The 143,722-nt window shown below is 43.7% G+C and overlaps 3 protein-coding genes, 2 long non-coding RNA genes and 1 pseudogene across 11 annotated transcripts in view; 3 read left to right on the forward strand and 3 right to left on the reverse strand.

The window, feature by feature from the left end:
- Positions 1 to 961: 961 nt before the first annotated feature.
- Positions 962 to 33,243, forward strand: CFAP263 (cilia and flagella associated protein 263). 4 transcript variants are annotated; one of them, XM_086350925.1, is made up of 9 exons: positions 962 to 1,207; positions 5,213 to 5,339; positions 6,421 to 6,582; positions 11,911 to 12,078; positions 12,842 to 12,922; positions 16,060 to 16,215; positions 19,609 to 19,716; positions 31,933 to 32,088; positions 33,095 to 33,243. In XM_086350925.1, exons 2-9 carry the CDS (start codon positions 5,247 to 5,249, stop codon positions 33,179 to 33,181), a joined length of 1,011 nt encoding a protein of 336 aa, XP_086207051.1. In that variant the 5' UTR covers positions 962 to 1,207; positions 5,213 to 5,246; the 3' UTR covers positions 33,182 to 33,243. The 4 variants fall into 4 exon arrangements, with proteins under 4 accessions (XP_086207051.1, XP_086207052.1, XP_086207049.1 ...); XM_086350926.1 differs by having other exon boundaries at positions 11,911 to 12,066; XM_086350923.1 differs by having other exon boundaries at positions 962 to 1,153.
- Positions 32,450 to 44,378, reverse strand: PRSS54 (serine protease 54). Its single transcript, XM_086350927.1, has 6 exons — positions 44,158 to 44,378; positions 43,928 to 44,019; positions 41,224 to 41,395; positions 38,706 to 38,964; positions 37,990 to 38,121; positions 32,450 to 34,177 (listed from the first exon to the last, which is right to left on the reverse strand). The coding sequence occupies exons 1-6, from the start codon at positions 44,313 to 44,315 to the stop codon at positions 33,644 to 33,646; spliced, it is 1,347 nt and encodes a 448-aa protein (XP_086207053.1). The 5' UTR covers positions 44,316 to 44,378; the 3' UTR covers positions 32,450 to 33,643.
- A 55,945-nt stretch (positions 44,379 to 100,323) lies between these two features.
- LOC147353322 (U6 spliceosomal RNA) lies at positions 100,324 to 100,424 on the reverse strand (annotated as a pseudogene).
- Positions 100,425 to 110,691: 10,267 nt separating this feature from the next.
- On the forward strand, positions 110,692 to 117,224 carry GINS3 (GINS complex subunit 3). The gene is made up of 3 exons (XM_086350928.1): positions 110,692 to 111,042; positions 115,098 to 115,331; positions 115,715 to 117,224. The coding sequence occupies exons 1-3, from the start codon at positions 110,857 to 110,859 to the stop codon at positions 115,943 to 115,945; spliced, it is 651 nt and encodes a 216-aa protein (XP_086207054.1). The 5' UTR covers positions 110,692 to 110,856; the 3' UTR covers positions 115,946 to 117,224.
- Positions 117,225 to 125,527: 8,303 nt separating this feature from the next.
- LOC147353324 (uncharacterized) lies at positions 125,528 to 132,145 on the reverse strand. Its single transcript, XR_015145536.1, has 3 exons — positions 132,012 to 132,145; positions 131,734 to 131,799; positions 125,528 to 125,631 (listed from the first exon to the last, which is right to left on the reverse strand). It is a non-coding gene; the product is annotated as an uncharacterized LOC147353324 (long non-coding RNA).
- A 4,729-nt stretch (positions 132,146 to 136,874) lies between these two features.
- LOC147353325 (uncharacterized) overlaps positions 136,875 to 143,722 on the forward strand; it is a 15,296-nt gene continuing 8,448 nt past the window's right edge. Inside the window, exons 1-3 of one of the 4 annotated variants that reach the window (XR_015145534.1) lie at positions 137,127 to 137,250; positions 138,958 to 139,095; positions 141,517 to 141,955. This is a non-coding gene — a long non-coding RNA (uncharacterized LOC147353325). Of the gene's footprint in view, positions 137,251 to 138,957; positions 139,096 to 141,516; positions 141,956 to 143,722 lie in introns of those variants that run through there. The other 3 variants (XR_015145533.1, XR_015145535.1, XR_015145532.1) reach the window with 3 other exon arrangements.

A 143,722-nucleotide genomic window follows, 5' to 3' on the forward strand; every position in this document is an offset into this window, starting at 1 on the left:
TCTAGGGGATCTTCTCAACCCAGGGATGGAACCCAGGTCTCCCACATTGCAGGAGGATTCTTTACCAGCTGAGCCACGGGGAAGCCCAAGAATACTGCAGTGGGTAAGCCTATCCCTTCTCCAGGGGATCTTCCCCACCCTGGAATTGAACCTGGGTCTCCCACATTGCGGGATGATTCTTTACCAACTGAGCTATCAGGAAAGCCCAGGCAACTCATCTAAGCTACTACATTCCTCAGTTTCCGGATCTGTAAGAGGAAGAGAACAACACCAACTTCATAAGACTGTTTTGAAGGTGAAATGACTTGATGACTATAAAGTGGTGTGAACCACAACACTGTCACCACCATTACTTCAGGTTGCAGCAGTTAGTTTAGGGGCTATCTCCTCATTTAACCAGGAGCTCCTTGACGTACTGAATGGTCTGCTCCATACATTCCCCCCATGATACTCAGGATCATATACTAATATGATCAATGCCTATTTAGAAATGTCTTGAGTTTATACCCATTTAATAATCAGCCAAGTTTTTCCCTTCCAGGAATGCAGATTATTGGTATCCGAGAGAAGCTGCAGTGAGTGTGTATGAAGGTCCAGATGGTGAACAGAGTAGAGGCCTCACAGTGAGGTGGAAGAAGGAAGGCACTCCTGCCAATTCAATGAACTTTAGGGGTCTCAATTTCTCCATTTGGAAATCGAGAATAGATACTATTACAAGGTTGTTGAAAGGATTTTTATAAACTATGCTCAACGTGGTGCCGAGGGTATTAGTAACTGCTGAGCAAACAGCTGTTATTATCATCGTTTTAAGAATACTGTTGAAAAAGTAAACACGAATGAGCCTAGGTATCTAGTCCAAGGCCAGCGATTTCGCTTTGGTCTGCTCTGGGCTGGCCGAAGCGCTGGACTGGGCCTCGGAAAGCCCCGCCCCTCCACTACCGCGTCGGGTCGCCCTGGCAACGCACTGCTTGGTCGCAGCCCGAGAGACGCGGTCGCTGGTCCCAGGCGCTCTTGGCCACAACTCGGTATTGACCAGAGTAGCTTCGGCAGTGATGACGGACGACGACTCTGAGACTTCTGCCTCGGAAACACAGGCCCAGGAAGAGAGCGATCTGCCTGTTTTCCAGTTGTGTGGGCTGGTGGAAGAGCTCAGGTACCCGCCAGCCGGATTCTGAGGGTGGTCCCTACTCAGCGTGTGGGCTCCGAGGTTGGTCCAGCATGGAGATACTCCCAAGTCCACGCTGAACACTGAGGAAACTGAGACCCGCCCCGCCTCCCCACCCCCCCCACCCCCCCCACCCCCCCCACCCCCCCCACCCCCCCCACCCCCCCCACCCCCCCCACCCCCCCCACCCCCCCCACCCCCCCCACCCCCACCCCCCCCCGTCCACGCTGAACACTGAGGAAACTGAGACCCGCCCCACCTCTCCACCCCCCACCCCCACCCCCCACCCCACCCCCCCTCTCCACCCCCCACCCCCCCTCTCCACCCCACCACCAAAAAGTGGTAAAGGCGCCTACCTTTGCTCTTTATTCCCGTGTCTCCACCTTCAGGGGACTAACAAGCCACTGATGGAGACAAAGATGCGAAGCCTAGAGGGTGATTGGTGAAGCTAGAGCTTCAGCCTGGTGGGTCTGTCTGGTGCCACGCTGTGTGCTTAGCCACTTCTCTATTGTGCGATGACAGCTTGGACCAGGTGACCTCTAAGTCCCTTTCCAATGCTAAGATTCTATAATAAAATTAAGATGGAAGCAGATAGAAGGGAGGCTACTGAGATACTTTTAGTATGAAGCAACATACCTAAACCAGAGTATAAGTATAGAAGTGAACAGCAAAGAAGGACTAGCCCAATTTTCTATATTTTTAGCAATCTGTTTTAATATCTACTATGGCAAGTAAATTGGATATCAAGTTCTATGAGGTAATTGAGGTTAGTTGTACAACTTACTGATTTCACATAGAACACCCTGGCCTGGCAGTTGAATAGCTGTTACTGCAAAATGTTTATAAATAGTTTAGGTCAGAATTGAGGTATTATTACTAAAACAGCTACAATCTTGAGTGCTTATTATGTACCAAGTATTTTGCACATATGAACTAATATAATGACAAAATAACCCTAGTAAGATGGTGAGGAAACAGACACAGAAGTTAAGTCACTTTCTTACAGTCACACAGCTAGTCAGTGGTAGAGCTAAAATTAAGACTCAGATTGCACTATTGTATGTAAATTACATAACTAATAAGAACCTACTGTATAGCACAGAGAAATCTATTCAATGCTCTGTAATGACCTATATGGGAATAGAATAAAAAAGAATGGGTATATGTATATCTATAACTGAGTTTGCTGTAAGCAGAAACTAACACAACTTTGTAAGTCAACTGTATTCCAATAAAAAATTAATTAAAAAAAAGACTTTGGTGCAACTCCACAGCCTACACTGGGAACATGACATATGCTGAAAAAGAAAGATGCTTTGATGTATCAGGCTTTTCTGTTGAATCTTTCCCACTAATATTAAAATTCAGCCAAACAGGATTTTCAACACAGTAAACAGATGTTTAGCTCAATAACATATGAAAATATCAAAGCTGTTCTCTCTCTTATATACACTTACATACATATGTGTGTATTATATTGTTGCTGTTCAGTCTATAAATTGTGTCCGACTTCTTTTGTGACCCCGTGGAACAGAAGGAGCCTGGCGGGCTATAGTCCATGAGTGCATACTAAGTCGATTCAGTCATGTCCGACTCTTTTCGACCCTACAGTCCATAGGGAATTTCCCAGGCAAGACTACTAGAGGGAGTTGCCATTTCCTTCCCCAGAGGATCCTCCCCACCCAGGAATTGCACTCACATTTCCTGCACTGGCTTATGGGTTCTTTACCATTGATGTATTATGTGAAAGTGAAAGTTGCTCAGTCATGTCTGACTCTACGACACCATGAACTATATAATCCACGGGATTCTCCAGGCCAGAATACTGGAGTAGGTAGCCTTTTCCTTCTCCAGGGCATCTTCCCAACCCAGGGATCGAACTCAGGTCTCCCACATTGCAGGCAAATTCTTTACCAACTGAGCCACCAGGGAAGCCCTATACACTCATATGTAACATACGGGTATGTTATATAAGTTGAAAGGGTCACAATCTTGGCATATACAGGATAAACTAGCTTTGTCATCTCTAATGTTTAAAAACCATCTGTTCAAAGTCTTTTATAATAGACTTCTAGAGAATAATACTTCATCCACTGGGTGGCTGGAAATAAAAGAACTGAGAAATATAAACCAAAGTAAACCTCTGAAGATTGTGGATGTGTGTAACTTCAAGAATTCTGTAGTGGACTTCCCTGGTGGTCCAGTGGTTAAGAATATCCCTGCCAATGCAGGGGACACAGTTTTGATCCCTGGTCTGGGAAGATTCCGGGGAAGGCAATGGCACCCCACTCCAGTACTCTTGCCTGGAAAATCCCATGGACCGAGGAGCCTGGTAGGCTGCAGTCCATGGGGTTTCGAAGAGTCGGACATGACTGAGCGGCTTCCCTTTCACTTTTCACTTTCATGCATTGGAGCAGGAAATGGCAACCCACTTCAGTGTTCTTGCCTGGAGAATCCCAGGGATGGGGGAGCCTGGTGGGCTTCCGTCTATGGGGTCGCACAGAGTCGGACACGACTTAAGCGACTTAGCAGCAGCAGCAGCAGCTGGGAAGATTCTGCATGCCACGGAGCAGTTAAACCTGTGCGCCACAACTACGGAGCCTGTGCTCAGGAGCCCGAAAGCCACAATTACTGCTGTGCACCTAGAGCCTGTGCTTTGCAACAAGAGAAGCCAAGGCAGTCAGAAGCCTATGTACCACAACTGGAGAGAAGCCCCTTGCTGCAACTAGAGAAAGCCTGTTTGCAGCAACAAAGACCCAGTGCGGCCAAAAGTAAAATTTAAAAATAAAATATTAAGTATTAATTCAGAAGGAATTTCACAAATTGGTTAGAAGATACTTGAAGATGAAACTTGTACCAATTTTCAGTATATAGGCATATCTCATTTTATTGCATTTTGCTTTATTGTACCTTACAGACATTGTGTTTTTTACAAAACAAAGGTTTGTGGCAACTCTGCATTGAGCAAGCATATTGATGCTATTTTTTCCAACATCATTTGCTCATTTTGTGTCTCTGTCACATTTCCATGATTTTTTGAAATATTTCAAGCTTTTTCTTTATATTATTATATTTGTTATGGTGATTTGTGGTCACTGATTTTTGATGCTACTATTGCAAAGATTATGACCTGCTGAAAGCTCAGATGATGGTTAGTGTTTTTTAGCAATAAAGCATTGTTAATTAAAGTATGTACTTTTTTTAGACATAATGGCATGCACACTTAGTAGACTACAGTATAATGTAAACATAATTTTAATGCACCAAAAAACCAAAAAATTCATTTGACTCACTTTATTGCACTATTTACTTGATTGCAGTTGTTCGAAACTGAATCCATTATATCCCCAATGTATGCCTGTAATCCTAGTGCTCTGAACTTTATGGCTCATTGCTGCTGCTGCTAAGTCGCTTCAGTCGTGTCCGACTCTGTGCGACCCCATAGACGGCAGCCCACCAGGCTCCCCCGTCCCTGGGATTCTCTAGGCAAGAACACTGGAGTGAGTTGCCATTTCCTTCTCCAGTGCATGAAAGTGAAAAGTGAAAGTGAAGTTGCTCAGTCGTGTCCGACTCTTCGAAACCCCATGGACTGCAGCCCACCAGGCTCCTCCGTCCATGGGATTTTCCAGGCAAGAGTACTGGAGTGGGGTGCCATTGCCTTCTCCTTATGGCTCATTAGATGTATATTAAAAAAATATATAGAATATGTAAATAGCATTTACTGTGAGCCAGGCACTGTCCCAGAGTCTTTGCTTTCCTTATCACAACCCTCAAAGATAGGTGCTATTATTATTCCCATTTTACAGATGAGGAAAGCGAGGCACCAGAAGTTAAGTATCTTACAAGGTCATACAAAGCTGCTGCTTTGCTGCTAAGTCGCTTCAGTCGTGTCTGACCCTGTGCGACCCCATAGACGGCAGCCCACCAGGCTCCCCCATCCCTGGGATTCTCCAGGCAAGAACACTGCTAGCAAGTGTTAAATACTAGGTACTTGGGATTTAAACTCCAGTTGGTGGAACTTTCTCAAGGGCACCCTCTGTTTTGCAGCTATGGAAACTCTGCTCTCAAAACTGAGACGGAGATGTTTGAAAAATATTATAATAAACTGGAGCTCAAGGATCAGCGACCTCCACGATTATCAGAAATCAAAATAACAGGAGCAGAAATTGCACAGGTATGCAAGGGAGATCTAAGAATTCTTTAAAGCTCTTTGCACCTTTAGATGCAAGTAGCATTTGTTATCTGCCTTTGCTGTGCCCTTCTTGGCCAAGTGGCATATGACTTTCTCCCTGTTCTAATTTTGGTTCTTTTCCCTCCAAGGTTTCTCTTTAGATTAGGATTGACATATATATACTACCATGTGTAAAATAGATTGCTAGCAGGAATCTGCTGTATAGCACAGGGAGCTCAGCTCAGTGCTCTGTGATGAACTAGAGGGGTGGGGTGGAAAGGGTGAGAGAGAAGCCCAAGAGGGAGGGGATACATGTATACACATAACTGATTCACTTCATTGTACAGCAGAAACTAACACAATATTATAAAGCAATTATACTCCATTGAAAAAAAAAGGAAGCTGACTCAAAAAAAATAGTACAGGGTAGGGGTCTATCTTTTGAGGATCAAACAATGCCATCTTCAGGTCCACACATTTTCTGGGTCACCTGCTTTTGACCTTAGGCTTCATTGCCCTGGTGTTGCTGTTCAGTCGATTAGTCGAGTTCTACTCTTTGCGACCCCACGGACTGCAGCATGCCAGGCTTCCCTGTCCTTCACTATCTCCCAGAGTTTGCTCAAACTCATGTCTGTTGAGTTGATGATGTCATCCAACCATGTCAATGCTTAGGAAATCCAACATTTTTGTCTGGTTTTTGCTGAAAACCATGCCCCCCAGTGCATTTTCTCTTTTATATCCAGCTCAGGAAGCACTGAGCTCTTACCCTGACACTGATTTGATTGCTAGTCTATAGCAATTTGCTTTAGTTCAGGGTTTCCCCACACTCAAGACACTTCCCCTTATTTTCAGTTCATTGTCAAGCATAGACCTTTGAAGTATTTTGTGCAGTACCTTAGGTTGACTTGTGAAATGAACATCTCCTCAGGCCCAGTGTCCAGCACCATTTATCATGGAGTTGGTTTGCTCTGGCCATCATTCAGCATTATTTCTAGCATGTTCGAGTGGTTGTTTTGATACCCACCTTGGGTTGCTTTCTTACCAGTTCCTACTTGACAATGGCTTTGTACTGCTTGTGTTACAGTTACGAAGCAGGCGTAAATCCAAGTCCCGCATGGGCATGGAACGTGTGATGGGCCTTAGTGTGGACCAAAAATTGGAACTTGTGCAAAAGGAGCTGGAAGACACAAAGGATGAGATCAGGCACATGAGAGCGAACGCTGAGCGGGACCTACAGCATCACGAGGTAGACCTTCCAGTGGGCCGTCCTCCCTGGGCTCCCCGCTTCTGCCTCGGCAAGAAGTATCTTTAGTATGTTCATATGATTGTTGGTGCTTTGAGAGAAACACACTCGGATAAAATAAACTGAGGACCTACCTTTAAGGAACTTACCACTTGCCTGAGGGGATATCAAATTTTAAACTTTTGGTCTTTCCTGGTATTCCAGTGTTAAGAATCTGCGTTCCAATGCAGGGGACACAGGTTCGATCCCTAGTCTGGGAAGATTCCATGGGCCACAGGGCAGCTAAGGCCCTGCGCCACAACTACTGAAGCCTTAGGGCTCCAGAGCCTGTGCTCCATTGAGAAGCCCATTGCACTGCAACTAGAGAGAAACCTCTGCTTGCTGCAACTAGGGAGAGCCCTCATGTAGTAACAAAGACCCAGCACAACTAAAAATAAATAAATAAATAAAATTAAAAAATTTTTTTTAACTCTTTAAGTGAAAAATTTCAAAATACACAAATGTAGAGAAGCTAGCACAGTGAACCCTTATGCATTCAACACCCGCACATAGCAGTCATCAACATGTGGCTGCTCTTGTTCCCTCCATAACCCTACCAACTTCCCACTTGTAACTGGCCACTGGGTATTATGAAGGGGATCTTACAGATACTGTTTATCTGTAAATATTTCAATATATGTTTCTAAGATATGGATTCTTTAAAAAAAACCCGTTATCAATAACCATCAGTTCAGTTCAGTTGCTCAGTCATGTCCGACTCTCTGAGACCCCATGAACTGCAGCATGCCAGGCCTCCCTGTCCATCACCAACTCCCGGAGTTTACCCAAACTCATGTCCATTGAGTCAGTGATGCCATCCAACCATAAATGCTCTTAAAAATTCAGAATAATTCCTTAATGATATACAGGGCTTGAGGTTTAAGTCAGTGAGTCGAGTGAAAAATCCCTTGTCACCTTCCATGGGTTGCATCCATGACCATGGTTCACGTCATATGGGAGACCAAGGTGGTCAGTTTTCCAACAGGGAAGAAACATCACTTTCATTTGGTTGCCAATAGGATGAAGTTGCTGGCTTGCATTTGATAGCCATCTTGTATGAAAAAAATAGATGTTTCTGTTCTATTTCTAATTTTTTTCCATTTCTAATGAAGGCATCATATTCATTTCCTTGAAAGGGACAGATAGTGAACTCATGTCTCCATTAATAGAACCATCTCTATGGCATAAACCTCTCCTGCCCTTCCCCCTCTCTCCTCCTTTCTCTTTCCCAACATGCTGCATTGAATTCCAACATGTTAAAGGAGCTCAGGATGTGGTAGCATTGTCCTCACATGCTGAACTATGTGATTAAACGTAACGGTGTGGGTTAGAGTGGTCAGAGAAGACATGTTGGGGAGGTAGGGCTGGACATAGGACTTGACACATGAAGAATGACGGCAATTGTTTAAGGAATAGGAAAACAAGGGCACCCTAAGTAAGGTGAATGACATGAACAAGGAAGTGGAGGTGGGAATGTTCACAGCAAGTTCATAACCCTGAGGAGGTTGGTGTGGTTAGAGAAGAACGTGCTTTGGGGGATGTATTAGGAAATCAGGTTGAGTAGGCAGAGGGGTTTCTCTCTGATGTCTTAGAAAGCAGGACCGCAGTGAGGATAATTGAGCAGGAGAGTTATGTATCAGTTCATTTCAGTTGCTCAGTTGTGTCTGACTCTTTGCAACCCCATAGACTGCAGCATGGCAGGTTTCCCTGTCCATCACCAACTCCTGGAGCTTACCCAAACTCACGTCCATCGCGTCAGTGATGCCATCCAACTATCTCATCCTCTGTCGTCCCCTTCTCCTCTCACCTTCAATCTTTCCCAGCATCAGGGTCTTTTCCAATGAGTCAGTTCTTCAGATCAGGTGGCCAAAGTATTGGAGTTTCAGCTTCAACATCAGTCCTTCCAATCAGTATTCAGGACTTATTTCCTTTAGGATTGACAGGTTGGATCTCCTTGCAGTCCAAGGAACTCTCAAGACTCTTCTTCAACACCACAGTTCAAAAGCATCAATTCTTCAGTGCTCAGCTTTCTTTATAGTCCAACTCTCATGACCACTTGAAAAACCATAGCCTTGACTAGATGGACCTTTGTGGGCAAAGTAATATCTCTGCTTTTTATATGCTGTCTAGGTTGGTCATAACTTTTCTTCCAAGGAGTAAGCATCTTTTAATTTCATGGCTGCAGTCACCATGTGCAGTGATTTTGGAGCCCCCCAAAATAAAGTCTCTCACTGTTTACCCATCTGTTTGCCATGAAGTGATGGGACCAGATGCCATGATCTTAGTTTCCTGAGTGTTGAGTTTTAAGCCAGCTTTTTCACTCTCCACTTTCACTTTCATCAAGAAGCTTTTTAGTTCCTCTTCACTTTCTGCCATAAGGGTGGTGTCATCTGCATATCTGAGGTTATTGATATTTCTCCCGGCAATCTTGATTCCAGCTTGTGCTTCTTCCAGCCCAGCGTTTCTCATGATGTATTTTGCATATAAGTTAAATAAGCAGGGTGACAATGTACAGCCTTGACATACTCCTTTCCCGATTTGGAATCAGACTGTTGTTCCATGTCCAGTTCTAACTGTTGCTTCCTGGCCTGTATATAGATTTCTCAGGAGGCAGGTCAGGTGGTCTGGTATTCTCATCTCTTGCAGAATTTTCCACAGTTTATTGTGATCCACACAGTCAAAGGCTTTGGCATAGTCAATAAAGCAGAAGTAGATGTTTTTCTGGAACTCTCTTGCTTTTTCAATGATCCAGAGGATGTTGGCGATTTGATCTCTGGTTGCTCTGCTGCTGCTAAGTCACTTCAGTTGTGTCCAACTCTGTGTGACCCCATAGACGGAAGCCCACCAGGCTCCCCCGTCCCTGGGATTCTCCAGGCAAGAACACTGGAGTGGGTTGCCATTTCCTTCTCCAATGCATGAAAGTGAAAAGTGAAATAAAGTCACTCAGTTGTATCCAACTCTTAGTGATCCCATGGACTGCAGCCTACCAGGCTTCTCTGTCCATGGGATTTTCCAGGCAAGAATACTGGAGTGGGGTGCCATCACCTTCTCTGTTGCTCTGCCTTTTCTAGATCCAGCTTGAACATCTGCAAGTTCATGGTTCATGTCCTGTTGAAGCCTGGCTTGGAGAATTTTGAGCATTACTTTGCTAGTGTGTAAGATGAGTACAATTATTCAGTAGTTTGAGCATTCTTTGGCATTGCCTTTCTTTGGGATTGGAATGAAAACTGACCTTTTCCAGTCTTGTGACCACTGCTGAGTTTTCCAAATTTTCTGGCATATTGGGTGCAGCACTTTAACAGCATCATCTTTCAGGATTTGAAATAGTTCAACTGGAATTCCATCACCTCCACTAGCTTTGTTTGTAGTGATGCTTCCTGAGGCCCACTTGACTTTGCATTCCAGGATGTCTGGATCTAGGTGAGTGATCACACCATCGTGATTATCTGGGTCATGAAGATCTTTTTCGTACAGTTCTTCTGTGGATTCTTGCCACCTCTTCTTAATATCTTCTGCTTCTGTTAGGTCCATACCATTTCTGGTATGGTATACCTAACACAATCTAAAGATTGTGCCCATCTTTGCATGAAATATTCCTTTGGTATCTCTAATTCTTTTGAAGAGATCTCTAGTTTTTCCCATTCTATTGTTTTACTCTATTCTTTGCATTGATCACTGAGGGAGACTACTTTCTTATCTCTCCTTGCTATTCTTTGGAACTCTGCATTCAAATGGGTATATCTTTCCTTTTCTCCTTTGCCTTTTGCTTCTGTTCTTTTCTCAGCTATTTGTGAGGCCTCTTCAGACAACCATTTTGCCTTTTTACGTTTCTTTTTCTTAGGGATGGTCTTGCTCCCTGTCTCCTGTACAATGTCACAAACCTCATCCATAGTTCTTCAGGCACCGTCTATCATATCTAATCCCTTGAATCTAGTCACTTCTACTGTATAGTCGTAAGAGATTTGATTTAGGTCATACCTGAATGGTTTAGTGGTTTTCCCTACTTTCTTCAATTTCAGTCTGAATTTGGCAATAAGGAGTTCCTGATCTGAGCCACAGTCAGCTCCCTGTCTTGTTTTTGCTGACTGTATAGAGCTTCTCTATCTTTGGCTGCAAAGAATATAATCAATCTGATTTCAGTATTGACCATCTGGTGACGTCCAAGTGTAGAGTCTTCTCTTGTGTTGTTGGAAGTGGGTGTTTGCTATGACCAGTGTGTTCTCTTGGCAAAACTCTATTAGCCTTTGCCCTGCTTCATTCTGTACTCCAAGGCCAAATTTGCCTGTTACTCCAGATATCTCTTGACTTCCTACTTTTGCATTCCAGTAATGTATAGAAAGTAGCATTTAAGGTGGATAGATGTTCTGGCCTGTGAGATTTATGGGGAAGGAGGAGGCTATGGCCAGATGCTGGCCAGCAAAGGAAGATGCTTTTGGACCTTGGTGCCCAGTGAAAGAGCCTGATCAAAGATGATTTGCTCTGTGGCTACTCATTTTATTCTTTAAAATAATATCTTCATGTTTGCATTTTTAAATTTAAAGATAATCTCTGTTGTAGCAAAATTTAAACATGCAGGTAAGCTAAAAGAGAAACATTTGAAAACATCCACCAAGAGATAATTACTGTTGGTTCCTGTATTTGTCTCCTAGAGTTTAGGTTTCCTATGTATATGTGAATGTCTTTATAAAAAGGTATCTATTATTTTGTGAACTGTGTTTTTCACTTACAGTGTATTGTATTTCACTTACAGTGTCTTTCTGTATCAATACATAGATTTGTTATTACTTTTTTTTTTTTCAAATTATAAAAGTACATAGTAAGAGTACTTCTCTGCCTCCCTCCTAGTCCATCTTTCCAGATACAGCTGTGGTTATTGTTTTGGCATATAACCTTCCAGATATTATATGTGTGTATATATATATGTGATATGGTATATATATGATATATGATATACATATATATATGATATGGTGATATATGATAGATATTAGTGTTATAATTTTAATGATAAATAACATTTCAGATAAGGAAATACATATTTCTGGAGATACTCGAGGCCCTTTTTTGTTTGTTCTTCCCCTTTATATATATAGATACTGTAACTTTTTTGAGGCATGCTTTTTAATAACAAGGTTCATATGGTCCCATTTGTATCTTCAGGGTATCTTTCTAAGACTAAGAAGAAACGTTAGGCATTGGGACCCAAATAGGCCTGAGACCTTAGGTTTCCTTAGATGGATATCTCCTTGAGAAGTTTTGCAAACTGTCCTCTCTTTGCACTGACTCCCCCAGGCTATCATCGAGGAAGCTGAAATTCGATGGACCGAAGTCCAGAAAGAAGTGCATGAGTTTGAAAAAGATATTCTAAAGACCATATCCAAGAAGAAAGGGAGTATTTTGGCCACTCAGAAAGTGATGAAGTACATTGAGGACATGAATCGTCGGCGAGTGAGTTGGCAGGTGGTTAGAGCTTAGAGAGGGGAATACTTTCATGGAACGATGACACAGAAGTGGTCCACGTGAGGCTGCCCCACTCCGTTTGGTCCACCATAACAGTTGCCCACATATGAACATTTTTTGTGTCCCTCAAAGCGTGTGTGTCTTAAAATGCAAGTTTATCAAAGCCAAAATCAAACAGGCAGAATGGATATTCATAGTTATCTCAGATCAGCTTCTTCCTTTTAATTTTCTTGTTTGTTTCAAGACCTGCTGTCTTCTTGAGAAAAGTGTGAGCCTGTTTAGTCAGGTGATTACATAGTGTAGGACAAATAAACCTTAATTTCTTTGAGTTCCATTAGTGTGAGAATGAGACTAATGTTCCTTTACTTTCAAAGATTTTGTAGCCTATCAAGCTTTGGATCCTGCAGATAGGTAGTGGTACTAACCCCAACATGTTATATGTAATAAAAAATTATGTAAATTACCAAGAGGGTAATAGATCAAGGAATCATAAGATCATTTTGTCAGGAAAGGTCCCTATATCCAACAATATACTCAAGTTATCTTGAATTTAAAAGTAATAGAAAATTTGTGTAGTGCAGACCCAGTTTCCTCTGCTTCTTGCTCTCGAGCAAGGATATCATAGCAACACCAGCTTGAGTAGACATCAAAGAGTTAAAAATAAGTGACTGCATGTTAGGGCTCAAAGTTTAGTTTTGCAGTGGCAGACCTGCCGATAGGGAAGAAGGAGGACAATTGATTAAAGTTTGCTTTTATTTTTAAGGATAATATGAAGGATAAATTACGTTTGAAAAATGTTTCGCTCAAAGTCCAGAGGAAAAAGTTGCTTTTACAATTGAGGCAGGTATGTGGATTTGTCTTTCTTTCTTTCTTTTTTTTTTTTAAGGTTACTGTAGTGGGTAGAACAACATCCTCCCAAAAATGTCCATGTCTCCGAATTCCAAAGATGTCAATGTCCTAATTCCTGGAGTCTGTGACTATGTTACTTTACGTGGCATAAGGATTTTGCAGGTGTGATGAAATCAAGAATGTTGAGATGGGGAGAATATCTTGGAGTATCTGAGTGGGTCCAATGTAATCACAAGAGTCCTTAGGAGAGGGAGGCAGGAGAGTGAGAGACAGAGAAGATGTGGAAATGGAAGCAGAGATCAAAGCGAAGGAAGGGATCATGAATGAAGGATGCAGACTGCCTGTAGCAGCTGGTAATGGCAAGGAAACAGATTCACCTCTAGAGCCTCCAGAATGAATGCCACCCTGCCAACTCCTTGGTTTTAAAGAACTGTTTTGGACTTCTGACCTCATGAGCTGTAAGAGAATACACTTCTATTGTTTTAAACCTCTGCATTTGTGGTCATCTTTTACGGTAGCAACAGGAAACTAACACAGTTTCTATGCTGATAAATCTGTAATGGAGCTGGCTTGAATTTAAAAGACCTTCATGGGGCTTCCCTGGTGGCTCAGTGGTAAAGAATCCACCTGCCATAGCAAGAGACACAGGTTTGATCCCTGGTCCAGTAACTAAGATTCCATATGCCGCAGAACAACTAACTCACAACTACAGAGCCTGTGCTCTAGAGACCGGGAACCGCAACTGCTGAGCCCAGGTGCCACAACGACTGAAGCCCGTGTGTGAGCCCTTGCTCCACGATAAGAGAAGCTACTGCAATGAGAAGCCCGCAAACTGCAACTAGAGAGTAGCCCCTGCTCGCCTCAACTAGAGAAAAGCCCCCACAACAGCAAAGACCCAGCACAGCCAAAAATACAGGAAGAAAACTATATGTAAAAACCCTCATGACATACTTGTTGACCCTTTTGGGGAGTGTGGCCTGGGTGGCACAGTTCGGAGTATGCTTTGCTGAGTCTTTGAGCAGCTGATCCAAAAGGCTCCTGATTAAAGGCAGACATGGCACAAGGCCTCTGGAATGTGGTTACATGGTTCCCTCCTCTCTGAGCTCAGTATTTCTGTCATTAACTCAAATGCAGGCACTGATGGCATAGCATCAGAGGTGGCCGCTGACAGTGACACAGAGTCAGGCAGGAGAGTTAATGTCTGGGGCCTGTGGGTTGATTGACTTGGGGTCCCAAAGGCTCAACAGGTTGGGGGCAACTTTAACACATGAGGTAACTAAGGCCAAATGTGAGCTCCTTCACTTTGATTCCCCCCAAATACCTACACAGGTCCTGGGTGGCTTAGTCGTGGAGCAGCTGATACAGTCAGTTCAGTTGGGGGCCATGCTGTGGCCTAGGCTGCACTCCACAATGCCACCTCCCTCCCCTCGCAAAGGGGTGGTCTCTCTGCCCTCTGTTCTGACGTTCTGAGTAACCCCACCTGGAGCACCGTGTCTCACGGAGAGCTCCACGCTTGAAGGAATCTGCAAACTAGCATCCACATAGGAGAGGGAACCGAGAGCACATCAGGGGACCTGGGACTCGTGGGGCCAAGGAGCAGGGGTCCATGCTGCCTCCAAGTGCTCTCTCTGGCTGCTGTGGGAAGGGACCACACCACTTGGGAGGGTCCCCAGGGTGGAGCCAGGGTGGAGATGTCAGCGAAGGAGAGTTGAGTTCAGTGGAAGAAAGAACATGGCCCCACCACGTTTTCAAGAATGTGCCTCCTGATACCGAGTTCCTGGTTCTCTGGGCTTCATGCAAGCTCAGGCATCCAGAAGCATGAGAGAGGAAGCAGATAGCTGACCTTGAACCTAAAAGCCATTGCTACCCAGAGATGACACTGACAGGGTCCTGTCCTCACAGGCTCACAGGGAGAGGTGATGGTGAGAAAAGGCGTAGATGTGTAACTGCTAGACGGAGATCACAGAAGCCACGACCAGGAGCCACAGAATCCAGAGACTGAGTGGAGGGAGGGGTTGCCTTCTGGTGTGGAAGATGGGAACAGTTTGAGCTGGAGGATGGGTCAAGTTAGGGCTTAAGGAAATTGTTGTGTTATTCGGGAGGAAGGGAAGAAGATGTCTTTTAGGAGGTATACAGCTTGAATAGCAAGTGGGTGAGGGGAGCAGTCCTGAGGTTGGCTTTTGTGACCACAGACGTGAGATGCCGTAGAGCTGATGGGACAGGTAAGTGGGGTGAGGGCTAGGGAGGCCACCCAATGCACTGATACACCCCCAGTGCAGAAATGTCATGCGACCAAAGGAAAGGCATTTATGTGCTGCTTATTCTGAGTTTTCCAGGTTAAAAACAACTTTTAATGGCCTCTTCCTTCACAGCCCTGTTGAGGCACCACCTCCTCGGGGAAGCCTCCCTGACCCGGCCTTGCATACTCTCCTGGCCTGCCTGAGGGGCTTCTGTTTGCGTGCTGCCCCTGTGTGTCCCACAACACCATGCTGTGATCTGCCTGTGAACTGTCATTGAGTATGGGAGTACTGTATTTACTCAGATCTCTATCCCTAGGGCCTAACACCATGCCTGGCACCAAGCAGATCCCCAATCCAAGTTTGTAGAATGACTGAATGATGACTGACTTCCAAAAGCTCACCTGAAATTGAATGTATGGCTATACAGAAGTCACAACCTCACATCATTTCTTTTTCTTTTTTGGCCATGTTCTATTCTTTATTATTATTGTTTTTTTTACTGGCATATAATTGCTTTACAAAGTTGAGCTCGTTTCTGCTATACAATGAAGTGAATCAGCTATACGTATGCATACACCCCTCCGGGCCCCCTCACCCCATCCCACCCCTCTGGGTCATCACGGAGCACTGAGCTGAGCTGCCTTGCTATACTGCAGGTTCCCACTAGCTATCTGTTTTACACACGGTAGCACATGTCGCTCCCAGTCTCCCAGTTCATCCCGCCTAGCCCTTCCCCCACTGTGTCCACAAGTCCTTTCTCTGCATCTGCATCTCTATTCCTGCCCTGCAAATAGGCTCCTCTGTATCATTTCTTTCAGATTTCACACTTACGCATTAATATATGTTTGTTTTTGTCTTTCTGACTTGTGACACTCTTCTTCCTGAGCTGTAGAAGGAGGAGGTAGGCGAGGCCCTCCACGACGTTGACTTCCAGCAGCTGAAGATCGAGAATGCTCAGTTTTTAGAGACGATTGAAGCAAGGAATCAAGAGCTGATCCAGATGAAGCTGGCATCTGGAAACACCCTGCAGATCCTTAACGCGTACAAAGTAAGGTCCAAGCTCCTGCCCCCATGCCTGGGGTTTCCTGTGCCACAGCGAGGTTCTGGGACATCACTGTGGCTTCACTGAGAGCCTGGGCATCCTACGCTCCCCCGAGAACCTAGGCATCCTACACTCCCCCGTTGCTCTCTGATTTCTCCCGATAAAGCCATATCTCCTGCTGTTGCTGCTGCTGCGTCACTTCTGTTGTGTCCAACTCTTTGTGACCCCAGGGACTGCAGCCTACCAGGTTCCTCTGTCCACGGGATTTTCCAGGCAAGAGTACTGGAGTGGGTTGCCATTGCCTTCTCCGGCCATATCTCCTAAAATCCCCCAAATGTCTCTATAACCCTGACTATGTGTTAAAACCAGTTGAGGAGCCTTTTTTTTTTTTTTTAAAAAAAAGATAGACACACTAATTCAACCCCGACCAATTGAATTAAGAGGTGAGAGCCATACATTTTTTTTAACTCCCCAGATGATTTTTATGCACTGTGAGTTTTAAGAACCAGCCACAATTAGGGCTGTATTTATTTTAGTCTGTAATAAGCACTTCCCTGGGGCTTCCCTGGTGGCTCAGTGGTAAAGAACTCGCCTGCCAATGCAGGAGACTTGGGCTCGATCCCTGTCTTAACAGGGAAGATGCCCTGGAGAAGGAAATGGCAAACCACTCCAGTATTCTAGCCTGGGAAATCCCATGGACAGAGGAACCTGGTGGGCTACAATCCATGGAATTGTAAGAGAGTCAGACACAACTGAGCAAATGAACAATGATAAGTACTTCCCTGCTTAAAACTCTGCAAAGGAAACCATCTTAGCTATAAATTAAAAAAAAAAACACCTACTAAATAATTCCTTATCTACACAGAACTGTTTTTGGCGAGAAAGAGGCAATATTGACAATTAAGCAGGGACTGTGGGCATGAGCATGGCCTGTCCCTGGCAGACCAGGCGGCCTGGTCACTCTACTGGCAACTGTCTGATGCAGTGGCCCATCTATCCTGCCCACTGGCCTGGGAGACAAGGGTGGTTTTTACAGAAGAACATTTGCAACTGATTTTGATAGAGAACACTCCCTTTGACACCCAGTTAAGTAAAATTGATTTCTCCCCTAGAAATTTCATTCTTCTCATTTGTAGACCGGTATCCCAAAATATTATACTTAATTATTTCATTTTGAATTTTATCAATAAAACAATTGTGGCAGTTTGTTTTCTTCTCTTGTTAATATAATTATACAGTGTCCTCAATTTTGCCTCTTGGCCTGCAAAGCCTGAAATATTTCCCATCTAATCTTTGACAGAACAAGGTTGCTGACCCTTGGCCTAGTGCCTTGGTGGCAACAGCGGCCATGGACCTAGGTAGCTCACAAGCAAACTTCATTTGGTCCACACGGTGTCATTTAAAAATGTGAATTCGAATGTGTTTATATTAGGCTTATGTTTGTTCAATGTTTTCCTTTTACAAATGAAAAACCTGAGGCTGAAAGAGAGAGAATAATTGCTGGATTCAAGCCACATGCTGTGACGGAGCTGGGGCTCCTAGTCCAGTGCGTGTCCCGCCTTACCCACTGCCTTCCGCTGGCAAAGTGTGTGTAGACAAGGTCACGCTTACATTCTGAAATTCTTGTGTCCAGCTGGAGAGCTGCGAGGTATGTGGTTACACCACACTGGACCTTGATCTGATCCTGAGGAATCAACTAAGTGGCCCAGGGCCAGTCAGGTCTTGTGGGGAAAAGTCAGGGCTTTGGAGTGGAGCTACTGGCTATAAAATACTAATATGACAGCCAGGCCCAGGTCTTGAGCTCCAGAACACGTAGTGCAGATTGATGGTGATACCCAAGCAGCTGGAACACAGGCAATGGTGGGCAGGATGGGAGCCATTCTGGTCAGAATCCCAGGGGCTAGGGTGCCTGTCAGCCTGTTGAGAATAACAGCAAGCAGATGGTGAAGCTGGGAGGAGACGCCTACAGGAGACCTATGGTGACACAGCCTGAAGCTGAGAGAGACACAGTTTGACTTTTCTGTATCTCAGTTCTCTGGTCTCCTGGGGAAAGCAGGGCCCAGCACTGGTGAGTTGTAGAGTCACGCCTCACGTGGGTTTGAATGGGGACTCCACTGGGAACTGTGGGCCGATGCTTCCCCTCTCAGAAGCAGGTTTTTGTGACTGCCCACCAGGACAGAGCTTGACTGGTCAGTGATGTGTCCCTAGCACTGAGGACAATGGCAAAGCAGGTGCTCAGTCAGAATTGTCAAAAAACTGCTAAAAATCCAGGTGTATGTTTATGGATGGATGGGCAACAGGTTGGATCATTTTCATTTTAAGGTCAAACACCCAAGTGTGAGACGTCATTAAAAATATGTAGAATGGGACTTCCCTGGTTGTCTAATAGCTAAGATTCCTTGCTCCCAATACAGGGACCTGGGATCGATCCCTGGTCAGAGAACTAGATCCCACATGCCTCGGCAGCTATAGAGGAAAGATCCTGCATGCCACATCTAAGACTCAGCACAACCAAATAAACACATATTTCTAAAATAATAAAAAAATATGTAGAATAATTTGCCTCTATTACTAAATATATGAGAACCTGGGCACACTAGGCCCAGGGCTAAGTGCTGAGGGTTTGGCCATGAAGGAGACAGACACAGTGTCTTGTCTTCTGTGAGTTTTATGATTGAGTCTCAGTCAAGGGAGCCCCTTGGGGCATCCCTAGTGGATCCATGGTAGCGAGTCTGCCTGCCGTTGCAGGAGACATGGGCTTGATTCCTGGTCTGGGAAGACCTCACATGTGAGATCTCACATGCTCACAGTAGCATCCACCTCTTTGTCCAAATGGTGGTGGTAATATGCCATGTGCTCTCCGTGTGTCAGGCTCGGCGCTCAACACTTTACCAGGATTTGTCTCTGTTAAGCCTTTCCTGGTGGCTCAGACAGTAAAGGATCCGCCTGCAATGCAGGAGACCCAGGTTTGATCCCTGGGTTGAGAAGATCCCCTAGAGAAGGAAATGGGAACCCACTCGAGCATTCTTGCCTGGAGAATTCCATGGACAGAAGAGCCTGGAGGGCTACAGTCCATAGGGTCACAGAGTCAGATACGACTGAGTGACTAAGCACCACAACCCTACAAAGCAGTCAGCCCAAGTCTAGAGAGGTTCTCTTAGTAAACGGAGGGGTGGGATTTGGGTCCAGGTGTGTCTGGGTGCTTTGCAGGTGGGAAGCCTCCCGAGGTCCTCTCCTCCCCTGCCTCTTAGGCACCAGGATTCTGAAAATCTGGAGTCATAAGAAGGACAGACGCAAGTTCCTGGATGGTCCTGATATTCTGCTGAATAAAGAGTTGTCTGTCTCTTTTTCCTATAGTGATCATCTTTGCTCAAGACTTCCCGTGTTGTTATATTGCAGAGCAAGCTACACCACGCCATGCAAATGTCCCTCAATCTGACCAAGGAGTTCTTGCTGAGAAAAGAGTTACTTGAAAAAATTGAAAAAGAAACCCTACAAGCAGAGGAGGTAGGCGAGGGTAAAACTCTTTCTGGTGTTTTTCTCCTTCTGTCAACAAGGACTTTGAGTCAGCCACCTTGGTTTTTGTCTAGAAAAGCCTAGATCAGAAAAATCAAAATAGTTCTGGGCCATCAGAGGAGAAAGTTCCCAGTCCATGGTGTTGGCATTTTAATTACTGCTGGGTTAGAATCTAGAGTCAGAAATCATCTAGAAACCACAGAGTCCAAATCACCCTTGAGAATTCCTTCCTTAAGTGATTCATAAGGTACCAAATTCAAAGTATAGTGTATTCAATCTGGCAAAAAAATGTACAATGCAAGTAATAATGTAACCAATATAAGAAAAAGAACACACAGCAAATGATAACGTTCTATGCAAAGGAGAGAAAGCTTTTTAGACGTGGAACTCTCACTTGGTACGATGGCTGCTCAGATGGTAGACTTGTGACCTCTGTCCCAGTGCACTCTAGGGCCTGTGGTCACCATGCGAACATCTGAGCTCCCTCCATCTGCATGGGGGTTGAGTGCTCTCAGTATTTTGCTGAGCACATAGAGGTGAATTCCCACAACCTAAATGCACCTGGGATTCTCAAAAGGGACTTTGGGGGTGAAGATGGGGGACAATGAGCCCTGGACTTGTATTCTGAAAGCCTGGCATCAAGTTTGGTGTTGCCAGTCTTTAGCCTTGAATAAGCCTTTGAAGTAGACAGAACTCAGTTTCCGCATCCAGGCAAAAGATGTCACAGCCTTTGTTGCGATGATCAGACAGGGTGCTTTGTGAACCTCTTACAACCATCCACCTGTTCAGTTATTACTATCATTGTCTCAAATGAGTCTGAAGTGTCCCTGACACTGCCTACAACAGTCCTGAAGCCACAGGATTACTGTATCTGACTCAGTTTTGCCATGGCATCCGCATCGTATTCTTGGTGGAGAGCCCAAAACCTTTGCAAAAAAAAAAAAAAGCTGGTCTCAGTACAGAGTGGCCTGTAACAAAGTCAAAGCAAAGATCTGGGTGTTCTCTCTATGTGGAATTCCTGTGGTCCTTCTTTGTTTGGGTTGATACTTCTTAGATGACAAGTAATATGTGAGATCAATCTTTAAAAGCCTGGCATTAACTACTTAGTATATTTTCATTTTCTTAACTTTTAAAAAAACAGCTTAATTGGGATTTAATTCATGTATCAAATAATGTATCAATTTAAAGTGTAGATTCGAGTGGCTTATAGTATATTCCCAGACTTGCATAACCATCAGCTTGAATATTTTAGAACATTTTCATCACCTCAGAAAGAAACCCCGGATCCACTAGATGTCCTTCATTTTACCTCACCTCATTCCCACCCGCCAACCACTCACTCACTCACTTTAGTTGCTCAGTCGTGTCTGACTCTTTGTGACTCTATGGACTGCAGCATGCCAGGGCTCCCCGTCTATCACCAAATCCCGGAGTCTACCCAAACTCATGTCCATTGAGTCAGTGATGCCATCTAACCATCTCATCCTCTGTCATCCCCTTCTCTGCCTGCCCTCAATCTTTCCCAGCATCAGGGTCTTTTCAAATGAGTCAGCTTTTTGCATCAGGTGGCCAAAGTATTGGAGTTTCAGCTTCAACATCAGTCCTTCCAATGAACACCCAGGACTGATCTCCTTTAGGATGGAATGGTTGGATCTCCTTGCAGTCCAAGGGACTCTCAAGAGTCTTCTCTAACACCACAGTTCAAAAGCATCAATTCTTCAGTGCTCAGCTTTCTTTATAGTCCAACTCTCACATCTATACATGACTACTGGAAAAACCATAGCCTTGACTAGACGGACCTTTGTTGGCAAAGTACTGTCTCTGCTTTTGAATATGCTATCTAGGTTGGTCATAACTTTCCTTCCAAGGAGTAAGTGTCTTTTAATTTTGTGACTGCAGTCACTACCTGCAATGATTTTGGAGCCCCCCAAAATAAAGTCAGCCACTGTTTCCTCATCTATTTGCCATGAAGTGATGGGACCAGATGCCATGATCTTAGTTTTCTGAATGTTGAGCTTTAAGCCAGCTTTTTCACTCTCCACTTTCACTTTCATCAAGAGGCTCTTTAGTTCTTCACTTTCTGCCATAAGGGTGGTGTCATCTGCATATCTGAGGTTATTGATATTTCTCCCGGCAATCTTGATTCCAGCTTGTACTTCATCCAGCCCAGCATTTCTCATGATGTACTCTGCATATAAGTTAAATAAGCAGGGTGACAATATACAGCCTTGACATACTCCTTTCCTGATTTGGAACCAGTCCGTTGTTCCATGTCCAGTTCTAACTGTTGCTTCCTGGCCTGCATATAGATTTCTCAGGAGGCAGGTCAGGTGGTCTGGTATTCCCATCTCTTTCAGAATTTTCCACAGTTTATTGTGATCCACACAGTCAAAGGCTTTGGCATAATCTATAAAGCAGAAATAGATGTTTTTCTGGAATTCTCTTACTTTTTCGATGATCCAATGGATGTTGGCAATTTGATCTCTGGTTCCTCTCCCGTTTTTAAAAACTAGCTTGAAATCTGGAAGTTCACAGTTCATGTATTGCTGAAGCCTGGCTTGGAGAATTTTGAGCATTACTTTGCTAGCGTGTGCTGCTGCTGCTGCTAAGTCACTTCAGTAGTGTGCGAATCTGTGTGACCCCTTAGATGGAAGCGCACCAGGCTCCTCCATCTCTGGGATTCTCCAGGCAAGAATACTGGAGTGTGTTGCCATTTCCTTCTCCAGCTAGTGTGTGAGATGAGTGCAATTGTGCGGTAGTTTGAGCATTCTTTGGCATTGCTTTTCTTTGGGATTGGACTGAAAACTGACCTTTTCCAGTGCCATGGCCACTGCTGAGTTTTCCAAATTTGCTGGCATATTGAGTGCAGCACTTTCACAGCATCACCTTTTAGGATTTGAAATAGCTCAACTGGAATTCCATCACCGCCACTAGCTTTGTTTGTAGTGATGCTTCCTAAGGTCCACTTGACTTCACATTCCAGGATGTATGGCTCTAGGTGAGTGATCACACCATCGTGATTATCTGGGTCATGAAGATCTTTTTTGTACAGTTCTGTGTATTCTTGCCATCTCTTCTTAATATCTTCTGCTTCTGTTAGGTAGCCACAGGTGACTACTAATCAGCTTCGTGTCTCTGTGAATTGGCCTTTTCTCATAGGGTCTTCCGGAGAAGGCAATGGCAAGCCACTCCAGTACTCTTGCCTAGAAAATCCTATGGATGGAGGAGCCTGGTAGGCTGCAGTCCATGGGGTCTCTACAAGTCAGACACGACTGAAGCAACTTAGCAGCAGCAGCAGCATAGGGTCTTCCCAGGTGGCTCTAGTGGTAAACAACCTGCTTGCCAATGCAGGAGATGTAAGAGGCGTGGGTTTGGTCCTTGGGTTGGGAAGATCCCCTGGTGGAGGGCATGACAACCCACTCCAGTATTCTTGCTTGGAGAATCCCATGGACAGAGGAACCTGGTGAGTCCATTGGGTCACAAAGAGTCGGACACAATTGGAGAGACTTAGCATGCCCACATGCTGCTTTGCAGACATATTCTTTACCACTGAGCCACCAGGGAAGCCCTATATATATAGTACCTCTATGTTTAACATTTACAGAAACTGCCAAGCTGTTTTGCAAACCGGCTGCTCCATTTTACATTCCCATCAAAAATGTATGTGTGAGGGTTCCAATTTCTGTACATCTTCACCAACACTTGTTGTTTTCAGGTGTTTTCTTCAATGCTTTGCAATAGGTGGGAAGTGGTATTGATTTGAATTTCTTTATGACTAACGACATTGAGCATCTTTTCATATGCTTTTTGGCTACAGGTCTGTCTTTCTTGGAAAAATGTCTATTCAAGACCTTTGCCCAGTTTTTTTTTTTTTTTAGATTTATTTATTTAATTTATTTTTGGCTGCACTGGATCTTTGTTGCTGCATGGGCTTTCTCTGGTTGTGGCGAGCATGGGTTACTCTTCAAGGATTTCTAATTGCAATGGCTTCTCTTGTTACAGAGCATAGGCTCTAGGTCCATGGGCTTCAGTAGCTTGAGAATGTGGGCTCAGTAGTTGCTGCTTATGGACTCTAGAGCACAGGCTCAGTAGTTGTGGTACATGAGCTTAGTTGCCACTTAGCATATGGAATCTTCCCAGACCAGGGATCAACCCCCTGTCCCCTGCATTGGCAGGAGGAATCTTATCCTCTGTACCACCAGGGAAGTTCCCTCCTTGAGTTTCTTTATCATCTTCATGATAGCTGCTTTGAAGACTTTGCCAAGCCCTTCTTCTGGATTCTCTGAAAAGCAGTTTATGTTGCCTCTTTTTATCCCTGTGTGGATCACATGTCCTTGTTTCTTTCCTATCTCATACTTTTTCTTGCAAACTGGACATTTTAGATAATATATTTTAGCAACAATATCTTGGTCTTGTTATTATTTTTGCTTGTTGTTTAGTGATTTGGCTGCACTATTGGGTAAAGTCTCCCTCTCCTGCTGTTAGTAGCCTCTGATGTGGCTCCTCAGAGGGTACAGCTCATGGATTCTATCTCCCTGACAACCAGGGTGATTTCAGCTGAGTTCTCTTTGACTCTTCCATCTTCCAGCTAAACCTCTCGCTGGTCTGCCTCTATTGGTACCACACGTAGCTGTTAGCCTCCATTCATTACTAGCTGATGGCTCTACTGCCTTAACACCCTGAGACATTAATTGCTCCACATTCTTGATCTAATTAACATCAGGCTCGATCACAGGGGTAAAGCATTGCCAGTCATTGAGGCTTGCTCTAACCCCATATTTGTTGTTTCAACTCTTTGCAACCCCATGCGCTGCAGCATGCCAAGCTTCCCTGTCCTTTACTATCTCCTGGAGTTTGCTCAAACTCATGTTCATTGAGTCAGTGATGCCATCCAACCATCTCATCCTCTGTCACCCCCTTCTCCTCCTGCTCTCAATCTTTCTCAGCATCAGGGTCTTTTCCAATAAATCAGCTCTTCGTATCAGGTGGCCAAATTATTGGAGCTTCAGCATCAGTCCTTCCAATGAATATTCATGGTTGGATTCCTCTAGGAATAACAGACTTGATCTCCTTGAGTCCAAGAGGCTCTCAGGAAGGCTCTTCTTAATTGTCTCTTTCTCTGGTTAAGTTAAAGATCTAACTGATCTACTTTTTGCTTGTTGCTACTTCTATGGAACTATCAGATTGATCTTAACCACTCGCCCCAAAGACCTCCACTGTTTCCCACAAAGTCCTTAGGCATGATCTCCCCACACTGTTCCAAGTAAAGTTCATTTCTTAGGCCACATTCCGGAGCTCTTTGTTTTACAGCCTCTCCCCTGCACCACTGCCCTGGAGCTGGGCATGGGAACAGTGGCCTGCCTTTCCTGTAGTTTCACCCTGCTCTTCAAGCGGGGTGCTGGGTGAGATTGCAGTTCCTGCTTTTCTGAACATACCCCTCATAGCTAGTACTTAATGCTTTAGTTCTTACTTCATTATATTCATCTCTGGTATTCTCTAATCATCATCCTCACAAGAGTGTCCACTGATGGTTCTGAATATACTTTTAGGTCTCCCCACACAGTCATGTGTCATGCTAAACAGATAGTAGGTATGCACTGTACACTTCCCGACAAATTTTTACTGCATTCTGAAAACAAGTTAATAAAAAATTAATTTTATTAGGTTGCCTTAAACTGAATTAAAATAGCACTTCTCAAACCAGAAGAAGACAATCAATAACTGGGGATCTTGTTACAAGCAGATTCCAATTGGATAGATGGCCTGAGACTCTGCATTTTCACCCAGTTCCCAGGTGATGCCAGTGTCGGAAGATGGTGATTGTTTTGTGAAGCAAGGAATCAAAATAACATACTTGGTTAGGAAGAGTCAGCATCATAAGAACATTAGTTCTATTTAAGTTGATCTGTGAAATAACAGTATTCCAATTAAAATAACAAAAGTTTTTGAAAGATTTAAATAAACTGACTCAAAAATTCTTTTGGAAAAATAAGAAAATTAAAATTCTTAATAAGGAGGACACTAGCCCTACCAGATACTGAGACATGTCATGAGGTTACAGTATTTAAAACAGGACCATAAAGAAAAAAGACCATGAATTGACTAGAAGATCAAAGAAAAAATATAAGCCAATTGATATAAGTATGCATTAATATTGATGCATTTAGTTTATGATAAAAGTGACATTGTAATAAAAGACAACAGATTATTCAGTTAGTAACAATTAACTTGGAACTTATATGTAATGGTGAAATTAATCCAGTCATATCATTAATTTAAATGTAAATAATAAAGCCATTAAAGTCCTAAATTTATATAGTGGGAACATTTTTATTATGATCATGGAATGGGGAAGACATTTAAAATGTAAAGCCCATAAACCATGAAATCAATAAAGTCAACTATATAAAAATAAAAATTTTTCTGCATGATAAAAACCATCATAAGTAAGGCCAAAAGATAAGTAACTGGGAAAATGTTGTATCTAAGATCACAAGGAGCAAATTTTCTTAAAACATAAATGCATTTTAGAAATTAATAGGAAAAATCTCACAAAAAGTAGGAAAAATAGGCCAAAGATTTAAACAGTTTACAAAAAGCTAAAAAATCTCAAACATATTAAAAATGTTCCTCTTCATCCATAAAGGTCAGAAAAAGTAAAACTATAATGAGGTACCATTTTTCCTCTATTAAACTAACAAAGATGAAATAGTAAGATTGTGTTGAGACAACAGGGAAAACAGGCAGTCTCAAACACTGCTGCAGAAGTATATTGGCTTGATCATTATAACAGAAGGCAAGTTAGCACCATAAATTGTGTACACTCACATGCTTAGGACAGAGTTTCTCAACCTAGACACTACCGACATTTTGGGTCAGATACTTCTTTGTTGTGGGGTCTGTCCTGGGCATGGTAAGGTATTCAGTAGCATCCCTGACCTCAGCCTACTAGATGCCAGTAGCACTCCCCTAACTATGACAAGCAAAAGTGTCTCCAGGCATCGCCAAATGTCTCCTGTGGGCAGATAGCTTCTGGTTGAGAACCACTGCCGTAGAATAAGCAATTTCACTTTCAGTAGCTTATCCTACTGATATATTTGCATTTTTACAAAATGACGTATACCCCGAAGATTTGTAAAAACAGCACTGTTTGTTGTAACAAGAGATGGAGAAGCTAAGTGACTGTGGGTGGGGACTTGTTAAATTATGGTGCATCCATACAATGGAAAATTATGCAGCTGTTTAAAAAGAGTAAATTCTTTATGTGCTGATACAGAAGATTCTTCAAGATTTGTTGAGGGGGAGAAAAAAGTTGGATAAATAAAAGTGAATAGAGATCCCCATAAAGCAGCCTGTTGGGAGCGGTACACTCTGGAGTGGGTGCTCCTAAATCTCACTTGTTTAATCAAAGAAGAAAACCTTCCTTTGCTTTTGAAGTGAATGCATTCTCATTCTCTTGGCTCCAACAACCCCAGGCAGGAGGACCCTTGTTGGGGCCCCACTCGAAAAGCTCAGCAAAGGTGTCTAGGATAAGGAACTCTCAGAACTGGAAGATCCAGTCCTCTTTCTTCCTGTCCTACAAAACCACCACTAAGGTTTGGGATTTTGGAATGGGTGATGGTGACTTCATGGCTTCTTCAGCTTCTCAAATGTGACGGTGCCAGAGATTATCTTGTACAGAGATTGTACCTCCCAGCTTCCCTACTGGGAGAGAAACAAGTGTGGAAATGAGCAGCAGAATTGCCTCTCCTATGATCTAGGAGAGATCTAAGCTGATGCTTTGAAGAAATCTCTTAGAGATAAAAGCCGGCAGAGTTGAGACTATATACCCTGCTGGAGACCAGCTTCATGCTAGATCAACTTCTTCACCTCAGAGTGTCTCCCCTGGAATGTTGCTGTTCATGGGGAGCAGATTTGAATCTATTTACCAACTACCTGGAGATTTGCTTGAGAAGCTTCTGAGTCTCAGTTTTAAGATGGAGGAGAAAAGAAAAGGAGTAATCTTTAAGAAAGACTGATCAACAAGCACTAGTATATTATTGCTGGTCTGTGCTTAGTCATTCAGTTGTGTCTGACTCTTTGCAATGCCATGGACTGTAGCCCGCCAGGCTCCTCTGTCCATGTGATTCTCCAGGCAAGAATTCTAGAGTGGGTTGCCATGCCCTCCTCCAGGGGATTTTTCCATCCCAGGGGTCGAACCCAGGTCTCCCCCATTGCAGGCAGATTCTTTACCGTCTGAGCCATCAGGCAAGCCTAAGGATACTGGAGTGGGTAGCCTATCCCTTCTCCTGGAGAACTTCCCGACACAAGAATCGAACCAGGATCTTCTGCATTGCAGGTGGGTTCTTTTACCAGTTGAGCTACTGGGGAAGCCCAGTATATTATTGAGGCCAATAAAGACCTGCTTGGTCCCTAGGGCAGGTGAAACAATACCGTCCACTGGCCGGTTCCCCACACCGCAAAATGTCTCCAGGGGGTGCATTTGCTGAGTTTATTATTTCAAAGTATCCCAGTGATCCCAGATTTAGTATGAGGCTCCCCAAGAGATTCCAATTCCTTTTAGGAGAATTTTGTGTGTTCTAATTTTGTTTCCCCCCAGATTTCTACTTATTGTACTAAAACCAAATTAATTCCAAAAAGGGAAGGGGTCCTTTGGCTCTTGCCTTACTCATGCAGCATACATTTTCGTTATTCCTTCCTCTTTCTGGTCCTCATCGGTGTGCAGACATGTTTATATTGCTGAAGGTGTATTGAATTGATACAACTTTGTATGATCATTATTCTTAAAATTTACTGAGGGCAGAAAGTGAAAGTGAAAAGAGCAGAGTTGAAAAAGTTGGCTTAAAGCTCAACATTCAGAAAACGAAGATCATGGCATCTGATCCCATCACTTCATGGCAAATAGATGGGGAAACAGTGGAAACAGTGTCAGACTTTATTTTTGGGGGCTCCAAAATCACTGCAGATGGTGATTGCAGCCATGAAATTAAAAGACACTTACTCCTTGGAAGGAAAGTTATGACCAACCTAGATAGCATATTCAAAAGCAGAGACATTACTTTGCCAACAAAGGTCCATCTAGTCAAGGCTATGGTTTTTCCAGTAGTCATGTATGGATGTGAGAGTTGGACTGTGGAGAAGGCTGAGCACCAAAGAATTGATGCTTTTGAACTCGATAGTGTTGGAGAAGACTCTTGAGAGTCCCTTGGACTGCAAGGAGATCCAACCAGAACATTCTAAAGGAGATCAGTCCTGGGTGTTCTTTGGAAGGAATGATGCTAAAGCTGAAACTCCAGTACTTTGGCTACCTCATGCGAAGAGTTGATTCATTGGAAAAGACTGGTGCTGGGAGGGATTGGGGGCAGGAGAAGAAGGGGAGGACAGAGGATGAGATGGCTGGATGGCATCACCGACTCGATGGATCTGAGTTTGAATTAACTCCGGGAGTTGGTGATGGACAGGGAGGCCTGGCGTGCTGCAATTCATGGGGTCACAAAGAGTCTGACACGACTGAGCGACTGAACTGAACTGAACTGACTGTGTACCATACCCTATGCTAAGAGCTGACAGCCACTTAAGAGTTTCATTGGATTCTCATAACCATTATGTAGGTTATCTGACTAGTCTTGTTTTCTAGATGAGGAAACTGAGGCTCAAAGCAGATATTCACAACCATCTACTTTAACATTGAGAAAATCTGGAATTTGGTAGCAGGTGTTTGAGAGTGATAAAATTTGTGAGATTTCTGTGCAAATCACTTAATGTTTCTGAGTCTCAGTTAGTGATTCCTTCCTACCTCCTGGGATCACTGAGAACTGAAAGGAGTTGTGTATGTGAAGGTGCTTGATAAACTGCAGGCTTTATTATACTTCTAAACAATGATTTATACCCCTTCATTAATAATCTTCCTGTTATTATATTTTTAAAAAGTGAATAGAATTGGCTACTCTTTGGGTCAAAAAAGGTAAAATATAGAGATTTCTATCCATGCAAACATATCAAGATTGCCAGGAGAAATATCAACAACCTCAGATATGCAGATGAAACCACCCTTATGGCAGAAAGCGAAGAAAAACTAAAGAGCCTCTTGATGAAAGTGAAAGAGGAGAGTGAAAAAGTTGGCTTAAAACTCAATATTCAGAAAACTAAAATCATGGCATCTGGTCCCATCACTTCATGGCAAATAGACAGGGAAACAATGGAAACGGTGACAGACTTTTTTTGAGGGTTGGGGCACTTAAAAATCACTGCAGATGGTGACTGCAGCCATGAAATTAAAAGATGCTTGCTCCTTGGAAGAAAAGCTATGACCAACATAGACAGCATATTAAAAAGCAGAGACATTACTTTGCCGATAAAGGTCCATTTAGTCAAGGGTATGGTTTTTCCAGTGGTCATGTATGAATGTGAGAGTTGGCCTGTAAAGAAAGCTGAGCACAGAAGAATTGATGCTTTTGAACTGTGGTGTTGGAGAAGGCTCTTAAGGGTCCTTTGAACTGCAAGGAGATCCAACCAGTCCATCCTAAAGGATATCAGTCCTGAGTGTTCAATGGAAGGACTGATGTTGAAGCTGAAACTCCAATACTTTGGCCACCTGATGTGAAGAACTGACTCATTTGAAAAGACCCTGATGCTGGGAAAGATTGAAGGCGGGAGAAGGGGATGACAGAGGATGAGATGGTTGGATGGCATCACTGACTCAATGGACATGAGTTTGAGGAAGCTCTGGGAGTTGATGATGGACGGGGAAGCCTGGTGTACTGCAGTCCATGGGGTTGCAAAGATTCGGACACGACTGAGCGACTGAACTGAACTGAGAGATTTCTTGAAGGATACAGGAAACCTAAAAGCAGTATATGCTTCTTGGAAGGGGACCTGTGTGGCTGGGGACAAGGGGTAGGATGGGAGCTTGTCATTGTGTACATTTTTTTTTTTTTAGTGATCAGTTCATTTTTCTTTTCAAATCATATTTTCTGAATATATTTTATATGCTGGTGAATGACCCCAGGAATACAGAATCTATTAGGTAAAATTCCACTGTGTAGCAGCAATTATTTTTTATTTTATTTTATTTTTTAACTTCACAATATTGTATTTTTATACCATTTGGATTGAATGTGTTGCCTATTCAAAACAATTGTTAAAAGGACAATGCTAATTCAAAATCCACTCAAGAAAAGGACTAGTTAATTTTACTATATAATAATTTAAAAAAATAAAATTTAAAAAGACAGATTCCTCAAAAAAACTGAATGACCATATGATCCAGCAAGTTGTCTTCGAGGTATATACCCCAAATAATTTGGAAGCAGGAACTTGAACAACAGGTATTTGTTCACCCAGGTTTGTAGTAGCATTATTTACAATAGCCGAAACATAGAAGCAATTCAAGTGTTCATTGACAGATGGATAAATAACCAAAATGAGCTGTACATACACGTAACAGAATTTTACTCATCCTTAGAAAGGAAAAAATTTTGACACACTACAAAATGGATGAACTCTGAAGACATTTACGCTAAGTGAAATTAGACAGTCATGCAGGAGCAACTATTGTATGATTCCACTTATATCTAGAGTAGTCAGATTCATAGAGAATGGGGGAAGGAATCCCCTAGCAGTCGAAGGAACTAAGCTCACTTAAGCCACACAGTGAGACCAAAAAAAATTTTTTTTTCATTCATAGAGACATAAAATAGAATGGTAGTTGTCAGGGCCTGTTGGGGAAGGGTATGGGAAGTTAAGTGTTTAATAGATACCGAGATTCGTTGGGGAAAATGAAAACCTTCTGCAGACAGATTGTGATGAAGGCTGCAAAACAATTCGAATATACTGAATGCCACAGAGCTGTACATTTAAAAATGGTTAAAACGGGCAATAGTATGTTATGTATATTTTGCAAAAAAAAAAAAAAGCCCCTAAGCAATCAAAAGTAAAGCACATTCCTTAATAAAAGAAGGAAAGGAAGAAGGAAAAAAGGAAGGGAGGAAGAAAGACTGTGTAGACTGCACTTAGTGTTTCTGAACTGGACAAACATGTCAGGGTCTGTAAAGAGTCAGAATCTTGTGATTTCACCCACTCCTTTGAAAATGTAAACATTTTTAGAAGGACATTGAAAGTAGGGGGAGTTGCCAGGGCCAGTAAGTCCCAGGAGGCTGGAACTGCCAAGGGAGCCCCACAGTCTAATTGGTCCCTTCCCCCACCCAGGACCGGGCCAAGGCCCTGGCTCTGAACAAGCAGCTCCGGAAGCAGCTGTCTGAGTTCCGAGCTCCACAGGTGATGATATACATCCGGGAGAAGATCCGCAACGGGGACCTGGAGAAGACCATCAGGATGTGGGAGAGGAAAGTGGAGATCGCAGAGGTGAGTCCCAAGACCCCCCAATGTCTTATGCACTGCCCCCACCCCCCATCTTTTGTTTAGGATATTGTATTCTGAGCTAAGAATGCAGGTGTTTGGAAGTGTAGTCTGTGAGAAATCTCAGTCATTGCTTCAACGCTTACACCAAATAAAAGATGGCTTTTTGAAAAATTTTTTTCCTTAAAGCTCCTTTTTCTTGTTAGAGACAGGGCCTTTTCAGGTTATCAGGAAGACACTGTAGCAATAGTGTGTTTTTAGTTGCTTATTTTCTTATTGAATTCTGGAAGCTTTTGAGTCCCTCTCCCCACCATGGATAATTAAGTGATTGCTATTTAATACATGGATAAGCCAGGTTTTTAAAAAATGAGATAATAATGGATTTTAATATCACTCAGAACCTGATTCCATGCATTTACACAGTTGACATGGGTCTTTCCGTTGACTAAATCCGCAGCCTTTTCATACGGTACAGTGTGCCCGGAAGCCCCCTTGCCCATTGTGAGCTGTGGAGAAGAAAAAGGAAAAGTGCAAATGAAACGCTGCCGTCTAAAAAAAAGATAAAAGGGAAGCACTGAGACTGCCACAGGCCAGGTTGCACACACAGGACACTAGAGACATCCTAAGAGCAGCGCAAAAACCCAGTCAGGTCACTTGGGAAGCTTAGCGTCCTGGCATGTAAACACCAGGTACATTTTCCAGGGTGCTTCTTTCTCCCTTTCCCGTGGTCACTTGGCAGCAGGATAATAAACTAGGGTCCAAACATAGGCCCATCATATCTGGGGCCAAGAAGTAGCAGAGAATCACAGGAGGAGCCTGCAACTTCTCACTTTACTGAACAGAAACAATGAATCTTCGGATGCCCCAAGGTGGCCGGGGCCACCACCTGCATGCAGACACCGCGCCCAACACAAGGTCATCCGCGCCATCACAGGGCTGGATGCGGGTACGATTGGCACATCCGTTTGTCTCAAATGACCTTCTCCCCCCCTCCCCTTTTCTCCTTTTGTAGATGTCCTTGAAAGGCTACCGCAAAGCTTGGAATAAGATGAAAACCTCCAACGAGCAGTTGCAGGCGATTTCCGGCCCTGGGAAATAGCCAGAAGGAAGCTACGGCTGCCGACCAAAAGTGATCCATTAAAGTCATTAGCTCCTGTCTAAGTCATGGGGTCCGCTCACTATTCCCTGTGCTGGCTGGGGTCCCCAACTCTCCAGCCAGGCTGCTGGTCACCTCTCAGGCCACCTCAGCCCCCTGGGGAAGTGTTTTCACAGCCTGGCCCCGGGAACCCGTGAACACTGAAAGAACCACAGGGCACTCTAATGGTTTGACACTTGTTAGCCTACGTTTAGTTCACAAGCACACACGAAAGCGACCTTCCCGCTCGCGGGAGTGGGGCTAGAGGAGAGGGAGCCGGCCCAAGTCTGAGCGCGGCCCTGTCCACGGCAGTCTAGCTGCGCGACTCTCAAAAAGAGACATCGAAACAGCATGGTGAATGCCTGGCACTCAGCGTTCTGAGCTTCCTCTTCGGTTTGGAGGGCTAGCTCCTAGACGAAGATCCCATTACCAAAGAAAACGAGCGCAAAGAAAAAATAAGGTAATTTCTTGGGGCTGATGTAACCTGTTCTGGCCTGAAGAGGGCGCAGACGCCATGATCTCCCCACCGTAGTAGTCATAGTACGTGGGCTGGATGGCCATCTCAGACCTGCCTGGCTCCCTCCGCCCCTTTTCCCGGAAGTCTAGACTCATTTGAGTGCCATTGTCTGGCAGTGAACGCGTGGAATGCACGGTGGACCTTTCTTGTCCTTGGAAGGATAGTCGGGGCCACACAAGCTGGCTCAGCCCAGCCTGTTTTCTCTGTGTCACGAGATCACGTGATGAGTAGCTGGGTAAAGGACTGGGGTTCTCCCAGTGATGGAAGGAAGACAGGGGAGAGCTGGTCTTCCTGGTTTTAGACGTGATCCAGTCGCTGTAGTCTTCCACCCTGATGTACAGGAACAGGCCAGGGCATTTCTCCCCTCCTTGGGACAGGATTCCTCTCAGCACCCACAGACTCATTTCCTTCAGCTGGCACATCATTGGGTTTCCTGGGTCCCCCTGTGATAAAGGACAGAAGGCTTCAGGTCTTAGGAAAAAAACTCGTTCTCTCTGTCTTTTTAAAAAGTATGTCCTAGTGCTATTTACTCTCTCTTCTAGAAAAGTTTTGCACTATTCTGGCCTGTTCTTGCTGGTTCTCACTAGAAATGAGGTAAATTATAAGATACTGTTTCTAATCTAGGCCACTGTCCCCACAAATAACAACAAGATGACTTTTCCTTTTATCATACAAATTATTTTGTAGATTCCTAGTTCCCACTTCATTTTCTTGCCCCTTTCTAGGACTTTGAATAAACCCTCCCTCTCTTCTGGTTTCTCACTCCTCAAATGTTATTTTGTTTCTTTCTGGCCTGGAATGGGCCCATTTTCCCCCTTCTCTTCTCTGTTTTGTTTCGATTTAAGCTGCTCACACCCACCCACAGCCCAGCTAGGGTCAGAGTCAGACTAGTGGGGGAGCATATGCCACCAGGCTGGACTCACAGATTTATCAGCCTGGCAGCTGTCAATGAGGCACCCTGCCCCCGCCATCCCCATCCAAGACTCTAGAGAGCTGTCCTCCTGGCCTCGGGAGCTCTGCCATACAGACCTGATCTCTCTTCAGGTGAGTGGGCAGGAGCCTGACACACCTGGCTGGAGATGTAGCCCTGGCAGGTTACCTAATTCTCTGAGCTAAACTGGGGACTCAGTTCACCTCTGTAACACCAGCAGAGGTCCTAGCACAGTGCCTGACCTACAGAATGCACTCAATAAACAATTAGCTGCTATTACCCTGGTGTCGAGAAAAGGCCCTCGTTTTTACAAGAAAAACTGAGAAATGTGGAAAAAGAAACAAGGCAGCAACTAGGAATAATTTATCTTAACTGTCCTCCAGGCCTCCTCTTAAAGGAATACCTGCTCCCCAGCCCTGGCCCGTGGTCCATCTTGGTCCAGGCAGGGGTGGGTTTATCATTGAAGGCTAGGCGATTACACTTCACTCTCACTATTTGGACTGAGGCATGGGGGAGGGGGCTTACAGTTGACAATGGCAAACAGTCTGAACAGATTCAACCATGAGAATCAGAGATGTGCAAAAGTGGTCACGTCAGTCCCTGCTGGTCGGGTGTCTATACACTTGTAGCCTCTATCACTGAACCCTCCTTTTTCTGAGGAAGCCATGCCAGAACAGAAATGAACAGAAGACAAGAGCCACTTCGCAAGCAGGGCCAGGGAGGCGCGCTCGGCAAGGCTGCCGTAATTCCCTGGTTGTCTCACGGCCACACACATGTGAGGATAACATTCTGGATTTCGTTCTGTGCCTCTCATCAGATGGAAGGGGGTGCTTGAGTGTGGAACTCTTAATTTTTCAGCGTTTCACACTCTACTGTTTTCATCCCTTGCTGCCAAACAGCAGAAGGTAGAAACTTCATCCCAGAGCTCTGGCCAGTCCTCCTGGGACTGGTGAACAGGCTTTTTCGTCTGCGCCCTGTTGTGTCTGCCTGGGGCACAGAGGGTTTCTGGCCAAGCATGGAGTAATCTCCACTGTGTTCACCAGACCCACTTCCAGTTTGTTTTAACTGTGCTTTTACAGCTTGAGGAAGAAAAGGAGTGCAATTCAGGACAAATAGTTTGACAAACGATTGTGTGGTTGCCATCCCTGGCTCTCGGGTGGTTTTGCAAGCTGCTGTTCCACTCAGATGCAGAGTACGCTGCTTTTTCTCTTCTCCATAACCTCTAAGGCTGAGACCTCTGCAGCTCAAGCAATGGACACAAAAAGTACCAGCTGCTCCTCTGGAGCAGTCTCACCTCATCTCCTGGGGGAGCGACACTTTCATTGGGCGACCCTCAACCTCAACATTCAACAAAAGCCCTAACAGTTTGGGAAGAAGGAGGGGTGGATTCAGAGTGATTCTGCTTTTGTTGGATCTCTGGGGACTCATTAAAGCAGACACTGAAAAGTGAAAGTGAAAGTCGCTCAATCGTGTCCGACTCTTTGTACTCCATGGACTGTACAGTCTGTGGAGTTCTCCAGGCGGGAATACTGGAGTGGGTAGCCTTTCCCTTCTCCAGCAGATCTTCCCAACCCAGGAATTGAAGCGGGGTCTCCTGCATTGCAGGTGGATTCTTTACCAACAGAGCTATCTGGGAAGCCCAGAGCAGACACTGAACCTGGGTGAATTATTCTACATGTGAGAAGTGTGGCTTTGAGGACCCCTGGACAGTAGAACACAATTGCTGGGACTCTAGCTAGACAAAGCACTGTTTTTTTTTTAATGGTCCGAGACAGTTTTTAAGCATAATCTAAAAAGCAAAGAACTGTCTACAGGTGTGCTGCGGTTAAAAAGCAATCTAAATTTTGTGAGTGGTTTAAAGAAATGATCATTTAGACTGTAAGCAGTTTGTGTGTGCTGTGTACTGAGTCGTTTCAGTTGTGTCTGACTCTTTGCAACCCCATGGACTGTAGCCCGCCAGGTTTCTCTGTCCGTGGGGATTCTCCAGGCAAGAATACTGGAGTGGGTTGCCATGTCCTCCCTCTAGGGTATCCTCTTGACCCAGGGATCAAACTGGAGTTTCCTGCATTACAGCGGATTCTTTACCGCTGAACCACTGGGGAAGCCTGTAAGGAGTTTACCATATTCTTATGCATCTAAGATTCTCTTAAAACTTTCCATCTTTGAAATGGAATGTGTCTTTTAATCAGTTGATTCCAGAATTTCCATTCACTCTTCTTCCAGCATTTTTTCCTTCTCAACATTACATAAAATAATAGTGTGCTCTACAGCTGGTAGCATCTGGATCTGATGAAGTGTGGCTCTAGATTGATGGAGTGGCTGATGGCAGGATTTTGTTAAGTAGCTACATCTTCTTCTGTATTTTAACACATTCTCTAAGAAGTTGCTACAATCGCGCATCTGACAGAGTTCAGTACAATGTCCGTTCAGTCGCTCAGTCGGGTCCGACTCTGTGACCCCGCAGTCACATTGTACACATTGTACACTGCAGTACAATGAAGAACACTCGATAAATGTTAAACCAGCTTTGGCAGGGCAAACTTACTGTCTGATGAAAGGCAGTCCTTCGTGCTTTTGCAATGAAATGACTTTGAGAAAGAATTGTCCACATCTAAGTATTTTTTTCCCTTTCTCTTAAAAAATCTTTTCCTTAGCCCTCTGAAAAAATTTTCCCACTGGGAAATCCTGAAGACTATTTTGAGAAAAGTGGTTGATGGAGTAGAGGAGGGAAACTTTGGAAGTCTGGCAGACCTGTTTATTAACTGTGTGGCCCTGGTAAGCCACGCTTTCCCCAGGTACAGATCTGAGGGCCAAGGACAGGTGTTTGTGAATGCTGTGCATTTTCGTGGGGCAGTAGGACAGCCCACATCCAGGTAGAGGGCAGGGCTTCTTATCGGAAAAAAGAAACCCAGTGACTGATGAGCAGTAGCATCAGTCTAGGTTCCAAAGAAACCAAATAGAGTGAGCCTGTGCTGTGAGCACACTCAACATATATCCCCATGTGTGGTTGGGACTCCTTCTTTCAAACTTTTAGCTCATGAAAAAACATGTTACTTAGCCGTGCTTAGTTATGTCACACTGACAATGGTGACTGGTTAGTCCATTCAGCAGATGGCTATTGAGCTTTTATTATTATTTTATTTTTTATTATGTATTTATTATTATTATTGGGTTATTGAGCTTATTTGCCAAGTCCTGCTCATCCTAGAGATATCTGTGAATCCTAAGTGACAGTCCCTGACCACACGCAGCCAGGGGGAGTCCCCAAGCCCCCCATGAAGTAACCTCTGCTTACTTTCAGCTTCTATTCCACTGTGTCCTTACCAAGCAGACAGCGTTAGTCTCCATCTCTAGGTGGTTGCCACATCCTGTTTTCTGCTCTATGTTTAAGGGACACGAGTCAATGTCTTTCACGGAGATTTTCCTCAGGATACTCATTGTCATGTGATTTCCTGTCTGGACCATGCAACAGAGAGCCCAAGAATTATTAACAGGAAGACATCCCCCAAGTCAACTCAACTACAACTCACATATCCAAATGGGAGTCAGTAAGAAATGTCCTAATAAACCCCCTTTTCCTCATAAATCACAACCCGTGTCTGGCTTTTTACTGAAGACTACCTTTGTGAAAGCAAAGAACCTGAGTGTGAAGCAGGCAGAGAACGTTCACCCTTTCTTTGCTTTTCCTTGTTTGCTTCCCAAGAGTCAGAGAAAACAAGGATGGCTCAGAGAAGAGGACTGCAAGCTCTGGTTCAGGGAATGATGTCCCCTTGCCCCTCAGTAACCCTGCAGTCACTTCAGGCGTTCGCTACCCGTGTATGTCCAATTTGGGTGTAAGGATAAAAGAAAAAGGACCCAATGTAAAAGTGACCTCAAAGAGGGCAAGCGCTGGGAATCTTGACCCGTTCAGTGGGGGTTCCAGCCCAACTCCAGAACCTCAGGCCACCTGAATTACTGAGCTAAGCCCTGGAATGGTTCATCCTGGTCACCCCCACTGCCGGCACACACACAGCCTCCTCTAGGAGAAGGAAGCCATTAACTGCAGATGTGGGGTTCCATCCTGCCACCCAGCAGTTCATCAGGACTGGCGGCCTGTTCAGCTTTCTGCCGAGGAAGCAGATGGGCCGGACCAGGCTGTTGAACTGCATCGCCGTGTCTGTCTTCAGGAGGGCTATGTTATTTCTCATTGTCTTATTGTCGAAGTCCTCATGGATGATGATGGTGTTGATAGGATACTCTTCATGAGCAATCAGTTTTGCATCCATCTTAGCTATACCAATTATAGCCACAGCGTCCTTCCTGGAGAGAGAGAACAAGCAGGTCTTGAGAAGCTGAGGCACCGAGGAAGCTTCACACTTCCCTATTTTCATGTTTATTGATTTTTTGGCTCCATCCAACTCATCTTCCTAGGGCTGCTTTTTACTCACCTTTTTGAACCATGTCCCCAGGAAATTTTTTTTTCGTTTTATTGACGTGTAGTTGATTTACAATGTTGTTTTAGTTTCTGGTATACAGAAAAGTGATTCAGTTTATATATATATATATAATATTTTATATATTATATACATGAAATATATTTCATAGACTATATATGAAATACATGAAGCACTCATATATGAAATATATTTCATACATATAAAATGTATTCCATATATACAATATATTACAATAATATATTTTATTTTTAATATTCTTTTCCATTATGACTTATCACAAGATATTGAATATAGTTCCCTATGCTATACAGTAAGACCTTGTCATTTATCAATTTTATAGTGGTTTGTCAGGAAATCATTTCTGAATCCCTACACTTGTGCCATCATTCTTTGAAGATTCTTCTATCTTACAAGCATATAGCCTACCACCTGAAGATAATCTGGTATGTTATGGCTGATTATCTTTCTTCTATGCTTATTTATTTATGGGTCTAAAATTAAAATGAAAGAAAAACTTTTAAAGTCATAGGTTGGAGTAATAATGTAAACCCTGGCAATAATCAAATGGTGTAACAAAAATTGAAAAGAAAGCAGAGGTGGGTTGTATACACCAATTTTCTCATCTTTCATGGGAGTCTAAACGGTTATTTATTTACAGCTAATATATGAAATAACAAGTGTGCAGACATGAAAGTACATAAATAACCTATTAACACTGAGTGGTCATGAGGAGAGAAGGAAAGAGTGAAAAGATAGGAATTCTGGCATCAGCCATGGGAGAGTCTTGAGAGGATGATCCAGAGAGAAACAGAAGACTTGGGTATTTTCCATGAAATTAGAGCTCTAAGATGAACACATTTGTAAGAAAACAAATTCAAGCTTTCCAAATCTGTTAGAAGAGACCTATGAAACAAAGCCATATAATGAAAAGGAAAACAGAAAGCAAGAAAAACAGAAGCAGGAGTTTTATTCTGAATATCAAAGCAGAAGAGCATGCAACAAGATAAAGAAAGGTGGTGATAAGGAATTCAATCTACAATGAAGAATGTATTGCAACAAGTGACACAATGTTCATGAATTAAATTCCAAGAAATAGAAGGAGAAAAAGCCAGGAGTTTGTAATTTGCCTTGGTCAGCCCAGGAAAGATCAAGTAGACTCCATGCCCCAATTTTATATATTAAATTATATTCCAAGGACAGAGGGGAACTTTTTAATTTACTTATGGAAAATAGTCACATGGACCTCGTAGTAGACCACAAAGACAACGTGAACGAATTCCTTAATAGCTCACCTGCCATCTAACTCAGAATTAAATCGTATTGGAAAACAAAGCAAAGTGTCCTAGCGCCTGGATATTTTTTAATGGTCTTTGATAAAACACAGAGTCAAAAAGGAGATCAATCAAACCAGCAGATCAGATAGAAAATAGCAGTAATGAAAACACTACATAGAAAACAACCTCTCTGGAGGGCAATATATATAGCACATATAGTGTTTTTTTAAAAATCTGGTTTAAAAGAATGTCCATTTACCGTAAACCATTTGGAGAATACAGAGAAGTTCAAAGACGAAAACAGGAATCATGGGTGCTCTGAGCATCCAGAGATGGGCACTCTCCAAGTGTTTGTGTATTTCCTTCAAGCCTTTTCTCTCTGCGTGTATATTCATGGCAGTCTCATGGTTAAGGTCTGAGGTTTAAGTGTTTTAAACTTATCCTATCAATTCCCTTAAGAAGACTCCTTGTTAGGACTCTTATCAGTTCTCTTAACAAGATAAGCAGTAAGGACCTCCAGTGTCAAGAGACAGCGCCTTTGTGACTGTAGTACAGAAAGCGGGAGCCAATATCCTTCCTACAGAGGATGGCAAGCGCATCCTTTCACTCCACAGAGGTGCAGCTGTTAGTCCTTACCGCAGAGAAGACACAGACTGCGCCGACCCTGGCAGCTGGTGATTTTAGGACCCCCAAGCTCACGGCAAGCCCCGAGCTGGTAAAAAAAAGCCGTGTTGCCCTGACACCAGGAACCCACCTTCCAGTCTTCCCCAAGCTGAGCAGGAAGCAGAGTCCCCCAGAGCCCACCCCGCCTCGGTGGGCTGTGTCAGCTCCAAAGCTGGGGTACTGGCCTGTTCTGAAAGGTGGACGCGATGCTGAGGATCCAGAACTCACTGAGGATGCTGCCGAAAGTCAGGTGGGTGTACTGGGAATCCTGCAGCGACACCACCCACGGGAACTCCTGCTCTTCGACCAAACCCTCCTCGGAAGTGACCGCAATGTTGCTTTTCTGGATGCCGCAACCTGGAGGGGGTGTGCAGGGGCCTGACTGCTGGGCAAGCAGCTAGAGCCTGTGGCCACCACTACCACTGCCACATCAGACCTCAGGACCCACTCGCTCTCCTGCCGTTTCCCCCACTTTTTCTGGCTCGCCATAACCATTCCACCCTCATTTATTTTTGTAGGAGGTCTTCTTCCCCATCAAAGACCCTTGGTGACATCTTTGAATCTAAAAATGTTAGGCTAGCGATGATCACCCTCATTTATTACAAGCTTAGCACTTGGCAGATTTGTTGTTGTTTGTTTAGTTGCTAAGTTGGGGCAACTCTTTGTGACCCCATGGACTGTAGCCCGCCAGGCTCCTCTATCCACAGGATTTTTCCAGGCAAGAATACTAGAGTGGGTTGCCATTTCCTTCTCCAAGGAATCTTCCTGACCCAGGGATTGAACCCACATCTCCTGCGTTAGCAGGTGGATTCTTTACCACTGGGGGCTTCCAGGTGGCTCAGTGAAAAAGAATTCCCTTCCCTTCCCACCAGGGAAGTCCCACTGAGCTTATCCTAAGCTGTTTATCTGAAATCTTTCATATATATCAGCAGTTCTTAAAGTGTCCTCTGGGATCTTTGGGAGTCCTCAAGACCCTTTCTGGGGTCTGCCAGGTTAAAACTATTATCTGGACACCATGTCCCAAGTCCAGTTTGCCCCTGTGCGTTGGGACTTGGGGAGAGCCACTCACCTCTCTGGGCTTCAGTTTCCTTTTATGAGAGGTAAGGTAACACACCTCTCACAAGAGGAGAGGTGTGTCCCCATGACTGATAATGCCTAGCTCAATGGATGATGGCATTACCTACCCCCACTGCTGTGGTAGCCTCTACGTGAGTACCCAGCGTGTGTTTCTAAGTTGGTGGTCCTGGGCCCTGCGTGTCACCTACTGGGTAGCACTGGCTGATAAGGTCAGGACATTGGTGACTTCTTTTTCATCCATTCATCTACCTGTACACACAGCCCTGCCGAGTTCGGGGCTGGGCTAACGGGACAGATTTCAGGGTTCTGTCCTCACCCCAGGGGAGGTCCCAATGCATGGGGGAGACAGACACGCTGAAGAGTGATGTACAGAGAGACCTGTGACACAAGAGACTGTCCCCAGAGTACACAGAAGAGGGGACATGGATTTTGCCCAGAACATGAAGTCTGGGAGGGCTTCCCCCAGGAGGTGACCTTTGAGGTGACCACCAATGGCAGAGCATTTCCAAACCGCGATGCTGGAGTTGACAGTATTCAGTACAGTCATCAAAGGACCACTCCATGCCAGGGCACCGTGTGATCAGATTCACATCTCTGTGAGCTGACACTTGGAGACTTTGCTGGAACAGTGACAGAGCTGGTTGTCAGCAGGATGATGGCTGCAAGGCCATCAGGTGCTTCAGGGTCACCAGAGAAAGGAATTCTGGTTTGTTTGTTTTTCCACAGAATATTGGCCATCTGTGGTGAGCAAGGCATAAACAACCCTTCCTCATGCAGCAAGAATCTATACGTGTGCGATGACTTTTATCTTTTCAGAGTTCTAATTGGCTGATTCATTCATTCATGACCTTATACGATCCTTGAAAGGCCAGGATATAATGAGGAAATCTGTCCCAGAGATGAAATGTTGGCCCCAGGTCACTTGCCTGAGGCTTTTTAAGAGGGGCGGAGAGGCCCTTTCTGTCTTTTGCCTCCTTGGCCTGCAAGGAGCTGGGGGAGGCCAGGAAGGAGGTTGGTCTGCTTGGTGTGTGTGTACGTGTGCGCGGGGAGCTCCTTCATGTCTCCTATTTAACTCCAGGAAGACAGGAGAGAGCCAGCTGGGGTGGCAGGAGCTGGCACAGAGACTGCTTTCATCAGGTGCCCTACCATCTACCCTGTTCCAGGCTGGAATCTATAACCTGGGGATCAGGGAGGTGACTGCAGCTGCCACTTCTGCCGACTGAGGCCAGGCAGCCTCTAAGGCACCTCCCTGCCCCTGAGCCCAGCCCTGCAGCTGGGGATCAGTTTAGAGGTAATGTTAAAAGTTTAAGGATAAAGGCCTTCATCCGAAGCTGAAACAGAAACACTTGGAAGGCCTGGTTCCCAAGTACATAAGACATATCTTGCCCTCCCTTTACTCGCCCCCACGACTCCGGCTCAGGAAGGATGGAGCCTGGAGGATATATCCTGGGGAGGGCAGGGGCAGGGGTGGTGAGTGGGGAGCCAGGAGCTCATGTCAATCCCCTCTGCCCGCCTCAGGGGGCCCTCTCTGTAGCCTAAGCTTTATTTTCCTAACCAGACTCTCACCAAGGACTAGTCCTGACACCAGACTGCTCAAGCCCAGTGTCCTACACCCACCCACCACGTTCCACTTCTTCCCCTGGTTCCTTCCACCAACTCATGCTGCCCAGAGCAAGGCGGCGTAACTCACCCGTCCCCGAGTCCCTCTCTGGACATTAAAAGGACAGTTTCCTTTTCTGGGATGACTCCCCCTGCCACGTCACACAGTCAGCTGAAGTCGTGACGGAAGAGAAAAGAGAGAAGCACACTCACTGGCAGATGCGTGGGAGACGTAGAGCAGCAGCAGGAGCGCCCTTCTCATCGCTGCCATCCCCAGAGACAGCCGCAGCAGACACCATGGGCAGCTGTGAACACAGAAGTGCTGAGCGCCTGGCCTTTCCTCTCCTCCCCAAGGTGGTGACATCCCCAACCCCGACCCCCGTAGCAGAGTCCCTGTCCCTTGCCTTTCTACCCGGAAAACTTCCAAGACACGGGAATCAGACCTGTCAGGTCCCTGTTCTTTGGTTCCGAGCAGTAAAGAGGCCAGGACCAGCTGCCCGGCCCCGATGTTCAGCCAGTGGCTCGTAAGATGCAAGGAGAGGAGGCAGACACGCTGGTTGGTTTTCTGCACAACCCAGCCAGGGTCCCCGGGTTTCCCCATGGCGTCAGGTCTTAGAAAAAGGTTATTTTTTGACTCGTTGAATTCAACCCTTGCCTTAACTCTGTAGCCATAGGATGCTGCTGAAAAGCAAAAAGTGGGGATTACGTAAAAGCCCACCCTGGTTTTGCCCCTCCTATGGGCTTCCCTGGTGTCTCAGATGGTAAAGAATCCACCTGCAATGCAGGAGACCTGAGTTTGATCCCTGGGTTGGGAGGATCCCCTGAAGAAGTGGAAAGGCTACCCACTCCAGTATTCCTGCCTGGAGAATTCCATGGACAGAGGAGCCTGGTGGGCTACAGACCATGGGGTCTCAAAGAGTCAGACACAACTGAGCACATCAAACTCTGCTGGCTTAAGTAATGCTGGGTTTCTTTTCACTGATGACAGCTCAGACTTTTACATAGTAACCACCCCAGCATTTCGCTCAGTTCATTCACACAGTAACCCTGTGAAGTGGACACCGTCGTCATCCCCACTGTGTGTGTGTGTGTGTGTGTGTGTGTGTGTATAAAGTCGCTGAGTTGTGTCTGACTCTTTGCAATCCCATGGACTGTGGCCCGCCAGGTTCCTCTGTCTGTGGGATTTTTCCAGGCAAGAATACTTCAGTGGGTTGCCATTTCCTTCTCCGGGGGATCTTCCAGACCCAGGGATTGAAGCCCTCATCCCCATTCTACAGATTCAGAAACTGATACTCAGAGACCATAGGAATCCCACTCAAGGTCAGCCGAGGCTGCCTGGTGGTGGAGCTGGAGCTCAAAGCCCAGACGTGCTCCTCCATCCCCTGCACCTCCAGGCCTACCCTCGCCTCAGACAATGCACAAGGGCCCTAGGAACTCGCGCATGCTGTCCTCACTCACCATGTTCCACTCATGATGCCAGATGTTTCTTGCTGTCAGGATGGTTCTCAGAGTTCTTCTGTGAACTGCTCCCGCAAAAGGAGAAGTGAACTCACTCTGACCTTATTACCGCAGAGCTCAACCGAGGGATTCCTTCTAGCACCTTGGGAAGAATATTCCATTGTGGCATCACGGTTACCATGGAGCCACCAAGCAAACGTCTGGACACAGGGACACGGGAGGAGCGGGGATGAAAAGCCGGCCTGTTTCATAAACTTGGCAACGCTATTCTGGAAGCCTGCCTCTCCCCAAGTCTGGCTGAGACAACTTCCCTTTCGCCAGGTCATAGCATCCTGTCCAGTCATGGCCATGGTCTGTCTGCTTCCTCGGCATCTGCCCTGTGTCTACATGAGTCTGTCTGACTGGAGGGAGGAAGCCCACGACTTGGGGGGGTTTGGTTTTTCCAACCCCGACAGCATTCTTACGCTCCTAGTGTGGTTTCCTGGAGGCTCAGCCCAGTTTTCTTTAGCCCCCTAGCTTGTGGGTCCATGTGGAGCTACCAGAAGTGCCCTGCCAGACCACAATTGCTAAGTGGATCTGCACTCCAGCAGCTCCAAACAGCCCAGGCTTCAGCACAGGGCCAGGACTTCAGAAAAGTGTTGACAACGTTGTGGTCAGATGTAATTCCACAGACCCAGAGGGCTCCTGGCATTGACTGGACAGATGAATGACTGATAGGTAAAGGATGGCTGGATAGAAAGCAAAGCCTGATGAGAGAGAAACCACTGCCTCCTTCCCTTCTTGGCTTCCCTAACATCCATCCTGTGTGCCTTGCCAGCCTGCATCACCTCCAACCCCAAGGAGGGAGAATGGAATGGGAAAGATTTTTGGCAGTGGGAGAAAACGGAATTGCTGATCCTTCAATATGCTCTGCATTTGCAGGTCTCAAAGAGTTTTCACAGTTTCTCATTCAGACTCACAGTCACCCTTGCCAGGATGAAGGAATTACCCAAGCTCTCCAGATGGAAACAACTATGCCTCAAGGTGGGAAAGTCACTTCCCTAGAGCCAAACACCTGGGAAACATGGGCAGGATTCCAGCCGGATCCTTCCAACTCCAGGGTGGTCAACCAGCTCCAAGTCGGCATTTCTCAGCTTGGACCACATGCCTGATAGGGGATGGAAGCGGAAACAGTGATCGGGGCTGCTCTTGAAGAATGGGGATGCTGAATTAGTACCCAAGATGTTGACTCTCTCCAGATTCCTTCTGATTTTCTGCATGAAAAGAAGCCATGTGCAAGCTGCCAGAAACACTCTGTCTCCTGACAGGAGGGAGCTAGCATAACCCACAATAAGAAAGACTTAGAAACCTACAGGTGTCCAGCAGACCTTATAGACATGTGTACATGCGTGCTCAGTCCCTAAGCCATGTCCTACTCTTTGTGACCCCACGGACTGCAGCCCGCCAGGCTCCTCTGTCCATGGGATTTCTCAGGCAAGAATACTGGAGTAGGTTGCCATTTCCTTCTCCAGGGGATCTTCCCGACTCAGGGATCAAACCCACATCTCCTGCATTGGCAGGTGGATTCTTTACCACTGAGCCACCAGGGAAGCCCATCCTTATAGACAGTGGGCCTCAAATTTTCGTCCTCTGTGGGCCACTTAATACAGTCAACTTTAGGTAAATTTTTTAAAAATTCATCACAACATTTAAAATAATTATTTGTTTCTTTAAGATTAATAATAATAAAATTTTTATTTTATATCTTTGAGAGGAAATTCATTTGCAGTCTTACACCAAGGGCTTCATGTTCAGGACAGTGACAGCATGAAACATTCAATTTTTCAACCTGTTATTTTTTACTTGTTTTCTTTATTTTCATTAAGTTAGAAAATCTTACCTCTCAACTAAAGGGCATCTGAAATCACAGTGTGTTCTGGAGTTTCCATCAGATATTCAGTTCAGTGTATTCAGATTAAACATGGACTCCAAAATTACAGAGAGGTTTTTCAGTGATGGCTGTTCTCACATGCTCAGGGGCCAGCCCATCAAGCTCAAAGCCTGGGCTGAAATTTTCTTCTGGGAAACTGAAAGTTTCATCCAGGGAGATAGTGATGGTTGGATTACTAGTCCACTTTGTTGCTTTTCCCTCTGGAAAATATTTCTTTGTGTCCCATTGCCGCTTTGTAAAAAATGTTTTTTAAACATGCCAATAAGAGCTTTACTATACTTCAAAAATCTCTTGTGGAATTAACAGAATTAAAAAATTAAGCACTTCATTTTGTTGTTGTTTAGTTGCTAAGTCGTGTCCGACTCTTTGTGACCCCATTGACTACAGCAAGCCAGGCTCCTCTGTCCTCCACCGTTTCCAGGAGTTTGCTCAAATTCCTGTCCATTGAGTCGGTGATGCTATCTAACCATCTCATACTCTGTTGTCCCCTTCTCCTTTTTCCCTCATTCTTTCCCAGCATAAGGGTCTTCCCCAATGAGTCAACTCTTCCCATCTGGTGGCCAAAGTATAGGTGCTTCAGCTTCAGCATCAGTCCTTCTACTGAATATTCAGGGTTGATTTCCTTTAGGATTGACTGCTTTGATCTCCTGGAAGTCTAAGGGACTCTCAAGAGTCTTCTTCAGCACCACAATTTAAAAGCATCAGTTCTTCAGTGTTCAGCCTTCTTTATGGTCCAGCTCTCACATCCATACATGACTACTGGAGAAACCATCAGTTCAGTTCAGTCGCTCAGTCATGTCCGACTCTTTGTGACCCCATGGACTGCAGCCTTCCAGGCTTCCCTGTCCATCACCAACTCTGTGGAAAACCATAGCTTTGACTAGACGGACCTTTGTTGGCAAAGTAATATCTCTGCTTTTTATATGCTGTCTAGGTTGGTCATAGCTTTTCTTCCAAGGAGCAATCATCTTTTAATTTCATGGCTGCAGTCACCATGTGCAGTGATTTTGGAGCCCAAGAAAATAAAGTCTCTCACTATTTCCATTGTTTCTGAACCATCTATTTGCCATGAAGTGATAGGACTAGATGCCATGATCTTAGTTTTTTGAATGTTGTTTTAAGCCAGCTTTTTTACTCTCCTCTTTCACTTTCATCAAGAGGCTTTTGGTTCCTCTTCACTTTCTGCCATAAGGGTGGTGTCATCTGCATATCTGAGGTTATCGATATTTCTCCCAGCAATCTTGATTTCAGCTTGTGCTTCATCCAGTCCGGCATTTCACATGATGTACTCTGCATATAAGTTAAATAAGCAGGATGACAATATACAGCCTTGACGTACTCCTTTCCCAATCTGTCAGGATATATCTATCTTTAGAAGATAAGGCTATATTGTTTTCCAAGGAGGTTGTAACTATTTGCACTCATACCAGCAGCATATATGGGTCCTGCTGATCCATGTCCTTTCTAACTCTTGCTACTGTCAGCCTTAATTTTTGGCCAATCCAACAGTTATAAATGATATCTCATTGCTAGTTTTCATTTCTCTAATTATTAATAAGGTCAAGGTAATTTCCCCACATGTTTATTCCCTCCAGAGTTAATGCTTGGGCCTTTTGCACTTTTTTTTTTTTCTGTTGAGTTCTTATTGCTATGTGAGAATTCTTGATATATTCTGAATATTGTCCACTGTACATATTGTGAATATCTTCAACCATTTGTGGCCTATGTTTTCACTTTTGATTTCTTTATGGTGTTTGATTAGACAGGATTGAATTTTGTCAAATAATTTTTTGGTATCAATTAAGATAATCACTGGAAGAGGAAATGGCAACCCACTCCAGTATTCTTGTCCAGGAAATCCCGTGGACAGAGGAGCCTGGCAGGGTACAGTCCATAGGGTCAAAAAGAGTCGGACACGACTGAACAACTACACAAGATAATCATATGGTTATTCTTGAAATTGTTAGTGTGATTAATAAAATGTACAGAACTTCTCAAGCCACTCGAATTTCAGGGATAAATATTTTATCTTTTTATACACTATTATTTGCCAATGTTTTATATAGCATTTTTGGCATCTGTGTTTGTGAGTTAGATTGGCTTGTAATTTTCCTCTCTCGTTTTATCAGTTTTAAGGTCCTGTGGAATTAGTTGGGAGATAGAAATTATATGTTCTCTGAAATTTTGCAGAATTCAATTGAAAACTGTCTAGGTCTGCTGTTTGTGGGTAAATTTCTAAAGGCTGTTTAATATTTTTAGTGCCTCTAGGACTACGCTTGGAGAAGGAAATGGCAACCCACTCCAGTGTTCTTGCCTGGAAAATCCCAGGGACGGGGGAGCCTGGTGGGTTGCCATCTCTGAGGTCTCACAGAGTTGGACATGACTGAGGCGACTTAGCAGCAGTAGCAGGACTATGTTGACTATTCGTCTTGAGGCACTTCCGTTATGTTTTTCTAGGAACGTTTCCATTTTGTTTGCTTTTAAATTAAAAGGAGTTAAGGGCTATCACTCACTCTCATTTAAAATCTGTAATATGAAAATTAACACCCTTTTTTCATCCTAGTATTGTTTATTCATGCCTCTGTCTATTCTTTACTAGTTTCGCCAGACTTCCAGTTTACTTGTGCTTTCAGAATAAAGTTTTGTCTTTGTTGATCTTTGTGTTTTTGGTTTGGGGTTTTATTTTTTAACAATTTTTTTGGTATCTTCGTACATTTGTTTTTTATCTTGTTACTAGCATCTGTTTTTAAAAAGTACTAGCACTGGCTTATTACTCTGTATCTTGATATTCCGGTTTATTATCCTCTGCCTTTAGATGTATTATTTGTTTTTTTCTACCTTCATTGGGTTTATTTTGTGTTCTTTTTCTAAAATTTTAGGTTGGACATTCAGCTCATGGATATTCTTGCCCTCTTTTCTAAAATAAACATTTAAGACTTTGTATTTCCCTTTAAGTTCTACTTCCCTGGCATCTTTTAAGTTTGATACATTGTGCTTTCCTTATCATTCATTTCTAGTATTTTAATGTTTTCATTATGATTATTTTTGACTCTTGAACTACTTAGAAGTGTGTTTTTAAATTTCCAGCTGTATGACTAGTTCTATTTAACTTTTTCTAGCTATTTTTAACACAACTGGGTTGAAGAATATCCTTGTGATACTGATTCTTCAAAATCTCTAAGGCTTGCTCTTGGCTTAATATGTAGTAAGAAACTTTTTAACTGTTCCATGTTTGCTTGAGGAAAATGCAAACTGTCTCTGCCCATCAGTTCACCTTCAGCTTGTCGACTGTTCTCTTCAAATCTTCTGTATCTCTGATTTTCTGTCTGTTTGGCCTATCAATAATTAAGAAAGGTGCTTCCTATCATGGTGACTAAATCAATTTCTTCCTAGCATCATAGCCAATTTTGCTTTGTGTTTTGAAGCTATTTTATTAGATACACAATTTTTAAATTGCCGTATTTTCCTGATGAACTACAGTTCTCTGTCGTTATTCTCTGCAGCTGTATTCTATGAAGTTGTGATAAACACTGAATTAATGAATACTGAACCATTGCTCCTTGGAGAAATATTAGGCTAGGTTCGCATAAGCCTCTCATTATAAAGTTTTCATCAGTTAATCAATATGTAAGTACTTTGGCCACCTCATGTGAAGAGTTGACTCATTGGAAAAGACTCTGATGCTGGGAGGGATTGGGGGCAGGAGGAAAAAGGGACGACAGAGGATGAGATGGTTGGATGGCATCACCAACTTGATGGACGTGAGTTTGAGTGAACTCTGGGAGTTGGTGATGGACAGGGAGGCCTGGCGTGCTGTGGTTCATGGGGTCGCAAAGAGTCAGACACGACTGAGCAACTGAACTGAACTGAACTGAATCTTGTTTTATGTGTGTTTCTGTCTCAAGGCACCTTATTTAGTACATATTGTTTATTCATTAACATTGAACATGTGGCCAATAACACTGTAACTCATGCCTGAATGAAGCTTCTCTAATCCATGCTTTTGCTCAATAAGCCTTCTTGTGCACAGGGATGCTAGATACCAGCACTATGCTTGGGGACCATTTTAAACAGCAAAATCACCAACAAAAAGCACAGAAATACAAAAACTACAGCACTAAATAGACAGCCAAAGGGATGGTTGTTTCTAGTATGAGCTAAACCAGGAAGCTGTTCAACCTCAGCTTGTTGAGTGACTCAAAATTTCATCACTCTGTATCTACTTGAGAATGACTGCAAAGCACTGCGAGTGTTTATTTTAGGGTTAAAATAAAGTTCGATGAGTAGGCAAACTTGCAAATACAGACTTCATGATAATGTATCTATATTTATAATATAGATGACTATAATATAGTCATAAATAATGACTATATTTATGATTTCTATCCCTAATAATACCCTTAATCTTAAAAGTTTACTTTGTCCTACATGAGTGTAACTATGCCTACTTTATATCTGTTGGTGTTTCTTTTTCCATGCTTTTACTTTTTTTTAGCTCAGGCAGACGCTGCTTCTTTTTTTTTTTAATTTTATTTATTATTTATTTTTGGCTGCACTGGGTCTTTGTTGCTGCACGCAGGCTCTCTCTAGTCGGGGGAGCAGGGGCTATTATCTGTGCAGTGTGTGGGCTTGCGGTGGCTTCTCTTGTTGCGGAGCTCGGGCTGTAGGACGCATGGGCTTCAGTAGTTACAGAGCTCAGGCTCAATAGCTGCAGCTCGTGGGCTTTAAAGATGGGCTCAGTGTGTGTGGCACACAGACTTTGTTGCCTTGCAGTGTGTGGGACCTTCCTGGACCAGGGATGGAATCCAAGTCCCCTGCATTGACAGGTGAATCTTTAACCACTGGTCCACCAGGGAAGTCCATCCATGCTTTTACTTTTTGACTTTCAACCTTTCTGTAATTTTATGCTTCAGGTGTATCCCTTATGAATAGTACATTGTTGGATTTTTTTAAAAAAAGAATTCCAGTCTGGCAATTTCTGCCTTTTTAACTGGCATGTACACTCTTTTTATATTGATTGGGATTATTGGTATATTTGGAATTGTTTTACTATCTTCCTTTAAAAAAAAATTTGTTCTGCTTTTTCTGAGCTTTCTCTCCTTCTTTCTTGACTTTTTGACTTCTGTTTTGTTTTGCCTATTCCACATTTTCTTGCTACTGGTTTAAAATTTTTACAGTCTACTTCTATTCTTGTAGAGGGTACCACTCAAGCTATCTCTCCATGCACATTTAATTTCATCACCTCTAATATTAATTTTTATAACTCCCCCATGATAATACTACCACCTTAGAAGGCTTCCATCTTAATCTCCTCTCATGATTTATACACTATTCTCATTCTATATATTAGCTCTTTCTTTAACCCCATACATTATAGTTTTTAAATTACTGTGATTACAATTGTGATTTTATTCAGTGATTGTTTGCATTTAAACAATATTTACTATGTTTTTTGCTCACTATATTTTGTATCTTAGACTTTATATCTACATCTGTATCTCTTCCCCGATGAATCTCTTTTAGAAGTTTTCTTTAGTACATGTTTCTTGTATTTTTTTTTTTTTTAGTACAGATTTCTTAAAGATAAAAACGTATCAGGATTTGCTAGTCTTTAAATGTCTCTTTGTGCACTCCTTTTCTTGAGAAACCGTTTTGGTGGTACACAATTCTAAGATTGTTAAGAGATATTTCGTTCAATCCTCAGAAGGTGTTTTTCCCCTTGTTTTCTGGATCCCACTGCCTTGAGAAGGATCCTGCCAACCTACCTGTTGTTTCTTTATAAATTATCTGTCCTTTCTCTCTGGCCCTTTTTAAAATCTTCTTGTTTTGGGTATACTGTGCTTTCATTAAGGTGAGTTGAAGCATGAATTTCTTTTTATTTGTGCTTTTTGGGGTATGCTATACTTTCTGGATTTGTGTTTTTATGTTTTCTTATAGATTCTGGAATGATCTCAGCTGTTTTCAAATATTGCCTCTTCTTCAGGCTTTCTATTCTTCATATACTTTTCATATTTGTATCTTTTGGTCATTGGGGTGCATTCTGGGTGATCACTGTGGACATACCTCCTAGTTTACTTAATTCTCTCTCTCTTATTTAATTATCTCTCTCTCTCTAATTTACTATCCAACCATCCTCTGGAAGTGTTTTCAACTCAACCAAGAAACGTTTTTATTTCCCGAATATCTATTTTCAAGGTCTCTCTGTCTGATTGTATCTTTTTGGTCCTCACCTCTGTCACTGCATACCTTATTTCTTTAACCATTTCATATATATCTGTTTTATATTTGGTATCTGACAGTTCCAAGATCTGCTGGTTGAGAAGTGGAGGAACTCTAAATATGTTTTCTATATTACCTGTTAACTCTTAGACAAAATGGCTTGCCTTCCCAAGTCCCTTCCTGATAATGATGGAAGTGAGTTTCTTCTTCAACTAGGAAGTCCTTTGGATTTAAACTGGGAACACGTCTTTCCAGAGAGTTTGCTTCTGCCTCCGGTCACTTCCCTAGTAGCTCAGATGGTAAAGCATCTGCCCACAATGCGGGAGACCCGGGTTCGATCCCAGGGTTGGGAAGTACCCTGGAGAAGGGAATGGAAGCCCACTCCAGTATTCTTGCCTGGAGAAATGGACAGAGGAGCCTGGTGGGCTACAGTCCCTGTGGTCGAAACGAGTCAGACACTACTGAATGACTAACACACACTGGTCACCAGAGAGTATCACTATCAGAAGCTGTGGCTTGGCTTTCCACCCACACTGCATGTTAAGTATTTTAACATTTGTGCCCCTTAGAGCACTTGCCCCTAAAGCCATTGCGTTAACAGCTCAGGTCTCAGCTCATTTTTCTGAAACCTTCTCCTAAAGCTCATGGGAACAAAGATCATCCCAGGGTGTGTCCTTTGCACTGTTTTGCAACAAGAGGGCTCCTCAGACCACCTAGTCTGCAGTGATGCTCAAAACCAAAAAGGCTTGAGCTTTTCCGCAGACCACATGTTAGAAACTGGACTCACAGGCTCCCAGTAGAGCAACATGTAATTTCCAGGTAGTCACTGTGGTACTTCCTATTTCACTTTTGGATTTCTTTGTTGCTGTTGTTTGGTTTCCCTCACCTAGACTTTGGCTGCTTTCTCAAACTCATCATGCTCTCAGATTCATTTATCCCAGCAGAAGTGAATCACGCTTGGGTTCCAGCCACTCCTATTCTGAATTACAGTATTCACGCTTCTATTTTTATCACTATTTTTAAACTTCACGGAAACTCTTTTAGCCAGCCCCTCATTTTTGTGAATTGGGGCTATAACACGGCACAGGCCTGATATTCCCACAGGCCTCGGAGTGAACCTGTGATCCGAGGCAGGCCCATCAGATCCTCCCCTCCTTGGAATTCGAGTCTTGAGCCAAAGGGCAGAAAGACCAAAATAGCTGGAGCCACTGGGCCAGACCAACAGCGGGCTGTGGTAGCTCCACTGCCTCACTGAGGCTTCCTCTCTGACACTCGGATCTCCCATAAACAAGCTCAGATCCCACCAGCAAACTTCTATATAGAAGGACAGAAAAGTCCAAGGCAGGCATGGGTTTGTGTGCACAGAGGCATTAAAGATGTGTAGAGCAGAGGGAACTAGGAGGTTTGAACTTCATCTGTGAGGTTTGGACCTACGGACCTCCCAGACCAGGGTCTCTGATGCAGCTTTGAGGGTCTAAGAGCAGAGGTATTGACCCAGGTCCCATACAGCGAATGTATCTGCAGCCACTGAGGCCTGGAGGGATGAAAACCAAATGTTCAGGGCAACCAGCTCTTCTCTCATTGCTTAGGACTGGAGGCGCCTGTAAAATGCACACGGACATGCGTACAGATGTGTGCACATGTGCATATACACATGCAGGCCTGCACATCTGTACACAAGTGAAGAGCCCCATTCCTTCTGTGCGCTGCACCCCGCCCCCCCCAATCATGCACATGGCCCCTTTGTCACTCAGAGATGACCAGCTGGCACTCCGCAGGTTAGAACTGGCCTATCTGAGAATTCAGTTTGGACCTCACAGTAGTGAATAAAACTGGATTTTCAACAATTAAAAAAAAATCCAGGGTTTCTCAGATGGCTCAGTGGTAAGAATCTGCCTGCCAATGCAGGAGACACAGGTTCCATCCCTGATCCAGAAAGATCCCACATGCCGTGGAGGGACTAAGCCTGTGTGCCACACCTCCTGAGCCTGTGCTCTAGAGCCTGGGAGGCACAGCTATGAAGCCTGAGCACCCTAGAGCCCGTGCTCCACAACAAGAAAAGCCTCTGCAATGAGAAGTCCACACACGGTAACTAGAGAGTAGCCCCTCTCACCACAACTAGAGAGAGAAGAGCCCATGCAGCAGCAAAGACCCGGCACAGCCAAAAATAAAGTTATTTTTTTAAAAATCTAAGTATTTTCCATAAAATAATGGATTTCTGACTGCTCTCAGAAGGAAGAAAGAAAACCAACCCAAAATGCCTGATAACATTGGGCCCACATTCCAGTATGGCAACTTAGAGCTCAGAGGTAGCTGCATATCAGCAGTGTTCTCAGACTGCCACAGACCCCACCATTCCCTATTACCTTACACCAGCCCGCCTGTGGGTGGAGCTTGGAGCTTGGAGTAATCTGAGAACTGGAAGAGAAGATGGGGGCAGAGGCTGGAAGCAGGAGAGGAACAGGAGAGAAGAAGAGTAAAACAGGATGTGTGCTTCAGTCTTACAGGAGGGTACAAAGTGATTGAAAACTTCTTCCATCTGCCAGCCATCATCGTGACTGATGAATCATGATCCCCATTTACTGGACAGCAGGGCTATACATATTTTCTGAGGGTTACATATATTATTTTACTTCTTGCAGTACTCCTGCCAGGTGAATTTTATGATCTTCATTTGATATATGAGGAAACAGACTGGAGATAAGTAAGTTGATCCCAAACTTTAACCCAGACCTTCAAGACATTCTACCACCTTTTTTCACTTAAAAAATATTGAAAATAAAAGCACAAAGGATAATACAGCAAACATGCATGAGCAAAAGTTCATTTTTTTCATATTTCTTTTTTAAAAATTAATATACAATCAACAGAGTGAAAAAGCAACCTATGGAAGGGGAGAAAATGTTAGCAAATCATATACCTTATAAGGAGTTAATGTCCAGAACATACAAAGAGCTCCTACAACTCAACAACAAAAAAAATCAAATAACCTTATTTTTAAGTGGACAAAAAACTGCATAGACACTTGTGCAGAGATGATAAACAAATTGCCAATAAGCACATGAAAAGATGCTCAATATTACTAATAATTAGGGAAAGGGAAATCAAAACCACAATGAGGTATCATGTCATAGTCACCATAAAAAATAGTAAAGTAACAGAAACTAAATGTTGGCAAAGATGTGGAAAAATTGGAACCCTTGTGCACTGTTGTTTGGGAAGGTAAAATGGTACAGCTGCTTTGGAAAACAGTACGGATGTTCCTCAGAAAAAAAAAAAAAAGGAACTATGATCCAGTGATCCCTTTTCTGAGTAAATATCCGAAAGAATTGAAAGCAAGGCCTCAGAGAGATATTTGCATACCCAGGTTCACAGAAGCACGATTCACAATATCCAAGAGGCAGAAGCAACCCAAATGCCCATTAACAGACAAATGGAAAAAGAAAATATGGTGTATATCCAGGATATGTATCCAGAATCCACAATGGAATACTCTTCAGACTTAGAAAGAAATCCTGTCACGTGCTACCACATGGATGAAACTTGAGTACATTATGTTGAGTGAAATAAGCCAGTCACACATACACAAAATTACTGTGTGATTCTAGTCATATGAGATACCTAGAGTAATCACATTATTCTAAGAAGAAAGTAGAGTAGTGACTGCCGGGAGCTGCGGAGAGAGTGGATGGGGAGTGTCAGTCTTGCAAAAGGAAAAAGTTCTGGAGGACTGTGTTACAACATTGGGAATATGTATAACACTACTGAGCTGTATCCTTAGATATGGTGAAGATGGAAACTTCATTTTTTTTCCTACAATAAAAAAGAAAGACATTAACATTACAGGGACCAGGGATGTGGCCCAACTGGGTAGTCTCTTCCCCTCCTTCACTGACCTTGGGATGACTCCCTTTCCAAGGTCATCACTGTCAAGCTGCTACCAATCACACAGGTACCCATAAAGACAATGCAGCTTCTGTGTGCTTTTTAAACAGTCTCACACCACATACCTGCCGCTTGCTATTTCACTCCAGGTTATTTTAAGATCTACTCCACTCATTTTCATGTCTGTCAAGTATTCCAGCTATAAATATATTTCAGTGTATGTATTCATTCTCATGCTGATGGGCATTTCCAATTTTTAAAATATTAACAATTCTGCAGAAAATTTTTTTGTACAGGTCTCCATATGAAAGCATACAGGATTTTGTATGTAACCCTGTTACACTAAAGAAACATCATTGCTTAACTATGCCGAGTCAATGTAAAAATTAGTTTTCCTGGAAGGAACTTTTCTTGGACATATAAAATGCATCAACTTGTCACTGTACTTCTCAATGTCAATGACCAATGCCCTGAAGGAAATGGAAAATGTGAACTATATATGTTTTGCTGGGGCTCTGGATCCCCTATGGCAAGAATCTGATCTAGCAGCAAACCCCACGCATCTTGCCTCCTACTTCTACTCACTGTAGGGCTGACGATTGCCTGGTTCCATCTGGGACCCTCTTGCTGTCCTGAAGGTTTGGAGTTTCCGAGGTCATGACATCCAGCCACAGGCCACCACTGTTCAAGGGACAAAAGCTGCCCATTTCCCAAGGATCCCCTTGCAGATTGCATCTGAGGCCTTGAGATCTTTTCCTAGTTAAGATGGCCTTGCTTGAGGCTACTAGTGCCTTTAAGAACAAAGCCTGTGTGGACAGGACTCTTCAGTACAAGGAGGTGCTGCTCCATGCCAGGACCTCCAGAAGGCCTAGGTCATCTGTTATTGAAGGAGAAAAGCAAGCTGTAAAACAGGATATGGACTGTGAGTTCATCTCTGGCTTTTTTTTTTTTCAAGTATAATGAAAGGATAAGACATTGAAAACATCTGACAGGCCACATTCATACCCCCGAGGAATCGATTAAGACTGTGGTGGGGGTGGTGGTGGTAGTGGGCCGGGAGAGGTAGGGATCTTTTGCTTTGGTCTTCATGTCTCTCTGTACCTCCTCTTAAGTACCCACTACTGTTTCATAGGAAAGAACATTTACCAGACGCAGGCTGAAACCCTGGTACTTCTATGGAGATCAAAGGAACAGAGTTAATTTTAAAAATATTCTGTTATAGGGACTTCCTTGGTGGTCCAGTGGTTAAGACTCCATGCTTCCAAAGCAGGGGGCTTGGGTTCAATCCCTGGTCAAGGAACTAAGATCCCACATGCTGTGTGGCTGGGCCAAAAGATTTTTTTTTTTAAAGCATTTTGTTATAAATAATTATTGGGGCTTCCCTGGTGGCTCTGACAGTAAAGGATCTGCCTGCAATGCAGGAGATCTGGTCAGGAAGATCCCCTGGAGAAGGGAATGGCTACCCACTCCAGTATTCTTGCCTGGAGAATTCTATGGACAGAGGAGCCTGGTGGGCTACTGTCCATGGGGTCGCAAAGAGTCAGATACAACTGAGTGACTCACACTTTCACTTTCACAAATAATTAACAAAGATTATAGTACTTCAACAAATACATCATATCTCTAACATTTATCAGTCAAGAAACAGTTGCTGAGCAAGAGTTAGAATGAGATCTTTTCTTGGAATAAAATGTGATGTGTCTAAGTTCAATTCAGTTCAGTCGCTCAGTTGTGTCCGACTCTTTGTGACCCCATGAATCACAGCACACCAGGCCTCCCTGTCCATCACCAACTCCCGGAGTTCACCCAAACTCATGTGCAGTCGATGATGCCATCCAGCCATCTCATCCTTTGTCGTCCCCTTCTCCTCCTGCCCCCAATCCCTCCCAGCATCAGACTCTTTTCCAATGAGTCAACTCTTCGCATGAGGTGGCCAAAGTATTGGAGTTTCAGCTTTAGCTTCAGTCCTTCCAATGAACACCCAGGACTGATCTCCTTTAGGATGGAATGGTTGGATCTCCTTACAGTCCAAGGGACTCTCAAGAGTCTTCTCCAACACCACAGTTCAAAAGCATCAATTCTTCGGCACTCAGCTTTCTTCACAGTCCAACTCTCACATCCATACATGACTACCGGAAAAACCATAGCCTTGACTAGATGGACCTTTGTTGGCAAAGTAATGTCTCTGCTTTTGAATATGCTATCTAGGTTGGTCATAACTTTCCTTCCAAGGAGTAAGCGTCTTTTAATTTCATGGCTGCAATCACCATCTGCAGGGATTTTGGAGCCCCCAAAAATAAAGTCTGACACTGTTTCTCCATCTATTTCCCATGAAGTGATGGGACCAGATGCCATGATCTTCTTTTTCTGAATGTTGAGCTTTAAGCCAACTTTTTCACTCTGCTCTAAATCCGCCAGCTAATTAAGAAAGGACTCCAGGTGTCCCTCACTATAAAACAGGACACTTGAAGAGACTGGGGACCCATCTGTCTTGCAGTTAAGATACTCAGACTCACTGCAGGAATAGACATCCTAGATTCATCCACATCAGCTTACTGAGACAGAGAAATCTGGGGCAAAAAATACCTCGACTGACCATTGCGTGAGATGGGGGAAAAAAAGAAGAGTGTCATAATGGTGCCTCAAGTTCTCAGCGTGGCTCTTGATGTCCTCCCCAATACAGGCTTTTCCCCAGCATCTTTGTCTGCTTCTCACCACTGCCCCTGCCCTTCCACTACTTCCTGTGGGTCCTGCCCCCTCACTGCTCTCCCCACCTCCAACCCACCCTCCACTCTGCTGCCAGTCACCTTCCTCCAGGCAGCTTTGCCTAGATCTCTTCTCCCACAGAAAAGAAGCCCCAGCATGGCTACAGACACACCTGATTCCTGCCAACCCCTGAGCCTCATCCCTTCCCTTCTTCTAGAGCACCCAGCTCACCAAATCTCACCACATCAGTTAGCAGTGCCCAGGCACGATCCCACCTACCCTCTTCTGGAAGTCTCCCTGGTTCCCTGGTGGCTCAGTTGGTAACGAGTCTGCCTGCAATGCGGAAGACCTGGGTTCAATCCCTGGGTCGGGAAAATCCCCTGGAGAAAGAAATGGCAACCCACTCCAGTATTCCTGCCTGGAGAATTCCATGGACAGAGGAGCCTGGTGGAGCTACAGTCCATGGGGTCACAAAGAGTCATGCACAACTGAGTGACTTTCAACTTTTTACCCTCTTCCTGGAAATCTCCCTACCCCTGCCCCCAGCCTCTCTCCCTGACTCTGATAAACTCTGCATCATACATAGATATAGTCCTTAAGACTCAAAGTCCACCTTCCCCACTTAAAACAGCTGCTATTAATAATATGTGAGATGTGTTTACTATATTATTTGCTTATTTAATGCTCACAATAAACTTGAGGGTAGTAATATTATTGCTGTCTTACAGGGAGGAAACAGACTCAGAAAGCTTAAGACTGAGGCTCTGAACCCAGGTCTCTGTCATTCAAAGTCCTGGCTCTTATCCACTGAGGCATGAGAATTTTTTGTGGACATGTGTGTCGTCTCTGTGGAAACGTGAGATCTCCAAAGTACATGTCGTGTGTCTCTATAGTCCTAGATATGAGCTTGGACTGGTTTCTCACTATCATACATTCATGGGGGAAAAACATTTTCACAATAACATCTTTGAAGAAGTCATTCAAGTCAGTAATTATATTAAACCATGACTTTAGAGTCCATGCTTTTTAAATACTCTGCATAATGAAACAGGAAGTAAGCATAAAACGCTTCTTTTGCAAACTAAAGGATGATGGTTACCTCAAGGAAAAGCACTTTGTGACTGAGTTGCCAGTCAAACAAGCCCCCTTCATTATGGAACATTGTTTTTAGTCAAAAGTATGACTTACAATCTATGGTCATTCAAACTTGAGTATTTGACAGACATTTTCTTGAAAATAAATGAAGTGAAACTGTCATTTCAATGAAAATAACTGAAATATTTATTGGCAATGATAAAATTTGAGCTTGCAAGTGAAAATTACCATTTGGAAAAATTGCATTGACTACTGTGAACTTGGCAGTTTTCCAACACTTTTCTGGTGGGATTGGTGGTAATATTAAAAAGCATGATTTTAAAATTCTACATAATGGAAACATGGAAAATCTACACAACTCAATGAACCAATTTATTTTTTTCTAAATCCATTTATGGGTAAGAGATCCATTCAAAAGCTGGGAACATTTTGTCAAAACTTCCCTCCCTACACCAAGCCACAGATCAGAAACAGGTACTCAGAGCACCCTCCCAGCACCTGACACCGAAGAGCGTGTAGTGTGACTTCTGAGAGTATTCACTTTAGTCTTTAGTCTTCAACACCTAAAGTAGCTCCACGAAGCTATTTCCTTGTCGTTTTCATTCACTGCTGGCTCCCCAGTTTCTAGGACATTTGTCCAAAGAAGGAATGAGTGAAGATGTGTGTTCAGCAGTGTGGGACCAGCAGAAGCTGCGGGCTGTGGGCTTTGCAGCCGTGCACGTGGGTCTGTGTTGTGGAAGCAGAGATGATACTTTGCATGATTTGTGAGGATATTTTTATTTAAATCAAACCACAGTGAGTTTCATTAGAGAATTTATTTTCCAGAGCATTTACAAAACAAGATAGTGCTGTGTTGAGTGAGAGAGACAGGAGGAAGGGCGGGTGTGCCTTGGATCAGCACAATCTCCGCCCCACCCTCTGATTTCGCTCCTGAAGGCTAATCCCACTGATGCAGAGAACGGAAGGACCAAGAGAAGGAATTAGGTCACCATCCTCCCAGGATCTCCTGTTACTCCTTCCTCTCCAGGGAGAAGGCAGGGCACACATAGGATTTTTATCTTAATGTGGATTCAGAAAATGTGTGATTCAAAGACGTCCCATGTGAATTCAGTGGCAGACCCAGAAAATCAGTTTTAATGACAAGGAAAGAGGAAGTGATTGTCAAAATATGACTTTATTAAGGCATATTCCCTAGGGGCCTATTCTGGCAGTAAAGATAACTAAGTTTAAGTTTTAAAAGCCAGTTTTAACCAGCTCATGAGGCAAATGGCAACAGTGACATCATCCTGGTCCTCTGTATCTATGGCAACAGAATTTCTGAGCCGTGATTAAACATCAAACTAGAACTACTGCATTAGTCCCAGCAAGAGTCCCAAATAAATAGGGAAAGTAGGTGGGCTTTACACATCCTCTTGTAGCCTTTTACTGAGAAAACAAGCACCAGGCCCTGCTGTTAAAACTGCCTGTTAATGTAAAACCAGGGTGTCGAGAGAAAAGCAGAGTACTGCGCATGCCCCCTGCATTCAACACCACCAGAGGGGCAGGCGAACCACCTAAGCCACACTTCTGGCCTGATCCCTGGATGCCCCTACCACCACCCCATGCAAGAAACAAGCTCACCACTCCTCACCCCGGGGAGCAAGTGAGCAAGGGAACCTGTTGCTTGTTCTCAGTACCTGATGCTGCAGCAGGGACCGTGATAAAGACTTGCCTGAAAAAAAACCTGCTTTCTAATGAAGTCAGGTCACCAGCCCAGCCTCCTCTGGGGTCTTATGCAAGAGAAAGATCACCCCCAAATCAATTGCTCTTCATTCGTGTATTGGTCTAAATTTGGAGAGCTAGGGTGGCATAAGAAGGTGATAACTTGACATTTGAATAATCTTTTTAAAAAACAACCATTTTCTCCCAAATCATAAGAACAATGATTAAGAAAACAATAGAGTTGTCCCCCCTTATCTTCAGTTTTGCTTTCCACGGTTTCTGTTACCCTTGGTCAACCATGACTGGAAATGGAAATTTTCAGAAATAAACAGTTCACAAGGTTTTCATTAGGTGCCATTCTGAGCAATCTCATCCCTCCTAGGGCGTGAATCATCGCTTTGTCCTGTGTATCTGTGCTGTATCCACCCCTATCCCCCATTGAAAGTGAAAGTGAAGTTGCTCAGTGGTGTCTGACTCTTTGCGACCCCATGGACTGTAGCCTACCAGGGTCCTCTGTCCATGGGATTCTCCAGGCAAGAATACTGGAGTGGGTTGCCATTCCCTTCTCCAGGGGATCTTCCCAACCCAGGGATTGAACCCGGGTCTCCCGCATGGTGGGCAGACGCTTTACCATCTGAGCCACCATTAGTGTAAGAAAAAGCGTGGTACAGGTGACCCTTGGAGAAGCTTAAACTATGCAGGTCACTGATACGGGGGTGTTCTCCAAGAAATACGTGCTACACAATCCAAGGTTGACTGAATCCGAAGACAGAACCAGGGATTCAAAGAGCCAGCTGTAGTGTTATACTTGGATTAGCAGATTTTCAGTTGCAAACGGGAAGTGGAGGGGTTGAGATTGACTCCTGGGTTGTTCAAGGGCCGAATCAAAACATGGAACGTTTCAGACTTACACTGTGTTATATGTCAATTGCATCTTGATTAAAAAATTTTAAATTAAAAAAATTAAAACAATAACTATCACAACTGAGGCTTATTCAGACTCAGTTTGATACTTGTTTTGTTGTTGTTTATTTAAAAGCATATATTGAGATATAATTCACATATCATACAATTCACCTACCTAAATTTAAAATTCAATGGTTTTTAGTATATTCACAAATCTGTGCACTACCGCCATAATCAATTTTAGAACATTTTTGTTACCACTAAGAAAAAAAATCCATACCTATTGACAGTCACTCCCTGTTTCTCCCTGACAATCAGCTCTCTAGCCTCAGGCAACGAAAAATCTGATTTCTGTCTCTATGGATTTGTCTCTTCTGGATATTTCATTAAAATGGAATGATACAATGAATATATGGGAAGACAGAGAACAGAGAACGACTGCTTAATGGATTTGGCGATGATGAAAAAATTCTGGAACTAGATGGTTGACAACATTGTTAATCTGTTGAACGCCACTGTACACTTTAAAATGGCCAATTTTATATTATGTGTACTTTACCATAAAATTTTTAAAAATCCAAGCTAAGAGAAACCAGTATTTGTGAAGTCATTGGACAGTATCATACCTAATTTTAGCATTAATCATAAATATTTAAGTGGATTCTGTTTTGTCACATTGTACTAAGAAACAGCAAACATTACCAACAAACATCACCCAATACAACAAATATTTAAGCTTTATTTAATTAAAACAAGGTGTGTAGGCATTATGTTTCTTCAACAACACAGTATAATTTGAACAAAACAAACATATGGAGTTAAAAACATTTTAGCTGAAAATAGCTGCATTTCAATAGATAATATGGAGCGTGTGAATGTGAAAGCCTTGGTGTGTCAGAGTGAGGCTGGCTTCACCTTGCTCTTTCTCTTTATTTACAGGAAAGAAAGATATAACCCCCCAGCTTTTCCAGGTCCCTAAAGATTTCTCTCTTGAACAGCATTAGGTTACATGCGCAGAACAAACTGTTTCTTCAACAAACTGCCCAAGCCTTTTCCTTTCCCCTGGGAAATGCCTGGTTCATCCTCTGGGCAGGAAAGCAAGTCATCTGCCCAGGAGGCTGTCTGACTCTGAAGGTGGTAGCATTCAGAGATACGGCATGAAATTCTAGAACATATTCATGTATGTGCTGTATGTCATTTTGCTTCTACGCGAGGGAAACTTAGATTGGTTTCTGAATGGTTTAGGACTTTCAGAAATCAAATGAGCCAAGAATACTGAAATAAATCTACCATATGAACAAGCAATCCCACCACTGGGCATTTACCCTGCTGCTGCTGCTAAGTCGCTTAAGTCGTGTCCGACTCTGTGCAACCCCATAGACGGCAGCCCACCAGGCTCCCCCGTCCCTGGGATTCTCCAGGCAAGAACACTGGAGTGGGTTGCCATTTCCTTCTCCAATGCATGAAAGTGAAAAGTGAAAGTCAAGTCGCTCAGTCGTGTCCGACTCTTAGCGACTCCATGGACTGCAGCCCAACAGGCTCCTCCATCCATGGGATTTTCCAGGCAAGAGTACTGGAGAGGGGTGCCATTGCCTTCTCTGGCATTTACCCTGAGAAAACACAATTCTAAAAGACACATGTACCCCAATGTTCACTGCAGCACTATCGGCAATAGCCAGGACATGGAAGCAACCTAGATGTCCATCAACAGAGGAACGGATAAAGAAGATGTGGAATATATATACAATGGAATGTTAGCCATAAAAAGAAACAAATTTGAAACAGTTGTAGTGAGGTGGGGGAACCTAGAGCCTGCTATAGGGAGTGAAGTAAGTCAGAAGAGAAAAGCAAATGCTGTATATTAACGCACATCCATGAAATCTAGAAAAATGGAACTGATAAATCTATTTGCAGGGAAGGAAGGGACACATGTAGAGAACTGACTCGTGCAGAGGAAGGGGAGGGTGGGACACATTGAGAAAGCAGCATTGACACATACACAGTACCATGTGTAAAACAGATAACCAGGCGTTGTTGTATAGCACAGGGAGCCCAGCCTGGCACTCAGTGATGACCTATATATATATATATATATATATAAAATTATGACTGATTCATGTACGCCAGAAACCAACACAACATTGTAAAGCAACTTTCCTACAATTAAAAAAAGAATACTGCAACCAAGCAGGCATACAGTAGTTTGTGATATTGGCACATTAGAATCACCTGGGGGCTTTTAAAAGCTGCCCCCTGCACCACACCCTGGTCCCACCCCAGACCAACTGAATCAGATGCTGGGTGTGGGACTCGGGCAGGACCAGTGTGTTCACGCAGTCCAGTTGATTCCAGCAGGCAGGCAGAGGAGGATGTAATGATGTGAGAAGTTTGACAACTAAGAAGTTTGAAACTTAGCTATCCCTCAACTTTGCAGAGATAAGCCTGCAGGAGGAATGAAAGGCCCGCTCCTAAAGGAACTTTCAGAAACTATTCTGAAAGCTCTGGGGAAGCTGAGCAGATGGAAGACACACAGGGACAGGTGGTTCATTCATTCCCTCGCCCACCCACCTGCAGAGCCCACACCCCTTTGCTCACTCCCTCACACACGTTCACTCTATATTTCTGCAGCTCCCTGCTGGGCCCTGGGGAAACTGAGTCAAAGGAAGGCCTGGTGCCCACCCCCAGGAAGTTCACAGTCAGGCAGCAAGGGCAGGGAGTGCTCCGGGAAGAAGTGAGTCCCGTGTGTCCAGGAGCAGGAAGGGGAAGGGGCAAGAGGAGGGAGCACCCCTGAAGACATCTTCCTAAGGAGGGGATACCGGCTTGAGATCTGGAGCAGTTCAGGTGTGGGGTAAGTGCTGCTGGGAAATCGGCAGCGAGTCCCCTGTGGATGTGGTCCTCAGACCGGCCTGCACCCTGGAGTCACCTGGGAGCCTCTCAGCGCACATGTGTCTGGTCACACCCCAGAGGCTCAGGTTTGATTGGTCTGCAATGGGGCCTTGGGCATTTATATGCTTTTTAAAATATCATTGTAATTTTTTATTGTGGTGACAGTCACATCACGAAAAGTTAACCATGCTAAAGAGAACGTGAGTTTGAGCAAACTCCAGGAAATAGTGAAGAACAGGGCAGCCTGGCGTGCTGTAGTCCAAGGGGTCAGAAAGAGTCGGACATGACCGAGCAACTGAACAACAAAAAGAGAACAATTAAGTGGCGCTGGGTACGTTCACGATTTTGTGCAGCCGCCATCTCTGGTTCCAAACAAAACAAAACAAAACCTGGTATGCATGATACAGACATTCTCCATCCTCCCCTTACCCAACCCCCGGCAGCCACAGATCTGCTTTCTATCTCTATAGATTTAACTCGGTATTTCACATAAAAGAATGTTTTATATAAAAAGGAATCTCACAAGATGAGACCTTTTGTAGCCTTCTTTCACTTAATGTCTTCAAGGTTCATCCATGCTGTAGCCTGAACCTGCATGCATGTTCAGCTGCTCAGTCATGTCTGACTCTTAGTGAGTGCATGGCCTGTAGCCTGCTGGGCTCCTCTGGCCACAGGATTTTCCAGGCAAGAATACTGCAGTGGGTTGCCATTTCCTACTCCAGGGGCTCCTCCCTACCCAGGGGTCAAATCTGTGTCTCCTGTGCATCTCCTGCTTTGGAAGGTGGGTTGTTTTTTTCTTTTAACCACTGCACCAGCCTGTATCAGTACTTCATTTCTTTTTAAGGCTGAATGATATACCATGACATGGATATACCTCAATTTGTTTACTCATCATCCATCAGTAAACATGTGGGTAGTTTCTATCTTTTGTTATTATCACTAACAATAACTAATCATAGTAACTTGGTTGTTGCTGCTATGAACATTTGTATACAAGTCTCTGTTTAGCATCTGCTTTCAATCATTTGGGGTATGTACTGGATATCTGGGTTTCCCTGGTAGCTCAGCTGGTAAAGAATCTGCATGCTTTGCAAGAGACCCCAGTTCGATTCCTGGATCAGGAAGATCCCCTGGAGAAGGGATAGGCTACCATTCCAGCATTCATGGGCTTCCCTGGGTGGCACAGATGGTAAAGAATCTGCCTGCAATGTGGGAGACCTGGGTTTGATCCTTGGATTGGGAAGATCCCCTGGAGGAAGACAAGGCAACCCACTCCAATATTCTTGCCTGGAGAATTCCCATGGACAGAGGAGCGTGGAGGGTTACAGTCCATGGGGTCGCAAAGAGTCAGACACAACTAAGCAAGTAAGTATACACAAACACACTGGATATACATACATGTAGTGTGTGTGTGTGTGTGTGTGTGTGTGTATATATATATAAGCTCTCCCAATGATTCTAACATGCAGCCAAGGTTGCCAACTGCTGAACTGAATTGAAACAGTGGTCCCCAAACTGTGGTTCTGGTTTAATAAGTTCCCAAAGCTTGGCTCTCGACAGTCTAATTCAGAGGCTCAAGGAATCTCTCTCTCTTTATGTCCCCCTCTCCATCTTGGTACATTCTTGCTCCATGTTGGCCAGCCAGCCTATCTGTCAGCCTCAGGAGCGCCTGACAATGGACCCCTCATCAAATGCAGGAATAATCCCTTCCCCCGCAGAGAGACTCCTGAACCCCAGTGCCCTCATATCCCTCAGGTGAGGCCAAGCTGCTCCTGATCCTTCCTTGCCGGGATCCACCCTGGTGGATCCAGGGAATTTGAAGCGGGGACGGCGTCGGCGAGGATCAGGAAACAATTGCTTAATTAAACGTTAATTAAGGATATAAAGAGTGGTTAAATAAGGATAGCTCAGTGAGGAAATTCAATGGAGAAAAGAGGCTGAATAATTCAGCCAGAAGGTGAGAGAAAGAACTACATGGGGAGACCAAGTTTCGGTGAACAAGGCCCGCACTTTATTTTCCAAAGTAGTTTTTATAATTTAAGTTATGCATAGAGGATAATGGGGGATGGGGCAGAGTCATGCAGTAAGCCAGGCTTTCTTCCTGCAAACTTATCATATGCAAAAGTTTAGGTGATTTGCATCATCTTCTGGCCCGGAGGCCTGTTAACATTTTAAGACCCTTTCTTCAGAAAACTTATTTTTCTCTAAAGGTGATTAGTCAGGCGCCACCCTCCAAAAGCATTAGATAAAATTGCATTCCTATAGGGCAAAGGTGTGGTGGGCTATAACAAGAAAAAGAATTAATTCAAGGGTCCAAGGTTACAAACATTAAAGCTACTACTTACACCAATCATATTAATCAATACACTGCCAGGGACACAGCAGGTAAGGGATATGGAGACTTAGCAGCAAACATTGGCCCAACAAGTGAAAAACCCTTCACCAATACAGTTTCTAATCAATCTTTTAACTACTCAAAGCAATCTGTATTTAGACAGTTTAGAACATCTCATGCCTCTCACAGTTGGGAGACTCTGAACAATCACTTGTGGCCAGAAAAACCTATTCAGGCAGGCTAGAGGACTTCCAAAGGAGTTTGTAGGTTGAAACACTATCACACCCAGGAACTTTATTAACTGGAGCTGTAAGTTAACTCTTTTTTCAGAGAGAGGTAGTGGGGGACAGCCCCCCGTAAAGTCAGAGGTGTAGGTGAGAGCACAAAGCAGAAAGTAGGCAGACTCTGGTTTTGGGGGTAGATGCTCGAGAATTTCCAGGGGGACTCCTGAGGTAGATCCCGCCTTTGCCTCCTTCCTCATGACCTTTGCCACGGGCGGAGCTCCTGCTCCCGGCACTTCCTGCCTGGGCCAGCCTATGGGCAATTTAGGGGCACTCACATTCCCCCAAAACAAGTCATTATGTTGAGAGATGGTGCAGGCTGAATCCATCTTTAAGGCCCAACACCATCTAACCCTGCTCTGTAAGGACATAGTCAAGCTGTAGCTGCCTTCACCATTCACATGGCTCCACAGGACAGCCTGCTGAAGCATTGGTATCTCAGTTACAATCAACCACACAGTTGCCACCACAAACTTTTTATATCTGTGTGACTAAAAGTCATCCTGGTGATTTTCCCCAAGTAAAGGCAAGTGCTCTAAAAATGGTCACTCAATTCCCAGAGATAGAAAACCACCCACAATTTTCACACAGCACTTCTTCAGCTTCAAAACAAAGCTCAACGAACACCAGTTATTTTTAAAAATATTTTATTTAATTACTTATTTGGCTGTGCCAGGTCTTCGTTGCAGCACTCAGGATCCGCAGTCTTTGTTGCTTGGTTGATCACTGCAGCATGCTTTAGTTGCAGCACTCAAGCTGTCAGTTGTAGCAGGCAGGATCTAGTTCCCTGACCAGGGATTGAACTTGGGCCCCCTGCATTGGGATCCTGGAGTCTTAGCCACTGGACCACCAGGGAAGTCCCAGCACTAATTATTTAGATAAACCAAAGTTGTATAGATTCTGGCGTCAGTGTCAATCTCAAGGACAGTGTAGTATGACCTCTTGCGGGGCTGAAGCAGTCTTTTCCCTCACTTGAAACTGGAAAACCAGGGAAGCATAAGGCTTGTCTGTCTCCATCCACGGGGTTGAAGCAACTCTAAAAACGTTGATCAACAAAAAGCAAAACTTTTGGAAATAACTCATCCCTACAAGCCAAGGGGAAAAACCAGTAAATACATTAAATCTATATATAGGAATATTTATAACATTAATTTTTTACTACAGGCCAAACAGTTTATTCAAGATGTTAGAACATATTATCTCACTGAATCCTCACAACAACTATAGGAGGTAGAATTTCTTGTCCATATTTCCAAGATGAGGCAAACTGAGGCCCAGAGAGGCTACACAACTTACCCAAGGTCACACAGCCAGCATAAGTAGTAGAGCTGGGATGTAAGCCCAGACTTGTTTGACATCAAAATGTGTGCCCTAAATGAAAAATATTTGCTTGAAATGTGTATTTCAGGAAAGGAATGACTGTCTTTGTGCAGTCTGAGGCAAGGGACCTGGTGAGCATTTTTGTTCACAACACCTCGCTGGGACCTGGGTATAAGCGGTGCTGGGTAAAAACTGGTCACTGCTGATGCCCCACTTCCCAAAATGAGGGGTTAGTTATTCCTATGGACCCCAAAGAAGAACTTATGGGTTAGATTGATCTTGAAAATATAATCATTCATAATTCTACAAAATTCCATATTTTTAGAGCTTCCATTTCACAAGATGAGTTTGTAAAACACTCACTCTGGACAACAAGTGTTGTTCCAGAGGCTTAGAGGATTCCAGCAGAGTTGCAACAGAAATGGGAACTTTTTTTTCCTCAGCTGGGTAAGTCTGGGGCTCACGTTTATTTCCAGATGAACATTATCACCCATCCTACGTCTAAGAAAGATGCTTGGGGCTGGTGCACTAGGACGACCCAGAGGGATGGTATGGGGAGGGAGGAGGGAGGAGGGTTCAGGATGGGGAGCACGTGTATGCCTGTGGCGGATTCATTTCGATATATGGCAGAACCAATACAATACTGTAAAGTTTAAAAATAAAATAAAATTAAACAAAAAAAAAAGAGAAAGAAAGTCCTGCCAGCCACCTCTTGTTCATCTCCCAAGTCGCGCCGCCAACCAAATGCCACACCGGCAGTTACGGGCAATGATCGTTAGGGGGCGGTCTTGCTCGCAACATTCTACATCACCTTTCTCAAAAGGGCAGCCAGACGTGGCACTCAAGAAAATTAACGAGTGAAAAGGTTTCTTTGCTGAGGGTTCCTTGGCAGCTAAGCTGCTGTTTGCAAATAGCAAGATAGAAGTGTACAAAAGCAAACCAGGGAACCCTGGTTTCTAATCACTGTTTTTAGAAGGAAGTGTTCTATAAAGAAAGGATAGGAAAGGAGGGAGAGGGGGAAGGAAGGCAGGGAGGAAGGAAAGGGCCAACTTTTGTCAACTTATTGAAAGTGTTAAAAACGTAAATTTTTGGTGTTTTCTTTTTTCTTCACTGGTGTCAAGTGGCTTTTTCATTTGCCTCATTTTCCAAGGCCGTTTAGTACCTGGACTTTCTTTTAAATGAACTTAAAGCAGAGGCTGAGCAGGCTGACTGGGACTGCAGGAAAGTGCTGCCCTCGGTGGCAGCAATTGTTAGAATGTTATTTCTGCCTCACAGAAACTTGGGGTTCCAGTTGCTCCTCAGTTTCCCTTGCAGCATCCTAGGGACAGAACTTAAAGGCTGAGAAGGGACCTCCTTATCCGAGCACCTGTTCCCATGTTGGAGATAAAAGGTAAGACTCCATTTGATGGAAGTTCTCTTGCTGTCAACACAAACCAAACAACAGAACACGCTCGAAACCCACTATTTCCCAAAGGCCCAGGGGTGTCAAGTGCCATGGGGAGGCAGCTGGGGTTATATTTCGAGTCTCTTGACTCAGTAAATGAATGAGGTTAGTACTCTTGCCTGGAAAACCCCGTGGACAGAGGAGCCTGGTGGGCTGCAGTCCATGGGATCACGAAGAGTCGGACACAACTGAGCGACTTCACTTTCACTTTTCCCTTTCATGCATTGGAGAAGGAAACGGCAACCCACTCCAGTGTTCTTGCCTGGAGAATCCCAGGGACGGGGGAGCCTGGTGGGCTGCCGTCTATGGGGTTGCACAGAGTCGGACACAACTGAAGTGACTTAGCAGCAGCAGGAGCAGCAAAAAGAAGATCCCCTACAGAAATGGTGTTTAAACTGTGTTAAGGTCAGTTTGAAGAGATTCTCAAAAAGTGTTTGTCACTGCAGTATTTACAACAAATAACCAACAAGGACCTACTATAGCACATGGAGCTCTGCTCAACGTTATATGGCAGCCTGGATGGGAGGGAGGTTTACACACATGTGTATGTGTGGCTGAGTCCCTTCGCTGTTCACCTGAAACTATCACAACATGTTACCAACTATACCCCAAACAAAATAAAAAGTAAACACACACACACACACAAAACGAGTGTTTGTAAGCTTGAATTGTCCATAAAAATGCCAACTCAAGCTTCAGAAAGCTATAATCAAACTTATTTTTTTAAAGATGATGGATATATAATCCTTTTGGATTTGTACCAGTTAGAAGTGTTTCAAACTCTTTTGTTTGGGAAGATGGGGCTAGACCTCCTTGCTTAGAGCACAGAAGAGATTTTCCAGAAGCACAGCTGAGAATGGGATTGCATACCACGCATTAGGTTAGGGGGAAGTAATGGACAAGAGGAGACATTGGATGGAGCATCTGCTTGTCTCTGATCTGTCTTGGGGCAGTTTGTCCTTACCTGGCTAGCAGGGTGGGGCAACTCTTCTCTGCTGGGGTTCCTTCTCTCCTGTCCTGTCTTCCTCAGTCATTGATTGAGCTGCATGTTGTTGCCACAAGAAAAACCACAGTTGGGACTTCCCTGGTGGGCCAGTGGCTATGACTCTGTACTCCCAATCCAGAGGGGCCAGGTTTGATCCCTGGTCAGGAAAGTAGACCCCATGTGCTGCAGCTAAGACCCAGTGCAGCTAAATCAATCAATCAGTAACAGTCAAGTTCTCTGTTCTAGCCCTGAGGACAAATGGTAAAGGACCACGATGGGTAATGTTGGAGTTGGAAAGGGCAGAACTGCTTGCCAACTCCCTCAGTTTACAGAAGTGGGGGTCGGTGACTTGCCTGGGTCACCTTGGGTAGCACAGCAGGGCTAGATGTGGCAGATTTTATGTCTGGTTAGGAGTTTGTTCCACTGCATCCCAATGATTCAGACCAACTCAGTGGGACTGTGCACATCAGAAATTGCCTTGGAATGGCTCCTGACTGAGTCCTTAAGAGAGTTCTCTTTTGGTCATTGATAGAAGTTAGTTCCTTCAGTGTAAAAAACAAAGGAAAGGTGAATTTTCAGAAGATTCATTTTTTGTTGTTGTGTTTTTTTTGTTAATGATCATAAACTGTTTATGAAAAGAGCTTTTAAAAAATAAATTCTGCAACCCCCTGTTGTACTCAAAGTTGGTGTTTAATAAGTATTTGTTGTTTGATTGAATAAATAGAGATGGCTCCAAACTGAAGAACTGACTTCATAAATTCACTGCAACATCAAGATTTATCAAACCTCTCATTTTTAGGCCTTTTTTCTCCTCTAGACCCAGACCTCCTGAATTTTTTTTCTTCTCCCCTTAACTTGTTCTATGTATCACTCACGTAAGTTTAATCTCATACAGCCTTTTCTTGCTACTTGTTTCCCACACGTATCTTATTTTCCCACCAATGTTGTCTTCTCCTCAAATGCGAGGCTAATGTTTTGTGTGCCTACAATACCCAGTCAGTATCTTGTACAATTCCAGGTCCAGAGAGAAATTCTGAAAATATGATTGAAGGAAAATTTCAGAAATGGTAAGAATTAACATTATGCTTTAAAATACATTTTTTCCCATTCTTTCTTTCAAAAATTCTTCCGTTTTCAACACTCTAACAGTTTTAAAAATTTGCAACTTACATTCAAATTAATTTTTTTAGCTTTTATTTTTCACTGTGGTAAAAATTTAAATAACATAAAATTTATCACTTAAACCATTTTTATGTGTATAATGGCGTGAAGTACATTCATACTGCTGTACAGCCATCACCACCTTCCATCTCCAGAAATTTTCTCATCTTGCAAAACTGAAACTCTGTTCCCATTAAACACTGAGTCCCCATTCTCTGCCTCCCAACAACCTCTGCCATCTACCAATGTACTTTCTGACTCTATGAATTTGACTATTCCAGGTACTTAATCGGAGAAGGCAATGGCACCCCACTCCAGTACTCTTGCCTGGAAAACCCCATGGATGGAGGAGCCTGGAAGGCTGCAGTCCATGGGGTCGCTGAGGGTTGGACATGACTGAGCGACTTCACTTTCACTTTTCACTTTCATGCATTGGAGAAGGAAATGGCAACCCACTCCAGTGTTCTTGCCTGGAGAATCCCAGGGATGGGGCATCCTGGTGGGCTGCTGTAAATGGGGTCGCACGGAGTCAGATATGACTGAAGTGACTCAGCAGCAGCAGCAGCAGCAGGTACTTAATATAAGTGAAATCAAACAGTATTTGTCTGCATGTTGGAATGCATTTTTAAGTTCAACTTAATATATAGCCGACAAACAGATCTTAACCTCCCCCCCTGCTATATAGTACGTTCCCATTAGTTATCTATTTTACAGATAGCAGTGTATATATGTCAATCCCAATCTCCCAGTTCATCTCATCCTCCTTCCTCACTTTGTATCTATACATTTATTCTCTACATCTGTGTCTCTATTTCTGCTTTGCAAATAGGTTTGTCAGTACTATTTTTGTAGATTCCACATATATGTGTTAACATAGAATATTTTTCTTTGGGGGACTGGTATAATTTGTTTAGCATATGTCTTCAAGTTTAATCCATGTCGTAAGACATGTCAGAATGTTCTTCCTTTTTAAAGCTGAATAATATTCTGTTGTCTGTATAGACCATATTTCGTTTACCCATTTGTCTGTTGATGGGCTCTTGGGTTGCTTCTACCTCTGGGCTGTTGTGATTAAAGCTGCTATGAACATGGGTATACGAATATCTGTTCCAGCCCCTGCTTTTAATTATTTCGGTTATATACCCAGAAGTGCAATGGCTGAACAATATGGTAACTCCATGTTGGATTTTGTGAAGAATCACTGTACTGTATTCCATGGCAGTGGCACCATTTCACATTCCCGCCCGCAGCACCCAAGGTTCTGTTTAGTTCACTTCCTCGCCAGTGCTTGTTATTTTCTGTTGTTGCTCGTTTGCTTTGCGTGTTGGCGATCCTAGTGGGTGTGAAGTAGTATCTCATTGTGCTTTTGACTTTCGTTTCCCTTCTGAATAGTGATGTTGAGCATCTTTTTGTGTATGAACCAGTCACTTCTATATCTTCTTTGGAGAAATGTTTATTGAAATCCTTTTCCCACCCCCCTTTTTAAAATGGGTTATTTGTTTATACTGTTGAGTTGTATATGTTCTTTATTTTTTAATCCTTCCTCATTTTTCCCCCCAGTTTTATTGAGATGTAATTGACATGCGGCACCATATAAGAAATAGAAATCTTGAGGGAAATGTTGGCCTACAACATCAGTGTAACATATTTTCATTCCGTCCTTCTCAGAATACCTTGTAAAGAACGGAAGGATGTAGACATGGTTTGACAGAAACAATTAACAAAAGGAAAATGTTAGGCATGGTCATCTCAGGAAAGAATGTTACTCTTGGAATTTTTATAGGCCAAAGGGAATCATAAATATTATCTGAAAGGCATACATAAGATGACCAAGAATAAAATTATTCATCAGAAAACAAAGGAGGATAAGTGAACGTGTAACTCTGACCACAGGAGAAGGGAGGGAGGTAGGCTTGAAATGAGTACTATGGCAACTTTGTGCTTATCCCAGTATCAGAACTATGAACCACTTCAAGGACAATTTACAAAACATCCTGCTTAATCCCAAAAGGGTTTATTTTTGTCACTTATTTGTGGTATCCATAAAGTTACTTATGTCAACTGTATATGATTTAAAGAAGTTTCTCAGGGCTTCCCCCATGGTCCAGGGCTGAAGACCTCACATTCCAATGCAGGGGGTGCAAGATTGATCCCTGGTTGGGGAGATAAGCTCCCACATGCCTGATGGTCAAAACAATAAAATATAAAACAAAAGCAATATTGTAACAAATTCAATAAAGACTTTTAAAAAAGAAGTTTCTCTTCCATTTAACTCAAATTTGAAAGCAAGGACTTTTTTTTTTTTTGTGGACTCACCTGAAAATATAGACTTCACATGAACACGGAACTTAAAATATAAACTCTTCCCAAGCCACCAAAAGCATCTGAAATATCAAAAACACAGTTTTATTTATTCTGGTTTGGTATTTTCAGATTTTAAAAAATCATGTGTCTTTATATTGAAATGTTAGTTGACCTCTTTCTCTCTCTCTTTTTTTTTTTGGACCTTTTTCAAACACTAGTTTTACTAAGATTGTATAAAAAAATAAAATCTATGAGTGTTTTACCTGACAACTCACATTTATAGAGAGTTCTGAGAAAACAATATTGACAATAACATTTTAGAGTTACTGCTCAGTAGGTTGGAGATGAAGATTATAATAAACGTTTCTTTGTGGTGTTGCAACTGGTCCATCAGAGAAAAATAAGTGTAATATATTTTCCACCTATGGGTGGCAATATTTGCACTATTGGCATCATCGTTATTAAAGGGAAATTATTGGAAATAGTTTTGCAAAAAATTTTTAAACTTTTTATTATGGAAAATTTCAATCATACGTAAAGACAGAGAGAGTAAATATAATGGACCATTATGTTCCCATCAACCCCTTCAACCATTACCATGGCCAGTCTGGTTTCATGAGCCTATATTCGCTTCTTGACTGTCTGGGTTATTTTGAAGCAAATCTCGGATCATATGAAATTAAAATTAAAAAATAAAATAACAATATCCCCTGTCAAACACTTTCAAGAAATTGTAGTAGCACCCATGGAATCGTAAAAAATAAGTGGACAGATAAGAAACTGACCAAAAGCGACCTTTTTGTTAAGATGAAAAGCATTGCATATCATATCCTATAAAACATGGCGTGTGAAAACTCTATCAACGTGAGGCCATTTCTATTTTATTATGCACAGGATGTATGCAGGTGGAGTAAAAGGTGACACTTGTCTGAAGGAAAACAGCTTTAAGTTTCTGAAAAGTGGTTACTGAGTTACAGCAATGACAAAACACTAAATGATAGACTCTATGACAAGCCCATCGTCCCTGAGGGTGAAAAAAGTGACGAGACCAAGTCAGAAGTTTTGCAGGGAGAGTGATTAGATATATAAAGAGAATACAAATAAGCAAGGGGCATGGAAAATTACCGACTTGTTAGAACAAAGCAGTGACAGCTGCTAGCTCTAAAATTAGGGACAGAGACAAGAAATTTTCAGAGCACCACCAAATAAACCACAAAGGCTCACTCCATCCAGAACCTTTCAGAAAGGTTTTAACCCCTTAGAGAATATGAGGAAAATAGCTACTTCCAGGGTGATGACTTGGTGGCTATTCACGTCCCCAAACCTCGATGCTCTGGCCCAAGGCCATTTGTCTGCAGAGGGCTGCCCTTGGACGACAGCTCACATTAAAACCAAGGGCAGAGAGTGCCCATCTTCTTAAAGACTTTTATATTTTCTATGATTTGCTGAGGCTTTTATGATTTCACAGACAACCTGAAAGTCCGGTCTCTGTTACTTACATCTTCATCAAACACTTTGCGCTCTTCCAGCCCAGACTGGGAATAAAATGATTCCCTGAAGCACTCTAGTTGCATCACAAGGACCATGAACCCATCTAGGAATCTGTCTAGGTTTCTGAGTGGTTGATTCTTTCACCTACCTGAAGTAGAAACAGTCAATGCTACTTTAAAAATTTTTTTTAATTAAAAAAATCTCATAGGACTTCCCTGGTGGTATAGCGGATAGGAACCTACCTGCCAACGCAGGGGACCCAGGTTTAATTCCTGGTCCGAGAGGATTCCACACGCCACAGGGAAACTAAGTCTGCACACCACAACTACTGAGCCCATGCGCTAGAGCACGTGCTCCGCAACAAGAGAAGCCACGGCAATGAGTAGTCCTCACACCGCAACTAGAGAGTACACTCCCGACACTGGTCATGGCTAGAGAAAGTCCAAGCCCAGCAACAAAGACGCAGCACTGTCAAAAATAAACAGCGTATTTAAAAATCTCATGTGATAACCTTAAACCAAGCACTCTGTTCTCAGGATAAACAGAAAGTCATTTCAGGAGCCTAAGACCAGGTTTAGAGTTAGGGTGACCAAGGACATCACGCAAACCACATGGAATTTTGATTTCCTCCCTTAAGAAGAGAGCGTATGGCTGTACTTGCTTTAACTAAGTCACAGGAATATTGCCAGGGATGACTGAGGAAACAATCACAAACACACTTTGAAACTGTTCAAAGGCTTCCCTGATGGCTAAGTGGGTAAGCAATCTGCCTGCAATGCAGGAGACACAGGAGATGTGCTTTCGATCCCTGGGTTGGGAAGATCCCCTGCAGAGGGAAATGGTAACCCACTCCAGTATTCTTGCCTGAAAGCCTGGTGGGCTACAGTCCACTTTTGTGACCCACGAGGAATTGGACAGGACTGAGCAACTAAGCACACAAATGCTAAAAGATTAGCTTGCCTAGTGGTTTCTTTTACTTTACTTCATTATTGTTTATGTGTTTTTTCCCCTACTGGTGATCATTTCCTATTTTGGTGGCCCAGCATCAACTTCCCTCTTCTGCTCTTAACAGCAATTTGCCCCAAGGGCCACCCCTCCTTACTCTTAGTCCTGTGCTTGAGGGTACTAGACCGTGCCCTCCCCTCACTGAGGGGCCCTACGGCTGTGGGTGGGCTCTAGGGCAGAGAAGAGTGTCCTTTCTTCTCTTTTCTTGCTGGACTTGGACCTGAAAGGGTGGGGCAGGGTGGGGAACTGTGACCACCGCACCTCAACATGAGGCCTGAGAATGAAGTCAACTCCAGAGCAGAACAGAGCCAATCGACTAAGAGATGGAGGCCCGAGTGTCTCACTTTAAGGTCCCAAAGCCAGTTCCTCGGGGAGCTGCTCAGTTATGTCAGTGCATTCACTTTGTTTAAGCCAGTTGGGGCTGGGTCTTCTGAAACAATAATAAGAATCCTAATTGATGAAATATTCACACAGCAACACACTTATACACAGCTTGGAACCTCACTGCCTCACATGAGGAGGTTAACTACATCAGCAGTCCCCAACCTTTTTGGTACTAGGGACTGGTTTTGTGGAAGATAATTTTTCCATGGACTGGGGGTCAGAGAGAGTTGACTTTGGGATGATTCAAACACAGTACATTTATTGTGCATTTTATTTCTGTAATTGTTACATCAGCTCCACCTCAGGTCAACAGGCATTAGATCCCAGGGGATGGGGACTCCTGAACTATGTCACAACTTAAACTGAGAGCTTCAGTTAGTCGTTGACTAGCCTGTGGATTCTGGGGCTAGTCTTGATTACTTCCAAATTAGAACCCATAAATCATGTCTAAAGTGCCTCGTTTCACTTCCACTTATGCTCTCAAGAAATCAGAGCAATACCGTTACCTGGGATTTTGAGAATTTCTTATCATAGGCGGTTGGCTGCTTTGTGGAGAGGATTATCTAGGTCCTGTATATTTCAGATTAATCGATGCGTGATAGAATTAATGTGGTGATCATTTGAAATTGCTTGCTCAATAACTAAAAGGGGTCCTGACCATCGCCTCTCCAAAAAGCTGGAATATTGGTACAATTTTTGGTTTCCACTGTAAAATGCCAAAAATGTAAGAGATAGGAAGAGGTCATAAAAGCATCACATAAGGTCAAGTTTAGGAATTAGTAGACAGGATAAACTTTTTTTTTTAGGTTTCCAGTTGTTATCTTTTATCAGGGTATGGTGGCTTTGCTATGTTGTGTTAGTCTCTGGTGTATAATGAAGTGAATCAGCCATATGTATATATACGTCTCGGTGCTCCCTCCCACCCCACCTCCCAATCCCACCCATGCAGATCTCCACAGAGCACTCAGTCAGCTCCCTGTGCTGTACGGCAGCTTTCCACTAGCTCTCTGTTTTACACATGGTAGTGTATATATATATCAATCCCAATCTCCCAATTCATCCCACCCCTCCTCCCCAGGGGAAGCTTTTTTAGTGTAACTTTTCAGAGATAATTTTGCTGGTAATACACTGAAGCTGTTGGGAACTCCCTAGGACACCTTTCAGGGAAAGGAGGCATTTATCAATCCCATAACATCTACTATGATTCCTTGATCGGAAAAGTGTTGTTAGTGTGGAGCAGGGAAATGTCAACACTGTAGAGAACAGGATTTCTTAATTCCAAGGCTATAGACATTTGGGGCTAATAATTGTGGGCATGTGTGGAGGACTGTCCTATGCACTGGGCTCCCCAGGTGGCCCTAGTGGTAAAGAACCTGCCTGTCAATGCAGGAGATGTAAGAGATGTAGGGTCAGTCCCTGGGTTGGGAAGATCCCCTGGAGGAGAGCATGGCAACCCACTCCAGTATCTTGCCTGGATAATCCCCATGGACAGAGAAGCCTGGCAGGCTACAGTCCATAGGGTCGCACAGAGTCGGACATGACTGAAGTGACTTAGCACATGTGCACGTCCTGCATTGTAGGCTGTTTGGCAGTGCCCCTAGCCTCTACTCACCAACACCAAAGGTTTCTCTGCCCCAGTGTGACAACCAGAAATGTCTCCAGACATGGCCAAGTGTTCTCAGGGGAGGGCAAACTATCCCTGTGTAAGGCCCCTGTTGTACAGATTCAGCCTCTGAAGCAGAACTGTCACCAGGTTGAAACTGAGCTGGTTACAAACACTCAAGCTTGGGATACCATCTGGTACAGTCATTATGAAGATTAATGAAGACATTGTCTACTGTGGCCCATTTGGGAAATTCCAAAAAGTGAAATGTGGGCTGAAGGTCTGACAGTGGTTAAATAATCAGAATATAATATGCTTTGAGTGTTTATAAACTGTAAGCAATTTCAGTCCAGCGAAATTCCTTTAAATCATTATTGGAGGGTAAACTACCACTAGTTTTTCCAGTGGTCATGTATGGATGTGAGAGTTGGATTATAAAGAAAGCTGAGTGCCAAAGAATTGATGCTTTTGAACTGTGGTGTTGGAGAAGACTCTTGAGAGTCCCTTGAACTGCAAGGAGATCCAACCAGTCCATCCTGAAGGAAATCAGTCCTGAATATTAATTGGAAGGACTGATGTTGAAGCTGAAACTCCAATACTTTGGCCACCTGATGCGAAGAACTGACTCATTGGAAAAGACCCTGAGGCTGGGAAAGATGGAAGGCGGGAGGAGAAGGGGACGACAGAGGATGAGATGGTTGGATAGCATCACCGACTCAATGGATGTGAGTTTGAGTAAACTCCAGGAGTTGGTGATGGACAGGGAAGCCTGGTGTGCTGCAGTCCATGGGGTTGCAAAGAGTCAGACACAACTGAGTGACTGAACTAAACTGAACCACTACAGAACTGCAGAGTTTGTGTGATGACATGGATATGAGGTACCTAGAATAGTCAAATCCATAAAGACAGAAAGCAGAAGAGTGGTTGTCAGGGGTGGAGAGAAGTGGGAAACGGGGAGTAACTGTTTAATGAGTACAAGAGCTTCCATTTTTCAAGACAAAAGAGTTTTAGAGATGAGTTATACAGCCATGTGAATGTACTTAAAATTACTGAGTTGTGCACTTAAAAAGGCTAAGGTGGTAAAGTTTGTTATGTATATTTTACTATAATAAAAAAAAAATTACAGGGACTTCCCTGGTAGTCCAGTGGTTAAGAATCCACCTGCCAATGCAGGGGACACAGGTTCAATCCACAGTCTGGGAAGATCCTATATACCCCAGAGTAACCAAGCCCATGTGCCACTACTACTGAGCCCATGCACCCTAGAGCCCAGGCTCCGCAACAAGAGAAGCCACCTCAGTGAGAAGCCCATGCACTGCAATGAAGAGTAGCTCCCGTTGGCCACAACTAGAGAAAGCCTGCATGCAGTAACAAAGACCCAGAGCAGACAAAAAATAAAATAAATAAATTTAAAAAAATTTTTTTAATTACAGAGTTCACCACATTTGTAGTGGAGAGAGAGTGGACATTCTCCACACTTTAAACTTCCCTCTTAGTTTTCCCAGGTTAATAAACCCACAGAAAGGCTTTGATTGGCCTGACTTTGGAAATGTCCATGTGTGGACCAATCAAAGGATGAGAAGATGGGGGTACCGTGTTATCCCAGACTGCAGATGAGCAGGAATGATCTATGAGCGTCTATGATCCAATTAACTCTAGCCAGGGTGTGGAATCTTTTATCCAAACCATATGGCTAAGTGGGCAGAGAAGCAATTCCAGAAAAGGGTGGGGAAGGGAGTTCAGGGCAGACAAAGCAATAACTGAATAGACTAGTAATCATTCAACCACCATAATTACGATCTAGCATTTTCTATCCTTCCTATTATCCTTGTTACCAAGTTGGTTACATACACATAGGGCTTGGGATGCCATCTGGTACAGTCATTACGAAGATTAATGAAGAGCCGCAGACTTCTGCAGTGGGAAACATAACCTATAAAAACTACACCTATGCTGAGTAAGAGCCTGCATTGCATAGCCCAGCAAGAGTCTGGGATTGACACAGTTGGCTTTCTTCACTGCCTTATCAATGAAGACACCAGGCATTAGAATGTCCAGGACAGAGGTGCACCATCAGCAGCTTTAAGTCCCCATTGTATGTAGATTTCCCCCGCTCTGGGAAACTGTAGGTCATTCAGTCATGTCTTTGCAACCCCATGGACTGTAGCCTGCCAGGCTCCTCTGTCTGTGGGATTTCCCAGGCAAGATTACTGGAGTGAATAGCCATTCATTTCTCCAGGGGATCTTCCCAACCCAGGGATGGAACCTGGATCTCCTGTATTGCAGGCAGATTCTTTACCATCTGAGCCACCCAAACCTGAGTTTATAATCCAGTTCACCACTTGAAAGGGATAGAAGTTGCTTCACCTATGGGAGCCTCCATGTCCTTGTGAAAATTAAATCAGGCAGCCATGTAGAGCATCCATATCAGCCAGGCTTTGGAAGAACACAGATCAGTTCAGTTCAGTCGCTCAGTCATGTCTGATTCTCTGTGACCCCATGGACTGCAGCACACCAGGCCTCCGTGTCCATCGCCAGCTCCCAGCGTTTACTCAAACTCATGTCGATTGAGCTGGTGATGCCATCCAAGAACACAGATTTGGGCTGGTAATTGGGGCATGTCATGAAGGCATTGGCAGTGGGGAAGGTCAGACTCTCACCAGGCAGTGCCCCCCTGCCATGCCTCACAGAAACAATCGCCAGGCAGCCTGATGGAGACTGAAGGAGTCCATGGTAGGAAGAATGCAGCCCAACTCTGGGGACCAGATGATATTGCCTCCCCTCTGCTGTGGATGTTCCTTCATCTCGGCATCACTTGCTCCTCCCTCTTGATTCTCTTGCTCAGATCACTCTTCAGGGAGTTTGGCAGTTTCATATTTTGTATTTTGGTCTGTGATCCTTTTTGGGGGAGCTAATTTTTAGGAAAGATGTCAGATTTCTGTCTGTTGTTGTTGTTGTTCAGTCTCTATGTTGTGTCTGACTCTTGGCGACCCCGTGGACTGCAGCATGCCAGACTTCCTGGTCCTCCTCTGGTCTGTGTCTGCTGCTGCTGCTGCTAAGTCGCGTCAGTCGTGTCCGACTCTGTGTGACCCCATAGACGGCAGCCCACCAGGCTCCCCCATCCCTGGGATTCTCCAGGCAAGAACACTGGAGTGAGTTGCCATTTCCTTCTCCAATGCATGAAAGTGACAAGTGAAAGTGAAGTCACTCAGTCGTGTCTGACTCTTATTGACCCCATGGACTGCAGCCTACCAGGCTCCTCTGTCCATGGGATTTTCCAGGCAAGAGTACTGGAGTGGGGTGCCATCGCCTTCTCCGGTCTGTGTCTAGCATCAGGTTTTTCGAATGTGGATGTCCAGTTACTCCAGCACCATTTGTTAAAAAGACTCTTTTTGTGCCATTGTATTGTCTTTGTTCCTTTGTCAAAGACCAGTTGATTCTTTATATAGATTTATTTCTGGACTTTCTATTCTGTTCCATTGATCTGTCTCTTCTTTTGCCAATACCACACTGTCTTCATTACTGTAACTTTATATTAAGTCTTTAAATCAGGTAGCGTCAGTCCTCTACTTTATTCTTCTTCTTCAATATTTTGTCTGCTATTATGGGTCTTTTGTCTCTCCGTACAAACTTTAGAATCAGTTGATATCTACAAAATAACTTGCTGACATTTTGACTGATACTGTGTTCAATCTATAGATCAGGTTGGGAATAACTGATATCTTGATAATATTGAACTCCCTATCCACGAACATGAAACATCTACTTATTTAGATCTCCTCAAATCCTTTCATCAGAATTTTGTAGTTTTTCTCGTGTAGATCTTATATGTATTTTGTTATGTTTACATCTAAGTGAATCATGTCAACTGCAAACAGAGACAGTTTTATTTCTGCCAGGTCAGTATACCTTTTATCAACTTTTTTTGTCTTATTGCATTAGCTAAGATTTCCAATATGATGCTGAAAGAGTATGCTAATCATTCTAGCTTTCTAGGCCAGTACATACAAATTTGCTTTATTCCTTTAAATGATTGCATAATAGGGACAGAGAATTTGGGGAGCAGTATCTAGGATTAAGAACCAGACCTCTTTTGATGTCCTTTACAGTATAGAAGTGAATGTTGGAAGCCCTTTTAATTAACTTTGTTCACTGGGGTGTGTTTCTTTGAATGTCACACCAAGCTGAGATGGGCACTGGCAAAGATTTATTCAAGTTATATGAGAGAGAGCTTCAAAACCCTGGGGTGGAGGATAGATTCATGGAAGATAAGGTTTAAACTAGAAAGAGAAAAAGAAATATCTCTGTGGAAAGAGAAGAAAAAAATGCAGCCAGGAAGAGAGACTATAAGTTAGTGTTGAAAGACAAGAGAAGTGCCAAGGAGATATTATACCAAGTACCAACGAGGAATGCTATCCTGAAATGCAAAAGCAAAAAAAAACACCCAGAAGAATGGAGTGGTAGGTGATGCGCTGCAGAGAAGCCAAACCAGGTAAGATCTGCAAAGGGTCCATTGGATCTAGGTGATTGTAGTGACATGGATGGTTGGAGAAGGAAATGGCAACCCACTCCAGTACTCTAGCCTGGAAAATCCCATGGACGGAGGAGCATGGTGGACTGCAGTCCATGGGGTTGCAAAGAGTCGGACACGACTGAGTGACTTCACATCACTTAGTGACATGGATGGAGCAGAAGCCAGAGAGTCAGGCTGTAGGAGGTGGAGAAGTACATGTGGAACAAAAAGTGGGCATAACAGGGATAATACTATGCTTTTAAGAAATTTCACTCAGGATGAAAGGAGAGCAGTTAGGCAATGACTAAGAAGAAGTCACCCGAGGCTGTGGGGATAATTTTGAACTCATATCACTGCTATATATAGAGATGAAAAAAATCAAAGTTCAGAGAGTCCTATTCAATTTTATAAAATAAACTCTGTCAAGTTAATGAGGCTTATATTAGTGAGTCAGACCCCATTAAAGCGTATGTCACTGGCTGTTATAGGTACCCAGCCATGACTCAGAAATGCTGACACAGAGCCCCGTGGCATCAAATATTGCTAGGCATCGCATATGCATTGTCAAACAGTGATTTAAAAGTTTACATAGGGTAAGCAGCTGGCAGACCAGCCCAGAACTATGGAAGGTACATTTCCTTTTACAGAAACTTTGCCAACCTTTATTTTATGAGAAAATGCCTTGAGATCATAAAAGCTAAGTCATAGATACTGAAAAGTTGCAGCTTTCTTCATATTTAAGCCTCTTTAGGGATTCCCTTTAAAGGGCTTCCATGATGGCTCAGACAGTAAAGATTCTGCCTGTAATGCAGGAGACCCAGGTTTGATCCCTGGGTCACGAAGATATCCTGGAGAAGGAAAGGCAACCCACTCCAGTATCCTTGCCTGGGAAATCCCATGGAACAGTGGAGCCTGGCAGACTACAGTCGCAAAGTCAGACACGACTGAGCGACTAACATAACAACAGGGATAAAAATGTCCAAGAAATGTCTTGACTCAACTCCATAGACACTTTTTTCTGAATCAGGTAATTAATCTTAAAAAAAAAAAAAAAAGATGGTAGACACCATGGTGGTCCATGGTTAAGAATCCTCCTGCCAATGCAGGGGACATGGGTTTGACCCATGGTCTGGGAAGATCCCATATGCCTGGGAGCAACTAAGCCCGCATGCCTAGAGCCTGTGCTTCGAAGCAAGAGAAGCCATTGCAATGAGAAGCCCCCATACCTCAACTAGAGAAAAGCCCATGTGCAGCAACAAAAACCCAGCACCGCCAAAAATAAATTAATGAATGAAAAAAATAGATGCCAGTGTGGTATAGCGGTTAAGATCACAGGCAATGGACCCCAACAAACTTGCATTTGAACCCCAGTCAACCTTTTGTGAGTTGAGAGATCTTGAGCAAATTCAGTTCAGTTCAGTTGCTCAGTTGTCTCCGACTCTTTGTGACCCCATGAATTGCATCATGCCAGGCCTCCCTGTCCATCACCATCTCCCGGAGTTCACTCAAACTCATGTCCATCGAGTCGGTGATGCCATCCAGCGATCTCATCCTCTGTTGTCCTCTTCTCCTCCTGCTCCCAATCCCTCCCAGCATCAGGGTCTTTTCCAATGAGTCAACTCTTCGCATGAGGTGGCCAAAGTATTGGAGTTTCAGCTTTAGCATCAGTCCTTCCAATGAACACCCAGGACTGATCTCCTTTAGGATGGACTGGTTGGACCTCCTTGCAGTCCAAGGGACTCCCAAGAGTCTTCTCCAACACCACAGTTCAAAAGCATCAATTCTTCGGCACTCAGCCTTCTTCACAGTCCAATTCTCACATCCATACATGACCACTGGAAAACCATAGCCTTGACTAAATGGACCTTTGTTGGCAAAGTAATGTCTCTGCTTTTGAATATGCTATCTAGGTTGGTCATAACTTTCCTTCCAAGGAGTAAGCATCTTTTAATTTCATGGCTGCAATCACCATCTGCAGTGATTTTGGAGCTCCCCAAAATAAAGTCTGACACTGTTTCCACTGTTTCCCCACCTATTTGCCATGAAGTGATGGGATCAGATGCCATGATCTTAGTTTTCTGAATGTTGAGCTTTAAGCCAACTTTTTTACTCTCCTCTTTCACTTTCATCAAGAGGCTCCTCAGTTCCTCTCCACTTTCTGCCATAAGGGTGGTGTCATCTGCATATCTGAGGTTATTGATACTTCTCCCGGCAATCTTGATCCCAGCTGTGCTTCTTCCAGCCCAGCGCTTCTCATGATGTACTCTGCATATAAGTTAAATAATCAGGGTGACAATATCCAGCCTTGATGTACTCCTGTTCCTATTTGGAACCAGTCTGTTCCATGTCCAGTTCTAACTGTTGCTTCCTGAGCTGCATATAGGTTTCTCAAGAGGCAGGTTGGTGGTCTGGTATTCCCATCTCTTTAAGAATTTACCACAGTTTATTGTGATCCATCGAAGAAGGCAATGGCACCCCACTCCAGTACTCTTGCCTGGAAAATCTCATGGATGGAGGAGCCTGGTGGGCTGCAGTCCATGGGGTTGCTAAGAGTCAGACATGGCTGAGCGACTTCACTTTCACTTTCCACTTTCATGCACTGGAGGAGGAAATGGCAACCCACTCCAGTATTCTTGCCTGGAGAATCCCAGGGATGGAGGAGCCTGGTGGGCTGCCGTCTCTGGGGTTGCACAGAATCGGACACGACTGAAGTGACTTAGCAGCAGCATTGTGATCCATAATTTGTAAAATGAGAAAAATTATAGTGCCTACACGGAGAGTTGTTATGCAGATCCAATAAGGGCAGGCAGATGCAGTATTATGGCATCTGGGAGGTGCTCAGTAAGAACGAGCCTCCACTCAGTTCTCTGGGTCAGCAGGGTAGACACTGGTACAAAGAGAAGTGCAGGCACGAAAGGCCAAAGACAGTAAGGCTAGGAGAGGGTGTTGGAAGGAAACCAACAGGGAATGAGATAGGTAGGACGGGAGCAAGGTACATGGATCTTTTGTTGGCAAAAACAGTGAAATATCAAATAGTATTGATATCAATATCAATATTGATATTGAAATATCAAATAGTATTGACTATCAAATAGTATTGAGATATATATATATATGAGTCTCTCCTGTGCTTTGCTAAACCTGTGGTGGAGATATTATCTGAGCTACTCCATCTGTCAGTATTAAGTGACAGAAACCCAACTTCAGGTGGCCTAAGTCAATACTGAAAGATACCCAATCATGTCACTGAAAGCCAGAAGGGATGGCTCTGGCATAGCTGGATCCAGCAGCTGAAGGAGGACCCAGCCTCACCTGCCCCACCTCTCAGCTCACCGCTGTCTCTGCAAGCTCCCAGGTTAGTCAGGTGCTCCCCTCCCGGTGACCAGAGTTACCTTCACAGGATCTCCTGCCTGAAGAGCACACTTCTGGTCCCAGAATGGGTCTGGTTTGGTCACATACCCGTCTCTTTACCCCATCTCTATTGGGACTAGGAGGGAGGGAACTGTAGATATTCTGATTGGACAGTCTGAGTTCCATGACCACCCAGGTCAATGTGGCAGAAACTCCAAGGACTGAGAGTGGGGAAGGGCGGTTTCCTAAGGACAATTCAACAGCAAACAGATTCTGAGCTGGTAAAAACAACCCACGTCCTCTATCCTCTCTGTCTCAGAGGTTGGAAATACTTTCAAATGTTTTCAGTTTAGGAAATTAAGGGCTTTAATAAATTATTGTACCTATTTTCTAAAGGCTCCAGTCCTCTGCAGCAGAGTTTTTCAAGCTAGTCATTGCTGACATTTTGAGACAGATAATTCGTTGCTATAGTCAACATCCCTGGTCTCTACCCACCAGAAGCCAGTGGACTACATACCTTCTCCCTCCTGTTCTGGTGACCAGAATGGTCTCTAATTAGTAAATAGGCCTTGGGAAGCAAAAATCAACCCCTGTTGAGAGCTATGAAAGTGAAAGTGTTAGTCGCTCAGCCGTGTCCGACTCTTTGTGACCCCATGGACTATAGCCTGCCAGGTTCCTCTGTCCATGGGTTTCTCCAGGAAAGTATACTGTAGCAGGTTGGCATTTCCTTCTCCAGGGGATTTTCCTGACCCAGGGATTGAACCTAGGTCTCCTGCATTTCAGGCAGATTCTTAACCATCTGAGCTACCATGGAAGACCATTGAGAGTGATAGGCTCTGTGATTTCCCTGGGGTTTATTTTTATTATAATTATGCAGATAAAATTCAATTTTATCAAGTGATTCTAACTACAGAAGCTTTCTCAGTGAGTACAACTGGCATTTGGGAAGCTGGGGGAAGAAATCCTGTCCAAGCAGCTTGAGTGAAAGGAGGGTGTCATAAGAACAGAGTCGTCATGTAAAAGAAGGCTCAATCTGAGAGCCTTCAAGGAGTCCCTCTCCACCCCACTCCTTCTTGTCAGTTTCTCTGTTTCTCCACTCTGGTGTCCAGTGCTGACGGCAGCTGCACTTTGTATCAAATACTGCAACAGTCAAGGGAGGAAACCTGATTGGTCCAGCCCATGAGTCGTGCTCTGCTTGGATCAGGGGTCTGCCCATCCAATCAGCTGTATCCCAGGCTGGAGGAAGAGTAACATCCTATGTTTCAGAGCCTGTCTTTCCAACAGCAGGGGCTGTGACAGGGAATTCTCCACCTATGGGACTGCGGTTACAATGAGTGGGTGAATCAAAACACATCTACCATATGATGAAGGGCAGAGGGGAAAAGGTACCAAGCTGTAAGACATGGCTTGCCTAGCACTGACTCAGTTTTGTTTTTTAATTTTAAGAAAATTGCATCATGGTAAAAAATATATATAACAAAATTTACCATTTTAACCAAATTTAGGTGTACAGTGGCATTAAGTACATTCTTTTTATTTTATATTTTTATTTGTATTTTTTTATTTCTTTTTTTTTAAAGTGCATTCTGTATACAACGTGTGCCTTAGTACATACTATGGCATTAAGTACCTTCACACTGTTGTACAACCATCAGCACCATCCATGTCCAGAACGTTTTTATCTTCCTCAACTGAAACTCTGCACCCATCATGCAGCTCCCCTGTCCCCCAGTTCCTGGCCATCACCAGTCACCTTTCTATCTCTAAGTCTGACTGCTCTAGGGACCACGTATAAGTGGATCATACAGTATTTGTCCTTTCGTGACTGACTTAAATCACTACCCATAACTCCCTCAAGTTTCATCCATGTTGTAGCATATGTCAGAATTTCTTACTTTTGAAGGTTGAGTAATATTTCATTGTATGGACAGGCCACATTTTGTTTATTCATTTATTTGTCAGTGAACACTTGAATTGGTTCTATCTTTTGGCTGTTGAGGATAGGACTGGCTTAGTTGGGTTTGCTTTTATTTTTAAGGAAGTCTGATATTCTAGTCTTAAAATGGGTGGGGTGGGGGCTGAACATTTCCAATTTGATCTTATATTTTAGCATTAAATTGTGATTGCCATGTCAAAATCATCGAGATTATTCAGATCTATGGCAGGGCACTGACTAAAGAACACCAATAAAATTTTTACAGCTTTGTTGAGTATAAGCAATGGACAAAAATGTACATATTTGATGTAAATATTGTGAAGAGTGTGGATATATGCAAACATCCATGATTTATCACACTACAATTAAAGAAATAAACACACCTACCACCTCCAAAAGTTCCGTTGTATTCCTTTTCTTTGTGTGTGTGTGTGTTGAGAACACATCCCACCCTATTTGCCCTCAAAGTTTGAAGTGCCAAACACCATAATTATTAATTATAGGCACTCTGTCATACTGTAGATCTCTAGAACTTATTCATCTTGTATAACTGTTTACTCATTGAACAAGTCCCTATGCCCCCCTCCCCCATCCCCTCGCAACCACCTTTCTATTTTCTGCTTCTGTACGTTTGACTATTTTAGATACTTCATGGAAGTGGGATGAAGCAGCAGTTGTCCTTCTGTGACTGACTTATTTCATTAGCATAGTGTTGTTGCAAATGGTAGGATTTCCTTAATACTGAATGATATTCCATCGTGCGTACACACCACATTTTCTCTGTCCATTCATCGGTTGGTGGACCTTTGGGTTGTCTCCATATCTTGAATAGAGTGAGGAATGCTGCAGTGAACATGGGCCTGCAGATTATCTCTTCAATATCCTGATTTCAGTTCTTTTGGATATGTCCCCAGAAGTGGGATTTCTAGATCATATGGTAGTTCTATATTTAATTTTTTGAGGAAGCTACACACTGTTTTGCAGTGGCTGCCCCATTTTGTATTCCCACCTGCAGTGCACAGGATTTCCAGTTTCTCCACATCCTTGCCAACACTCGTTATCTTTTTTTTTCTGATAATAACCATGATAATAGGAGTGAGGCGAGAGCTCATTTGTGATTTTCGTTTGCATTTCCCTGATGGTTAGTGATGTTGAGCATCTTTGTGTGTACCCATTGACCACTTACATGAGTTCGTTAGAGAAATATCTGCTCAAGTCATTTGCCATTTTTTAATCAGTTTTTTTGTTGTTGTTGCTATTGAGTTGAATGACTTCTTATATAGTTTGAAAATTAGCCCCTTATCAGACATAAGGTCTGCAAATATTTTCTCCCATTCCAGAAATTGCCATTTAATTCTGCTGATTGTTTCCTTTGCTGTGTTGTCCTGAAGCTCTTTAGTTTGGTGTAGTACCATTTTTTGCTTCTTTTTTTTTTTTTTGGCTTTTTTGGCCCAGATTTTTGGTGTCATATCCACAAAATGGCAAGGGACAGAGAGACCTGGTGTGCTGCAGTCCGCTGGGTCGCAAAGAGTCGGACATAACTGGACATGGACAACATCCATGAGGTCATTGCCAAATCCAATGTCATGAAGCTTTTCCCTTATGTTTTCTTGTAGAAGTTTTACAGTTGCAGGTCTTATGTTTAAGTCTTTAATCTGGGACTAACTCAGTGTTCTTTTAAAAAACATTTATTTATTTGTTTGGCTGCACCAGGTCTTATCTGTGGCACGTAGGATCTTTAGTTGTGGCATATGGGGTCTAGTTCCCTGACCAGGGGTTGAACCTGGGCCCCCCTCATTGGGAGTGCAGAGTCTTAGTCACTGGATCACCAAGGAAGTCCCAGGACTAATTCAGTTTTACACTGAAAATCGTGTGTCTCAAAAAACCCCTCAGTCCCTGGAGAAACCAGGACAGTTGATCATCCTAGACATGAACCAGGCTGGTGTATTGAAAGCTAAGACGTCAGCCGAAGCAGACAAGGGCACTATCACCAGTGAAGATTTTGGTGTTCCATGAAAGGTGGCTCTTCCTTCACAATCTCCAAGGACTGAGCAAGTTAAAGAGAGGTGGCTCTCAGAGGTCCCCAGTGGAGTGGCCAGTCCCAGTGACAGAATCCATGTCCATTGGAGACCCTGAAGGTGACTCTCCCACACTTAGGCTTTGCCTCAGCCTGCTCTTTTCATAAATTCCAAAGTGCCTTAAAGATCTAACTCCTGCAAAGCTGAGAGGGTTTTCCATTAACAAGAAACTTTACAAAAATCGTGAATTTTCAGTAAATCCGAGGTCTGTTTCTTCCCTTGTGTTTTTGTGCATTACTTCTTAAACATGTGAGCTGCCAAAGTTATCGCTTTTCTATATATTTCTTTTCACACTGCATTGCTTGCAAGAAAACTGAATGCTCAGTTTCTGGCATTAAACACGTTTTTTTGGGATCACTGTCAGTGTAACCAACAAGGCTTATGTTTTTCACGGTCTGTAACGTGGCTTGTTGTTTGGTAAGAACAGGAACAGTAGGTTTTGGGGAGGTGTCATGTTCTATTTGCATTGGCTTCCCAACTGCTGAGCGCTGACAGATTTGAGCATCTTTTAGGTCTGAAACAGTTTTGATCTTTGGGTGGAGATGGGGGGAGGGAAAGATATTAAAAAAAAAAAGTTATTGATCTATTCATCATGGAAACAAGTTACATTTTTGTACTTTAAATCTCACATTTTAAATCTCACCTGTGTGATACTGTCTTTTGTCCACTGCTAGGGTGAGATGCAGGATTTTTAAAGTGTGTTTTTATAGATGCTTCAGTTAAATTTTTTTGTTTTGCTCAATAAAAATCTGCATCTCCTAAGCAGAGGCTTCATCAACAGATACTAGGCAAATATGATCAACTGCCAGGGAGTTAAAAGAGCTCAGTAACCATGACACGATATTGATCGTGGTAAACTAAATAAACTGGCTCCGTTTCTAAAGGTCAAACAGCCCCACTAGCTTCATGGGAATGGACAGGAGTGGCATTTTCTGATCCAGCAGAAGTGTGGGCCTTCTTTATCTTCAGCACGCCCTCCAACTCAACATGTTAATACATAAGAACACCTACGTGGCTGGGTCTAAGGGTTGATTTAAATTTTTAAATGATGTGTAATGATATTTCGGAAGATAAAAGCCTCCCCTGGGGCTGAGCCCTGGTGGCTTGAAGCCGCGTCTCGGGCTGTCTACACAGGCAGCAGCAGAATGTTGCAAAACGGTGCCCTGTCAGAATGTGGGGAGCAGTGACACCCTTCCCTTCACACCCTCCCTGGATTTGTAAGTTAGGAGGTGCAGGTGGCCTTCTGGAGGGGGGTACAGGCTGCTGGCATGTGCCCAGCCACCATTTCCCCACTAAAAGGAGCATAGGATCTTTGTTTATGGTATATAAAGTGATGGCTTATAAGTGCTCATCTTTGCTTTCATTACATAAAAAATATTTATTCAAATTTCACATTTGCTCTGTTTTTAAATTTCTTGAGGTTTTTAATGCAAAAGTAACACATGCACAGGTTTAAAATATCAAGCCATGCAAAGTTTTTATGATGGAAAGTAAGTCTCCCTTCTCCTCCCTTCAGCCTCCTAGTTTACCTTCCTAAGAAAACCAGTTATCAGTTTCACTAATATGCATATTTTATGAATAGGCAAAGACAAGCATATCTATAGATCGCCATCCTTTTTACAAAAATAGTATCATGCTACATACACTGTTCTGCATCTTGCTTTTTTAAATTAAACTTTTAAGGATAATTGTAGGTTCATATGCAATGATAAGAAATAATACAGAGAGATCCGTGTACCCTGAACCCAGTTTCCCTGAATGCTAACATCTTACAAAACTGTTATATAAAACCACAACCGGGATATTGACTGCGATAGATTCCATCCGCCTTATTCAGATTTCCTCACTTATACTCCTTTATGTGTATTTAGCTCCATACAATTTTATCACACATGTAGGTTTGTGTATCCAACATCACAGTCAAGATACAGAACAGCTCCATTACTCCAGGGATCTCTCATGTTGCTCTTTTTTTTTTTTTTTTAATCTGGCCATGCTGGGTCTTTAGGTGCAGCATATGGGATCTAGCTCCCTGACCAGTGATTTAACCCAGGCCTCCTGTGTTGGGAGTGCAGAGTCTTAGCCACTGAGTCACCAGGGTAGTCCCTCATGTTGCCTTTTTTTTTTTTTCCAGATTTACCTATTTATGGCTGCACTGGGTCTTCATTGCTGCACTCTGGCCTTCTCTAGTTGCGGTGAGCAGGGGCCGCCCTCTAGTTGTGGTATGCGGGCTTCTCATTTCTGGGGCCCTAGAGTGCAGGCTCAGGTACAGGCTTGGTGTCTCCATAGCATGTGGAATCTTCCCAGATCAGGATCAAAACTAAGTCCCCTCCATTGGCAGGTAGATTCTAAACCACTGGACCACCACATTGAATGAATAAAGCTGTTATGAACATTCACGTACAAGTTTCTTTTTTCACGACATTAACTTTTCATTTTTCTTGGTAAATACCTAAGATTGCAATTTCTGGGTCAGATGGTAATTGTATGTTTAATTTGGTATCAGATCAGTTGCTCAGTCGTGTCCGACTCTTTGCGACCCCATGAATCGCAGCACGCCAGGCCTCCCTGTCCATCACCAACTCCCGGAGTTCAATCAGACTCATGTCCATCGAGTCAGTGATGTCATCCAGCCATCTCATCCTCTGTCGTCCCCTTCTCCTGCCCCCAATCCCTCCCAGCATCAGAGTCTTTTCCAATGAGTCAACTCTTCGCATGAGGTGGCCAAAGTACTGGAGTTTCAGCTTTAGCATCATTCCTTCCAAAGAAATCCCAGGGCTGATCTCCTTCAGAATGGACTGGTTGGATCTCCTTGCAGTCCAAGGGACTCTCAAGAGTCTTCTCCAACACCACAGTTCAAAAGCAACAATGCTTCGGCGCTCAGCTTTCTTCACACTGGCCTTTAGTTGATTCTAATCTTTTGCTATGAAGAACGAGGCTTCAGTGAATATCCTTGTACGTGTCTTTTCATACACGTGTAGGATATTATATAAAAAGTTCTAGAAATAAAGTTATTACATTAAAAACATGTTCACTTTATATTTTGATAGTAGCTAAACTGCCCTCCAAAGTGGAGGATACTATCTAACACAGTGTCTTCCCAATTTTTTAAAATCTTTGTCAATTGGATAGGTGAAAAAAAGGATATCTTTTTGTTATAGTTGCTGAATTTTAAGATGAGGAGTTGAAACATTGCTTAAAATAAAATCAAATTTATAAAACTGAAAATGATTCTCTAAAAATTAGAAGAGTATTTTGTTTTCATATGTCAGTTAGATAATATCACTTAAAAAAAAATTCAATCCAGGTCTCCAGGCTGTATTTTAAAAACAATATAGAGGGACTTCAGATGGTCAGGTGGTCAAGAATTCACCTTGCAATGCAGGGAATGCTGGTTTGATCCCTGGTCAGGGAACTATGATCCCATGTGCCTTGGAGCAACTAAAATAGCGCACTGCAACGAAAAGATCACACATGCCGCAACTAAGACCCAAGGCAGCCAAATAAATAAATAGATTTTTTTTAAAGCAATGTAGAAGTCATGACACATTTCATTCATGTATATTGAGGGAGCTTTAGTTGAGGTGTTTTAGCAAACAGTCACCAAATACCAGTCATGTCAATAAATAAAACCTTGACTTTCAAGGAGCTTGTGGTCTAGCAGATGAGGCCAAAGAATTTCACTGCAATACAGGAAGTATTAGCATAACTGTCTACAATGGATGCTACTTTATAGGACAGAGGGGAAAAGGAACTGACCTGAATCTGGAGGTTAGAGAAGGCTTTGTGCAGGAGAGAAGTTCTGATCTGAGATGCAAAGGAGAAGTAGAGACTAGCCAGGGGAAGACAGGTAGACTGGCATCTCAGCAGAGGGAATAATAGCATGGCAAAGACATTGAGGCATGAATGAACTTGAAAAGCGAGGAGAATACCAGAAACCCAGCATTTCTAGAGGGACAGGCCGAGGATACAGAAAACTGCTCAAATTTTACACACCCTTGTGATCAGCGCCCAGATTGAGAAAGAGAACATTACCAACATCCTGGGCCCTTAAGTTCCCTTTCAGTCACTACACCTTCAAAGGTAGCTATCCTGACTTCTGTTACTGTAGACTTGTGTTGTCTTTATTAAAATGTTAGAATACACCTTATTTAAATAGAATCATACAGCATGTACTCTTTGGTTTTATTTATTTCTTCTTTCACTTGGCATATTTCTGAGATTCATCCACATTGTCCTGTGTGACTGTGGTTTGTTCTTCTTGTGGGTGTATAGCATCCCATCTTATGTGTATATATTTATCTATTCATTCTCCTGTGGATGTATATTTGGGTAGTTTTCAGCTGGAGACCTCTATCAATAGTGCCTGCATATATCTTTGGATGAACATGAATATGGATTTCTTTTGGGAGAGGCGTAATTGAATCATAGGGTAGATATCCGTGGGCTTTAGCAGATACTGCCAAGAGTTTTCCAAAATGGTTGTACCATTTATGCTTCCACCAGTGGTCTATGAAGGAATTCCACTTGCTTCACAGTCTTGCCAACACTTTCTGTCCTTTTCATTTTAGCCATTCTGGTGGGTGGTATTGCATTTGGGGTTTAATTTACATTTCCTTGATGACTAACGAAGTTGGGAACGTTTTCATAATTTCCCTTGATTTTTTTTTCTCAGTTTTTTATTACAAAAATGTTCACATTCAGAAAAGTTAAAAGAATTGTATAACAGACACTCATATATTTAGTACCTAGATTCAAACAATTGTTAACCTTTTGCCATCTTTACTTTGTGTGTGCATGTGTGTTTAAGATTGTTTTGCTGATCCATTGGAAAGTAAGTTGCGATCAAAATGACACTTGATCCATAATTACTTCAGAAAGTATCTCCTAGAAATAAAGACACTTTCCTATATAACCACAATACCTTGATCATATCTAACAAAATTTACAGTAATTTCCTAAAAATATTATCTACTTGCCCCCAAAGTATTTGCCATTGAGTTTTTTGAGCCAGGAGCCAATCAAGGCTGACATTGTATTGGTTGCTGTAACCCTCTAAACAGACACACTGTCTTCTCCTGCACCCATTTCATTGACTTTTTTTTGGCTGTGCGAGGTCTTCATTGCTGCACCTGGTCTTTCTCTAGTTGCAGAGAGTGGGGCCTTCTCTCTAGTGTGGCACTTGGGCTTCTCATTGTGGTGGTTTCTCTTGCAGAGCACAGGCTCTTGGCGCATGTGATTTCAGTGCTGAAATCACAGGGGCTCATTAGCTGTGGCTCGCAGGCCCTAGAGCAGTGCAGGCTTTGGTAGTTGTGGCGTGCAGATTTAGTTACTCTATGGCATATGGAATCTTCCCAGACCAGGAATCAAACTCAGGTCCTCTGTGTCAACAGACCTATGCTTATCTACTGCACCACCACACTGACATTTTGGAGAATGTCATTATGTTCCGGCTGTCTATATAAAGAAATTTTTAACTTTGGTGGCTTAAACCAGCTATTTTATATCTCACAAATTTAGGCAGGGCTCGGTCAAGTGATTCTTTGTTTTTCATGACATTGACAATAGTCAGTGGTGAAATTCACTTGGCAGATGTACTGGCTGGAGGATCGAAAGAGGGCTTTGCTCTCGTACCTGACACCTTGGTTGTGATGGCTGGAATGCTGCCTCCCAGCTAGGAATGCCCACCAGAGCATGTCCATGTAGCCTGTCTAACATGGTAGCCTCAGAGTAGTTTTCTTATGTAATGGCTCATGACTCTGAGAATGAGTGTTTTGGTGAACAGGACTTTGATCCTTTTATGACCTAGCCTCAGAAATCACATAAGCATCACTTTCATCAGACCCTGTGTTTTGAAGTAGTCACATAGCCCACCCAGTTTCAAAGAATTTGAAGCTATGTTTTAAAAACCACCAAGGCCTGCCTTTGGCCACAAATGACAGATCTTCCTCAGTTGACGATGACGTGGCATCCTGATAAAGCCATTATAAAGTGAAACTATCACAAGTTGGAAATGCATTGAATACACCACACTTACCCAACATCGTAGCTTAGCCTCGCCTGCCTTACAAGTGCTCAGAAAGTGAAAGTGAAAGTCACTCAGTCGTGTCCGTCTCTTGGAGACTGCATGTTCTATACAGTCCATGGAATTCTCCAGGCCAGAATACTAGAGTGGGCAGTTTTTTCCTTCTCCAGGGGATCTTCCCAACCCAGGGATCGCACCCAGGTCTCCCGCATTGCAGGTGGATTCTTTACCAGCTGAGCCACCAGGGAAGCCCTAAGTGCTCAGAACACTTACATTATTCTATGGTTTGGCAAACTGATCTAACACAAAGGCTACTTTATAATAAAGTGCTGAATGTCTTGTGTAATTTATTGAATACTGAAAGTGAAAACAGAGTGGCTGTCTGAGTACAGACTGTTTGTAGGTGTATTTATTGTTCACCACCAATGATCGCCTGGCTGTCCGGGAGCTTCGGGCTTGCTGCCATTGCTCATCATCAAACGGAAGGATCGTACCACACACCACCAAGGCCAGGAAGAGATCAACTTTCAAAATTTGAAGAACAGTTCCTGATAAGTGCATATTGCACCACTGTAAAAAGTCAAAAATATTGAAGTAGAACCATCGTAATTTGAAGACCATCTCTATCTGGCTTTCTCTCACATGCAGGATACACATACACCCTTTTCCAAGCATTCTCCAAAGTCTCATCCTGTTATGATATCAGGTTCAGGCTCTTTGAGAGATGCCTTTTTAAAAATGTTATTGTATTTGTTTATTTATTTTTGGTTGCCCCGGGTCTTCACTGCTGGGCATGGACTTTTCTCCAGCTGCGGTGGTCAGGGACTACTCTGTGTTGCAGTGCATGGCTTCTCTTGGTGCAGGACACAGGCTCCAGGCACGCAGGCTTAGTAGTTGAGCTCCAGCGCTCTAGAGCATGGGCTCAGTCATTGTGGCACATGTGCTTAATTGACCCAATGCATGTGGAATCTTCTCTGACCAGGGATCAAACCCATGTCTCCTGCATCGGCAGGTAGATTCTTATCTACTGCACTACCAGGGAATACCAAGAGATGCCTCTTTTTTCCCTTGAGTTCCCTGTTGCAGCTGCTATTGGACCATCCTCTTAGAAGTCTTAGAAGCACTACTGTCTAGCTGAGAGGAGTGATGAGGCAGGCCCTTAAGATTCCTAGGGAGATCTTTGTATACTTGAAAAGGTTTTGAAGCATCATCTTAATTCTTTCTGAGGTCAGAAACTTCTGTCTTACAGTCCATGCACCTGATTCCCTATTTTACTCTTAGGAGGCTCCACATTCTGATTCTGTCTACTTGTTTCCTCTTAATGTCGTTTTACTTTTTCTCAAACCCACCTCACTCACTTCCATATTTCTTGTAAGGTTGAATCTAGAGGCTTGATGGGATTCAGGTTAACTGTTTTGGCAAGAATACTTCGTAGGTGATTCGGCATACAACATGCTGCATGGCATCTGTAGACACACACTATCCGGTTATCTCGTCAACAGTGTGTTAGGTTTGATCACTTGCGTAGGTGGTGACCATCAGCTCTTTCCTTTGTAAAAATACATTGTCTTCTTTGGATTAGCCTGTAATCTGTGGGGTGATCCTATAAAAAATATGTAATGCTCACAGGCTCACTTTATCCTTGTGCAGGGGCCATGCTAATCTGTCTGATATTCTTCCAGTTTTACTCTGTGCTGTGGAAGAAAGCGCTGATCTGGGTTTCATGCATACAGATGTCCCATCTCTTACCCCAGCACCTCCTCCGGTTCCAGGTGTCTGTTGACTGAGCTTAGAATATCCCCCAAATGTTCTAGTTTCTTTGGTAGTAGTTTTTTTTTCCCCTATCCATGTTTAAGCTGTGTTTTTCTTTGCTCCAGTTTTTCTATCAATCTGATCCCATCTGCTTTCTATCTCATAGGAATTCATGTATAATCTGCTCTTCTGGTGGCACTCTTTATTGCTTTCCTATGTTTTTATGGGTTTCATGTAGACACATGAAATACAGCAGGGATCCTTAAGAACGTGTGAGGCAGGAAATAGGAAGGGTGGTGTGTATGGCTGTGTTCCATCAGATGTCTCCAACTAATCTTCACTCTTGGAAACTGTATCATTGGGTAACAATGAGAAATTAGCTGCAGATGGAGATGGAAACCAGCTTATTACTGCCTGGTATTAATCAAATTAGGCTTTCCAGGTGGTTCATTGGTAAAGAATCTACCTGCAATACAGGAGACACAGGCGATGTGGGTTTGATCCCTGGGTCAGGAAGATCCCGTGGAAAAGGAAATGCAAACCACTCCAGTATTCCTGCCTGGAAAATCCTACGGACAGAGGAGCCTGGTGGGCTACAGTCCATGGGGTCGAAAACAGTTGGACACGAGAAACCCACCAGGCTCCTCTGTCCGTAGGATTTTCCAGGCAAGAATACTGGAGTGGGTTGCCATTTCCTTTTCCAGAGAATCTTCCCGACCTAGGGATCAAACCCACATCTCTTATGCCTCCTGCACTGGCAGGCAGGTTCTTTACCAATGGTGCCACCTGGGGGAAGAGACCCTAATCCAATATGGCCAGTGTCCTTATAAGAAAGAAACACCAGGGATGTGCCTGCATAGAGGAAAAGCCATATGACGACATCATCTGCAACCAAGGAGAGAGGCCTCAGGAGAAACTAGCCCTGCTGACACCTTGGTCTTGGACTTTCAGCCTCCAGTACAGTGAGAACTTTTCTGTTGTTTAAGCCACTCAGTCTGTGGTATTTGGTTGTGGTTGTCTTAGCAAGCTAATACACAGATCATGGAAGACAGGTATGACTTAGCAAGGAGTTTAGAATTTATTCTATAACCCAGGGACTTGTCTGGTAGTCCAATGGCTAACACTCCTCGATCCCAATGCAGGGAGCCGGGTTCAATCCCTGGTCAGGGAACTAGATCTCACATGCCACAACTAAAGATACTGCATGCCGCAGCTGAAGAAAAGAAAGATCCCGTGTGCCGCAACTAAGACCTGGCACAGCCAAATAATTTTTTTTTTAAGAATTTATTCCAAAAACAATGGGGAGCTGCTTGGATTGTAATCAGGGGAGTAACAGGATCAACAGGATCAGATCTCTAGGGTAGAAAGATCACTGTGACTGAGTGCAAAGGAACTTTGGAAGAAGGAGAGAGAAGAGGCAGAGGAAACCTGGTCAGGAAGCATTCTGAGAGTACAGGTGAGAAGTGGTGAGGGATCGAATAAAGGCAACTTTATAGACAAAAGAATGAAAAAAGGTAGACTCAGCAGAATCTATTGAAAGGTTGGATATAGGGATGTGAGAGGAGAAGTAATATTGAATTCTTCCCAGGGGCCTAGATTGGGCAGTGATCGTGGTGGGTATTTGTTCTACTCCTCAGCTTGCCCTTCCCTAAAAGTGCCTAGATTATCATGCAGAAATTGGCCTTCAGTCTCCTCTGCTGTGCAGCCCATGTGCTTTAAGGAAACTGACCCCCTTCCAGCTTTAAAGGTGGGCCATGAGCGCCTGCATGAGTGCTCAGCTGTGTCTGACTCTTTGTGACCCCGTGGACTGTAGCCCGCAAGTCTCCTCTGCCCATGGGATTTCCTAGGCAAGAATACTGCCATTTCCTTTTCCAGGGCCTTGGTTGACTTACACTAATTAGCTTATTCCATTGCTCTCACAGTAGTTTGGGGTTCAGGGGTATGTGATCTAAACCTGCCAGTGAGAATCAATGTCAGAATTCTCTACTGAGACCCAATGATCTCCTTGTTTTGGACAAAAATAAAGACCCTGCAGACCAGACTTAATTGGCAAACATTTTGTGACCCCAGGGGAATGATCCATAACTGGATGTGGCTATGTACAGAGCAAAGCAACCATTAGATTCTTAGTGACATCCTTAGGCTGTTGGACCAATCAACCATGAACTCTCTTAGACTCCAGTTTTGGAGTCTAGACTCCCTTCTCACTTAGGCCAGTTTGAACTGGATTTCCCTGTTATTTGTCATATGAAGATACAGGTCATCGGCAGATGGCAGAGCCATTAACCAGGATATGCAAGGCAAAAGGAGGGACAAGTTTGGAAGAAGAGAAGTTTGGTCCTGAACTTCCACAATCCCACATCTTTTTCTTTCTTTTTTTAAAATTGGAGTATAATTGATTTACAGTGTTGTGTTTCTGCTGTATAACAGTGTGAGTCAGCCATATGTATACATATATCCCTCCCTCTCGAGCCTTCCCTCTCCTCCATCCCACCCCTCTAGGTCATCCCAGAACGCTGAGCTGAGCTCCCTGTGTTATACAGCAGCTTCCCACTAGCTGTCCATTTCACACATGGTAGTATATACATGCCAATGCTATTCTCTCAATCCGTCCTTCCCTCTCCTTTTCCCGCTCCTTCCCACAAGTCCATTCTCTACATCCGTGTCTCTATTCCTGCCCTCCTAATCCCACATCTTTACTAGAAGTTGATCCTTGGGACTGGGGTGACCCCTCCTTGCATTTGTGTGCCTGCTGGAAAAGTCTTACTCACTCTTGAAGGCCCCCTTCTGATACCCCTTCCTCTGTAAAACCTTTGTAAACCCCTCTTCTGCCCAGGTCAGAATCCCCCCAGTCCTTCTGAACTTCTACATTTTGGACAGGGCTCTGTTGGTCTTCCCTGATGGCTCAGACGGTAAAGAATCTGCCTGCAAGGCAGGAGAGCCGGGTTTGATCCCTGGGTCAGGAAGATCCCCTGGAGATGGCAACCCATTCCAGTATTCTTGCCTGGAGAATCCCATGGACAGAGGACCCTGGTGGGCTACAGTCCATAGGGTCACTAAGAGTCAGACACGACTGGATGACTAACACCTTTCACTTTTTCTATCACTTTTATCATCTATCATTTTCTCCACTAGGCACCATTCTCCTTAACAGCCCAGAACATTTCATATCGGTCTATGCAGTCATGTCGGCAGCCCCAGGGCGTCTAATAGGCATCTGAACATCTTTTTAAAAAAATATTTATTTATTTATTTAGGGTTGTATTGGGTCTTTGTTGCTGTGCACAGGCTTTCTCGAGCTGTGGTTAGCAGGGCTACTCTCTGGTTGCCGTATACCGGCTTCTCACTGAGGTGGCTTCTGTTATTGTGAAGCACGGGCTCGAGGACATGCCAACTTTAGCAGTTGCAGCACACTGCCTTAGTTGCCCAGAGGTCTGTGGGATCTCCCCAGACCAGGGCTTGAATCCACGTCCCCTGCTTTGGCAGGTGGACTCCTAACTACTGGACCACCAGGGAAGTCCGACGTCTGAACCTCTTAGTGAACAAATGACAGTCGTATTTCTCCTTTATTCCCCTCAAACTAATGGACTTGCTTACCACTCCACTACCTTCGGACTGAGAAAAACTCTGGCTCTCAGATCATGAATTAAATTACATAATAAATTACCAGAAAAAGATAAATAGAAAGGAATGGGAGAAAAGGGTATTTTTGTGGGGCTGGGAACACAGAACAAGAAAAGTTGGATTAAATGAGTTACCTCTATTAGAATGATGTGATATCTGCTCCTTTGCCAAGTTAAGAGGGTGACATACACAAAGTCTCTGAATATATAAGATGGATTTACGATTTCTGCCGAAGATGGTGGGAAGAATCTAAAATTGGAGCTACCCACACAGAAGGTCGCATTATGCCCATCAATTTATTTTGATCTCATTGAAGGCGTTTTGAAGCAGTGCTCAAGAAATAGCTCAACCAAGAGAACATTTAAATTATGTAAAAATGAACTCCAGTGATTTAAATCCATTAACCTTATATAATAAGGTTTCAAACATAGTACTGTAATTTAGAAATTTAAAAAGTTTAAGAATTTGAACTCACAAGAGCTAAATTCTAGCAATGTTTGTAGGGGGAATTTGAAGAATAATCATTTATTATTTTCAAGTACATTTAGAAACTTGAATTGGGGGGGCAGGGAGCAAGTGTAGTCAAGCCTTGATCAAGGATGACAATAATGAATGATGATAGTTACTTAACAAATTTTACTGAGTGCTTGCTATGTGCCAAGTATCGTTTGGGATGCTGAGGTTACAGCAACGGACAAATGTGCATGAATAATGATGATAAGGAGGATAGTTATTGAACCCTTACTATAGTCCAGGCCCTGAACTAAGTGCTCTTTGAAGACTGGCTCATTCATTCCAGTTACTATCATATATATCATCCCCATTTTACAGATGCAGGAGCTAAGCTTCTGCTAAATAACTTACCCAAGGTCCAAAGCCAGTTAAAGTGTTGGAAGTTGGACTCTACCCAGGCCTGTTGGATCCCAGAGTTACACACCAACTGAGCATTAATGGCTGCTAGGCGGGTCTCATAGGTAGGAAACTACGCCAAGCCATTTTAAATCTTCTCTACATTAAAAAAAAAAATAGCATTTATTTAATTTATTTGGCTGCTGCAGGTCTTAGTTTCAGCAGGTGAGATCTAGGTCCCTGACCAGGGATCCAACCCACACCCCCTGCAATGGCAGCTCTGAATCTTAGCCACTGGACCACCAGGGAAGTCCCTAAATCTTATCTACTCTCTACTGAAGCATTCACCAAACTTTAACAAAAGTATTAATAAGTGAGCAAAACCTGGTCAGTGAGCTTCCATTGTGGCACTGGAATGACTGGAGCTCATGGATGTAGAAAGTTAGATGTGGCTGAACCAGTACGTCGGCAAAGTATATTTAACCACTTAAAGGCAGTGTTTTCAATGTTTCACGGCTACCCTCTATGACTGTTGTGATATCTGCACTTGCACTGCTTTTTATTTAAAACTGATTCATTATTTTCATCTCATGTTTTAAAGCAGCGGTCCCCAATCTTTCTGGCACCAGGGACCAGTTTTGTGGAAGACAACTTTTCCATGGACTGGGGGGAGGGGGGTCGGGGAGCTGGGAAGTGGGGACGGTTTTGGGGTGATTCAAGTGCATTACATTCATTGTGTACTTTATTTCTATTATTATTACATCAGCTCTGCCTCAGGTCATCAGACATTAGAGTCCAGAGGCTGGGGAAAATAATATCACTACTATAAATAAAGTTTATTTATTTTTAAAGGAAAATAATATCACTACTATAAAGTTATTTATATATAGATAATATATATATTGCTATATATATTTATACCTACATATATATATATATATATTTATGCCTACCACCAGGGTAGGCACTTCCTAATTATTTATTGCTATATATATAAATATATATATAGCAATATATATATTGCTATATATATATTTATATATATTAGCATATAGCAAAAATATATATTTATATATAGCAATATATATTTATATATAGCAATATATATATTGCTATATATATATTTATATATATAGCAATAAATAATTAGGAAGTGCCTACCCTGGTGGTTCAGATGGTAAAGAATCTGCCTGCAATGTGGGAGACCTGGGTTCAATCCCAGGGTTAGGAAGATCCCCTGGAGGAGGGCATGGCAACCCACTCCAGTATTCTTTCCTGGAGAATCCCCACAGACAGAGGAGCCTGGTGGGCTCTAGTCCATGGGGTCGCAAAGAGTCAGACACGACTGAGTGACTAAGCACAGCACACAGCACACCATGCACTAAGCAGCAGGGATACACCAGTGAAAGGTACACCAGAAAGAATCCCTGCCCTCACTGATCTAAGCTTCTAGTAGGGGTGACAGTGAGCAAGGTAAGTAAGTAAAATATGCAAGATGTTACTGAGTGGTCAGTGCTAGGGGGGAAAAGGGAGGGGATACTGGGTGTCCGTGGAGGAGGTTTAAAATTGTAGGTAGGATGGCTAGGGAAGGCCTTGGTTACTTGGCTAGAGCTGCACTTATTCAAGGTGACTTTGGGGGTAACTCTGAATGGGACCAGCCATGTGGAAATATGAGAGAAAGGCGATCTAGGGACAAGGAACAGACAGGGCAAAGCCCTGAGGAATGAATGAGTGTGCCTGGGGTTTCAAGGAACAATAAGGAAGCCACTGGCAGAGCAAGACTAGATAGGAAGCTATGGAACAATCTAGGCAAGAGATGATGATGGCCTGAACCAGAGTGATAAGCAATGGTCAGATTCTAGAAATATTGTGAAGGCAGAGGCAGCATTCACTGATGGACCAGTAACAGGGTGTAAGTTCTGGCTAAGCAAGCAACTGGAAGGATGGTTTCCTTAACCACCCCTGTAGGTCCTCCCCAACCCACTACCCCCTGGATTTGGATTTCTATTACTTGCACCACAGCCTCCCCAACTCAAAGGAAGAAATTTAGAAAGCATTGCTATTCAGAAAACAACAACAACAACAACCAAAAAGTCTAAAAAGAAATACAAAAGATAAAGTACTGGTATTTAAAAAAAAAATTAAAGCTGCACATTGTTTTGCTTTATCTACAATCTGTGTAGGGATTTCCCTGGCTGCCCAGCGGTTAGGACTTCACTTCCAAAGCAGAGGATGCAGGTTCGATCCCTGGTTGGGGAGCTAAGATCCCATACAACTCTCAGCAAAAAAAAAAAAAAAGTCATAAACTAAAAACCAAACCAGAAGCAATATTGTAACAAATTAAGTAAAGACTTTAAAAATGGTCCATATCAAAAATAATTTTTTTTAAAAGTCTGTGTATGTCACATAGTTCTACAATTCTCCAATCTTGAAATGATTACAGTAGAAAAATTACTCTGTTTTTCAGGGATTCAGCAGATACTTTTCAGAAGACTGAAATTCCATATATTGTAAATATACTGATTATATTTTGAATATTATAGGTATACTGAAATTCTGTTCGACGTAATTCTGGTACATAGACTGGTACTAAGAAACAGAAGCTTTCTTAGAGAAGAGAAGCATTGCTGGCTTTTAAAAGTGAAAGTGAAAGTCACTTAGTCGTGTCCAACTCTTTGCGACCCCATGGAGTCCATGGAATTCTCCAGGCCAGAATACTGGAGTGGGTAGCCTAGCCCCTCTCCAGGGGATCTTTCCAACCCAGGGATCAAACCCAGGTTTTCTGCATTGCAGGCGGATTCTTTACCAGCTGAGCCACAAGGGAAGCTGGCTCTTAAAATTTAGGCTACAAACAGATCTCTACTTGATAAAACTTGGTGCCACTTCTGTCAAAGAATTAATGCAACTGTTTAGCATCATAAGCTCAAACTTGCACTCATTTCACTTTTTGTGACTTATTCATTTATTAGTTGAAGGAGAAAACAGACTAAATGGAGGAAAAACATACAAACAATGAATAACAGTTTCACCATGAGTCATGACATTAAACACTGTGGTATTTGAGTTTAGAGCCAATATTCTGGTCTCTTCACAAAAGTAATGCCTTTCTTTGGCACTGATAGATCATTAAGCATCCATCTCAACTGTTTCAATGTAAAAAATAGCTTACTATCTTTGTCAGCAAATAACCTGCCATACCTTCAATTAGACAAATTAACTTATATTTCTACCCCAAACTATATCCAGTGTCCTACATCCATTTCACCAGAGAAATTAAAAGTTTTGGCTAGTAACTCTGTTTATTGTGGTATTGGATAGTGTAGCAAACTGAACATTTAAAATATGATTTTTTAAAAAAGACTCTCATATAACTATCACAAAATAGATAACACTGGTTGTCCAGTGGTTAGGGCTCTGTGCTTCCACTGCCAAGGGCATGAGTTCAATCCCTGGTAGAAGAACTAAGATCCCTCAAGCTGTGTGGTGTGGACAAAAAAAAAAAAAAAAAAAAAGTAAAGAAAAAAGCTCTTAGGTAACGATCACAAAATACTGAACAGATAACTAAAAGTTCAAGGCTGGTTTTTCCACTGGGCTGTAGATCTGCCTGTTCAGCAGCTTCTGGACTCCGTAAGTGCAAACTCGAACTCATATTTTGCCTCAAACTGCCTGTGCTCTGTACAGCTATCAGTGTCACCTCCACCCACCTAGCTGACAAGTTAGAAACCTGGATTATCTCTGACCATCTCTGTCCTTCATTCCTGTGTCCAACTACTTGCCAGGTACTGCCCACTGTGTGTGCATGCTCCGTTGTGTCTGACTCTTTGCAGCCCCATGGGACTGTAGCCCACCCTGGGATAGAACCCACGTCTCCTGCATTGGCAGGCGAATTCTTTACCACTGTGATATCCAACACAGCTTCCCTGCATCTGACCTCTCCCTTCTTCACTGCCAGGATATGCTTTTTAAAGCCCAAATATATGTCCTTACTTGCTCAAAAGCCTTACTTTTTCTCCTGTTTCCTATGGAATAGCCTCTTAGAATAGCACTGAAGGCTATTCTACAGTCCACCCCCCCGCCCCCACTGCCTCTTGCTTGGATGATGCCCAGGGTTTAACTTCCATTGGTCACTGAATGATTGCACAGAATGGTCAACGCCACTGAAAGAAGTTTTATTACTCACAGTTCCCAAGAGAAAGGGGCACACATCAAGCCATGCAGGGCCACCTGGGGAAGCACTAGGTTCAGTCAGGAGGCTGAAGGAGGCCCAGACTTTAGGGTGGTCTCTATGGGAAGAAATAGGTGAGGTAGAGTAGATAAGTTTGAGCAAACTTAGGATTGGGTAGTTGGAATCAGGTTGGTCTCTAATTGTCCAGTATTTGGCCCTGGGGTGATTTAGGGAAGGGGAAATATTGGCTTGGTATGTGGGAGTTAGATAAAGGAAGTGGTTGGGATATGGGCTTTGGATCAGTTGCTTTGTCCATGGAAGGCAAGTTGTTTATTACTCCGGGAATTAGCTCATCCTCAAACGAACAGTTCTTCCCAGGGCCGCAAGGCCCTAAAATGTCATAGCATCGTAAAGTGTAAAATAAAAAACACGATTAATATACATTCCTTTCCCATGAACCCCCTGTTCATAGCTCTAGTTGCCCCAGAAAATGTCCTTTATGAATAAGTTCTGTAGTGCCTCTTTCAACTCTTTGCCACCACCCAGAGCCCTGACTGAGTAACGCCCCCAAGTCTGGTACCATGTAACATGACCCCTCCTTGGTGCTCTCCCCCTGCACCAGTAATGGCCCTGGTCACAGGCAACCACTCTCTAGAGAGGCTGGTCACCTGTGACCAGTGTGACCTGCCTGAAAGAGATGAATTGGGCCGATCAGATTTCCTCTTTTAAGGATTTAAAATGAGAGCCATAAAAAGAGATAGCAAATTGATGTTAAGATGAACTGGGAGGTTCTTCAGTAGCCTCAGGACCCTTGCAAACCATGTGGCTCTGTGTGTAAACCTTTCCTCCCACTGTAATCTATACCCATTCCAAAATACTACAAATAGTCCATAATAATGATCTGGGGCTAGTGCTAGAGTTCTGCTGTGTTTTGAATGTTTCTTTCAAGTACCAGCATTAACAGAGATTCACAGAGACTGACAAAATGTAAACTCAGACTGGATCAGGTCAGTGAGGGAGGGTGCAATGAAGCCCCCAAGTGTGTTGCAAAGTGTTTTAAATTTCATATAAACATTTAAAGGACCACGGTCTAGTGCAAATACATTTTGCAGCTTCAAAGCAATCTCCAGTTTTATTTAAAGTTCTCACCCCGGACTATGCTATGCTATGCTAAGTCACTTCAGTCGTGTCCGACTCTGTGTGACCCCAGAGATGGCAGCACACCAGGCTCCCCCGTCCCTGGGATTCTCCAGGCAAGAACACTGGAGTGGGTTGCCATTTCCTTCTCCAATGCATGAAAATGAAAAGAGAAAGTGAAGTCGCTCAGTCGTGTCCGACTCTTAGCGACCCCATGGACTGCAGCCCACCAGGCTCCTCCAACCATGGGATTTTCCAGGCAAGTGTACTGGAGTGGGGTGCCATTGCCTTCTCCGTCTCACCCCGGACTACACTCCTGAAAAAAACACTTTGGGCGGAGCCAAGTACTGCTCCTCCTCCTCTGGGTCGCGCAGAACCAAATCCGCAGACTTTGTCGATTGCTTCTGTCTGGGCAGACCAGCCTGGATCGACTGCTCCTGTCTGGCCCGTCCGCGGGCGCGGGAAAAGAGCTTGAATCCAATCTGACTGCCGCAGCGACCTCCTCAACCTTCACAATCCTGACCAGCCTCAGCCGCCTCCTCCTTTTACATCTCTGACTCCCGGAGGTCTCCCGAATCACGAGAGTGGAAACGAAGACGCTCAAGCCGCCGCCATGTCCGAGGCTTATTTCCGGGTGGAGTCGGGTGCGCTGGGTCCTGAGGAGAATTTTCTTTCCTTGGACGACATTCTGATGTCCCACGAGAAGCTCTCGGTGCGCACGGAGATCCCCATGCCGCGCCTCGGCGCTTTCTTCCTAGACCGGAGCGGAGGGGCCGAGACTGACAATGCTATCCCGGAGGTAAGCCATCCCGTCTGGAAAGACTACAACTCCAAGTAGAACTTGCGGGCTTTGGGGCGCCGCGTAGCCGGGCGCGATGCCCTCTGGGATTTGTAGTTTTACAGTACAGGGAGGCCGAGCCGAGCGCTGAGTCCTGTTCGCTGCGCGCCCCACTCCCACCCCCAAGCCTTCGCGACCCCTATGGAAACTAAATTTATACTGGGTCGTCAGGCTCCCTCCAACACGGATTTCTTTTTTGAAACTATCCAAATTCAGCAATGTGTTTTCACCCGATGTGTGTTGATGCTTAAGGATCGGCGCCTACGGACCAGGGTTCTGATTACTTTTTGCCTTAAAGCAAAACAACAGTTTTGGTTTCCGTAGGAGCAAATGATGTCTGGGAGCTGCAAATTGCTATATTCGTTCCTGAAATGATGATGGCATCAGCAACCAGTTCCTGAGAGCTTTTAGTGCTGGGATCTATTACCCCTTTAGTTCTTTAACAACGCTATAGTCCCATGTTGTTACACGTAAAGAAATTGAAGCCCAGATATGTTGAGTAACTTGGCCAGGGTGCCAGGGTCTTATTGTAAGTGGTGAGCTGGGATTCGAACTTAGAACTGCATGACTTCAAATTCGAGTTTGTCCCAGGAACATGGCTTGTAATGGTTCTTATTTTTAAATATTTATTTGGCTGCGTGGGGGTCTTAGTTGCCACATGCGAACCCTTAGTTTTGGCATGTGGGATCTGGTTCCCTGACCAGGGATGGAACCGGCCCCCGCCCCCCACCCGCATTGGGAGCTTGGAGTCTTAGCCACTAGACCACCAGGAAAGTCCCATAATGGTTATTTTTTAATTTCCTATTTAACCCAAGTTTTGTTTCAGTTCAGTTCAGTCGCTCAGTCGTGTCTGACTCTTTGCGACCCCATGAATTGCAGCGTGCCAGGCCTCCCTGTCCAGCACTAACTCCTGGAGTTCACTCAAACTCATGTCCATCGATTTGGTGATGCCATCCAGCCATCTCATCCTCTGTCATCCCCTTCTCCTCCTGCCCCCAATCCCTCTCGGCATCAGAGTCTTTTCCAATGAGCCAACTCTTCGCATGAGGTGGCCAAAGTACTGGAGTTTCAGCTTTAGCATCATTCCTTCCAAAGAACACCCAGGACTGATCTGCTTCAGAATGGACTGGTTGGATCTCCTTGCAGTCCAAGGGACTCTCAAGAGTCTTCTCCAACACCACAGTTCAAAAGCATCAATTCTTCGGCGCTCAGCTTTCTTCACATCTTCACATGTGAGAGTCCACATCTTCACATCTTCACATGTGAGAGTCCAACTCTCACATCCCTACATGACCACTGGAAAAACCATAGCCTTGACCAGATGAACCTTTGTTGGCAAAGTAATGTCTCTGCTTTTGAATATGTTATCTAGGTTGGTCATAACTTTCCTTCCAAGGAGTAAGTGTCTTTTAATTTCATGGCTGCAATCACCATGTACAGTGATTTTGGAGCCCCCCAAAATAAAGTCTGACACTGTTTCCACTGTTTCCCCATGAGGTTGAAGCCAACTTTTTCACTCTTCTCTTTCACTTTCATCAAGAGGCTTTTTTAGTTCCTCTTCACTTGGGCATTTTTGTTTGGTCTGTTTTGAGTTATTTTTATCAAAGTGAGACATATGCAAAGTTTAAAAAGCCAAATAATACCCAAAGATTTATAGAAAAAATTAGGAGGCCCTGCCTTGCTCTCCCTCATGACCTTTCCATTTCCACAGGATCTGTCTTCTTTTTTCATAGTCTCTTCAAAATTCACCTCCATATTTCTAATTAATGTTCTTAAATTTATCTTGAGTTTTTAAACATTTAGACATTATTTTTTGACTTTCCATTAGAGTAGTTAAGTAGTTGGTTCTCTTACACACTGATAAACAGAGGTGTACCATCCATATTTTATTCATATTTCCTTCATTTTTACTTAATGTCCTTTTTCTGTTCCAGGTTCCCATCCAGGACACCAAAGTGCATTTAGTAATTGTGTGTCCTTAGGCTCCTCTTGGCTTTGACAGTTTATCGGACTTTCCTTGTTTTTAATGACCATGAATTTTGTGGAGTGCTGGCGAGGTATTTTGTTGAGAATATTCCTCATTTGGCATTTGTCTGTTGGTTTTCTCATGATTAGACTGTGTTTTGAGGTGGGAGACCATAGAGGTAAAGTGCCATTTTTACCACATCTTAACAAGGGTACATGCCATCAGCATGACTTGTGTTGATAGAAACTTTGATCACTTGAGCTATGTGGGGTTTGTCAGGATTCTTCATTGTAAAGTTACTCTGTTTTCATTGTAAAGTTACTGTTCTCTCTGGAAGGAAGTCATTATGTACAGCTGTACTTAAGGAGAGGGGACTTATGGTCCCCTTCTTTGAGGGCACAATGTCTACATATACTATTTAGGATTCTTCTGCGTGGGAGATTTGTGTAGGAAGGTTTTTACTGACGTATTTCATTTCATTCATAGACACAGGGCTATCAGATTTTCTATTCTAGTTTTACTCTTGGTACATGGTTTTTTCGCCCTGGGAATTTGACTGTTTCACCTAAATTTTCAAATATAGTGGTATAGTGTTGTTCAAAATATCCTTTTACTATCTTTTAAACATCTGTACAACTATAGCTGTGTCCTGCTTTTTATTCTTGATATTGAGAAATTATGATCTCTTTCTTAAGTAGTCTTACTAGGAGTTTATCACTTGTAGCAGTCTTTTAAAAGAACTAAATAATGGCTCTGTCAGCTTTCTCATTTGTACCTTCATTTTTAGGTCATTTAGTTCTTATCTTAATTAGTTCTTTCCTTTCTATTTTCTTTGGGCTTAATTTTCTTTGTTCTCTTGCATCCATTCACATTTTGAGATGGGTACCTAGGTCATTGATTTTTCAGCTTTCTTTTTTACATTTTTAGCTGTGCTTTTCCTGTAGCTTTAACTACATTTCACAAGTTTTAATTTGATTTTCTAATTTTCACTGTGAATTCTTCTTTGACTCATGAATTATTGAGAAGACTGGTGCTTAGGTCCAAACATCTGGGGACTTTGCTACATACAGTTTGGATTTTGATTTCTGGCTTAGTTCCACAGTGGCCAAACAACATAGTCTGAATGATTTCAGTTTTCTGAAAGTTAGCATTTGCTGTAAACCGTAGCATAAGATAACCATTTGGTTTGTGCTTGAAAGGGCTTCCCTGTGGCTCAGTGGTAAAAATCCATGTGCCACGGCAAGAGACTCAGGTTCGATTCCTGGGCCAGGAAGATCCCCAGGAGAAGGAAATGGCACCCCATTCCAGTATTATTGCCTGGGAAATCCCATGGACAGAGGAGCCTGGCAGGCTACAGTCCACAGGGTCACAAAAGAGTTGAACATGACTTAGCAACTAAACAACAGCGATGTGCTTGAAAAGTTCGATATTGTGAAGTCATGGTCTGCAGTACATAATATATATGTAAATTAGGTGAAGTTTTTATTTGTTTTGTTTAGATTGTCTATGTTGTTCTTGATTTTTTTGTTTGCTACTTCTCATTTACCAAAAACAGATATGTTAAAATCTCCCATGATGATTACGGATTTGTCATTTTTCCTTTTACTTCTGTTGATTTAGACAGATATTTCTATTTTTCTGATAGATTTAATGACCATTTTATTATCAAAGGTCCCTCTTTATCTCTAGTAATGCTTCTTTCTTTTGGTTACTGTTTGATAACATTTTTTCCATCCTTCTATTTTCTGTTGTCTGCAATTGGATAGTTTTTTTTTACGTTAGTTAGGAAAACCTTCCCTTTGTGTCACATTTTTGTTCTTCACTCTGTTTTTGGTATATAAATGCTTTTTCTCTCTCCATTCCATCATGACATAAAACTTCAGCCCACACAGTTCATTTCTTAAGTCACAACTACATCTTCTGTGTTTGGCAGTCATTCCCCTAGAGAGAACAGGCAGTACTGATATTCATTCATTCTCTCAGGTCACGTGCATAGTAACACATTTACTACGTTACTTGTCTTTAAAACCTACAATGCTGTGTGATACAGGGCACAAAGCTTGAACTCCCTTTGTGGCTGGCAAAGGGACTGTTTGACAACAAGCGGCGGATCCTTTCAGTGGAACTTCCCAAGATCTACCAGGAGGGTTGGAGGACTGTGTTCAGTGCAGACGCCAACGTGGTGGACCTCCACAAAATGGGACCACATTTCTATGGGTTCGGCTCCCAGCTCCTGCATTTTGACAGTCCAGAGAATGCCGACATCTCCCATTCTCTCCTGCAGGCAAGTAATTGACATGAAAACCTATGGCATTGCACATGACTCAGGAGATAGGCGTGCCAGCCACCAGATGTTACTCTTACCCAGGGGAGTGTATGATTTATGCGATCAGTGTATTGTTATTCTAGGTCAGCCTACAGTTAGGCTGTGTTTGCCTATTATACATGTAACTATGACTTGTGTGCTGCTCTGCATATTTGCTTGCTAAAAGTTGGAACCAACAGGAAATCCTGGAAATAAGAAAGGGGTATAATGGTTCATCACAGGTGATAGGCAGAGGAGGCTCAAACCTCCTTCTGACTGAGTCCCAAACCAGATTCTTGCCTTTAAGTGTTCAGGGATTTTAAAAAAATGTATCTGATTTCTCTCTGGCACTTCTTCTTCAGACATTTGTTGGACGTTTCCGCCGCATCATGGATTCCTCCCAGAACGCTTACAATGAAGACACGTCAGCACTCGTGGCCCGACTAGATGAGATGGAGAGAGGCTTGTTTCAAACAGGGCAGAAAGGACTGAATGATTTTCAGTGCTGGGAGAAGGGGCAGGCATCTCAGCTCACAGCTTCCAACCTGGTTCAGAACTACGCAAAGAGAAAATTCACTGACATGGAAGACTGAAGGCCAGAAGAACACAGAATTTCTCCCTGTAGACTTATCCCTCCGTGCGTCCTTGACAGGAGCCAAGTTGACCTTGTAAAGGGCCAGAATCATGTCCCATCTTGTGGCTTATTCCCTGTAGCAGTGTCAGGAGTGGTATGATCTGGTGGGGAAATGACATGCTGGGGGTTGTCTCTGGCCCTCTGAGTCTTCCAGGACTGTCCTATCTGCTGACCCACAGCCTAGGCGTCCTTAGCCCAGGAACCCACAGCCAAGGTCCTTGATAAAGAAGGATCATTAACACATCACAGTAGAGTTAGAACCGGGATTCATTGTGCCTGGGAGTTTGGACAGCCTTCGATGTCCAGTTTCACCAGCTCCAAAGGATGGATACAAATGGACCTTCCCTGCCTGTTCGTAAGATGTCCTCTTGAGCTGAACTGCCTCATCTTCCTTGTGGTTGTACAAAGGACAGTACCCCTGGACATGCTGGCTCTCCTTGTAAGTATCTCCTGCCACCTTCCTATGGAGAATTACCCAGTTTCCAAAAACAATTGCCAAGAATAAGGAAGGAAAAGGGGAAAGGCCGATGAATGGCCTGGCTTTTACTAAAGAGAAGACATTGTTTTCCTTTTCTGTGATGAGGGCTTCATACACTGGACTTCACAGAACTCTACAGTCAGCCTAGACGGGAAATGGTTAAACAGCTTGTTTTTGCCTCTGAGATCCTCAGTTACTTCATGCCCTCCCTAGGAAAGCTGTCAGAGAGTCCTTTGGAATTGCAAAGTAGTTATTAAAGGGTGTTAACCAGCCCTTCTTACATTGAGATCAGGACTTCAGTGTTGCTGATTAAGAGCTCTGTTTGAGGAGCTTAGCATGGCAGACGTGAGTGGGCAAGAGACCTCGGTCGTGGTTTTTTCCTCTTCAAGAAATTTTGCAATATGATTATATAGTGGATTCCTGACCAGTTACCAAGAGTCTCTGTAAGCAACCACAAAACTCTTTCCTTGGAGATCAAGGAGGAAACCTCAGCAAGTAGGAAACAGCATCCCTGGGACCCACTGGACCTTTTGAAGGACAGTTACCTCCATGCCATGGCTCTGCTCCCAGCTTCCCACAGTCGGTGAAAATCACCTTTGTCAGTGGAAATCACAGTGGAATTTGGGTCTCCAGATTGTGCAGATGTCTAGATGCAAACTTAGAATGTCAGAAATGTTTTTTAAATGCCTGTTTTAAGATGGAACTGATGTTTTTAAAAGTTGATTTTGGTGCTAAATAAATGATCCACTTTGCACATGAATACGTTCTGTACGAGTGCTATTTCTGGAACTCGAGTACTACAGATGATCCGACAGAGCTCTCAGAGAATTTTGTCTTTGATCATACTTGACAGTAATGCCCAAATAAATCCATGTTTTAGCAACTGCTCTTTTGTTTGCACAATACTCATAAATATGAGAGACATTCCCTATAGGGATGGGCTGTGTCCTAGAGAAGAGGGACTTCCACTGATGTCACAGCATTCACATGTAGCCCAGGCCCCCAGAGATAATTCAGAGTCAGTGAGAAAAGCATATTATTTAATTTTTGAATTCACAGACAGCTTTGTTTGTAAAGTCAATCCTAAGGCTGCTACCATTTTTTTTGCCACGCCACTCTGCATGTGGGATCCTAGTTCCCTGACCAGGGATTGAACCCTGGAGTTGTTGCTCAGTCTTTGACTACTGGACCACCAAGGAAGTCCCTGGTACCATTTTTTAATTTTATTAGAGACAATTTTTTGCTCAGAGGCCACATGTCAAGAATATGTGAGTACGCACATGCAAAATATATTTCATTTTAAATTCTGAACAAATTATATTGCAAGGAACTTCTGAAGCCCCATCTCCAAATTACAGATTTGCCTTCAGTTCAGTTCAGTCGCTCAGTCGTGTCCGACTCTTTGCGACTCCGTGAATCGCAGCACGCCAGGCCTCCCTGTCTATCACCAACTCCCAGAGTTCACTCACTCACGTCCATCGAGTCAGTGATGCCATCCAGCCATCTCATCCTGTGTCGTCCCCTTCTCCTCCTGCCCCCAATCCCTCCCAGCATTAGGGTCTTTTCCAATGAGTCAACTCTTCGCATGAGGTGGCCAAAGTACTGGAGTTTCAGCTTTAGCATCATTCCTTCCAAAGAAATCCTAGGGCTGATCTCCTTCAGAATGGACTAGTTGGATCTCCTTGCAGTCCAAGGGACTCTCAAGAGTCTTCTCCAACACCAGATTTACCTTCCAGGCTGTCAATTCCAAACCTTCTTCCCCACAACCAGCCCCTAAATCAGTGTCTTGGTGCCTTCAAAGAGGTGAATTTTTTAAGTCAACAAATTGGCTCAAATACCAAATAACTCTTAACAACTTATTGACTAGAGATATATTAATATGTCTTTTGTTACTCAAACATTATTGACTGCAGTGTTTCAATATTCACTTACAAAACAAATCACTGACCACAGGCGTCAGTTTCTACAAAAATCCCCCAGTCAATAAAAATCAAGGGGGGATGTACACTCTTTCCTCTTAAAGGCTCTTTCCCCAGGTAATTGTGGCCTTAATTATATACAAAGGACCTCACCATCTTCAGGCTTTTCATTGAAGTACAAGCTGGGCTGCTGAGAGGAGTGGAGGCTTGGTCTCCTAGGTCAGTTCCTTGCACTCTCTTGACTTCTATGTTTTGGACAGCTCCAGCCTCAGTCCTTGGACCTCTCCTAACCATTCTGACTCCCTCCAGTGTCGTTTGTCAAGTTTTAAATACCACCTCCTATACACTGCTGCTGCTGCTGCTGTGTCGTGTCCAACTCTGTGACCCCATAGATGGCAGCCCACCAGGGTCCCCCGTCCCTGGGATTCTCCAGGCAAGAATACAGTACACTGATAACCCCCAAATTCCATCTCCGTCCAGACCTTTAAACTCCAGACTTGCAGCTAACCACCTTGATATTCCCCTTCAACATCTGATCCCATGGTGGTTAGAATTGAAGCCCTGATCTTACTCTCAGTCTCTTCTTGTCCTCTCTGTCATCTCTGTTTCTGACCACTCCATCTTTCCCTACTGCTTATGACAAGAATACAGGAATCTTCCTTGGCCGTCTTTCTCTTACTCTCCTTATCATTTGGGTCAACTTTCAAAACATTGGCAGAACCTGCCCACATCTTCCCCACCTCCACTCCTGTTTGGAATGGCTGTGGCCACCTTCCACCTGCCTCCCTGCATTATTCACCACCCCCACCCCTAGCCTTCAGATTCTTCTTACCAAAGCAGCCAGAGTAGTCTTGTTTAATCAGGGACTACCCTGGTGGTCCAGTGGTTGAGACTCCTCACTCCCAACGAGGGAGGCCTGGGTTCAATCCCTGGGTTGGGAAGATTCCCTGGAGGAGGGCATGGCAACCCACTCCAGTGTTCTTGCCTGGAAAATCCCATGGACAGAGGAGCCTGACGGGCTACAGTCCATGGGGTTGCAAGAGAGTCGGACGTGACTGAGTGACTAAACAGCAGCAGTCAGGGAACTAAGATCCCCGCATGCCAGGGGGTACAGAGAGGAAAAAAAAAACACAAAGAAGCAATCAGGGCTTATTACTTCTCTACGCAAAACCCTCCCTTGTCAGGAAAAGGCCACTCTTGTCATCAGTTCAGTTCCATCGCTCAGTTGCCGACTCTGCTACCCCATGGACTGCAACACGCCAGGCCTCCCTGTCCATCACCAACTCCTGGAGCTTGCTCAAACTCATGTCCATTGAGTCCGTGATACCATCCAACTATCTCATCCTCTGTCGTCCCTTTCTCCCACCCTCAATCTTTCCCAGCATCAGGGTCTTTTCAAATGTCAGCTCTTCACATCAGGTGGCCAAAGTATTGGAGTTTCAGCTTCAACATCAGTCCTTCCAATGAACACCCAGGACTGATCTTTAGGATGGAATGGTTGGATCTCCTTATAGTCCAAGGGACTCTCAACAGTCTTCTCCAACAGTTCAAAAGCATCAGTTCTCTGGCGCTCAGCTTTCTTTATAGTCCTACTCTCACATCCATATATGGCTATTGGAAAACCCATAGCCTTGACTAGACAGACCTTTGTTGGCAAAGTAATGTCTCTGCTTTTTAATATGTTGCCTAGATTGGTCATAACTTTTCTTCCAAGGAATAAGTATCTTTTAATTTCATGACTGCAACCAGTATCTGCAGTGATTTTGGAGACCAAAAAAATAAAGTCTGCCACTGTTTCCACTGTTTCTCCATCTATTTGCCATGAAGTGATGGGACTGGATGCCATGATCTTTGTTTTCTGAATGTTGAGCTTTAAGCCGACGTTTTCACTCTCCTCTTTCAGTTTCATCAAGAGGCTCTTTAGTTATTCTTCACTTTCTGCCATAAGGGTGGTGTCATCTGCATTTCTGAAGTTACTGATATTTCTCCTGAAAGTCTTAATTCCAGCTTGTGCTTCATCCAGCCCAGCATTTCTCATGATGTACTCTGCATATAAGTTAAATAAGCATGGTGACAATATATAGACTTGACTTATTTCTTTTCCTATTTGGAACCAGCCTGTTATTCCATGTCCAGTTCTAACTGTTGCTTCCTGACCTGCATACAGATTTCTCAGGAGGCAGGTCAGGTGGTATTCCCATCTGTTTCAGAATTTTCCAGTTTATTGTGATCCATACAGTCAAAGGCTTTGGCATAGTCAATAAAGCAGAAATAGATGTTTTTCTGGAACTCTCTTGCTTTTTCAATGATCCAGCGGATGTTGGCAATTTGATCTCTGGTTCCTCTGCCTTTTCTAAAATCAGCTTGAACATCTGGAAGTTCACAGTTCACGTATTGTTGAAACCTGGCTTGGAGAATTTTGAGCATTACTTTGCTAGTGTGTGAGATGAGTGCAATTGTGTGGTAGTTTGAGCATTCTTTGTCATTGCCTTTCTTTGGGATTGGAATGAAAACTGACCTTTTCCAGTCCTGTGGCCATTGCTGAGTTTTCCAAATTTGCTGGCATACTGAGTGCAGCACTTTCACAGCATCATCTTTCAGGATTTGAAATAGCTCAACTGGATTTCCATCACCTCCACTAGCTTTGTTTGTAGTGATGCTTCCTAAGGCCCACTTCACTTCACATTCCAAGATGTCTGGCTCTAGGTGAGTGATCACACCATCGTGATTATCTGGGTTGTGAAGAGTTTTTTTGTACAGTTCTTCTGTGTATTCTTGCCACATCTTCTTAATATCTTCTGCTTCTGTTAGGTCCATACCATTTCTGTCCTTTATCGTGCCCATCTTTGCATGAAATGTTCCCTTGGTATCTCTAATTTTCTTGAAGTGATCTCTAGTCTTTCCCATTCTATTGTTTTCCTCTATTTTTTGCACCAATTAACAAGGCTTTCTTATCTCTCCTTGCTCTTATTTGGAACTCTGCATTCAAATGGGTATATCTTTCCTTTTCGCCTTTGCTTTTTGCTTTTCTTCTTTTCACAGCTATTTGTAAGGCCTCCTCAGGCAGCCATTTTGCTCTTTTGCATTTCTTTTCCATGGGGATGGTCTTGATCCCTGCCTCCTGTACAATGTCAAGAACCTCCGTCCATAGTTCATCAGACACTCTATCAGATCTAGTCCCTTAAATCTATTTCTCACTTCCACTGTATAATCGTTAGGGATTTGATTTAAGTCATACCTGAATGGTCTAGTGGTTTTCCCTACTTTCTTCAATTTAACTCTCAATTTGGCAATAAGGAGTTCATGATCTGAGCCACAGTCAGCTCCCAGTCTTGTTTTTGCTGACTGTATAGAGCTTCTCCATCTTTGGCTGCAAAGAATATAATCAATCTGATTTCGGTGTTGACCATCTGGTGATGTCCATGTGTAGAGTCTTCTCTTGTGTTGTTGGAAGAGGGTGTTTGCTATGACCAGTGCGTTCTCTTGGCAAAACTCTATTAGCCTTTGCCCTGCTTCGTTCTGAGCTCCAAGGCCACGTTTGCCTGTCACTCCAGGTGTTTCTTGACGTCCTACGCTTGTCATACTAGTACCATTTGTTAAAAGTCTGTCTTTACCCCAGTGGTTGGGTATTGAATTTTCTGCTTATTTAGCAGAAATAACTTGTTCCTCATTTTAAATAAAAATTTCACCATCTAAGAGATTTCTGAGCATTTTCGAGACCTTCTTTTTAATCTCTCAGCACCACTGAACCTCTGAACCACTGAACCTGAGAAGTTTCTGGAACCACTGTGTCTGACATAGTGAAACTGGAATGCAGAAATATGAGCCTCTCACTCAAGTTCATATAGAAGTTAGTCCCACTCTGAGTCTCTGTTATTTTCTGTTCCACCATCCTTCAAGAAATACGAGGAAAGCTTTTCATCTTTATGCTTGAGACAGACAATTGTGTTTAAGTAAAAATATTTTACACTGATCTTGGCAAAAGAAAATAATTGTGGAGGCCATACATGCATTTCTGAAAGTAGGTGTCTTTGTGTTCAAGAGAATAATCTATACTTGAAGTAACTTGTTGCACAAAATATAGGCTACATGCTTAAACTGTGAGAATTACTCCAAGAACCTTAATTTCTTCTGGAAACCCGGCTTTCCCTAACTTTAATTAGTCCTTATCTTATGTAGGTAAACTGAAATTTTCAATATTGATTGCACATAGAAACAATTTTTAAAAGACAACTGAATGCCCTGAACCTAAAGAAAAGTGTCTACAGTTTGGAATTCTCTTGCTAATTCTTGATAGTGGCATTTTGAATGAATAATAAATCTTCCATCATTAATGAGTAGTGAATAAAATATATAGGGAATCAAGAGCAAGTCTGAGAAAATATACAGCTACCCTCTAATGAGAGCAGATGATTAACACAGGTGACAGGCCCAGCCTGTCTTTGTTTGAGCTCATTTTGTTGGTTTTTCTAGGCTTCTGCCTTTCTGCCTCGCTAATTAAAGGAGACATGGTGCAAGGAGACACAGCCAGACACAGCTTGCTTGCCAAGCAGCCTTCCTCTAGGACACGAAACGAACCTTCTCCTTCCGGGCTGTGCTCTCCTGTTGCCTGCATTGTGAGCTAAAGGAAGGTATTCAGCTGGCCAGAAAGTTTCTTCTGGTTTTTCCAAAGGATCGAATGGAAGCCCAATGCACAGGAGACCACATCCAGAAGCCAGATCCTATCTGTCAGAGATCAGAGTCAAGTCAACTAAAGGGGCATCATTTCATTAAACGTTTTTATTTGAAAATAATTTCAGACTTATACAATAGTTGTAAAACTAATATAGAGAGTTCTTCTATATCCTTCACCCAGCTTTCCCTAACATCTTACACAATCGTGGTACATTTATCAAGTACGTTAACTAAGTCACAGGCTTGTCAGATTTCACCAGATTTTATGTCCTTTTACTCTTCCAGAATCCAATCCAAGCTTCTACTTTGTATTTAGGGAGGAATATTTGTTTTTGATGTGGACCATTTTTACAATGTATATTTAATTTGTTACAATAATATTTCTGTTTTGTGGTTTTGGGTTTTTTTTTTTGGCTGTGAGGCATGTGGGATCCTAGCTCCCCACCTGGGATCAAACCTGGCCTTGCTGCACTGAAAGACAAAGTCTTAATCAATGGGCCACCAGGGAGGTCCTGGGAGCAGTCATTTTTGAGAACAGTTTTGACAAATAAAACAGCATCAGACTCTTCCCTCTGTTAATTTCAGAAGGTAGGCTCATTGAAAAGGTGTCTTTTCCTTGGGTGCATAACTGGAGCCAAGTAGGAGCCTAGCAGGGCTTGCTCAGGAGCAAGCTGTCGGTGGGCTCCTCAAGAAGGGAGAGGATTTGCTTTTCACCTGAAATTTTCACTTTTCCCCCAGTCCTTGCATCTAATGGGAAACAGCCATTTTCATTTTACCTCAAGCTTTTCGCTTTCTGTCTGTGACAGCAGTAACTTGATTTTCTCCCCTTTCCATTCTGACACATACTCGCTAATTTTCTTTGTGTCTAAATTAGTTTAAAATGAGCTTGGCTTTATACACCAACATTATTAACAAATGTCAGCACGGCTCTGAAAATAGTGGTTGGGACCTGCTGCTGTTTCAGAACCCATAAAGGGAGTGCAGAGAACCAGCTCATCCTTGCAGTCTTCTCCCACCTATGGCCAATTTAAAAGAAGGAAAAAAAATCTCAGAGGTTTATAGCTTTGTGACATTCTCTGCTCCTGTATCACCCTTGAGACAGAAGTTTTTTTTGATTCTCACATGATTTGCATGACTCTCTTTCTGGGCGACTAAAATTCTTCCCTGAAGATAGTTTATTTGGCTGCAGGAAAGCAGTACTGTGTGCTAAGTCGATGCAGCCATGCTAAGTCGATGCAGCCATGTCTGACTCTTTGTGACCCCATGGACTGTAGCCCACCAGGCTCCTCTGTCCATGGGATTCTCCAGGCAAGAATACTGGAGTGGGTTGCCATGCCCTCCTGCAGGGGATCTTCCTGACTCAGGGATCGAACCTGCAACTCTTAAGTCTCCTACATTGGCAGGCGGGTTCTTTACCACTAGCACCATCTGGGAAGCCTGTGAGGGGAAAAAGCAGGAAAGCAGATGAGGACCTAAAAGTTATAGATGTAGGTGCAGCAAACGAGACAGGTGAGAGAAAGATGGTGTGATTTGTTGAAAGAAATGTGTAGTGAGGAGGCATTTTTTGATGCTTGAAAAAAGAAACCAGTGGTCAAAAGCTACCATTGTTGGGGTCACTGGAGGGAGAGATGACAGCAGTTGTTCCCGGAGAGTGGCTTTATCTTAATGGGAACAAGAGGGCTTGGCGCTTGGCTATCTCTTAGGTTCAAGAGCAAAACATTTAAAAAAACCTTTCAAAAGACGCTGTCATTTTCTAATTTAGCATCGTGTGTTCACGCATTTCTGCATCCAAGAGGACAGATAAAAATTAAGTAAAGTGCTTCTCTTCCAGTCACTGAGCAGTCCAGGAAGTGTTTTCTGAGGCTTTGAGCCAACTTAGCCCCTGATCAACATTTCAGAAGGTTCTACTGGCTGAATTTTCAGATTGTTTCAAAGATTTGCAGGGAGTGAAAGTGAAGCGTAAGTTGCTGAGTTGTGTCCAATTCTTTGCGACCCCATGAACTGTAGCCCACCAGGCATCTCTGTCCATGGGATTCTCCACACAAGAATACTGGAGTGGATTGCCATTCCCTTCTCCAGGGGCTCTTCCTGACCCAGGCAGATTCTTTACCATCTGAGCCACCAGGGAAACCCCAAAGCACATCATATAACATGATACACCACGTTTATATATAGTCAACAGTGAAAATCAGTGTTCTCCAATGTTTAAGGCATTTTATTTTTTAAATAAAAAAATTTTATTTATTTTTTTAAAATTGTATTTATTTATTTTGTTTATATTGTATGTATTTATTTTGTGTATATTGTATGTATTTGTTCTGACTGTTCTGGATCTTTGTTGCTATGTGGGCTTTTCTCTAGTTGTGGTGAGCAGGGGCTCCTCTCTGGTTGCAGTACTTGGGATTCTCACTGCGGTGGCTTCTCTTGTTGCGGGGCATGGACTCCAGGACACCCGGGCTTCAGTAGTTGTGGCTCCCAGACTCTAGAACACAGGCTCATGGGCTTGGTTGCACACAGGCTTAGTTGCTCTGCAGCATGTGTGATCTTCCTGGATCAGGGATCAAACTGTGTGTCCTGCATTGGGAGGCGGATTCTTTACCACTGAAGCCCTGTAAGGCATCTTTAAAAGAAATCAATAAAAACTGGAAAAACCTCACTCCATTTTGAAAGACTGTTATTTCCACAGACCATTGTGATTTGAAAAGGCTTTTCTGCTGCTGTAAAGTCAAACAAAGAAACCATAGGGAAAAAAAAGTCTTGGCTTATCGTAGATGCATCTGTTGAGTCAAGCGTTCAGCTGAGTTACATGGAGGTGGATGAACTGCCTTGCTTAATTATGGCTCAAGCACATCCACCTCCTTCAATCTCATCCACACCACGTGGCAAGGTCCCTTGGGGACTCATGTGGTGAAATAAATCTCTCAGGAAAGAGCTTGTGTCTTCAGGCCTCCGAGATGGCCTTTAACCCAGGAAAGCCAAAGACAGAGAACTAATGTAGGGGTGACTTCGCACTATTATTCTCTGGGGGACCCCTTTGTTCAGTGATGCCACGCCTGTTCCCTTAGAAGTGTAATGGACAGTAAATGTCTCCTGGATGGCCTGCTCATTCCCTGTCTGATTCTTGCCAAAGTGCAAGAAGGTGCAAGCCAGTTTTGCCAGTTTGAGGGTGGCCTGGGAGCCAAGTCAGCCGCAGTTTACCCAGATCTCTCTCTCCTGTCCACGAGATTGTTCTCTGTGCCTCTTCTCAACTCTTCTCCAGCCTCCAGTCTGGGTTTTGTGCCCAGGATTTGTTTTGGAGGCTTCAAAGACAGCGTCATGCCTGCCCCTTCCAAATTCTTCCCAGAATAAACAGATGGTGGAGGAATGGAGAGTTCTTATCATCTCCCTACACTGGTAGCTGCTACCCAGTGGTTTAGAGCTGATGGAGCCCATAAGGATTAACTGCTTTCCAGGCTGGTAAAATAACTCTTTATCATGTTACATTTAATACATGGAAAGGAATTTATGTAACATATCTTTAGATTATGAAGCGTTATAATAACAAGAACACACAGAAACTTCCAGGCACTAAAGTTCTAGAAAATTATCAATGCTTCTGGTTCCTTCTGCATGATTTCCTGCTGCCCCCACCCCCAGAGTTACCATGATCTTGGGTTTTATGTTTATTATCTCTTTAAAAACTGCTTTTCACCTGGGAGAGGAGCACTGACATATATACACTAGCAGAACAGACCGCTAGCGGGCGGGAGCTCAGTTCGGCGCCCTGTGAGGACCTAGAGGGCGGATGGAGGCAGCGGGAGGGAGACACTGACAGCTGCTTCACTTCATTGTATGGAAGAAAGCAACACAACATTGCAAAGCAGTTATTCTCCAATAATAAGAAAGATTTTATTGAAGTACGGTTGCCTTACAAAGTTGTGTTAGTTTCAGGTGTACAGTCCCTTTGTTTTATATATCTGATGAGTACGTTGTTTTGATTTGGTTTTGGACTCTGCAAAAACAATACCCTGCCACATGCGTGTTTCTTTCACTCAATTTTACATTTAAACTTTCACCCATGTTTTTGCAGTTCATTTTTACTGCTGAATGACTCTCTATTCTGGAAACATGCCATGATCTCTATAAGTATTCTCTCATTACTGGACATTTGGTCTGTTTCCAGTCCTTTTTTCTGTTATAGACATTGTCACTGTGCATATTTGTGCTCATATCTGAATTATTTACTTAAGAATCTCTCTTGGGGAAGTTTCACCTGAAAGTTAAATTGCTGGCTTGTAAATTCTGTGAGTGCTCAAGTTCACAAGATGCTGCCAGAATGTACCAGATTACTCTCCCATCTGCTATGTATGAGTCCTCATCATCAGAGTTCTTAATTTTTGCCCAGTTAATGGGTATAAATTGATACCTCATAGTGATGCTGATTTGCGTTTTCCTGAGCACCAATGAGGCCGAGTATTTTATTGTATGTTCATGGACCATTCATGCTTCCTCTTCTGTGAAATTCCTTTTTATGCGTCTTACCCATTTTTCTATGAGGACATTTGTCTTTTTCTTACTGACCTATAGAAGTATTCTGAATAGGAATCGATTATCTGTGTTGTAAAATAAAAAAAACTCCCAGTTTGTGGCTTGTCCTTTAATTTTCTTTGTGGTATCTTGAATAGAAAAGTTCTTAACCTACCTTTTTTTTTTTTAACAGAAGAGAAAATGGGCACAAATAGGTAAGAGGAATTTTCAACATAAAAGTGTTACTGTAGAAGAATGACATTGGACCCTTACCTAAAACCAAATACAAAAATCAACTCAATATGGGTTAAAAATCGAAACATAAGAGTTTCAGTTTTGCAAGATAAGAAAGTTCTAGAGATCTGTTGCACTACAGTGTGAATACATATAACACTGTTGAACTGTACACTGAAAGTGGTTAAGATGGTACATTTTTATATTATTTTTTACCACAATTAAAAATTTTTAATGTTGTAGCTAATAATAGCTATTATTTATTGAGTGCTTACTCTGTGCCAGGCACTGCAACATCCACTTTATACACATTATCTTATTATCTCATTTACTCTTTACAACAACTCCGAGAGAGAAATTATTGTTTCCCCTCATTTTCCAGAGATAGAGACAGGCTCAGTGAGATTAAACAACTGCTCAAGGTCACACAGCAACAAGTGCTGAGCCCAGGGCTGGAACCCTGATCCAGGTGCTCCTGAAGGCAGATCTTTGCTGCTCCGCTGCACTGACCAGTAAGCAGCAAGAGCCCGGCCAGGAGCCGTGGACATCCTCTTCCCACCACACCACCAGCCATCTTTACTCTTCAGCACTGGTCCTTCCAACACAGCTTCCACACCATTACTCCTAAATACCTCCTTTGGGAACATTGGCCCAAGCTATGCCTACGTCATGTAACCATTATCTGCAATATAAATAGGACTCGTCTTTCTGTTTCAAAACACTGCTCATGTCATTGACAATTCATGCTCATTCCTGAGATACAAGTTACTATTTTTGAAGAGTTATTTTGTGTGGCATCTCGCCCCAGGGGCCCTTGGCCTGCTTAATCTGGTATCTTAATTGGCAGAACACAGTGCAGCCCTCTGGATTTGATTATGTGTCTAATCTGCAACTGTGGCTGTTCCCAAGCCTCCCCTTCCTCCCTCCATTCCCACCCCAACCCCTGGCTCAAAACGAAGTGCTGGGTGGTTGAGGGTTGGCCGAATGGCAGGCAGGTTTGCAGAAAGAAGAGCCCATGGGGCAAGACTGGCTGGTTTTCCAGCCACTTCCAGTGTGGATTTCACTGAGAACAGAAGCTAATCCCATTCCTTCACTTCTCCAAGGATGCTGTACCCCAGCGGTCCCTAACCTTTTTGTCACCAGGGACCGGTTTCATGGAGGACAGTTTTTCCAAGGACCAGGGTTCTCAGCATGATTCAGGCACATTGTAGTCATTGTGCACTTTATCTCCATGATTGTTACACTGGATTATATAAGGAAATAATTATACAGTTCACCATAATGCAGAATCAGTGGGAGTCCTGGTCTTGTTTTTCTGCAACTAGACAGTCCCATCTGGGGGTGAAGGGAGAGCACTGGGGAGCAGCTGTAAATACAGATGAGACTTTGCTCACCTCCTGCTGTGTGGCCCAGTTCCTAACAGACCATGGACCATTACCCATCTGGGGGTTGGGGACCCCTGCCCTACCCTGTGACTGCACCCAGTGTGGGGTCTACAGCGGGGAGAGGGACGTCACTCCTCCCTGCCCTTGTGGAGTTTACATTCTCAAGGGGAGTCAGATCTGATCAACACAGGATCTGTGATGTGAATTAAAGAGTGTTGGAAGGGGAACAGCTCAGGGGACCGTCTTTCAACTGTGTTCATAGAAGGCCTCTCTGAGTTAGGGTGTGGAGTTGGCCAGGTGCAGAGCCCAAGAAAGAACATTCCAGGCAGTGAGGGTAGCAGGTGCCAAGGTCTTGGGGCAGGAAAAGGGGAGGGGTGGTCTGTGGCTTAGGCTGTTCTGAGGAGAAGAGAGCAGGAACATGGAGGGCAAGGATGAGAGTGACAGATAGGGAGGTGGGGAGAAGGAAACGGGCAGACCATCACAAACAGGAGGCCATACAAATTGCCTGAGAGCCAATGGCTGAAGCACCATCCCAAGGTTGGGGAAGGAGTGGAAGGGAGGTCCTGAAGCAGTGAGTCTCAGAGTGTGGCCCCCAGACCAACAGCATCGCACCACCTGTGAACTTGTTAGAAACGAAGGTTCTCAGGCCCCACCTCAGACCTACCACATCCCCGGGAGCACAAAGCACCAAGCTTGTGCCCAGTAGATGCTCCATTGATTGAATGGTTGAATTGCGAGCTGTCCACCTCCAGAATGTGCCCCTGTGTTAAAATGCAGAGTCCTGTGGTGGGGGCACACAGTTGCCAGCGGGTCGCATCCACCCTGGCATGGAATAAGGATGGGGCCTGGCTCACGTGGGTCTGACTGATTTCAAGGTGCAAAAGTAGAGACAGAAATGCATGTCTACAGCTCTGCCAAGTGAAACTTCACACTTGGCCTCCGTGTGCCCTGGGGTGGTGCTCAGACTTTTACGAGGTGTGGAAGGAATTAATATTCATTGGAAGACTTTCAACTGGTCTTGAGTTATAAAAGTCAGCCAAAAAAAAAACAAACCACAAAAACACAAAAAACACCCCACCATGTAGAAGGAAAATGATGTTATCAACCTCAGTTGACTTAAGACCAGCTGCAGAGGATGTAACCAAATTATCGGTAAAGGAAACTTACCTTGGGGGTGAGAGGGACCCCAAGACATCAGTCCCCCATAAACCCCCACCCAGGGTGCTTTTGGAAAGAAAGTTTTCTGCCTGAGCTCAGAACAGAATGCTCAGTGTTAATAAGCATCTCCTCCACAGTGCTGCAGAGCATCAGGCCAGGACACTTTAATTGCTCTCAGAGAAACAAGTTAATGGGGTTTTAATAAAAATACAACCCAAATAGGCATTGAGTCCCCAGTTTTCTGCAGCCAGGGTTTCAATTCCACAGGTGTTAGAGCTGGTCCCCTTTATGCAGTGAGACCCTGTTGAGAATTACAGAAGGGAAATGGACTCATGCTTTCAATATTTTAAAAGTCCACAAAAAGCAGTTTGAGAACTCTTTTCATTATGGCCTGTTCTGTAGAGAAAAAACAGGTCAAATCAGGTCCCCAAACCACCATAGACATTAAAAGCTTGGGGGTGGGCGGTCTGGTACCAGTGTGGCCAGTGAAGGCCATCAGCTGCTCCTCCAGCCGGTTCAAAGCTTTAGAAAGTAAAAAGGGTGCTGGTTTTTTGTTTTTTTTTGTTTTTTGTTTTTTAATCTCATTAGTGGTTTAGGCAGGATCGTTTAGTAATGAAAGGTCCAGGCCTTGGGCTGAAGTCACCGGGTTCAAATCCCACCTTGGCCACCTAAGAATGGCCTGGCTTGGGGACAAGTTGGGTACCTCTGTGCCTCATTTTCCTTATCTGTAAAATGGTGTTGCGATCGTATTGGTTTCACACGGTCTTGCGAGCACTAGATGCGTGGTCCGTAAAGTGCTCAGAGCAGCGCCTCGCCCATGGTGGTAGTGGTAGTAGTGTTAGTCGCTCAGTCGTGTCTGACTCTTTGCGGCCCCATGGACTATAGCCCTCCAGGCTCCTCTGTCCATGGGATTCTCCAGGAAAGAATAATAGAGTGGGTTGCCATGCCCTTCTCCAGGTTATCTTCCCGACCCAGGGATCAACCCTGGTGTCCTGCATTGCAGGCAGGTTCTTTACCATCTGAGCTATAGGGAAGCCCTTCGCCCATGGTCCTTGAAAAAAATAATGCTGGCTAGTGGGGCAGACTGGGGATCAAGCAGATGTGAGGATTTCAGACAGGCATAGTCCCAAGAAGCAGATACACAGGCTAATGAGATGGAGAGACTGGGATTCAGAGGGGTGGAGTGTAAGGAGTAGCTAGGTTCACAGAGGCAGTGAGAGCAGAGACCCCGGGGAAGGGCCAGGGTGGCTGGAACACAGTGGAAGAGGAGGAAGCAAGATGTGGTTGTAGCCGCAAGCGAGGGCCAGCTCCTACAAGGGCTCAGAGATCAGGACAAAGGTATTACTATAAAAGCAACGAGCAAATTCGGAAGCGAGCGAGCCAGCCGAGTTACCTTTTTAAAAGCTCAGAGACCGTTCTGGCTGTTGTGCAGGAAGAGACGGGGTCCCGGAGAGATGGCCTTTGGGAACCAGAAGACTTGTTAGGCAGCCACTGCGATCACGCAGGGAGAGACAAAGATGCCTAGACCAGCAGTGGGGATGAAAGAAGTGCAGGGAGCAGAGGACGCGGTGATGACGGATGGTGGGGGAGGGAGAGAGGTGCGGGTCCAGATGACATGCAGGTTTGTGGCCTCGGGAGAAACAGGTTTGGGCCAAGATGCTGTCATCTCACCTGGCTAACCATGCCGGCCGTGGCTCCTTCACCTTGTCACTGTGCCTTGTGCAAGTTTCTCAGGGCCGGCTGGGTGCAGTTTCCCACTTGGCTTTTGTCTCTTAATTTCCACACTGCTCCAAGACCTCACGATCGCTGCTCATGCTTAGGGCATAAGAATGTGCTGTAGGACTGCTCCCCATTTACATAACCTTCTGCCCCTGGCCGGTGACTGAGCCTGTTTCTAATCCTGACAGTAACCAGGACCCTGGTCCTTCCTGAGGCTTCCTGGCAGCTTGGACTTGGAGCCTGTGAGCCAGCCCCATGGTGGGGTGCCAGAGAGCCGGAGGGGAGCATTTTGGAGTTTGGAAGCTTTTTAAATTTTATAACTGTTTCGTAGTTTTACTGTGTGCATTTTGTTTGGTTACATAAATAATATGTAAAAGATTCAGGCGATCCAGAACAGAACATAAAGTCCCTTCACCATCTCCTCCCCACCCAGCTCCCAGGGCCTCCCTGCAAGTCAGCATCATCAACAACAGGCGGCTTCCTTCCAGTCCCCTTTCAGCACTTTCACACTCTTACACACATCTTTTATGTATGTTGGACCTTATTATACATTCTGTTCTGTAAACTTCCTTTTATTATTTTGTCTGAGAGAGATCTAACTACTGTTTTCTTTTGTTAACAACTGCACAGTTTTTATAATATGGTGGTATTATATTTTATTGAATATTTTATTTACTCACCTTCTCTGAGGGTTTGGCTGTTTACTAATTTTCTCAGTAATGCTGCCGCGAATGTCATTAGGCTTACATTCGGGCTCACATGCAAGGATTTCTGTCAAACATTCCTGGAAATGGAATTGCTGGGTCAAAGGGCAAATACACTTAAAATTTTGAGAGCTACCTCTGAATTGTTTTTCCCAAAGCTGCCTTTTTCTTAAAAAAAAAAAAAAATTTCCTTCAGTTACAAAAAGTAATTTGTGCTCTTGCAAAAAAATGTAAAGAATACAAATAACACCAGAAAAGAAATTTTAACACACGCATAATTCCAGCATCCTGGAATGACAGTTGTGAACATAAAATCTATTTATTTGAGTCTTTTTATAGTACTTATATGTACATATGGATTTTTAATGAAAATGTATTTATAATGTGTAGTCTTTTTAGAAGGAGAAGGCAATGGCACCCCACTCCAGTACTCTTGCCTGGAAAATCCCATGGACAGAGGTAGGCTGCAATCCATGAGGTCGCTAAGAGTCGGACACGACTGAGCGACTTCACTTTCACTTTTCACTTTCATGCATTGGAGAAGGAAATGGCAACCCACTCCATGTTCTTGCCTGGAGAATCCCAGGGACGGGGGAGCCTGGTGGGCTGCTGTCTATGGGGTTGCACAGAGTCGGACACGACTGAAGTGACTTAGCAGCAGCAGCAGCATCGGTCTTTTTAGAAACCTGCTTTTGCCATATCTGACAAAAGTCTTTTTGAGTCATTAAAGGGTGGGACTCTAGATTGCTAACGTGGTTTAGGGACAAGAGGAGGAAGGCTTATGTGGAAGGAAGGAAGCTAAGAAGAATTTTATTTAAGACTATGCTAAATAGTTGATAACCCAAGTGGAGGATGTGTTCACTTGAACTATTTATGTAGAAGAATTATTCTGCACCCCTGGTTCTTGGATGTATTTGAGAAGCTGATAAAGCCATCTTCTTCCCAGCCATGTGTATGATCACACAATTTGAATATATTTCTAGAGGTTCATGTCCCTTCTCTCCCCAGTGGGAAAAAAATACATTATCTACATCATCATTTTAAATGGTTGCGCTGACTGCCTCAATGTGGCTAGGGCACAGTTATATAAACATAGGTTGTTAAGAATATGGACTCTTGAGTCAGGCACACCCCATCAAATCCTGGCTCCATTGCATGCTCTTCAGTCCCTCTGCCTGTCCCCCTACATGTAAAATCCAGACAATAATAGGTGGGTTCTAGGGTTGTCAGGAGGTTTAAAGAGTTCATGTACAGAAAATGTTTAAAACAGAGTCTGGCACAGGGTAAGTGGTAATTAAATGTCAGCTCTTATTATTTCCAGAGTTTGGGTTTTGTAACATGTCTAACTCTCTTGTGATGGCTTCCCACGGATAAATTCCTAGATGTGGAATAGCTGCATGGAGGCATTAGTGTTATTTATGACATTTTGGATATATAATGCAGAACCCCTCTATAAAGATTTAGATCCAGTCATTATTCCAGGACTGGATTTCCATTGGTGAAATGGATGAAAATCTCTGCTTTGGTGGAGTTTACATTAGAAATGGGGTAGACAGTAAGCAAAATAAGGAAGTGACCTACTAGAAAGAGATAATTGCTATGGAGAAGAGGCAGGGGTTGCAATTCTGAAGGGACAGGAGGTCCAGGGGTAGCCGTTCCAGACAGAGGACCTAAGTATGGAGGGCTTGGGGGGCAAAAATATGCCACGTTTGCCTGAGGGGAAGCCGGAAAAGAGGAGGGGGACCCAGAAGGGGACAGGGACACGTCATGGAGGGCCCACAGACTAAGTCAAACTACACTTTGGGAGCAGCTTTAATTCTGTTCAATGATCCGTCTAGAAAGGATGAAGTAGGTGTTCAAGGGAACACTTAGAATGAAACTTAGAATGAACACTTAGAATTGAAATTATGTCTTCCTTGTTCCAATGTGTGCTTAAGAGCACTAAAAGGAAAAGGCAACTCTCAACGTTTCTCTAAGAAAATCAGAGGTTCTTGTTTTCTGAGTAAAACATGTGAATGTCCCACATACTCGAGTCCAATCTTTTTTTTTTTTTCCTTCCTAGAACAGTGAGAACCAAGAATAAAATGAAAAGACTACAAGCTTGTTGTTTGTTCCTGGGCCGTGTTCCCAGGACAGTCTGTTTGCCAGGTGTGTGGTTTTGAGACCGTGTTTATCAGAGAATTTAGGTCTACAAGTCTCAGATGACCTTACCCAGGTTTGAGGGTTCTGAGCCCCCAGGCCTCCCCTGCTCCTGTTTTCCCTGCACCCCACGGCCACAAAGCATCAACCCCACAGACCCACGCAGAGGGCAGAGAGCCCAGCTCAGATGCTGGAAGTTAGAGCAAAGTAGTAGTGAACCACACATTCTGCTTGGGGACACCACAGCAGAAATAAGTGGCCTGGAATTCCTACTCACTTCCTCCAGCTGCAGAACCTCTGCTTCAGATAAACTAGGATGTTCTGGGGGCTTGGGAAGGACCAGACTAGGAGCTGAGATCGTTGTAAATGACGGGGGACGAATCTCAGTGTAGAATGGAGGCTGGTGGTCCCCTGCTGCCACATGGGGTCAAAGCTGAGCCCTGACAGGATGGCTGCTTCTCCTGTTTGGGCATCATCGTCATCTTCCCCGACGCTCCCATTTGTGACTCCGCTTGTCGACAGCGTGTCATTGATCGCCTCCTGCACACACCAGTTCCCACGCGAGGAGGGAGGGACGCTTTGCTCCACTTTTGGCTGAACGCCCACCAGCCTCGCCTGCTCCAAGTTAACACCCGTCACCCGGTTGCTTCTTTGTCTCTCTTCTCTCCCTTCCCTCCTTTCTTTCTCTTTTGCAGCTGGTACAATTTTATCATTATGCAGTGGGATTAGACCGAATAGATAACTTCTCCTGATTAAAATTAAACTGTACCTTAGTTTAATTTTTTAGCAGATTTCAACAAGCAGGTTTATTTATTTTTTCTTATGAGGCCCCTTTAACAAGCAAGTGTAAATGCTTGTTGAAAAAAAATAAAGCTATATGAAAACATCCAAAGAAGAAGGGCAACTCTTCACAGCTTTTACCTCCTGCTCTTCCTCTCCCGAGATACCTACTGTTAATATATCAATATTTTACTTTCCAGCTTAGACCTTTATTTTCACGTACATACCTATTCCACATATAATTTTTATACAGAAAGAAAGTATAAACTCCTGTTTAATTCTCCTCTGTGTTTCGAGCTCCAGGAAAATGATATTATTCATTCGCTAAGTTGTGTCCGACTCGGCAACTCCAGGGACTCAGGTTCACATCCCTTGAGCCAGTGATGCCATCCAACCATCTCATCCTCTGTCGTCCCCTTCTCCTCCTGCCTTCAATCTTTCCCAGCATCAGGGTCTTTTTCAATGAAGCAGCTGCTCGCATCAGGTGGCCAGTGTATTGGAGTTTCAGCTTCAGCATCAGTCCTTCAGTAAATATTCAGGGTTGATTTCCATTAGGATTGACTGATTTGATCTCCTTGCTGTCCAAGGGACCCTCAGGAGTCTTCTCAGCACCACAATTCGAAGGGACATGATAGGCATTGAAAATATTTGTTGAACAAATGAATTAAAAATTTCTGAAGTTTGTCTTTCACATTCAAAAATGCACCATGGACACCTTTCTGTGTTATCTAGCACATTCATTTTATGGCTACATAGTACTGTACACTTTTACTTTTCACTTTCATGCATTGGAGAAGGAAATGGCAACCCACTCCAGTGTTCTTGCCTGGAGAATCCCAGGAACGGGGGAGCCTGGTGGGCTGCCCTCTATGGGGTCGCACAGAGTCGGACACGACTGAAGCGACTTAGCAGCAGCAGCAGCAGTACTGTACAGGGGCTTCCCTGGTGGCTCAGTGGTAAAGAACCCACCTGACAATGCAGGAGATGTGGGTTTAATCCCTGGGTCAGGAGGATCCCCTGGAGAAGGAAATGGCAACTGAACTCTAGTATTCTTGCCTGGGAAATCCCATGGACAGAGGAGCCTGGCGGGCTACAGTCCATGGGGTTGCAAGAGTCAGACGTGATTTAGCAACTAAGCAACAGTATTCTATAGAATGTCTGCACTGTTGTCAAACAGCCCTACGGGCGACTTTAGGCTTCTCTGCGCTTTCAATATTTGACGTCCTTGCATCTACGTCCTCCCACATGCATGTATTTCTGAAGTCAGTTGTTGTAAATAAACAGAATAATGGTTTTCCAAAGAGGCCCACATCCTAATCCTCAGAACCTGTGAGTTTGTTTCCTTCTATGGAAGAAGGTCTTATAGGTGTGAGGCTCTTGAGATGAGGGGGCGGGGCTCATGAATAATCAGGTGTGTCCAATATAAGGCACCTTATAAGAGGGAGGCAGATGGTACGGAGTCAGAAGAGGAGGTGTGGAGCTGTGCTGAGAGAGCGAAGGGTGGGATGACGCCATTGCTGGAAGTCCTAAGCCAAAGTATGCCAACACCCTCCAGAATCTGGAAAAAGGTAAAGAAATGGGTTTTCCTGTAGAGCCTAGGGCTTCCCAGGTGGCCCAGTGGTAAAGGATCCGCCTGCCAGTGCAGGAGACGTGGGTTCAATCCCTGGGTCGGGAGGATCCCCTGGAGAAGGAAATGGCAACCCACTCCAATATTCTTGTCTGGAAAATCACATGGACAGAGGAGCATGGTGGGCTACAGTCCATGGGGTTGCAAAGAGTTGGACACGACTGAGCAACTGAGCTAGGGCCTCTGGAAGAAATACAGCCTTGCCTGCCCATTTTAGACTTTTGACCTCCAGAACTGTAAGATAACAAATTTGTGAAGTTTTTTCAATTATTTTATTGTGATAAAATACATGTAATATAAAATGTACTATCTTAACCATTTTTAAGTATACTGTTTGGTGGTATTAAATACATAATATTTAGTCAACACCATCCATCTGCTTAGCTCTTTTCATTTTGTAAATCAGAAACTCTAGATGTATTAAATGATAACTTGCCATTGCCCCCCAAACCCCGGCTACAAATCTTCTACTTTGTCTCTATGATTTTGGCTGCTCTAAATACCTCATAGTGGAATCATATGGTATTTGTCTTTTGTGGCTGGCATTTTTCACCTGGTGTAATGTTCTCAAGGTTCATCCATGTTGTTGCAAATGTCAGAATTCCCTTCTTTACTAAGGCTGAATAATGTTCCCAGGTGTGGCTGTGGGTTTCTAGGCAGAATTGAGAGAGGTATTCTTAACTGAGATTCCAAGAGGAGGTTAAAACAGTATTAGAACATCAAGGTAGCTGATTCCAAGGAGAAAAACCCACTGACAAGGTATCACTGTATTTGAATCAGCTGTAATTAAGATTATTGATAGATGGTGGGTTTCCCTGATGGCTCAGACAGTAAAGAATCCGCCTACAATGCAGGAGACTGGGTTTGATCCTGTGGTTGGGAAGATCCCCTGGAGGAGGGCATGGCAACCCACTGCAGTATTCTTGCCTCGGAAATCCCATGGACAGAGGAGCCTGGCGGGCTACAGTCCACGGGGTCACAAAGAGTCAGACACGGCTGAGCGACTAAGCACAGCACAACACGCATAGGTGGCAGGGTGGTGAAGGACCTCATTGACGATGTTATCAAAGTTGTGATGTTTGAATTCAACAAAAGGTTTACATAACAGATTTCAGAAGGAAATCTAGTCTGTTTTATTTTTGCTTTCAAAATATTTTTGGATTTTCCAGTTTGCCTTCTGCTACTGATTTCTAACTTTATCTCATTGTGGTCAGAGGAAATACTTTGTATGACAAGTTATCTTTTAAAATCCTATTGAGACTTTATTTTTGTGGTCCAACATATGGTCTAACCTGGGAAATATCCCTGTGTACATGAAAAGAATATGTATGCTGTTGGTGGGTAGAGTGTGCTATGTCATGTATTGTTGTTTTATCTATTTCCTTCTGTCTGCTTGCTCTTTTCATTATTTCTTTTCAGTTCTGTCCATTTTTGCTTCATTTATTCGATTGTCTGTCATTAGAAACGTAAATGTTTATAATTTACAGCAAAAAGACATATCGAACTTGTATTAAAATATAATGTCCTACTTTGTCTCTTGTAAATTTTTTTTGACTTAAAGTCTTTTGTCCAACGTTAGTATAGCCGCCCCTGCTCTCTTTTGGTTACTATTTGCGTGGAATATCTTTTTCTATTCTTTCTCTTTCAGTCCATACGTGTGCTTTGATCTAAAATGAACCTCTTGTGGAAAGACTGGCGTAGAGTTGGATCATGTGTTTTTATCCATTTTGCCAATACGTCTTTTGAATGGGGAGTTTAATCTGCTTACATTTAGGAGTAATTACTGGTAAGGAGAGACTTCTGTCATCTTATTTGTTTTCTGGGCATGTTTTTGAAGCTGTTTCCAGAAGAGATTAACAAAGAGATTAGAAGAAAATCAATAGTAGGCTGACTAAAAAAAGATCTGCCTTCACCAAAGTGGGCAGGCCTCATCCCATCTATGAAAGTTCTGAAGAGAACAAAAGGGCCAAGAAAGGGCAAATTATCTTCCTCTTCTTCAGCTGGGACATCCATCTTCTGCTGCCCTCAGAGATATCAGGGCTTCTGTTTCTTGCATCAGCAGCCCCTCACCCTCTGGGTCACAGGCCTTCAGCATTTTACTGAATTATACCCATGGCCTTCCTAATTCTCCAGATGGCAGACCATGTAACTTCTCAGCCTCCATAACATGAGCTGACTCCTATAATAAATTTCATGTATACAGGTGGCTCAGTGATAAAGAATCTGTCTGCTGGTGCTGGAGACACAGGTTTGATCCCTGGGTCAGGAAGAGCCCCTGGAGAAGGAAATGGCAACCCACTCCAGTATTCTTGCCTGGAAAATCCCATGGACAGAATAGACTGGTGGGTTACAGTCCATGAGGTTGCAAAGTATCGGATACGACTGAGTGACTGAGCATGCATGCACATTATATATATAAAAAGAGAGAGATCTATATAGAGACATTAATCTATATATATCATATTGGTTCTTTTTCTCTGGAGAACCCTAATACAGTATCCTAGTCTTTAATGTTTGTCTCTGTAAAGGGGGGAAACAGAAAATGAAAAGGGAAGAAGAAGGTACCAACCCTTTAACTCCCCCGGAAGTCACTTCCACTGGAGGGGCCACGGCAAGAACAATCTGATTAGAAGCAGCAATAGCCAATGGGAGCATGGATCTCTAGTATTTGGAGCAGGGTCCTTTTTTGCCTAGCCTGGCTCCACAAGCTGTGTGCAAGCTGCTTCACGAACATGTGCACAGCTGCCCATCATGGGGATGGGGGAACAGATAACTGCTATGCTCAGAGCTGAAAGTTACCAAAATGGACCATAATTTACTGTCCAAGCCTTTCCCTGGAAGTTGCAGTCCTTCAACAGACTCCAGAGTTCCAAAATACTTACGTCAGATTCTTCTGGTACAATTGTCTAGGGTATATTTAGTCATGTCTGACCCTTTGCAACCCTGTGGACTGTAGCCTGCCAGGCTCCTCTGTCCATGGGATTCTCCAGGCAAGAATACTGGCGTGGGTTTCCAGTTCCTCCTCCATGGGATCGTCTCGACCCAGGGATTGAACCCATATCTCCTGCATCTCCCTGAATTGGAAAGCGGATTTTTTACCCTGAGCCACCTGGGAAGCCTAATTGTCTAGCAAGGGAGACATATTCCCAGTGAGACATATTCCTGGTGCTTCCCATCCCACCATCTTTCCAGAATCCTTTCGATCCATGTTCTTTTAAGCCACATAGTTCATAGTAATTTGTTACAGTAGCAGTAGAAATGAATTCAGCAAGAGCCCTAGAAATTGCTAGTTCGAATTATCAACTCATTTTCTCATTTACTGTCCCTCATATCCACATGGTTTCTATCCTGGTTGTGGCCCTCCAGACAATTCCCAATGTGCCCGTGTTCCTCTCAAACTGTCAATCCCAGGATGACCCACTTCTCTAGACCCTGCCCATTGGTACAGAGTAAGCATTTTGTTAGATTTGATCCGTGTGTCTGGGACTCTCCTATTTAGCTCTGCTCATTAGCTAGAAATGAACTGAACATAAAGCTACCTCAGTTACATCTCTTCTGTCCTGTTCTCATGTCATTGGTTTGTTTTTGACCTTGGGACAGGATTCTTTCCTCCTCTCTAAACTTCATGTTGACTAACAGTGAAATATTAGCACCTCTAGCATCAAGTTACTGACTAGTTGCTTGTTGGCCATTTCAATTTCTTGTGCTTTTGGAGACTAGAAAGAGCAGGTAGATTTGGCCCCTTAATCTCCAAGAAAGCTAACAGAGGCAACATTATAAATAGTAGGTAAAAGCCTTCATATAAAAAATGGCTCAGCTTCAAGGCTTTAAATGCCTAAGATGTGATTTATAGGGGAAAATTCACCAGAGAGCCCAGCTCAGAGCAGGGGCTGAATTTATGTTGGGAATTTATTTTGTCATCAGCGCCAGAGTGGCCAGGCCAGCCAAATGTTGGCCCGGGTGCTGCAGGCCTCCTCCAGTGCCAGCAGAGAGGAGGTGCCCCTGGGAGCCGGAAGCCTGTGCACACCCATGTGACAGGCACCTCCTTTAGCCCCCTGGGGCCCTACCCAGTACTCAGCTGAGCAAACTCTCAAGGACTGACAATTCCTTGGCTCTTTATTGTCTGATTGAGGGTGGGTAGTCTACAAATTTAAGGGAAGTTAGAGTTTTGAGAGAGCCATTTCCATCCTATCTTCTCTTTTTACAGAGACATCCGAGGGCTTCCCACGTGGCTCAGTGATAAAGAATCCGCCTGCCAATGCAAGAGACTTGGGTTCGATTCCTGAGTTGCGGAAGATCCCCTGGAGTAGGAAATGGCAACCCACTCCAGTATTCTTGCCTTGAGAATCCCGTGGACAGAGGAGCCTGCTGGGCTACTGTCCATGGGTTGCAGAAAGTCAGACACGATTGAGCACACACATAGGCAGCCAAGGCTAGTTTGTGTAGACTTCAGGTTCTGTCAGTTATGCTTTGGGGAATAGCCTCATGGAAGGGCTTTGTGGGTATTTTTCACTCTAGCCAATGGTGGATGCACTGGGCCAGACCAGGAAAAATGCCTGCAGACAGGCTCACACATACTCCCATTGGAAGCACTGCATCCTAGGGCGGCTGTAACCTAGTGCCATAAACTGGGTGAATTAAAACAATGGAAATGTCTCGTCTGTCAGTTTTGGAGGCTGGTGGTCTGAAGCCAAGGTGGCAGCAGGGCCACGTTCTCTCCACAAGCTCCAAGGAGATCCTCCCCTGCCCCTTCCAGCATGTGCAGGCTCCCGGCATTCCTGGTTGGCAGGTGCATCACCCCGGCCTCTGCCTCCATCTCTGCACGGCATTCTCCCTGTGCGTCCCCCCATCACCTTCCCGCTGCATGTGTCCATCTCTGGGCCCAAACTGCCCCTCTTATAAGAACACCAGTCCTATTGCATCAGGGCCTATTGCATCAGGACTTGATTACCTCTGCAAAGACCTTGTTTCCAATTAAAGTCACATCCACAGGTACCAGGGGTTAGGATGTCAATATCCCTTCTAGGGACACAATTCAGCTGTAATAGGAACCTTCTACTAGGAGACAGAAGGAAGTGGGTAACAAAGGTCCAGGGATGCTGGCTCCATTAGCCATTTCTAACTGAGATGTGAGGTCACCTGGACAGGCAACCCTCAACACTAGTATTCCTGGCTGACCCTGAGTCGGGGATCGTAGAAGGAAGGCCTGGTACAGGGCTGGGTCTCTGTACTGTCTTTTTAAAATTTTTTATTTATTTACGTATTTGTTTACTACACTGGGTCTTCATTGCTCACCGTGGGCTTTCTCTGTTTACCGTGAGCAGGGACTATTCTCTAGTTGCAGTTTTCAGGCTTCTCAAGTGTGGTGGCTTCTCTTGTTGCAAAGCACGGGCTCCAGGCACACAGGCATCAGTAGTTGTGGGACATGGGCCTATCTGCCTCTCAGCACGTGGAATCTTCCCCCACCAGGGATTGAACCCTCATCCCCTGCATTAGCATGCAGATTCTTAACCCCTGGACCAGCAGGAAAGTCCCTGTACTGTCTTGAGAACCCTTCTCAGACTCCAACTTGCTTCCTTGACTCAGCAAAGCAAGGTCTGGAGTCCATCCATCACCTGGGCTCCAGTTAGCAGTCATTATGACTTACATTATTCTACCCTTCCAGAGTACTCCTTCTACCCCACACACAGCTCCCCTGAGAAGAGCTCTGGTTAATTCATATGATTTTTCTCCCTCTCGCTGCATTTCCAGCATGTCATGTGGCCTGTACAGAGCAGCAGCCAGGCAGCCCCTGACACACTAGCCCTTTAGCCTCATTCTCCTCGCAGATCTCTGCGGTGGAGAGTGAGGTGGCCCCATTCCTGGGCCTTGTCACCAGAGAAGCCGACGTGCTTGGGTGTTTTCTGGTTCTAAAACATTGCCAGTGACCCGCATGCTGTAATGCTCAATGAGACTCCTCACTTCAGTTAAGGCTTCCAGACACACCCAAATCCATCACCTGGTAAATACCAGGAACCATCGTGTCCTGTTAGCGTGGAACCACTCAGGCCCATCGGTTCCACAGGGGCAGCAGGGAGCTCCACTGCTTCACTCCAGGTTCTTGCGTCCTTGACTGGAAACATTTTGCAAGCCCACTGTAGCATACCTAGAAAGCTACAGCAAGACTTTTCCATCAGGCAGCTCTAGAAATGCCACTTAGAGAACCATGGACTTCCCTGCGAGAGACAGGACTACAGGTCTTAAAAGTGTGAGTGTTGGACTTCCCTAGCGGCCTGGTGGTTAAGACTCCAGGCTCCCAATGCAGGGGGCACAGGCTCGATCTCTGATGGGGAAGATCTCACTGGCCATGAGGTGTAAGGGCCCCCCCAAAATAGAGTGTGAGTGTTCCCCACTGTCCCAGGCCTGCTGGTGAG

The sequence above is a fragment of the Bos grunniens genome, chromosome 18, assembly GCF_055505025.1.
Source record: "Bos grunniens cultivar Pamir isolate PY7600 chromosome 18, Bosgru_T2T1.0, whole genome shotgun sequence".
NCBI lineage: Eukaryota > Metazoa > Chordata > Mammalia > Artiodactyla > Bovidae > Bos > Bos grunniens.

What these genes read in the sequence shown, in the direction of transcription:
- CFAP263 (XM_086350923.1), top strand. Translation starts at nt 1,053, where the DNA reads ATGACGGACGACGACTCTGAGACTTCTGCCTCGGAAACACAGGCCCAG. An exon ending in CAGGAGCAGAAATTGCACAG is followed by an intron (nt 5,340 to 6,420) that starts GTATGCAAGGGA and finishes CTTGTGTTACAG; the next exon opens with TTACGAAGCAGGCGTAAATC. An exon ending in GGAAAGTGGAGATCGCAGAG is followed by an intron (nt 32,089 to 33,094) that starts GTGAGTCCCAAG and finishes CTCCTTTTGTAG; the next exon opens with ATGTCCTTGAAAGGCTACCG.
- GINS3 (XM_086350928.1), top strand. Translation starts at nt 110,857, where the DNA reads ATGTCCGAGGCTTATTTCCGGGTGGAGTCGGGTGCGCTGGGTCCTGAG. An exon ending in CTGACAATGCTATCCCGGAG is followed by an intron (nt 111,043 to 115,097) that starts GTAAGCCATCCC and finishes TGTGTGATACAG; the next exon opens with GGCACAAAGCTTGAACTCCC. An exon ending in TCTCCCATTCTCTCCTGCAG is followed by an intron (nt 115,332 to 115,714) that starts GCAAGTAATTGA and finishes CTTCTTCTTCAG; the next exon opens with ACATTTGTTGGACGTTTCCG.
- PRSS54 (XM_086350927.1), bottom strand. Translation starts at nt 44,315, where the DNA reads ATGGGGAAACCCGGGGACCCTGGCTGGGTTGTGCAGAAAACCAACCAG. An exon ending in GCGTCCACCTTTCAGAACAG is followed by an intron (nt 38,965 to 41,223) that starts GCCAGTACCCCA and finishes CTCTCTCTCCAG; the next exon opens with GAAGGACGCTGTGGCTATAA. An exon ending in AGACTAACGCTGTCTGCTTG is followed by an intron (nt 34,178 to 37,989) that starts GTAAGGACACAG and finishes CCTTTATCACAG; the next exon opens with GGGGACCCAGGAAACCCAAT.